The 114759-nt window shown below is 48.1% G+C and overlaps 2 protein-coding genes and 1 pseudogene across 9 annotated transcripts; 1 reads left to right on the top strand and 2 right to left on the bottom strand.

The window, feature by feature from the left end:
- The first annotated feature begins 18075 nt into the window (after positions 1-18075).
- Positions 18076-42722, top strand: NUBP1 (nucleotide binding protein 1). Of its 7 annotated transcripts, none has more exons than XM_025371289.1 (11): positions 18076-18166; positions 18245-18349; positions 21417-21550; positions 26739-26807; positions 29858-29890; positions 30806-30896; positions 31984-32138; positions 35467-35577; positions 35869-35971; positions 41323-41406; positions 42411-42720. In XM_025371289.1, exons 1-11 carry the CDS (start codon positions 18148-18150, stop codon positions 42467-42469), a joined length of 963 nt encoding a protein of 320 aa, XP_025227074.1. In that variant the 5' UTR covers positions 18076-18147; the 3' UTR covers positions 42470-42720. The 7 variants fall into 7 exon arrangements, with proteins under 7 accessions (XP_025227074.1, XP_025227075.1, XP_025227079.1 ...); XM_025371291.1 differs by having other exon boundaries at positions 18117-18166; positions 35869-35975; positions 41328-41406; XM_025371290.1 differs by lacking the exon at positions 29858-29890.
- On the bottom strand, positions 40054-93294 carry TVP23A (trans-golgi network vesicle protein 23 homolog A). 2 transcript variants are annotated; one of them, XM_025371296.1, is made up of 8 exons: positions 92992-93294; positions 92608-92687; positions 49257-49401; positions 47424-47513; positions 46707-46835; positions 45045-45173; positions 43626-43685; positions 40054-42847 (listed from the first exon to the last, which is right to left on the bottom strand). In XM_025371296.1, the coding sequence occupies exons 1-7, from the start codon at positions 92998-93000 to the stop codon at positions 43626-43628; spliced, it is 642 nt and encodes a 213-aa protein (XP_025227081.1). In that variant the 5' UTR covers positions 93001-93294; the 3' UTR covers positions 40054-42847. The 2 variants fall into 2 exon arrangements, with proteins under 2 accessions (XP_025227081.1, XP_025227082.1); XM_025371297.1 differs by having other exon boundaries at positions 40054-42465.
- A 21324-nt stretch (positions 93295-114618) lies between these two features.
- LOC112613900 overlaps positions 114619-114759 on the bottom strand; it is an 18411-nt pseudogene continuing 18270 nt past the window's right edge.

Genomic DNA, 114759 nt, shown 5'->3' with positions numbered 1-114759 from the left:
ACAGTGTTGATAGAACATCATCTGAATATTTATAGTGCCTAGTTCACCACATGAAATTTATAAAATGTCATCTCTATGATATTTATAATATCTCTACTGTTGTTAACACAAGATGATATTAATAGAATATTGTCTGTATATTTATAAAATCTCTAGTGTTAACATATGATGATATTAATAGAATATCATCTCTATAATATTTATAATATTTCCAGTGTTGTTAGCACATGATGATATTAATAGAATATTGTCTCTATGATATTTATAATATCTCTAGTGTTAACACACAATGGTATTAATAGAATATCATTTCTATGATATTTATAATATCCCTAATGTTAACACACTATGATATGAAGAATATCATCTATGATATCTGTATATATGTGTGTGTGTGTGTGTGTGTATATATATATGTAATATAAATGGTTAATACCATACAAACCATTTTCCACATAACAAATGCTCTTGGAGACCATACCACTTCGAGTTATAAACATCTCTCTCTTCCTTTTTAGTGCTGTGTAGTACTCCATTGTACAGATATACCGTTATTTATTTGACCATTCTCTATGGCTGGGCATTTGAGTTGTTCCCTGACTTCTGCTACTACCAGCATTGCTGCAATAAATATCTTTCCACGTGCGATTTGTTTAAGTCAAGTTTATCGAGGTACGATGTTCACACAGTGAAATTCTCCTTCTTCAGCACACAGCTCCTGAACCCTGACTAAGTCATGCAGGCATGCCCCCACTCACAACCAAGATTAGAGCATTTCCATCACCCGAGGAAGTCTCCTTGTCCCTTCCCCCTGCCACTAATAGGGCCCTTGGTCCCCACAAATGTCACCTAAAAGGAATAATACAAGATGCAGTCTTTTGAGTCTAGCACTCTCATTTAGCATAATGTGAAAAGCAATAAATATCCTTCCATATACGCTTCTGGGCATATGTGAGAGAACTTCAGAAGAAACTGCAGGATTGAAGAGCATGTGTATTTTTTACTTGTTATAGATCATCTTTTTTTTTTTTTTTCCAAACACAGTCTCTCACTCTGTCGCCCAGGCTGGAGTGCAGTGGTGTGATCTCGGCTCACTGCAACCTCCGCCTCCCCGGTTGAAGTGATTCTCCTACCTCAGCCTCCCAAGTAACTGGGACTACAGGTGCATGCCAGCACACCCAGCTAATTTTTGTATTTTTTAGAGACGGGGAATCACCATGCTGGTCAGGCTGGTCTTGAACTCCTAGCCTCAAGTGATCCACCACCCTCAGCCTCCCAAAGTGCTGGCATTACAGGCGTGAGCCACCGCGCCCGGCCCCATTATATATCATCTCGATGATTTCTCGCTCCTGCGGACCTCTTGTTATACACTTCATTCCTATGTAGTTTTTAAGTGCATATATCCTGCTCTAACGGTCTCTGTGGGGAGCATACAGGGTTCTCCTTGGGCCCTGGCTCAGATGCCAACAGATCCCACTCAGGTGTGGTGGCTCCTGCCTGTTTGAGTTGGTTGGGATCACGGTGCTCTGGGTGTGGGGGAGCTCAGGCATGAACACCAAAGCCAGAAAGGGGCTTCCCAAGATTCCCCCAAACTCATGCCAGTGACAGGGCTGCTGTGGAGGGGAAGTCAGAACCTTAGAAAAAGACAGAAAGAGGTCAAAAAATGTCCCTTGGTAATTTCCAGGGTGGACTGCTCTCTGCAGGCGGGAAGTGTCTGGGACCTTGCTCATCTGGGCTCCAGGTCAGCTGCTTGAGTGATTTGGGGAGTCGAGTGAGGACAGACCCCATGAAAGTCTGCCATCCACTTGGGACTCTTGTTTGATCTTCCTAAGCAAGGTGGGGCTCCTTGAAGGAAAGAATCTCAAATTTCTGATATTTGACTTTGCATATATAATATATATGGACAAAATATGATCTCTACTTCCGTGTGTGCATGTGTGTATAACCCATGTACATTTTTCCCTGCTGTAAAGACAGATAAGAACCTATGTCAAGAGTCCAACACTAAAGCAGAGTGCAGCTTGTAAGGTGTAATATTTTTGTTTGGAAAGTGACATTTTTAGTTCCTCCATGAAATCTTTTACTGATTCCAAACAATGTCTTTAACATTGGCCAGGCATGATGGCTCATGCCTATAATCCCAGCACTTTGGGAGGAGAGGAGGATCACTTGACCCCAGGAGTTCCCAGACCAGCCTGGGCAATGTGGCGAGACCCCATTTCTTAAAAAAAAAAAAAATTAATTAGCCGGGCATGGTGGTATGCGTGTGTAGTCCCAGATATTCGGGGAGTCTGAGGTGAGAGGATCACTTGAGCCCAGGAGGCTGAGGCTGTGATAAGCCATGATCTCACCACTGCACTCCAGTCTGGATGATAGAGCAAGACTCTGTCTCAAAAAAAAAAAAAAAAACACGAAAGTTGAACTATATTCTCCTTTTATTTAATTGCTACAAAACCATAAAACTAACCAAAAACATAACTATCACTGAAAATGTTGTACAGTGAAAGAAAGCATTTTAAAAAATGATGTACTCCAATGCAAATACCCTACCTACATCACGGCTTAGAGGCCTCTCGCCCATCACCAAAAGATTGTTATCAATCTCTCTTAAACCATATTCATGGGAAAGACATTCTCTTTCTGAAATGCCAGAGGGCCAGCAGAATCCTACCCTGTGTGGGCAGTGGAGGAGGAGGGTGGGTGAGGTGGGAGAGGCAGAGACCTCACTGTCCCCAGGGGCAGGATTCCCGATCCTGCGCCCCAGCCTGGGCCTCCTGCACTTTGGACGCTCCAGGTCAAGGTTGCCGGGCCATTTTCCTGCCATCTCTGCCTGGAACCTGCCCAGATTGTTTTGAGACAGCTGCTCGAGCTCCACGGGCTGGAAAGGAACCACGCCGCATCTGTGAACCTGATGTGAAACCCATCTGCCTGCTGAAGGAACGCACTGGAGACCATCTTAGGTGACAGCTGGCACAGCGCTGTCTGACAGAAGTTTCTGTAGCAATGGAAATGTACTGTTCCGCGCTAACCACATGTGGCTACTGAGCACTTGAAATGGGGTGAGTCAACTCTTAATTGAAATGTAAATCGCCACATGTGGCTAGTGGCTATCATATTGGACAGCACAGGGCTGGAAAATCTACGTGTGCTAATGTGGGGTAACCGTGCAGATGGATGCATGAGGTGCATGGAGAGGCAAGGGTCCAATCCGCTGTCATTTGGCTGAAAACAGGGGTGGAGGGTGGTGTTTGCAGAGGCACACATCACACTGGAAGGACTGAGGACAGGAGAGGAGCTGGCAGAGGGCAAGAGGGAGAGTTCCCAGGTGTGCTCTTTCATACGTTTTGTATTTTGAACCATGGTAATGTATTACTAATTCCAAATATCGGCCCATTGAAAGGTATTGCTAAATGGCTGCAGGGGAGGAGCAGAATATAGCTGGGCATTATTACAGCATATGGGTATATTATATGCTACATGGGTATATTATAGCATATAGTATATGTCTCGGGTCAGGGGATGTGACCACAGTGTGCATGCAGATAGCTGTGATAAAATGGGAGTGTGACTGTGAGTGTGGGTGTGTTGAGTGTATAAGAACGGGAGTGAGAATGACTGTGTGCGTGTGTGAGTGGATATGAGTGTGTGCATATGCAAATGCAAATTTTGCATAGGTTAGAGGATGGGTGTGTGAGAGGAGAGTGTGTGTGTAAATGTGAGTGTGGATGCGTGAGTCTGTAAAAGAATCAGTGGGAGAATGTGCAGGGAGTGTGATAAATAGCAAATGTGAGTGTGTGAATGTGTGTGTGTGGCTGAGTATGGGTGTGAGTGGGGATAGGTGTGTGCGACAGAGTACGGGAAAGTTTGTGCATGTATACAGGTGAGCGTGAGAGTGTTTGAATGAGTTGTGTGTGTGTGAGAGTGAGCCTGGAGAGGTGTGAGGCTGTGTGTCAGTGTGGGTGCATGTGTGTGTGCACTGTGTGTAAGATCAGGCATGGGAGTCATCGAGGAAGGAAAAGACAGAGGAGACACAAACTCCGACCTTGGATAGCTCAACCCGGCGCGGGAGGGGGAGAGGAAACCCCTCAGCGAGAACCGCACAATAGGATGGTGGAAATTTAATTTGCTGACGTTTGACTCAGGGGACCGGCTGTGCTTAGAGAAATGTTTCCTAAGGGCTCAGCATAGAAGGTGGTAGCGGCAGCAATGGCATCTGTTGGGTTTTGAGCCCCTGTCATGGCAGAGCCTCCTGAGTTGAGAACTTCATGGTGTCATCCCCTGGCCATGTCCCCACCTGGCCCCAACTCAGGGCCTGCCTGCAGTGGGCACTCAGCACCCTCCAACCAGCCCAGGAGGAGCTACACAGCCTCCCTCGTCCCTGTTCACCTAGCCCCAGATCCCCGCAAGCGCTGGAGGCAACATGGGATACTCCATGGAGGCGGAGGAGGGGAAGAAAGGGAGAATCCCTCAGATCAAATGGGTCGTCAGTGCCACTCAAGACAACAGGCGTTCCACTGGTGCACCCTACAGCAGGCAGGAATCTTGTCTAACCTTTGCCTTCCTCGAAGCCAAAATTTGTGACTGGACGTGGCTCTAAGCAGTGCTTAGGAAATGGGGAAAGGCGGACACACACACACACACACACACACACACACACACACACACAAAGAGACAGAGAAAACCCAGAAAGAACCTGCTCTGCTTACAATTCAGCATCCATCTCAATCTGTATCCTCATTTTTTTTTTTTTTTGAGACAGAGTCTTGCTCTGTCACCCAGGCTGGAGTGCAGTGGTGCAATCTCAGCTCACTGCAACCTGTGCCTCCCAGGTTTAAGTGATTCTCCTGCCTCAGCCTCCCCAGTAGCTGGGACTACAGGCGCCTGCCACCATGCCCAGCTATCAATTTGTACCCTTCGAAACCGAAAATGTAATTTATGGCAAAGCATTTTGTTTTTCACTTTCAATTTCAGAAGAAATCTTTTTGGTGTTTAGAGCACTGGCCCTGGTTGGCATCCAGTGATCCAATAATCTTTCAGGAAATCTACCTGCAGACACATGCACGTGTGCTAAAAACACACGCAGAACCGCGTTCATTGCTGCATTGACTGCAAGCAGTGAAAAAGTAGAACTGACCAAATATCCCCAAGTAAGAGACAGCTAAACAAAATACAGAACACCCATTCTACAGAAAGCTCAGCAACATAGAAAGAGTAAGGCAGACCAGTATTGGCTGATAAGGAAAGCTTTCGTATTAAGTGGCCGGGCACAGTGACTCACGCCTGTAATCCAGCACTTTGGGAGGTCGAGGCGGGTGGATCACTTGAGGCCAGGAGTTCGAGACCAGCCTGGCCAACATGGCAAAACCCCGTCTCCACCAAAAATACAAAAGTTAGACAGTTGTGTTGGCACGCACCTATTATTCCAGCTATTCGGGAGGCTGAGGCAGGAGAATTGCTTGAACCCGGCAGGCAGAGGTTACATTACGCTCAGATTGCACCATTGCACTCCAGCCTGAGCAACAGAGGGAGACTCCATCTCAAAACAAACAAACAAACAAACAAAAACAACAACAACAAAAAAACCAGTAAGCCAGACCAGTATTGGCTGATAAGGAAAGCTTTTGTATTAGGTGGCTGGGCACAGTGGCTCACATACTTTGGGAGGCTGAGGTGGGAGGATCACTTAAGGCCAAAAGTTTGAGACAACATAGTGAGACTCCACCTCTACAAAAAATAAAAAAATGTAGCCAGGCGTGGTGGTGCACGCCTATAGTCCCAACTACTTGGGAGGCTGAGGTAGGAGGATCACTTGAGCCCAGGAAGTGGAAGCTGCAAAGGAAGTGGAGGCTACAGTGAGCCATGATCATACCACTGCACTCCAGCCCAGGTGACAAACCAAGACCCTGTCTCAAAAAAAAAAAAAAAAAAAAAAAAGAACCAAACAAACAAAAAAAGATACATAAAGTGAAGAAACCAAGAAACCAAGTGTGATACCACCTAAGCAGATATATATGGAATTGTACACCCAAACACTTCTGGAAGGGTACACAACAAACAGCGCCAGAGTGAGAAACCTCTGGGGGTCAGGCAGGTGTGGAGTAGGGGAATGGGGCACAGAAGAAGACTTCTACTTTTCAATCAAGCCCTCCCATACCATTATTTATATATACATTTATTCCTCAAAAACATAAAAGCAAACATATATATAACATATATATGTGTTTAAATATAAATATACATATATACGTGTATCCATAAAAATCTAATAGATTTCACCTTCTAGACAAGATTGAGTAAACACAGATTGATCTTACCCTCTTACCTGAAATGACTCCGAAAACACTCAAAATCCATAAAGCAATGGTGTTCCAGACACTGGCCATGAGGTCTTGAAGGACAGCGATCCCCATGCTGTGGGAAAGAGATGAAGTGTGTCCTATAATTGCCCAGCTGACTGCCTGGAGAAAGTTTCCAGGCATTGGCACAGGAACACTCCGGCAAAGGGAGTCCATTGACCTTCAAGAGATGGAGCTGGGAAGGAGGGGTGCCGATGTGGCTAGAGTGTGAAGGATGGAGCACAGGCAGCAGAAGGCCATGCACATAGTGCCCTGAGACGTGCAGAGGGCTCCCTTTAGTCTTCAGCTGAGCGTGTGCATGCAAGCAAACAACCCCAGGCCAGGGAAAGAACCACCCAAAAGGATTAAAGGGAACAATTTCCAGAGCTCATGCAAGGCTGGGTAGTTCCTGATCCCAACAGAGGCAATAGAAAATTTCATAATTCATGTAGTATCAAGTCAGATCCCAGAAGGGTTTTACCTCAGTATTAGGGCAAAGGGAGCTCTGGACTTACACCACTCTGGTCCCATCTAACAAAACCCTTTTCTTTTTTAGTTTTTCCTTTGAGACAGGGTCTCACTCTGTTGCCCAGGCTGGAGGGCAGTGTCATGATCTCAGCTCACTGCAACCTCCGCTTCCTGGTTCAAGCAATTCTCCCACCTCAACCTCCCAAGTAGCTGGGATTAGAGGCGTGTGCCACCATGCCTGGCTAATTTTTGTATTTTTAGTAGAGACCAGGTTTTCACCATGTTGTCCAGGCTGGTCTCAAACTCCTGGCCTCAAACGATCCACCCACTTCAGCCTCCCAAAGTGTTGGGATTACAGGCATGAGCCACCGCGCCCAGCCCCATCTAGCAAAGCTTAAAAAGAAGTCTCAAAACGATAAAAATGTTTCCAAGTAAATTAGCTGTGTCCTAGAAAAAAAAGATCAAGAGTATTTGTAAAAGCACAAACATTTTTAGCACTCTGGCATGCAATTAAAAAAAAAAAAAATAGAAGAAGAAAAAGAAGGAGGCAGTATCCATGCAAAGAGACAGGAAAATATGATCCAAAATGAAGGGGAGCAATCAATCAATTGAAACCAAACCAGAAATAACACAGATAATGGAATTAGTGGATTAGAACATTTTAAGTTATTATAACTGTATTCTATGTGTTCAAGAAACTAGAAAAAAGATTCAACACATTTAGTCGAGACATGAATGATACTTAAAAACAAACAACAACAAAAAAAACCTAAGCTGAACTTCTAGAGATGAAAACTATAATGTCTGAGATGCAAAATATTGATCCCATCTTGATGCAAGATGGGATTAAGAACATGTCTTAGCTCAGGATGCCATAACAAAATAATACTCTGGGTGGCTTACACACTTACTTTCTCACAGTTCTGGAGGCTGGAAGTCCAAGACCAGGCACCAGCATGGTTGGGTTCTGGTGAGGACTATCTTCCTGGCTTGCAGACTGGCTTCTGGCTCTGCCCTCACATGGCCTTTCCTTGGTGTGTACATGTGGAGAGAGAAACGGCACAAGCTCTCTGGTGTCTGTTATTATAAAGATACAAAGTTCATTATGAAGACCCCATCCTCATGACCTCATCTAGCTCTAATTACCTCCCAAAGTCCCCATTCCCAAATATCACCACATTGGTATTTGGTTAGGGCTTCAACACACGAATTTGAGGGGGACACAAACATTCCATTCATAACAATGCAAATTAGACCCTGTAGAAGAAAATATTAGTGAAGTTGAAGACATGGCAATAGAAAGTATCCAAAATAAAACAAAGAAGAAGAAAAAAAAAAAAAAAAGACTGAGGAAAAAAACTACTATTGCTGAGAGAAATTTTAAAATAGATAAAATAGAAATTTAAATAGAAAGATCTGTCATGTGTGTGGACCAGAAGGCTTCATATGGTTATGATGTCAATTCTTCCTAAATTGATGGACAGACTTAAACCCATTCAAAATCCTAGTAGGCTTTTTTGGTACAAATTAATAAACTAATTCTAATATTTGTATGACAATTCAAAGACCTAGAATAGCCTAAAACAACTTTGGAAAGAAAAAGTTGGAGGACTTAGGCTCTCTGACAGACAAATAGATGAATGGACAGAATAAAGAGTCCAGGCCAGGCGCAGGGGCTCACACCTGTAATCCCAGAACTTTAGGAGGCTGAAGCAGGCTGACTGCTTGAGCCTAAAAGTTCAAGACCAGCCTAGGCAACACAATGAGAGCTTGGCTCAATATATATATATATATATAGAGAGAGAGAGAGAGTGAGAGAGTCCAGAAATGGTCCATTTATTTTCCAATGAAGGCACAAAGTTAATTTTGTGGAGAAAGGCTAGCCTTTTCAACCAATGGTGTTGGAACAATTGGATATCCAAACAGAAAAAAATGAACTTCAACCCATATTTCACACCACATACCAAAATTACCTACAAAAATTTACTCCAAAGGGATCAGAGACCTCAATGTAAAGTCTAAAACTATAACATGTCTAGAAGGAAAAACAGGAGAAAATCTTTCTGACATTGCATTTGGTTAACTCTTTCTTAGATATAATATCAAAAATACAATACATAAAAGAAAAAAATGAACTATAAAACCTCATCAAAATTAAGAATGGCTCTTCAAAATACACTTTTAAGAGAATAAAAGGACAAGCTACAGTCTAGGAAAAAACATTTGCCAAACACATAATTGATAAAGGACTTCTGGCTGGGTGTGGTGGCTCACGTCTGTAATCCCAGTACTTTGGGAGGCTGAGGCAGTTGGATAACCTGAGGTCAGGCGTTCGAGACCAGCCTGGGCAACATAGTGAAACCCCATCTCTACTAAAAATACAAAAATTAGCCAGGCATGGTGTCCCAGCTGTTTGGGAGGCTGAGGCAGTCAAGTTGCTTGAACCCGGGAGGCAGAGATTGCAGTGAGCCGAGATCGTGCCCTTGCACTCCAGCCTGGGTGATAGAGTGAGACTCTCTTGGGAAAAAAAAAAATTTAAAAAATTTAAAAAAGACTTCCATCCAGAATATATTCATAATATTATAAAAACTCAATAATAAAACAAAAAACCAAATTTTATAAAGTGGGCTAGAAGGTTTGAATGAACACTTTCAACAAAAAATATGTAATGTCAAGTGAACACATGAGTCAATGTCAAGTGAACACATGAGGCATGAGCCACTGCGCCCGATTCAGGCCAGGCGCAGTGGCTCACGCCTGTAACCCAGCACTTTGGAGGCTGAGGTAGGCATTTCACTTGAGGTCAGGAGTTTGAGATCAGCCTTGTCAACACAGTGAAACCCTGTCTCTACTAAAATACAAAAATTAGTCAGGTGTGGTGACACACGCCTGTAATCCCAGGGAGGCTGACACAGGAGAATCGCTTGAACCTGGGAGGCAGAGTTTGCAGTGAGCCGAGATCACGCCACTGCTCCAGCCTGGGACAGAGCGAGACTCTGTCTCATTAAAAAAAGAAATAAACAAACTGATAATTACTAACACCTATATAGCTCTTAAATGTGCCAGACATTCTAAAAAGCTCTTTTACTGATTAACTTGTTTAATCTTCCCAGTAATAAATCTTTGAATATTATCATTGACATTTTTCAGAGAAGGAAACAGGGAGCCTGAACACGAACATCTGGCATTCAAGGATCCATGTCCTTTCCAGTTTCTCTCTATATAATGCATCTGAGCCTTGTTTCTCGACTCAATTATGTGTTGAGCACCTGGTGTGTATACAGACCCTTGTTATATTTGCCGCATCCCAGGGAAGAAGTAGAAAATTGTCTATACCTAAACGTAATTTGTTTCCATTGCCTGAGTACCTTGATCATAGACGGGGGGAGAGCTCCACCTGCTGGTGTAACTAAGGAACCGCAGGCACTTCCTATGTTTTCTAGGGGCGCTTGGTGACTTCGTTCGAATATTTAAGTGCCCCCGTCTGGCTGAAATCACCAGCAAACTTTTTAGCCGCTTTAACCAGGTTTTAGTCTTGTTTCACCCACTAATGTTTTTTTTCTTTTCTTTTTTTTGGTGAGACAGATTCTCGCTGTGTCGCCCTAGCTGGAGGGCAGTAGTGAGATCGCTTCCCAGGCTCAAGCAATTCTCCCACCTTGCAGCCTTCCGAGTAGATGGGACTCCAGGTGCCCACCACCACACCCGACTGATTTTTTATATGTTTACTAGAGATGGGATTTCACCATGTTGGCCAGGCGGGTCTCAAACTTATGATCTCAGGTGATCCACCCACCTCGGGCTCCTAAAGTGCTGGGATTACAGGCATGAGGCACCACACCTGGCCAGTTTCCCCCATTTTTATCATCTTGCATTAGTGTGATACATTTGTCACAGTTGCTGAACCAATATTGACACGTTATTATTAAATAAAGGCCATGGTTTATATTAGGGCTCACTCTTGGTGTGAGAGGTTCTGTGGGATTTGACGAATGTATAATGGCATGCATCCACCATTACAGTGTCACACTGTAGCTTCCCTGCCCTAAAAGTGCCCCCAGACTCCTGTTGACCCCTTTTCCCCTCCCACCCACCAAACTCCTAGCAACCCTGATCTTCCGACTTTATAGTTTTACTAATTTATTTTTAAAATTATTCTGAAGCCCAACTATTTAAACCCTTGGCACTAACTTACCTTTGTAAATTCAACTTTCGTTTTGTTTTAGTCATTATTCACCATCTTCAGTCAGAGGGACTGAAATAAAAAAATTTAAATTTAAAATCTAGTCTTTCAAAATCACAGAACTAAGTTAAGTGTAAAGGAAAATCACACAAAATTTCAAATGCTAATTTTTGTTAAGTTTATGGCATTCATACTTTGGAAGTTGTTAGAATGGAAAACCGTGCTCAGACTTCTGGAACGCACTGTGTTCAGTTCCACGGGCCAGGAATGGCCTCTGTGGGGAGATGCTGCTGAGACTTGGCCTGTCACAGAGGACTGGGCCAAAGCCAGGTAGGCGAGGGATAGGCAATGGCCATTCCTGGCAGAAGGGCCTGTGTGAGTGACGGCAATGAACCAGGGTGCCTGAGCAAAGGCCAGCTGTTTAGTGAGTAGACTCGGTATTCTCAGTGACACTCAGGCTGGAAGGGTCAAAATGAGTCAAGGAGGCCACTGAACACCATGTGAAAACTGGGCCTTATCCTGTGGGCCACAGGGAGCCATTGATGGTTTATGAGCAGCACAGTGACTTGGTCTGATTTGCATGGGGAAAGAATGTTAAGACTGAGAAACAATTCAGGGAACTGTGGGAGACATCACTGTGATCCTGGATATCTGGTTTTCCTTCACTTCCAGTCATATAAAACTGTACTTCCTATACTTTTTTAGGCATGACCATGTGGCTTTTTTTTTCTTTCTTTCTTTCTTTAGAAACAGAGTTTTGCTCTTTTTGCCCAGGCTGGAGTGCAGTGGCGGATCTTGGCTCATTGCAACCTCCGCCTCCCAGGTTCAAGCAATTCTCTTGCCTCAGCCTCCCAAGTAGCTGGGATTATAGGCATGCACCTCTGTGCCCAGCTAATTTTTGCTATTTTTAATAGAGATGGAGTTTCACCCTGTTGGTCATGCTGGTCTTGAACTCCTGACCTCAGGTGATCCACTCACCTCAGCCTCCCAAAGTGCTGGGATTACAGGCATGAGCCACCACACCTGGCCTTTTTTTTTTTTTTTTGTTTTTTTTTTTTTTTTTTGAGATGAGGTGTCACTCTGCTGCCCAGGCTGGAGGGCAGTAGTGTGATAAGAGCTCAATGCTCATTGCAGCCTCCAACTCCAGCAATCCTCCTGCCTCAGCCTCCCAAGTAGCTGGGACTACAGGCACGCATCACCTTGCCCAGTTAATTTTTTAATTTTTTGTAGAGACAGGGTCTCACTATGTTGTTCTCCAACTCCTGGCCTCAAGCGATACTCCTGCCTTGGCCTCCTAAAATGCTGGGTTTACAGGTGTGAGCCTCACCACTGCAGCTGACCTGTATGACTAATCGTAGCCAATGAAAAATGGGCAGACAGATGTCATTTCTAGTGGAAGCATTTCAGAACCAGGATACAATTCCCCTGGCTTGTGTCCTCTGTGTTCAAAAGGGGCCACAGAAGATGGTGGAGCTTCAGTCTGTGTTCGTGAGGAACCACAGGGAGCAGGGGCCTCTGTCCATGAAGCTATATATGGAGCAAGTGCCAAAATAAACTCGGTTGCCTTGAGCCACTTCGGTTTGGGGATGTCTGTTTTAGTATATAGACTGCAGCTGAAACAGACATTGCTGCAGGCCCAGGAGGAGGAGGGGCCCTGAGCTGAGGCAGGAGGGATGCTGGAAGGCATGGAGCGTCAGTTGTCTATAGCCACCCCAAACTCAGCAGTGTCAAACCATCAGCATTTAGCTAGTTCACCAACCTGTGCGTTGGCCGGATGGTTCTTCAGGACTCATGCATCTACAGCCAGCTGTGGGTCTGGATGGGTGGATCTGTGGGTCCAGATGGGTGGATTGGCGGGTCTGGACAGGTGGAACTGCGGGTCCAGAGGGGTGGATCGGCGGGTCTGGACAGGTGGAACTGCGGGTCCGGAGGGGTGGATCGGCGGGTCCGGAGGGGTGGATCGGCGGGTCCGGAGGGGTGGATCTGAGGGTCCGGAGGGGTGGATCGGCGGGTCCGGAGGGGTGGATCGGCGGGTCCAGAGGGGTGGATCTGTGGGTCCGGATGGGTGGCTCTGCACCTCTTGGCTGAACTCTTCTCATGTGTCTCAGGTGTTTAGGATGGCTTTGACTGAGAGCACTGGGGTGGCTCAGCTCAGTTCCATGTGTTTCACCTCCCATGGGCCAGCCCAGATCTCCTAGCGATTGCAGGGGAGCCGGAGAGGGATTAAAACAGGCAAAAGTCCCATTAGCAGCTTTTGCTTGAATCACATTTGCTAAAATAAGTCACATGCCTGAGCACAGAGTCCAGGGGTAGGAGAGAACCCCCTTCCCGCACGTGGGAGGGCACTGCAAATTCACCAGTCAAGGGAACAGATCCAGACGGGGAGAGAACCGGGGTCATGTGTGCTACCAGCCTACCACTTGCGGGTGCAGCTGCTGGCCTGATGTCTGATTGGATGCAGGGGGTGCTGTGGGCGTCTCTACGGACAACAATGACCCCCGTCCCTGTATGGTTATGCCACCCCACTCATCAAGAGGAGGAGTCGTATCTGTGATGCTTTGACCAAGAGAACGTGGTGAAAGTGACAGCCACTTCCCAGCTTTGTCATTCCCAGCTGCCATTTAAAGGTACTCAGGCTAGACCACTGAAAAATGAGAGTGGGAGGCCACGAGGCGGGAATCAAGGCCAGTGTGAAAGTGAGGCCATTTGGGACCTTCTGGCTGAATGAAGCCCCATTAAGGGAGCCCAGGTGAACCCGGAAGAGTCACAGGAAGCAAGAAACCATGGTGGGTTTAAACCACTACATATTGGGGCAACTTGTCACACAGCACGTGATAACTGATGGAGATGGCGAAAACTAAGCAAGGTTGATGCTCAGATTTACAGCTTGAGTTCTCAGCCCAGGGGTCACGCCCTTTCCAGGGATAAGAAACCCAGAGGCAGGAACTGGCTTGAGAAGAAGTTGTAGACATTTATTTATTACGCTTGTGGGACGTCCATACAACAAAATCCAGTAGGCATAAGGTAGGATACACAGATCTGAACTTACGGAGAAAGAGGTGCTGGAGCTGGAGACAGATGATGGATGGCGTCAGGGCTGTCAGCTGCTTGCCCAGGAGGAAGTGGGAAGTGGGACTGGAAGTGGCCCAAGAATACAGTCTTGGGGAGCACTTGCCTTAAGTGGTGGTCCTGGCCAGGCGCAGTGGCTCACCCCTGTAATCCCAGCACTCTGAGAGGCCGAGGTAGGTGGATCACCTGAGGTCAGGAGGTTGAGACCAGTCTGGCCAACATAGTGAAACCTCGTATCTACTAAAAATAGAAAAATTAGCCAAGCGTGGTGGTGCAGGCACCTGTAATCCCAGCTACTTGGGAGGCTGAGGCAGGAGAATCATTTGAACCCAGGAGGTGGAGGTTGCAGTGAGCCGAGATGGCAGCACTGCACTCCAGCCTGGGTCACACAGTGAAATGGGAAGGGGAGGGGAGGGGAGGGGAGGGGAGGTCCTCAGGTGTTAGTGCAGGTGATCACCATCCACTGAGAGTATCAAGACGCAGATCAGATTCCCGCCCAGCTCTCGAGTTTCTGACTCAGGAGGCCAGGTATGGGGCCTGGGAATCTGCTTTGCAATCTAGTCTCTGTCCTTCTGCTCTAACTACTAAGGATGGAAAATTCCATCCCAGGTGAGATGGGGGTTTGGCTGGGGGAACAGTAGGACAGACCTGGAGCAAGGTTGAGAGAAGGTTTATTTCATTTTTTGGGGGTTTTCTTTGGTGTGGAACGCTTGATCACTTTTATAGCCTTGTTGGGGGGAGGGGTGAGAAGCAAGGGAAAGGTAAAAAAAAAAAAAAACAGTAGGCATTTCTTCTCTGCCACTGTGCAAAGACTCACTGAGTGTGGAGTGAGAGGACCTGTGTGATTAGAGACAAAAGAGAGATCTACAGTGGTGTCACTGCTGGAGACAGCTAGAAGGACCTGCCAGGAAATGTCTTAAGGGACATCAGGAAGGAAGAACAAAATGGGCCTGTTTCTGCTGGGCGCAGTGGCTCAAACCTGTAATCCCAGCACTTAGGGAGGCCGAGGTGGGTGGATCGCCTGAGTTCAGGAGTTCGAGACCAGCCTAACCAACACAGCTACTAAAAATACAAAAATTAGCCAGGCGTGGTGGTGCACACCTGTAATCCCAGCTACTTGGGAGATTGCAGCAGGCGAATCGCTTGAACCCAGGAGGCGGAGGTTTCAGTGAGCCAAGATCACACCATTGTGCTCCAGCTTGGGCAACACAGCAAGACTGTCTCAAAAAAAAAAAAAAAAAAAAAAATCCCAGCACTTTGGGAGGTCGAGGCGGGTGGATCACAAGGTCAGGAGATCGAGACCATCCTGGCTAACATGGTGAAACCCCATCTCTACTAAAAATACAAAAAATTAGCCGGGTGTGGTGATGGGCACCTGGGGTCTCAGCTATTCGGGAGGCTGAGGCAGGAGAATGGCATGAACCCAGGAGGTGGAGCTTGCAGTGAGCCGAGATTGCGCCACTGCACTCCAGCCTGGGTGACTCTGTCTCAAAACAAAACAAAAACAAAAACAAACAAACAAAAAAGGACCTGTCTCAAGCCTCTGAAGTATGGCAGGGGAAAAAGATTCTGTGGTCAGAAGAGTTCCAATGGAGTCTGCTAGCTAAGCACTTGAGCAAGTCACTTCACCTCCCTGAGCCTCAGTTTCCTCAGTAAAAGGAGAATAACTTGCAGCTGGGTGTGGTGGCTCACGCCTGTAATTCCAACACTTTGGGATGCCAAGGTGTGCAAATCACCTAAGGTCAGGACTTTGAGAACAGCCAGGCCAAAATGGTGAAACCCCGTCTCCACCAAAAATACAAAAACTTCGCCAGGTGTGGTGGTGGGTGCCTGTAATCCCAGCTACTTGGGAGGCCGATGCAGGAGAACCGCTTGAACCTGGGAGGCAGAGGTTGCAGTGAGCCAAGATCACACCACTGTGCTACAGCCTGAGTAACAGAGTGAGATTCCATCTCAAAAAAATACAAATACAGAGGAGAATAATTTGCATCCTGCCCTTCAATGTGCAGTATAGTGATTAAGAGCCAAGGCCCTGTATCAGACTTTCGTTAAAAACCCATTTCTGCTCTTTCTGCCTCTCAGACTGTGGGCAAGTAAATCTTTGCAGCCATCTTATCGCCTGTAAAATGGAAATGACAACAGTCCCTACCTGATAGGTGACTTCCTCTCTGCTCTTCCAGGCCTTTGCTGATGCCTCATCACTCTGATCCTCTTCTCCCAACCAGACTGGGCTCCAGATGGCAGGGGCCAGGTTAGTCTGGAATCACCGGCATCTAACCCAGTGCTGGCTGGGACCATCTGTTACTAAGTGCAGGCTCTGCAGCCAGACAGACCAGGTTTATCACCCTGGTTCCCTGCTACCAGTCATGTGACCTTAGGAAAGTAGTTTACTTTAAGCCTCAGTTTCCTCATCCAAAAATGGATACAGTAGGACTATGAAAGGACATAAATTAGGTAATTCACATGAAAGCACTAAGATGACAGCTGGCAAACAGTAAGTATTCTACAAAATGCTGGCTATAATTAGTGGTAGTGATGGGCAGCTGATACACTGCTGTTTAATAGATGTTTCTGGGACCTGGTGCGGTGGCTCACGCCTGTAATCCCAGCACTTTGGGAGGCTGAGGCGGGGGGATCACGAGGTCAGGAGATCCAGACCATCCTGGCTAACACGGTGAAACCCCGCCTCTACGAAAAACACAAAAAATTAGTCGGGCATGGTGGCGGGTGCCTGTAGTCCCAGCTACTCGGGAGGCTGAGGCAGAAGAATCGCCTGAACCCGGGAGGCAGAGGTTGCAGTGAGCCGAGATCGCGCCACTGTACTCCAGCCTGCGCGACAGAGTGAGACTCTGCCTCAAAAATAAATAAATAAATAAATGTTTCAATATTCTTAGTGTCTGGGGCCAGGTAAAGTTCCTCCATTCATTAATATTCCAGGTGCCAAACCTGTGAGCAATGACACTCCAGTAGCAATGAGCACTTGTGGCATCCAGATCTTGGTTTCTGAACTGTTGTCTGCTAAAAAGTAACCGAGGCTCCCTGAAGAAATGACTGCAGCAGGGAGAAGGCATGCCTGAAATATCTTACCGTATCATAAAGCAAGAAAATGCTCAAATAAGTTGGATTAGTGCCCAAAGAACGTAAGAACTGTCTTGAAGGGGCTTCCCTGGCCACATTTGGGGGAAAAAAAATTGACCAGAAATAATAATAATTTGTTACAAAAGGCAATTAAAAAAAAATCCAGGAATCCATAGTGAGTCTCAAAAAAAAAAAAAAAAAAAAAAAAAAAAAAAAAAGAGAGGGTATATAACTGATATTTATCATATATATAATCTATAGTTTATATATATATGTCAATGCTGCTAAAATCACTAAGTGAAAGGCTGATAGAGAAGATGGTCCCAGAGAGTACCTGTTAATTACAAATGGAAGAAGGTAACATTCACTGGTGAAATGGGGCAGACACCACCTTTACCAAGCGATCAAGCTTCACATTACGAAAAACGACACAAATTGACATTATCCAAGTGTGTTCTGCAGGAAAAAAAAAAAAACAGCTAACCTGAATCTAATTACGGGGCAAGAGGGAGGGGAGGATTAGACAAATCGAGAATATGGGGTATTCTATAAGACAACTGGTCTGGACCCGTCAAAATTATCAATGTGATGAGACTCCCCCTAAAAAAGGAAGGACTGATCTGAATTAAAGGAGACGGAAGAGAGGTAACTCCAGGCAGAGAGTGAATCCAGGAGGGGAGGGGGTCTAACTACTGAAATTGGAATATAAACTGTCTATTGGCTAATACTGCATTGGCTAGTACTGCATCGATATGAAATCTCTTGGGTACGAAAACGGCACTGAGGTCATGAAGAATGCCTTTGTTCTTAGGAGATGCACTGCCGAAGTATTTATGATAGGAAATCTCTGAAGAGGAACAGACGTGAGTCTCAGTCTCTCGGCCCACGGTTCGCGCGTGCGCACAGCCCTCTCTTTCCCAGACTTATTTCGCGCGGCCAGAGAATCAGATTGTGCCCACAAGGCGGAAATGCACAACAGCGGGTTCCGGTAACCACGAAGGCGGCAAAGGCGACAGAATGGAGGAGGTGCCTCACGGTGAGCTCGCGGAGGGGGCGTGGGTGGCGGGGCGAAAGTGTCGCGAGCTGCTCTAACTGTGGTCTTGTCTCTGCGCAGACTGTCCAGGGGCCGACAGCGCCCAGGCGGGCAGAGGGGCTTCATGTCAGGGATGCCCCAACCAGCGGCTGTGCGCTTCTGGAGCGGGGGCCACTCCAGACCCGGGTGAGAAAAGGGCAAGGCCTCAACAGGAAGTGAGAGGCGCAGGCCCGGAAAAGGCGGGGCGTGGGAGGGAGGGGGCGGGATCTGCAGAATGAGTGACAGAGGCGGGCTAGAAGGTATTGTATTCGGAGAGGGGTGGGGCCCAGAGGGGACGGGGCGTGGAAAGTGGGCAGGGTGAGGGCAGAGCCTGAAATGACAGACTGACAGGAACGAGACCTTTAGAAGGCGAGCGCTAAGGACGTGACGCGGGTGGAGGGTGGAGACTGACCGGCGCGGAGTCGAAAGGGACATAATTAAGAGGGTCGGGGCCAGAGGTTTGAGTGACAGTAACCGACCGCAGAGAAAACGGGATAAACTTCGAAGTCCAGGAGTCTTCGGACTTACATCCTGGCTCTGCCAGCTACTTTCTTGACACAATTTTCTTCTTTTTGAGGAGTGATTCTCCCATTCATTAAACAAATGTGTTGATCGCCTCGTAGGTATGGTGCTGTGCTGGGGACACAGCTGGGGATCAGGCTTGGTCACTGCCCTAGTGGAGTTTAGCTTAACGGGGAAACAAACACGTGAGCTAGCAGCTAAACCACCACAGCTTTAAGTGCTGTGAAACACAGATGCGAGGATGAGAGGACCCTGGGAGCCTGCTCAGAAGGACCTTAAAAAGCAAGAGGCAGGAGGACATTCTTTTTTTTTTTCTTTTTTTCCCCTCCTTTTTTTAAGACAGAGTCTTGCTGTGTAGCCCAGACTGGCATGCAGTGGTGCTATCGCGGCTTACTTGCAACCTTCGTCTCTCAGGTTTAAGCGATTCTCCTGCCTCAGTCTCCCAAGTACCTGGGACTACAGGCGCCCGCCACCACGACCGGCTAATTTTTGTATTTTTAGTAGAAACAGAGTTTCACCATGTTGGCCAGATTGGTCTCGAACTCCTGACCTCAGGTGATCCATCTGCCTCTGCCTCCCAAAGTGCTGGGATTCCAGGCGTGAGCCACTGCACCTGGCCAAGGGGGAGAATCTTGAAGGAGTTCAAAGAGAGACTTGGGTTTGATTCTTGGGTCCATGCAGTGTGACCTTCAGCAATCGTCCTAACTTCTCTGAGCTTCTGGTTCCTCATCAAAAATGGAGACAGGTGGGGTGCAGTGGCTCACGCCTGTAATCCCAGCACTTTGGGAGGCTGAGGCAGGTGGATCACTTGAGGTTAGGAGTTCGAGACCAGCCTGGCCAACATGGTGAAGCCTGTCTCTACTAAAAATACAAACAGCCAGCATGGTGGTGCATACCCACTCTCGAGGCTGAGGTGGGAGGATCACTTGAACCCGGGAGGTGGAGGTTGCAGTGAGCTGAGATCGTGCCACTGCACTCCAACCGGGGTGACAGAGTGAGAAAAAAAAAAAAAAATGAAGAGAAAAACAGATACCTCTGTCAATCCAATGGAGAGACCAAACCGAGTGTCTGCCAGTGGAGATTTATGGGCCATAGCTTGAAGGCATGCCCTGGAAAACACAAGTCACAGAAATGTCTGTGGCCTGTGCTCCCCAGAGAGGTTCCAGGAGGCTTGTGTTTACATGTTTCGTTAAAAGGGGAAAAAGCATGCAGGAAAAAGTACTTTAGGCCTTGAGGCAGGTGGTTACATTCTTAAGAGGTTTTAAGTAGTGCCCAGTATATCTACACTATACAGAAAATAAACATTCAAAAGAGGGAGTAAAGGAAGAATTAATTAGGCAGACGGCTCAGGGTAGGAGAGGAAGGACTGATCTCATCCTCTCTTTGTTCGGCTTGTGGGAAGATAAGCTTGTAATGGACATTGTCGGTGTGGCATTTAACAGACATCAGTAACAGGGAAGGAGTTAGACTGAGGTTACAACCCTAAAGTTAGAGTTGACATGTCCTTGTTTATGGGAGGATATTCATCTTCAAAGGTTTGGGGGCCAGCAAAGAAGTTCCTTAGAAGCAACTGGTGAGGGCAGTCATCCCACGATGGAGATTCATGGGGCCTTTGGCCTTTTGCGGGGGTCTGGTTAATGTAGAATGCTTCGACGCAAGGTTGAGAAGTAACAGCTGTCTGTTGATGGGGAGGAGGACAGCAGTGTTGGGAGGTTTCCAGGCTTAACTTTCACTTGAGTTTGGCCAGTCATGAGACTTTTTATTTTCCTTTATACCGCATGTGTTGTTTTAAAGGTTTGAATAAGATAGTTTCATTGATAGATACTTAGTGTGTGCCTGCTGTCTATCAGTTTCTCAGCCTCGGCACTGTTGACATTTGGGGCAGGTTGACTGTTTGTTGTGGGGGGCTGTCCTGTGCATCGTAGGACATTTAGCACAATCCCTGGCCTCTACCCATCAGATGCCAGCAGTACCTCTCCTGTGACAATGAAAAGTGTCTCCAGGCTAGGCGCGGTGGCTCACGCCTGTAATTCCAACACTTTGGAAGGCCCAGGTGGGTGGATCACTTGAGGTTGGAAGTTTGAGACTAGCCTGGCCAACAAAGAGAAACACTGTCTCTATTAAAAATACAAAAATTAGCTGGGCATGGTGGCAGGCACCTGTAATCCGAGCTACTTAGGAGGCTGAGGCAGGAGAATCACTTGAACTCAGGAGGCGGAGGTTGCAGTGAGCCAAGATCACGCCACTGCACTCCATCTTGGGTGACAGAGCGAGATTCTGTCTCAAAAAAAAAAAAAAAAAAAAAAAAGAAAGTGTCTCCAGACATTACCAAAGGTCCCTGGGGGATTTTGTCCCCAAGTTGGAGACCATTACTGTATGCAGAGTTCCCTTCTGGAGCTGGGAATACAGCACTGAAAGCTTCAGACAGTTCCTACCCTCACGGAGAGTATGTTCTAGTTGGGGGAGACAAACATGTAAAGCAATAAATGAAATACCTTCAAGTGTGATTATAGCCTTGTTTTCTTCCTAACACTTATTTCTACTGTTGACTAAGAGGTATTTCGGAGGATCCTTTTAAACAGCCCCAGGACTAGGACTAGGACTAGGACTTAGCTCTTTCTAGTTCACGGGAAGAGTGACATCTGAGGTTTGGTCAGGGACCTCATCCCCTGAACTTTGGCTTTCTTTGCAGCTATAGAGGAAATCAAAGAGAAAATGAAGACCGTAAAACACAAAATCTTGGTGTTGTCTGGGAAAGGCGGTGTTGGGAAAAGCACATTCAGCGCCCATCTTGCCCATGGCCTAGCAGAGGATGAAAACACACAGGTGAGACCTCAGGAACCACTGGGAGATGCTCATTCTGTCTGAGGGTCGTGATGGCTACTATAACTGATTCCTAGGCCAGGCGCAGTGGTTCATGCCTGTAATCCCAGCACTTTGGGAGGCCAAGGCGGGCAGATCCCTTGAAGCCAGGAGTTTGAGATCAGCCTGGCCAGCATGGCAAAACTTTGTCTCTACTAAAAATACAAAATATTAGCTGGGCATGGTAGCACAGGCTTGTAATCCCAGCTGTTTGGGAGGATGAGCCATGAGAATCACTTAAGCCCGAGAGGCAGAGGTTGCAGTGAGTCAAGATTGCGCCAGTGTACTCCAGCCTGGGTGACAGAATGAGACTGTCAAAGAAAAACAAAAAACAAAAAAAACTGATTTCCTTAGACTAAGTTGAATTGGCCTCTTTGGAATCTCAATCCTGCAGAGAACAAAGAAATACCCAGTAGTCAAATGAAGCATTTCATTGGATTCCCTAGCCAAGAAAATGGCTAGCAGATGTACATCTCTCCTTGCATGTGGATCGTTTATTACATGACGTTCACACTTCTTTTTCCTCTTTATTAACCCCTTTTTGCTTTTCTCTAAGCCAGGTACCTGCAAACTATAACCAGATGGCCAAATCCAGCCCATCTCCTGTCTTTATGGCCTATGAACTAAGAATGTTCACATTTTTGAAATGTTTTTTATTTGTTTGAGACAGGCTCTCACTCTGTCGCCCAGGCTGAAGTGCAGTGCTATGATCAGGACTCACTGCATCCTCTACCTCCTGGGTTCATCAAGCTGTCCTCCCACCTCAGCCTCCCAAGGAGCTGGGACTACGGGTGCTTGCCACCATGTCCGGCTAATTTTTGTGTTTTTTATAGAGATGAGATTTTGCTGTGTTGCCCAGGCTAGTCTTGAACTTCTGAACTCAAGGCATCCCTCTGCCTCGGCCTCCCAAAGTGCTGAGATTATAGGCATGAGCCACCGCGCCTGGCCTAAAATTGCAATTTTTAAATTAGTACCTAAGTACCTACATATGATCCTTGATTTTGCCCACAAAGCCTAATAATATATTTTCTATTGGCCCTTGTGGAAAATTTTTGCTGGCCCTTACACAAGTTTATTCATTACCACCCAGGTATACAGACGAGCATGAAAACTCAAATTACCCAGTGCTGCCCTCTGGATCTCAGCTTTAATAAAAGGGGTTGTGGGTCGCTGAGAACACACACTTTGGAATCAGACAGCCCAAACTCAGGTCCCAGCTCCATCTACACCACTGCTGTGACCTTGAGCAAGTTACCAGGCTTACTCTTCCTCCATTTTCTCATCTATAAAATGGGACTCCGAGGACTGAGTGAGATGGCACATATAAAGCACTTAGCACGGGGCCTGACTGCTCAGTAAATGTCTGTGATGGCCACCATTTTTATTACTATATTTCACTAACTCAATATGAAGGGATGATGATTATACTGCCTTAGAGATGAGTTTGTAGCCTACCCAAAGCACGGTACTGGGCAGATTCAAAATACACTTGTTGGGCTGGGCATGGTGGCTCACACCTGTAATCTCAGCACTTTGGGAGGCTGAGGCAGACGGATCACTTGAGGTCAGGAGTTAGAGACCAGCCCGGCCAACATGGTGTAACCCTGTCTCCACTAAAAAAATACAGAAATTAGCTGGGCATGGTGGTACGCACCTGTAGTCTCAGCTACTCAGGAGGCTGAGGCACAAGAATCATTTGAACCCAGGAAGCAGAGGTTGTGGTGAGCCAAGATTGCCCCACTGCACTCCAGCCTGGGTGACAGACCGAGACTCTGTTTAAACAAAAAAAAAGTAGATACACACACCCCCCCCCCAATACCCATGCATATACTTATTGATTCATCATTCTGTTGCTTAGCAATCTCTTGCCATTTGAGGGTCAAATTTGTATTGGCCTAGTGGGCTGGCCAAGAAATCTGCTTTCTCAGATTGTCTGTATTGTTTAGAATAATCTTTGCTTTTCGAAGCTGTGAGGAATATTCCTAAACAGCTCACTGGAGATGGGCTTTCATCTCGCCACTTGCAAGTAACCACTTGTGAGTAGACAACTGTTTACATCATTCACTTTCATGTAATTACATTCTGAAGTCTTTGCTGCATGCCTGTCTAGACTTTGCAATATATAGAAGGAAAGCACACCATTCAGTGTGGAAATATGGCTAGATCAGCTGTATTTCTTTATGCAGTGGTGGTTTAAAAAAAAAAAAAGAAGTTAGCATTTAGGAAAGTGTGTTTTCCCCAGGCAGACCTACTCATGACAGTGACATCGCTATCTGCAAAGTGTCAACACATGGAAAATGCTGAATATGTCTTGATTAAAGTCAAGCAGCACAGATTTCTCCCTGCCCTAAATCCAGCAGGATGGTAAGACGTGCCCTGACCCTTTTCTGCCTGCCATCTGGTGGTCTGGTGGAAGCTTGGCTCTAACTCTACACAAGACCATTCCATGTTAGCGCTTGAGGCAGGCAGGGCCTTGGATCAAGAGGCAGCAGAATTAGAAAACACCCCTGACGGGTCACAGGCTGCCCATGGGGTGTGTAAGTTGTGGTGAAGGCAGAAGGAGCCTCTGTAGCATAAGCCTGAGCCATGAGACAGCCAAGAGTCACGCAAGAGCCAGGCATGGTGGTGTAGTCCCAGCTACTCGGGAGACTGAGGTAGGAGGATCACTTGAGCCTGGGAAGTCAAGGCTGCAGTGAGCCATGGTTGCGCCACTGCACTCCAGCCTGGGCAACAGAGTGAGACCCTTCCTCAGAAACAATGAATAAATAACAACTCACCAACTTCCAAATTAAACTTTTTTTGTTGTTTGTTTTTTTTGAGATGGAATGTCATACTGTTGCCCAGGCTGGAGTGTAATGGTACGATCTCAGCTCACTGCATCCTCTGCCTCCCAGGTTTAAACAATTGTTCTACCTCAGCCTCCTGAGTAGCTCGGAGTACAGGCGCATGCTATCACGCCCAGCTAATTTTTGTATTTTTAGTAGAGACAGGGTTTCACTATGTTTGCCAGGCTAGTCTCGAACTCCTGACATCAGGTGATCCCCCCGCCTCAGCCTCCCGAAGTGCTGAGATTACAGGCATGAGCTACCGCACCCGGCCACCATAAATTAAACATTTATGATCTTTGTGATCTGAAAGGCAAACTGTCATTACAAGGTCAGCACTAGGTGTTTCAGGACTCAGTGTGCAAGGCTGGGTCCTGGGACTGCAGAGCTGGGAGGGGCCTTGACCCCGGAGCACTCGTCTCGCAGATTGGAAGCCCAGACAGCCAAGGCTTAGAGAGCAGAAGCAACTTGTGCAAGGACTAAAAGTTGGGACTAAATCCCTCTTCCCTTACCCTCCTCATCAGGGGCACTTTGGGGTGCTGGATAAAGGAGACACTTTGGATCCCAACAATCCTGCAGCGTCTCCACCTTCTGCAGCAAACGCCGCCTCTTCCCATCAGCTGCAAACACGGGCCCAGAGGTCCTGCTGTGGAGGAACGCAGGCACATTGCTCTCAGCTTTGCTTCTCTGGCCTAACCTAAGCAGAATTAATTGGACAGATTTTGGGGTAGTAATAGGATCAGCAGGAAGTCTGAACAGACAGGACCCAGGACCACCCTGGCCATCTGGGTAGCAGGAGCTTGTCAGCAGCCTCCTGGGCCTGCCACGGGAGTGAGTGCATTAGATGCTTCTCGCATCCTTACATCATTTCGCTCAAGATTCACTCCCCAAGGGAGTGAAATTCCTCTGAAGGGAATTGATTAAATTGTTCCCTGAAGGAAAGGCATGGAGACAGAGTTGCTAGAAACCTGAGAGTATCGAGGAAAGTCTCTATCACAGTCATGGTGATAGTGTCATCTCCCCATGGATCATCGACATATCAGTCCCAAGTATCAAGGTCCTGAGAGAGCAAGTCAGGTTTTCCGATGCTGTCACTCTGCGGTGCTCCTCGGATGGCCCCGTAGAGGGCGCCTGAGGCAAGCGCTGGTCTGTGGATGGCATTTTGCCGTGCACCACGGGTTTGAGACAGCGCTGGGTGCTGAGGAAGTAGGAGGCTGGGTTTGTTGAAAGGATTCAAGAGGGAAGCAAGAAACTAATTCGGAGCAAGTTAAAAAGTGACCCGGAGGTGCAGCACTTTGGGTTTCAGTGATCACATCTTTCAAGATGAATACTGGCCTTGTTCTCAGAAGGTTTCTGAAGGCCGTCTCAGACCTCCTGTGTCAGAGGGGAAGGCTTGGGGTGGAACGGGTCGCCTGAAGCTGCACCCAAGTCACAAGCAAAGAACTTTTCCAGGTTTCCATCTTACTTTAAGTCTCTGTTTTGAAAGCTTAGCCTAAACCATCATTCACCTTCAGGATCAAAGGAAAACAGGGCTTGGTCAGGTTCAGCTAGAGGCTCCACTCTGGTCCTCCACAGCAGGCCCCGTGGTGTACTGGAAAGAGCCCCAGTTGGGGCCAAAAGACCTCAGTTTATGTCCCAGCTCTGTTCCCTGCTTATTGAACTGGTCCCCTCTGAACGTCAGTTTCCTCCTCTGTAAACCAGAGATAATGATACTTACCTTCTAGGTACATGGCCGCCTCAGCCTCCCAAAGTGCTGGGATTACAGGTGTGAGCCACTGCGCCCAGTCCGCAATATTTTTTTAATACATTCATATTCTGCTTAAATAGGCTAGATTTGGCTTGCATCGGAGACTCCTGAACAAGAAAAGATGAGTTTGAGAAAAATATAAGATGCAGAAACCAAGACTTGGTGAGGGGGTGAGCAAAGGAGAGCTGTTGAGGGTGGCTCCAACATTGCTGTCTCTTGGCTATTCCATATATTCTGTCACAGAAGCCAAAAAGGCGCTAGGCCCCTTTCCCTGTCACCTCCAGCCAGGGCTCAGCAAACGGTCTGAGCTCGAGCCTCCAAGTGACCTGACGGCCAGGTCTGTAAGATCACCCTTAAGGAGCTCAGCCAGGCTAAGGGGTAGGGGAATGGGGGCATCCATGTTTATGAACCTTGAGATCAGCGTTAGGACTTTCTCTCAGGAGAATCTGATGGCTCCAAGTTTGACCCAGTTTCTGTCTTCTCCCCTGTCCTCCTCTAACCCCACTCCCCTCCCAGTTGTGCGTATCTGGAGTGTGTGCATTCAGTTATGTAACTGCTTTGGTCTCTTCTTGTTCCCCAGATTGCTCTTCTAGACATCGATATATGTGGGCCATCGATTCCCAAGATAATGGGATTGGAAGGAGAACAGGTAATAGCCGGTTACAGAACTCAGGAAATTGTTCTCTTGAGGCAAACTCTGTAGCACTGAACTGTCAAACCTCAACAAAGAGGTGTGCGGAGCCCATAAATGTTTTTTTTGTTGTTATTGTTTTGTTCTTTTTGAGACAGGGTCTCACTCTGTCACCCAGGCTGGAGTGTACAGTAGCACGACGTCAGCTCGCTGCAACCTCCGCCTCATGGATTCAAGCGATTCTTGTGCTCAGCCTCCCGAGTAGCTGGGACTACAGGGGCGTGCCACCATGCCCAGCTAATTTTTGTATTTTTGGTAGAGACGGGGTTTTGCTCTGTTGGCCAGGCTGGGCTCCACCTCCTGACCTCTGATGACCGCCTGCCTCAGCCTCCCAAAGTGCTGGGATTACAGGCGTGAGCCACCGCATCTGGCCCGTAAATGTTTATGTGGACATGAGGAGCTCAGATACATGTTCAGTAGTCCATCTGTCTACTTTTAACAACAACTGTGAGTTTTGGAGAGGGCAGGATTACATATGAAGTCTGTCTACACCATTGGAGAAGCATTGGTTTCGATGCTTCCTCAGAGGGGAAGGGAAACAGCCAGCGAAATGCAGAAGTAAGACATGGAAATTTAGCTCTGACTGGGAACATTCGTCCAGGGCTTGGTAGGGGTCTGTACCCTAGAAGCACGGGAATATTTCTGCCCTTGTGGTCTGCCCTGGGGAACTGAGACTGCAGGGCGGGTGAGTGATGTGGGCTGGGGGCAGGGCCGTAGCAGTCTATGTAGTTGCTGGCCTCTTCTTGCTAGCAAGAAGCTCTCCAAGAGAGGATTGGGGAATGCATGGAAGCTGGGGGTGCTGCATGGAAGGGCAGTGCATGGAAGCTGGGGGTGCTGGGATGTCCCAAGAGTCTCAAGATTGGTTCTTTAATTAGTGTCAGAGATGCATTAATCCTGTTCTGGGGATGCAGTGGTGAACAAGGTCCATGAAGACCCCCCTGTCTGGGTGGGAGAAGGCAGATGCTAGATAATGTGAAACCAACCCAGAGTGAGGGGATAGACAGTAGGGCAGGGTCAGAGGGGCTGAGGGGTGGTCAAAGGTGCCCTCACTGAGAAATGGCATTTGAGCAGAGGATGACGGGAGGGGAGAGCTGGGGGAAGAGCATTCTGGGCTAAGGGAGCAAGTGCATGGGCCTCTGACGCAAGGTGTCCTTGTGTCCTCAGTGGAGTGACCAGTGGGGCTGGAGGGTGGCCCGAGGCAGATGGGGCCAGGCCTTGCAGGCACTTCTAAGGTCTTGGGGTTTGCTTCCGAGGGAGTAGGGAAGGAGAGCGATGTCACCCCTTGAGGCCTGGTCACATACCCCAATGGATTTGGTAGCACACGCCCCAGTGAGGGTATAAGCTACTGTCATCACACCTAAGTATTTCATAGAAACAGAAAATTTAAAGGAAAATAAAACAGAAGTTTCACTGTTTTCTTCTCCTGCACTATTGGATCATCCTGTTTACCCCTCTTTTAAGACAAGTGGACTTAGCAAATGAGTATAAATAGGAATGAATGGTTTTGTGGGGTTTATTTTATTTTATTTCTATTTATTTATTTTTTTGAGATGGAGATTCGCTCTTGTTGCCCAGGCTGGAGTGCAATGGCACAATCTTGGCTCACTGCAACCGCCACCTCCCGGGCTCAAGCAATTCTCCTGCCTTAGCCTCCTGAGTAGCTGGGATTACAGGCGTACGCCACCACGCCCAGCTATTTTTTTGTATTTTTAGTAGAGACAGGGTTTCACCATGTTGACCAAGCTGATCTCGAACTCCTGACCTCAAGTGATCCTCCACCTCAGCCTCCCAAAGTGTTTGGATTACAGGCGTGAGCCACTGCTCCTGGCTGGGTTTCTTTTAATAGAACTTCAGAGTCATTCACAGAGGACCACATGTTGTATGATTCCACTGACATGGAGTATACAGAGTAGGTCAGTCCACAGTGGGAGAAAGTAGATGAAGGGCCCTCTAAGGCTGGGAGGATGTGAGAGACACTGGAGGGGGGGTGGTGACAGCTGAGGGGTATAGGAATTCTTAGCGTCATGAAAATGTTCTAAAATTGTGGTGGCTGGGTACAGTGGCTCACACCTGCAATCTCAACACTTTGGGAGGCCAAGGCCGGCAGATCACTTGAGGTCAGGAGATTGAGACCAGCCTGGCCAACATGGTGAAACCCCGTCTACAAAAAATACAAAAAATAGCGGGGCATGGTGGTGGGCACCTGTGTTCTCAGCTACCTGGGAAGCTGAGGCAGGAGAATTGCTGGAACCCGGGAGGTGGAGGTTGCAGTGAGTCAAGATCACGCCTGTGCACTACAGCCGGGTCGACAGGGCAAGACTCCATCTCAAAAATAAAAATAAAAAAACTGCGGTGATGGCTGCACCTTGTGACTGTACAGAAAGCCACTCATTCAATGGGTGAGTCGTGTTGTCTGTGAATCATGTCTCAGTAAATCTGTTGAGAAAAGTAAGGCTTCATCATGAAAATTAAACTTTCATTTGCGCTTTGTGTGCTGTTGGACACCTGCTGAAGAGGTCGGAATCTTGCCCCAGGGAGCTCCCCTTTGACCCCCAGCCCTTGCCCTTGGGGGCAGCGGCTGGAGCTGATTCGGGACAAGTTCTGAAGCAGCTGTTTCAGGAGAGCTCATTCCCTTCACTCGTGTGCTTTTACAGAAGCCACCTCATTGCTCCACAGGTACCTGCATTTTCTCATCAGTCCCCAGCCGATTTTTATCACTCTTTTAAAATACACACAACATCATATTTGAACTTGAGTAACTTTGGTTCCCTATCTAGACACCCAAGTAGAGCTTCCAAATAACCCAGCTTAGGGCACAAAGGGAGTTGAGTTGCATCTTTATTACCCACACCCCAGTTGTTCACCTCCTTTTAGGAATTTCGTGGTACCACATAAGACAACGAATTGTATTTCATAAAACCATCTTCTTTCTTTGTACAATTTGTGCATGAAATGTGACCAGGGTACATGATTTCTACTAACAAACATCGGTGCTCATGTTCACACAGGTTCACCAGAGTGGCTCAGGCTGGTCTCCAGTGGTGAGTTTTCACCTCTTTGTCCTATTTTCACAGTAGTGTGTGGTTGTGTGTACATAATGGGTTTGTGGTTTGTTGGTCCATGCGTATTTATTAGGGTGCTTTTCGAGGCACAGAGGATGTGATTAAATCCAGTGATTGGGAGGCTTTTTCTGTAAAGTGTAGGATGGTAAAGATTTTCAGCATGTGGGCCTACATTCCCTGCTGTCGTAGCACGAAAGTAGTAACATGTAACTTAACAACCAGGACTGTATTCCAATAAAACTTTATTTAAAACACAGATGGTAGGCCAGATTTGGCCCTGGAGGCCATAGTTTGTAAATCTCTGGTTAAGAGAGTTAAGGAGGCAGGGTGCGGTGGCTCACATCTGTAATCCGAGCACTTTAGGGGGCCAAGCCAGGCAGATCACTTGAGGCCAGGAGTTCAAGACCAGCCTGGCCAACATGGTGAAATCCCATCTCTACTAAAGATACAAAAATTAGCCGAGCATGGTGGCACACGCCTGTAATCCCAGCTACTCGGGAGGCTGAGGCAGGAGAATTGCTTGAACCTGGGAGGCAGAGGCTGCAGTGAGCTGAGATCGCACTGCGCACTCCAGCCTGGGCAACAGAGCAAGACTCCATCTCAAAAAAAAAAAGAGTTAAGGAGATGCCATTTACTTATTTTAGCTGAGTTCCCTGTCATTGCAGCTCATGGACATACAGTGCCTCTTTCAAATCCCCCAACGTGGTACCCCCCCTTTTTTTTGTCCCCAAAAATGATTTAGGATGCAGAGAGTAAATATGCTTATAGGTCATATCGTAGTTTTGTCCTGAAAATGTTTTTTTCAGTCAGAGCTCAGACAGAAGACCTGGGGGAGAACCTCACTGTGTGGTTTTGAGTAAAGCGTGTCTTGCCCTCACCCTGTTCCCTCTGCAGTACGTGGAAGACAACCTGGGGGTGATGTCAGTGGGCTTCCTGCTCAGCAGTCCTGATGACGCTGTTATCTGGAGGGGACCCAAGAAAAACGGTTTGCCACTCTGCCTTTGTTTTTCACATTCTTCCACGCGCACTGTGGCTCCTGGCCTCATCTGCTCCCTGTCCTGCCAGTCTCAGCCTGCTGGACTTCACACTTCATTATTTTTAAGCCTCCAGTGCCTCTTTCTTCACTGGTTGAAAAGAGCTAATAGAAATACCAGTTTCCGTTACATAATTGTAAATATCTGCTGTGCGTTTTTCTCTCCTTAAAAGCTGTAGAACCCTGGCCGGGTGTGGTGACTCACGCCTGTAATCCCAGCACTTTGGGAGGCCGAGGCAGGCGAATCCCCTGAGGTCAGGAGTTCAAGACCAGCCTGGCCAACATGGTGAAACCCTGTCTCTACCAAAAACATAAAAAATTAGCCAAGCACGGTTGCACATACCTGTAATCCCAGCTACTCAAGAGGCTGAGGCAGGAGAACCCAGGAGGCAGAGGCTGCAATGAGCCGAGATCATGCCACTGCACTTCAGCCTGGGTGACAGAGCGAGACTCTGTCTCAAAAAAAAAAAAAAGCTATAGAACCCTGAAATTATTTTTATCATGGTTTTATAGTGGCTTATTTGGGTCAGAGAGGTGAGATCAGCAGCAGGCTGATCTGGTACTGAGACTTAAGGTAATAATGTGAAAGTGTTATCAGGGCAAGCTTCAGCTTCAGCACTCTTGATACTTTGAGCCAGATAAGTCTTTACTGGGGGAGGAGTAGACCGTGTTCTACATCATAGGGTGTTAAACAGTGGCCCTGGCCTCTACCCACAAGATGCCAGTACCACCCCCTACCCTATTTGTGACAACCCAAAATGTCTCCAGTCATTGCAATTCACTCTCAGTTGAGAGCCCCTGATTTACAGCATAGACCAAAGGCACAAAAAGATCAGATCATGCTTCTCCTTGAGCTGGGCACGGTGGCACGCACCTATAGTCCTAGCTACTTGGGAGGCTGAGGTGGGAGGATTGCCTGAGCCTGGGAGTTCAGAGCCAACCTGGACAACGAAGCAAGACCCCATCCTTTAAAAAAGAAGGGAGTTGTAAGTACAGAAAAGAAAGGAAATAAGCACCCCCTGCGGATTCCTCTTTCTAGGCATGATCAAGCAGTTCCTCCGAGATGTGGACTGGGGAGAGGTCGACTACCTCATCGTGGACACCCCACCCGGGACGTCGGATGAACACCTCTCGGTCGTCCAGTACCTGGCCGCCGCACGCATCGACGGAGCAGTGATCATCACCACTCCCCAGGTGAGCGAGCTGCCAGCTGGAGCTGGGTCCAAACCGTGCTCCACACGGCGAGGTTTCTTTCCTGCCCGGCTCTGATACCCTGGTCTCACCAAGGCTCTTCCCAGTGTGTGTTCCACAGCTGCATCCAATGCGCATCTGCAGAAACCTCTTGTTAAAAACTTTAGCCGGGCACAGTGGTTCACACCTGTAATCCCAGGACTTTGGGAGGCTGAGATGGGAGGATCACTTGAGTCCACAAGTTCGAGACCAGCCTGAACAACATAGCCAAACCCCATCTCTACAAAAAATAGTTTAAAATTAGCCAGGCATGGTGGCTTGCACCTGTAGTTCCAGCTACTTGGGAGGCTGAGGTAGGCGGATCATCTGAGCCTGGGGAAAGGAGGTTGCGGTGAGCCATGATCACGCCACTGTAGTCCAGCCAGCACAACCGAGTGAGGCCTTGTCTCAAAAGATAAAAATAAGAAAAACTTCGTGTTTAGTCTAAACATTCGCAGCTGACAACCATTCAACGATTTGTTTTTTTTTAGTCCATGGATTAAACAATAGTAGGTCAAGAATGCTTTTTGAACTTTCGTCGAGGAGACTGGGGAAACCACCAGTGCAGTTATAATTCATATTGTGCTGCCGGTCCCCGTCAGCCTTGCCATGTCCACGTCTCAGGCCCTCCAGTCTACAGTAGATTTTCCATTTACATCCCAGAATGATTTAGGAAATCTCTCCAGTTTTCAACAGAACCAGCCAGGTGCAGACAGGGATTTCGAGATAAGCCACTGGGTGCCTTTGCTCCTTCCTTGCTGACACCCAGCACCGCTCTGTAGCAGTCACCTAGTGGCTGTTCCCCAGGGCCCTTGGTGAGCCCGAGCTGAGGAGAGCGATGGGAAGTTTCCTCTCTGGAAGCCCTGCAGAGAGCAACTGCAGGCAGGACCATGATGCTATCCATCTCAGGGGCCTGAGAAACCAAGGGCTCTTCTCCACAGTTACGCTTGACTTCTCTTCGTGACGTTCTCCCCCACATCTAAGAAAGCCCAGCAAATGAGGTTTGATTTGATCTCACTGGCCAGAATCAATCAGGACGACCCATAGTCTCACCCTCATCCAGCACTCACTGAACTCTACATGCCAGGCACCAGGATAGTAAAAGGGCCTGGCCCTCCCTGGTGGCCCCTGTGGCTCCCTGAGGAAAACAGGTGCTGGACACACACATGAGGGTACAGCCATGGCCCAGCGGCCATGGGAAGGGTGTCTGGGTCAGAAAATGGTGACAGGATTCGTGTCCGCTCTGGCATCCTGCAGAGAGGGGACATGGGGGCACACAGAGGAGGAGGATACCAGCTGGGTCCCTGGACGGGCGGGAGGATGGCCTGGTCTGGGTGATGGCAGTGGAGGGAAAGTGGATTTGTCCTTAGGAATGTTTTCTGTCGCATTTTTAAAAAGTAGTTGGTTCTGGGTACAGTGGCTCATGTCTGTAATCCCAGCACTTTGGGAGGCCAAGGCAGGCAGATCACTTGAGGTCGGGAGTTTAAGACCAGCCTGGTCAACATGGCAAAACCCTGTCTCTACCAAAAAATACAAAAATTAGCCAGGCGTGGTGGTGGGCACCTATAATCCCAGCTACTTGGAAGGCTGAGGCAGGAGAATTGCTTGAACCTGGGAGACAGAGGTTGCAGTAAGCCGAGATCGCGCCACTGCACTCCAGCCTGGGTCACAGAGCAAGACTCTGTCTCAAAAAAAAAGAAACAAAGAAATGAGAGACTGAGTCGCAGCCCATTGACTTTCTAGCTGAACGCCTCTTCCTCTGCATCCTGCCTCAGTGCCAAGGGCCAAACAGGCATCTCAGGAAAAGAACAGACCCAAAGCCGTGAGCCTTTTGGGCTCACATGAGTGGTGAAGCCCCAGGTGCTAAGGAGTCACTACACCTGACAGTGACAAGCCACAGCAGGACTTGGGCACAGAGATCTGTGGTAACATTAACTGGGGAAAATAGGGAGCTACTGAGCAGTGTGTATATACAGTAATCACACTGTAAAAACTCAGAGTTTAGAAGGAAATGCAAAGTTGTCCACATTGGGCAATATTCTCTATTTTCTTTTAGTCCATAAAGTTGTTTGCGTTTATAATTAGCTACAGCAGGGATCGGCAAACTTTTCTGTACAGGGCTAGATAATAAGTAGGCTTTGTGGACCCCACAGTCCCTGTCCCAGCCCCTCAGCTGTGCCACCGTGGCGTGAAGCAACCACAGATGGTGCCTGGAGGGACAGGCATGGCTGGTTCCAGAGGAACTTTATTTATAAAACCAGCCAGATTCAGGCCCCAGGCTGGTGTTTGCCAAGCTCTGGTCTAGAAAACAGTGTACACTCTGGCTGAATATAGTATAGTATAGAGACATGGAGCGTGTAGATGCGTTAAAAGGTCATTTTCAGATAGGCACGGTGGCTCATGCCTCTAACCCTAACACCTTGGGAGGCCAAGGCAGGAGGATCACTTCACACCAGGAGCTTAAGACCAATGTGGGCAACAACCATCTCTACAAAAAATTAAAAAGTTAACCAGGCCGAGTAGCACATGGCTATAGTCCCAGCTACTCAAGAGGATGAGGCAGGAGGATTGCATGAGCCCAGGAGGTCGAGGCTGCAGTGAGTTATGATCTTGCCGCTGCACTCCAGCCTGGGCAACAGGGTGAGATCCTGTCTCTGAAAAAAAAAAAAAAAAGAGTCATTTTTTTTTAGATTGATTTCTTGCTATTTGGCTGTGTGGGAAGTAAATAGCTCCTCAAATGAACAGGGCTTAGCACTAGTAGGCACTAAATAAATATGGATTTGGCAAAGGGCATGTGTTAGTTCATTTTCACACTGCTGTAAAGAACTGCCCGAGACTGGAGAGTTTATAAGGGAAAGAGGTTTTATTGATTCACAGTTCCGCATGGCTGGGAAGGCCCCGGGAAACTTACAATCATGGTGGAAGGCAGAGTAGGCACATGTTACACAGTGGCAGCAGTGAGAGAGACAGTGTGTAGGAGGAACTGTCAAACACTTACAGAACCATCAGATCTCGTGAAAACTCACTATCATGAGAACAGCATGGGGGAAACCGCCCCCATGATCCAATCACCTCCCACCAGGAACTGCCCTCAGCACGTGGGAATGATGGGGATTGCAGTTGGAGCTGAGATTTGGATGGGGACAGGACACAGAGCCAAACCCTGTCAGGGCAGAAACCTCTAAGGCTTTATGATCGCAGGTCCACTGCACTGCAGCCACCCCCTCGGCTGCACAGACATTCCCTTTCTTGCACTTTGCTGCTAGAATCACTGGTCTTTTCACCTTCATAGGAGGTGTCACTCCAGGATGTCCGGAAAGAAATCAACTTCTGCCGCAAGGTGAAGCTGCCCATCATCGGGGTGGTGGAGAACATGAGTGGATTCATCTGTCCTAAATGCAAGGTGAGGGCGCGTGGGGCCGCCAGGCGAGCCCAACAAGGTCCTGCTCTCATGGTTGAGGAAACAATCGAAAGGCTGCTCTGCAAACCGTTTCTGCTTTCCCAGTAATTTTGGGAAGTGGAATCACAATTAAAATCCCTTTCTGCTGACTGAAGGAAAGTTCTTTTGGTGTTAAGTGTTTCACATTCAAACTAAACCTTTTTTTTTTTTTTTTGTAAGTTTCTTTAAAATGTGGTCCATCCTTGTGATTCTACAAAAAAATGATGTTTCGTCCCCTTTGAATGTGCTTTGCAGAAAGAATCTCAGATATTCCCTCCCACGACCGGGGGTGCGGAGCTCATGTGCCAGGACCTGGAGGTCCCTCTCCTCGGCAGAGTGCCCCTGGATCCACTCATAGGTGGGTGACCCCCATGTGGGGCGGGACCTCACTCCTCGGTCAACCCCACAGGCATGGTTCGGGCACAATGGGGGCAGCTACGGAGAGGGGCAATGGAAGGAGGAAGGTTAGTAGGGCGCTGAAGCCAGACCCACCCTCCAGCTGGCACCCCAAGAGGCCACCAGGAGAGAGGCCAAGACCCCTGCGGGCAGGTCGCGGGAGCAAGCAGGCCTCAGCCAGAGGGGTAAGGCCTGGAACAACAGGGTAGAAGTTGGTGAGGGTGCTGGTGCCAGGGGACTGAGGAGGGTGCCCGATAGAGGGGCACCAGGGAATGGGCATGGCATCCAGGTTACAGAGAAGAGCAGCCTGAGGTGAAAAATCCCTCAGGAAGGAGCCCAGCCTCCTGCGCCCCGAGAAGCCAGCACCGCACAGATGAGGCCCCTTTGTCTCCAGCGCTGGGACAGACGGGAACGCGGATCACTGGCCTGCTAGCAGGGGCCAATTTCCCAGCAAATGCTCTTCTTCAGTGCCTGGGTCCCCCAGGATCCCAAGAGATGCCCACTCCCTGAGTGGCCCTGGGGCTGAAGGAGGGATGGGGTTCACATCTCCACCCACATGCCTGCAGGGCACCCACTCGCAGCGGGGCGCTGGGCAGGGCCTACACTCGAAGCTGCTCCCCCAGCAGGCTGCTGTCCCCCAGGACCGCAGAGCCAGGCGAGCCTCCATCACTGTTACTGGGGCCCACGGTGGGGCTCCTGCCGGGGGTCCAGCACTAGCCTTTAGGTCTGAGGGGAGAACAGAGAGAGAAGGCTAGAGGGGAGGCCAGGGTCCAAGAGTGCCGGCTACACCCACACCTCGGAACTTCTACTTCATTTGTCAGGGAACCAAGGCCAGTGAGAGGTGTCTGCGGGGATGGGAGCGAGGGGGATGGGAGCGCGGGGGATGGGAGCGAGGGGCTGGGCAAGGGGCAGGGCGGGTAAAGAATGCCCTGGCCAGGAGGGTGGAGGCCTAGTGCTTGGGGAGAGGGCGGGGAGAGCCTGGAGACTGGGAGCGGGAAGCCACAAAGCCACGTGGGGAGCCTTGGGGAAGGGCCTGGCTGCAGGGGAAGAATAGGAGCCTATGAGAAACAGCTAAGTGTCTGAGTGTCAGTGTCACGTACCTGGGAGCAGGAGGCTCAGGGGCAGCTGCCCTGGGATAGAGGTTCAGGATGAGGCCCTGGGTTCTGGTGTTGGTATAGAAAGGAAGGGACACACACAATAGAGAAAGTGACGGCATCTGAGGGTCGAGTTGCCCCTGCTGCCAGTACAAGCCACCTGGAGGAGGGTCCATCCCTCAGAGACAGTGAGGACAGGTTGAGGGAGGCCAGGCCTTCTGGGGTGCTGTGGATGAGGGGCTTGGGGGCTTAGGTTGTCAGCAGGCTCTGGGGTCCGTCAGGAGAAGGTGGTTCGTGTCCATGCAGTTGAGTGTTGAAGCCACAAGACGTGGACAGGATTGCCAAGCGGGAGCTGGGAGGACTGTGTTAGGGGACAGCTGCCTTGAGGAAGTAGTGGGGGAGTGAGGTGCGAGGGCCACTCTGTAGATGGGAACAGCCCAGGAGAACGCCAGAGACCCTGTGTGCCCTGGAGACTGTGTCCCCAAATCCTTTTTCCCTTATTCCCACATCCCACAATACTTCTCTGGCATGTGATTTCCCCAACAAAATGCAGAAAAGTACAGCTGCTTTCTCAGCCTTCCCCAGCATTATAAAACACTCACCAGGCAGCTTTTGCAGTGGCCGGAAGTGGTGCTGAGAGCTGCCCTCTAAGGCCCCTGGAGGCAGTCGGGCTGCGTGAATGGATGTGACTGGGGACGGGAGCTTGCAGCAGCCCAGGGCACATCCATTCCTGCTAGCCTGTGCCTCTGCCGCAGTTCAGCTCTGCCGAGATGGGATTGGTAGGCAGGACATTTGTCAGGGGAAACATCTGTGGGAGAAAATGACAGAGGAGAGTGTTAATCCACGATGAAGGAGTGGGGGAAGGAACGTATCAGCCCGCAAGAGCATCTCAGCCCATAGGAGTATCTCAGCCCAAGAGAGCATCCCCACCCTCAAGAGCATCTCAGCCCATGGGAGCATCCCAGCCCACAGGAGCATCCCAACCCAAAGGATCATCTCAGCCCATGGGAGCATCTCAACCCAAAGGAGAATCTCAACCCACTGGAGCATCTCAGCCCATAGGAGCATCTCAGCCTGCTGGAGCACCTCAGTGTACTTTACTTTTTAGCATCTCAGTCTGCTAGAGTGTGGCAGTCTGTTGGAGCATCTCAGTCTGTTGGAGTGTGTCAGTCTTTTGGAGCATCTCAGTCTGCTGGAGCGTATCAGTCTGTTGGAGCATCTCAGTCTGCTGGAGCGTCTTGGCTGCTCTCAAGGAAAGCTGGGCACAGCCACCAGGGCATTTCTGAGCCCACTTACCCATCAGAGGGCCTGCATCTCCCAGAAATGTGCCTGCCCGAGTGCCATGCTCAGCTCAGTCACTAGCTAGGAGCAGCCTGGGGGCAGCATTGCCTCCACACAAACGTGGTGATGGATTTTGGAGCCTGGCAGCTGCTACCAGAGATCCAAGAGGTGTGTCCTTATGGCCATCACAATTGCCACATTTTCCAATATTTAATGAAGAGCTAGAAATCTATATCCTTACCCAAAGTCTCCTGATTACTAAATGATGGCAACTAACTCCATTAAATACACACACACACACACACACACACGCACCCCATGCTCTAGCCTGGGCAACACAGGGAGACACCCCGTCTCTAAAAAAAAAAAAAAAAAAAAAAAGATAGAACAATTCACCCAGCATGGTGGCATGTGCCTGTGGTCCCAGCTACCCAGGAGGCTGAGTTAGCAGGGTCACTTGAGCCCGGGGAGGCTGAGATTGCAGTGAGCCCTGATCACACCACTGCACTCCAGCCTGGGTAACAGAGCAAGACCGTGTCTCCAAAAAAAACAATGGCATGCTTGCTTGCTGACCCACCCAAATATGTCCATGGGCCCAGCCACAGGCCTGCCATTGCCATTGTCTGACAGATCAGGAAGTGACCTTGGGGCCCTCTATTGGATCCTGATGTGGCTTTTCTTCCAAAGAGCCACCAACCTCCATCTTCCCACCTCCCTCCACCGAGCCCTGGCATCGGCCCTGGTCTTTCCTTTCAGGGCCACTTTTCACAAAGAAGCAAAGTTCCAGGTGGTTCACAAGAGCTAATTTCAAAGCAGAGGACAGTGACAGCTGCGGGGCTCGTTCTGAACTGAGAGCATTAAGTGCCTTCCAGTGGGCCTGGTCCTGTGTGTCAGATGGCACATTGCAGAACCTCACCTCGAGGGGAAACCACAGATAGCAAGTCCAGGGAGTGCCAGAAAGGAAGGGGTGGTTAACACTGTCACACACCCAAGAGGGTGCAGCGTGAGGGCCAAGCGACAGACACGCATCTGGCAAGGTCACTGGAGACAGAGTGGGGGCAAAGCCACCTTCCTAGGAGCAGACAGGACACGAGGACAGCACTTCAGTCCCCTCTGGGGACATGGTGGCAAAGTTGCAGATGCCAGCGCTCTGGTGCTGTGGGTCCTGGCCCCCGTGTGCTGAGGATCACAGGAAGGGCTGGCCTCAGATCCCTGCTTCGCCACCACTAGCTGTGGGACTTGGGCTAGTCATTTCCTCTCTCAGCCTCGATGGCCCCGTGTGTAAAATGCAGGTGACAGTGGTGCCTAGTGAGGGATCTGCCAGGGTGGAGAGAGGATACCTGGGATCTCTTGGAACAGGGCTGTGCTCACACGAGCTGTTCTGATGATGATGCCCGTTCTCGGAGAGGTGGGAGCCCAGGGGGAAATGCAGTTAGGATGGGAAAACACTAGAGCATATTTGTGTGTTGGGGACTGGGGAGCCCTCTGGGGAAGGGAGACCTGGGTGAAAATCAGGGACAGAAAGTACCCCCAGCATGACTATTCTGGGATCCCCAGCCTCCCAAGTCTGGCCCAGCGAACGTGCACTCAGGGGCCTCCCTAGTAAGTTCCAGAGGGTGTCCAGGTTCTTGGCGCCTGGAACAAAATACTGGACAAAACGCACAAAGCGAGGAAGGAATGAAAGGATTTATTGAAAATGAAAGTAAACTCCACAGTGTGGGAAGGGAATGGGCCTGAGAATAGGGGCTCAAAGGCCCCATTACAGAGTTTTTGTGTTTAAATATCCTCTACTTGGGGTACGTCCTATATAAACGAAGAGGATGAAGTAAAGTTACAGAGTCATTTATGGCATATGTCCTATGGAGAGGACATTTCCTGTTACGGCTCAAGTGCGAATTGGCCTTATGTTCCCTGCCTCCAGACCCTATTTTCCTGCCTCACTGGGCCATCTGGGCTCCCCATCTCCCACCACCCTCTCCCCACAGGCTTCTTCCCCGACTTGGACTTCCCTGTCCCACACGGCAGCACAGTAGTGAAGTTGAGGAAATGGTAGGTGCAAGGTAGGAACTCCTCCTGGGGTTCACCTGAGGCTGGTGACTGGACATGGGCAGTGCAGTCACTTGGCCCTGTTTCTCCGGCAGCTCAGGGCCTGGAGAGTGGGGAGAGCAAGCTGATGGCAGGTCCACCCACAACTGGGGGCTGGTAGGGCAGACTGGGGGTGAGAACACCCCCAATGACTCCAAGGCCCCTGTGTCCTGTCCTCCTGGCTCTGGGATAACATGGTCCTAGAGAAACCTGGGTGTGCATAGGAGGGGACTGGAACAATGGCCACATGGCAGGGAAAGACTAGCAGACGGATGCACACCAGCACAGATGACCTGGAAGATAAAATTATACACAGACAAAGCAGTGGGCAGAATGTGTGTGTCATGTGCTCCCACTCATATTTTAGGTATATGAGTGTGTGTATGTGTGTGTGCACACTTGTGAATGTGCACATTTATATATGCATAATCTTTCTGGAAAGACGCCTAGAATACTAGTAGCCCTCTTTGGACTTGGCCTTTCATGCCATATCCTTTTGTATTCTGTACTTTTTTTAATCATGTGCATTCATGATCCTTTTGCTCAAAAGCTAATCTCTTAAAATGCAGACTCCTGGGCCCATCTGGAAGCTGCTGAATCAGTTCTCTGTAGGGCCCTGGAACCTGCATTTTCTGTACGCCACCTGATTATTTAGCCACGCTGAAATGCTGGCTGGGGACCCTGCTGGAAGGAAGGTCCCAGAGACCCCAGTGGCTTTTCTACATTGTTCTTCATTACAAGTGAAGGGGACTCAAAATATTCCCATTGTCACCAGCACAGAAGGAGCCCCAAGATCTTGTGGCCACTCTGTTTTCCTCTTGGACTGAATTGTCTTCCATTTGTTTCTTTTAAGGTAAGAATTGTGACAAAGGCCAGTCCTTCTTCATTGACGCCCCAGATTCCCCAGCCACATTAGCCTACAGAAGTATAATTCAGAGTAAGTATTTCCATGAGTACTAAATGCAGATGCCTGTGGGGCAGGAAGCAACATAAAGGAGCCAAGGGTATGGGGGGTGTGGAAGGACGGGTGGGTGGTGGGGTCTGCAATGACCACAGAGTGGGCTCCATAGCCCAGGAAGCCAGGAGTCCATGAGAAATCTCTCAATGTGTGAGTATAGTGAATTAATTCATAGTTTAAAAAACACGGTGAGGGTGAAATTTATGGCTTAGGGAATACATCCCAATAAAGCGATAAAGTAATTCATTTAAAAAAGTAACTGATAAAAACAAAACAACAGGCCAGGTGCAGTGGCTCCCACTGGGAATCCCAGCACTTTGGGTGGAGAAGGCAGGCAGATCACTTGAGGCTGGTCAGGAGTTCAAGACCAGCCTGGCTAACATGGAGAAACACTGTCTCTACTAAAAATATGAAAATTAGCGGGTGTGGTGGCGCTCGCCTGTAGTCCCAGCTACTCAGGAGGCTGAGGCAGGAGAATAGCTTGAACCTGGGAGGCAGAGGTTGCAGTGGGCCGAGATCGTGCCACTGCACTCCAGCCTGGGCAACAGAGTGAGACCGTGTCTTAAAAAAATAGAAATAAAAACTTTGGTTAGCCAGACCAAACCCATGTGCAGCCAGTGGCAGCCATCAGAGGCCCCAGAGTGAAGGCAGAGGTGTCAGTGTTTTTTAAAGCTGCGGTCTCCAAGTTTGTGGCTGGGTTTTACTTGCCTAGAAAAATGATGTTGAGGGTAAGGAAACAGCATTCCCAGAATCCTCCATCTATAGATGGGCCGAGGAAGGCCTCAGCCATTGGTTATGACTCTGATGGGCAGTGTGAGATATTCCGGTCACTTTCAAAGACTCAGGGCATCACAGACAGGGCTTTTTATGGAACTCGCCAGAGGATTCCAGCTCTGTCAAGACACGGCCCTCCCCAGCAGAGGATGGGGCTGTCCAGGGGTGGACAATTCTTAGCACTCTATGCCTGTCGTCTTGTTTTCCAGGAATCCAAGAGTTTTGTGATCTCCGTCAGTCAGAAGAAGAGAACCTCATCAATTCCTGAAATGAGAGAATGTTCAGAACCAAGCAGTTACCAAGTGAGGTACTCCCTGGGCAGCACGTCCAGCCAGACCCGACCAGCTCCGGGACAGGGTGGGTCACAGCAAAAAGAAACCAGATGCTGGCGTGGTCCAAAGCCACTTTCGCAGAGACACTTTAATCATCGAGTATTTGTACACTTTTCCTTAGAACATATATAAAGGGCATTCTCTACAAATATGCCATTTTAAGAATAAAACCCTCTCCTCAAACCTCTCCCCCGAGGCCTGTTTCACGTAAAAAACAAATGGGTTGTGGAACCATGGAATTCTGCTGTGTCGGAAGCTTAGTCGATTGTAGAAACTCCCATTTAAGCCATTTCTGCCTCTGAAGATAAGAAAGCCTAGAAAAGAACCAAAGGGGTGAGTGTGCGGCTTCACTGCAGAACACACAGGCATGTTTTCAAACAGCACAGTCCAAACGCTCTTCTTCAGACTGAGGAAAAATCTAAAAGCGACAGAGCTCACACTGGGGTTTGTTCTAAAATCACTGCATGTGGCGCAGCTGGGTCAAATCAAAAAGCCCTTGAAGAGTCCTTGAATCACCCACTAAGACAGAATTTGGGGTCTGTGTATACACCCTGTGTAGTAATATGTGCACAGTATATCCAGTAATGTCCAGTGTCATGCAAACCAATATTCAGGCTTTTAAATTATAGAAAAAAGAGAGACAGATGTAAACTCTACAGTCATCCTCACTGCCATGAGGTGCTTGCTCTCTTTGAGACACACAGGATCTGAGATCAGCTGGAAGAAGAGTAAATTCCTGTTTTCTCTCCACTCTGGGACATAAAAGTGGGTGGGTGGGAAACAAGAACAAATCCCCTTGTTCTTTCCCTCCCCACCCTTCCCTAGGACCACACATATGGTCAGATTTGCACATGTTCAGTGTGAGGAAGGTGTGACCTCACACCTCACCCCCACCAGCTCCTCACTCCAAGAGCTATGAGGCTGCAAAGCCCAGGGCAGGCCCATTGCCCAGTCTGCTTCTTGCCTGATCACGTACCAGGCCACCCCAGGGAACAGGGGAAGCCCACCCAAACCCTGGGCCCTGTGCCTCAAGAGCTGCATTTTTCAGAATTCCCCAGCCACTCCACACGGGTGCCACGATCCATTTCTCACCTAATGCTGGTGAATCTCCAGCCCCTCAAGGCCCGGCTTCTGAAAGTCACTTGGGCAGGCCTGCAAGGGGAAAAGTCAACCATGGTTTTCTGTCCTCACACACGAGTGGGGCAGTCCTGCTGATGCAAGGCCAGAGAAAACCCACAAAGTACAGAAAACCTGCGGAATTGGTTACTTGATGTCTTGGCATAAAGCAGCACTGTTCAAATTTAAGATGGTTCAAACCATTTCAGGATGAACCTGGTCAAATTTCAAAGACCTCCTATCTCTCACTTTTAGAAATACCTGTTAAGTTAAAAAAAAAAAAAAAAAAAAAACAAGCCGGGCATGGTAGTTCATGCCTGTAATCCCAGCACTTTGGGAGGTCAAGGCAGGCGGATCACTTGGGGCCAGGAATTTGAGACCAGCCTGGTCAACATGGCAAGACCCCGTCTCTTCTATAAATACAAAAATTAGCCAGGCATGGTGGTGGGCACCTGTAATCCCAGCTACTCGGGAGGCTGAGGCAGGAGAATCGCTTGACCCGGGAGGCGGAGGTTGCAGTGAGCCAAGATCGTGCCACTGCACTCCGGCCTGGGAGCAGAGGGAAACTCCCATCTCAAAAAATAACAATAATAATAATAATAATAATAATGGAAAAACCATTTGTGACTCTTAATTCTCTAGTTTTAAAAACCACTGAAAACAATGGCAGTCACAAAAGGACAAAAACTATAATTGCACTTAACAGGAGGTCCCTAGGGCTGTCAAACCAACAGACTGAGAAAGCAGAATGCTGGTTGCTAGGGCCAGGAGGCAAGGAGAAGGGGGAGTTAATGTTTCACAGGTACTGAGCTTAAATTTTGCAAGATGAAAGCAGTTCTGGAGCTGGGTGGGGTGAAGGTTGCACAACAAGGTGGTTATACTTAATGCCACAGAACAATACACTTTAAAATGGTTAAAAGGCTACATTTTATGTAAATCTTACAATTAAAAAGCAAAACTGCCAGCACAGTGGCTCACAGCTGTAATCCCAGCACTTTGGGAGGCCAAGGCAGGCGGGTTGCTTGAGCTCAGGAGTTCAAGACCAGCCTGGGCAACACGGCAAAACTTTGCCTCTACAAAAATAATTAATAATTTTTAAAAAATTAAAAACTTAGCCGGGCATGGTGGTACACACCTGTAGTCCCAGTTACTCGAGAGGCTGAGGTGGGAGGATTGCTTGAGCCCGGGAGATGGAAGTTGCAGTGGGCCATGATCACACCACTGCACTCTAGCCTGGGTGACAGAGCAAGATCCTTACTCCCAAAAAATAAATAAACAATAAAACAATGGCAGCCTGGCTGATATGTTACATTATAAACCACAGTTGCCAGCAGGCCACCTTGATTTTGACTACCTGGAGAGGAGTGGTCCAGGAGTCAGACCTCAGTTACTCACCGTCTGGAACACTGTCTGGGACAGGAAACTGGCTGTGACCTTGCTAATGTCACTGTTGCCTCCCATCTTACAAAGGATGTAGCCATACAGGTTTGCAACTTGGAGAGAGATCCCAGCAACCACGAGAGCCTGCACTCAGACAAAGAAAGCAAAGGTCACTGTCTTTTTTTTTTTTTTTTTTTTTTTGAGATGGAGTCTCGCTCTGTTGCCCAGGCTGGAGTGCAGTAGCATGATCTCGGCTCACTGCAAGCTCCGCTTCCTGGGTTCACGCCATTCTCCTGCCTCAGCCTCCCGAGTGGCTGGGACTACAGGCACCCACCACCACACCAGGCTAATTTTTTGTATTTTTTTTTTTTTTTTTAGTGAAGAAGGGGTTTCACCGTGTTAGCCAGGATGGTCTCGAACTCCTGACGCAGAGGTCACTTTCTAAGAGCATTTACAGAAATGCACCTCTCAAGCCAAGTAGAAGTGTTCTAGCCAGCACCTAAGAATAGTGACAGCCAACAATGACTGAGCATTTGCAAATACCCATGGACACCTCAGAATCATTACAATTGGAGAGGTTGCCACCATCATCATCCCATTTTACAAGGAAGAAACTGAGGCTCAGGAAGATGAAACCTGCCCAAGGTCACAGAACTGGAGCGTGGTCGAGCCGGGATCCAAATTCCAGAGCCCGCACTTTCATTAAATGACACTGTTGTTTTACTATCTACAAGTATTTTATTTTCTCTCTTTTTAAATTTTTTTTAAGATGGAGCCTCACTCTCTCACCCAGGCTGGAGTGCAGTGGCGCGATCTTGGCTCACTGCAACCTCTGCCTCCTGGATTCAAGCACTCCTGCCTCAGCCTCCCAAGTGACTGAGATTACAGGCGTGTGCCACTATGCCCGGCTAATTTTGGTATTTATAGTAGAGACAGAGTTTTGCCATGTTGGCCAGGCTGGTCTCAGGTGATTCACCTGCCCCCGCCTCCCAAACTGCTGGGATTACAGACGTGAGGTACCGCACCAGCCTGTGTGAGTCCATTTATATGAAATGCCCAGAATAGGCAAATCCATAGAAACAGAAAAATTAATAGGTGCCAGGGTTTGGAGGAACAGAAGCATAAGGAAGCAATGTTGAAAGGGTGCAAGGCTTCTTTTTCAGGTGATGAAAATTTCCTAACATTGATGGCGGTGTTGGCTGCACAACTCTATGACTGCACTAGAAGCCACTGAATTTCACACTTAGTATTTATTTATTTTATTTTTTGGAGACAGGGTCTCACTCTAGCGCCCAGGCTGGAGTGCAGTGGCACAGTCTTGGCTCACTGCAACCTCTGCCTCCTGGGCTCAAGCATACACACCACCATGACTGGCTAATTTTTGTATGTTTTGCAGAGATGGGGTTTTACTGTGTTGCCCAGGCTGGTCTTAAACTCCTGAGCTCAAGCAATCCTTCTGCCTTGGGCTCCCTAAGGCCTGGGATTACAGGCGTGAGCCACCACCCCAAGCCCCTAATTGTATACTTTAAATGGGTACATTGTATGCAATGTGTATTATATCTCAATAAACTTATTACAATTGTTCAATCAATAACGAATAACAACAGAAGCCTAGCAGTGCAAACACCGGTTTTGCAGAGACATCAAAGCAATGTGGAAGTCAAGGTATGGCCTTACCAGCCACTTCAGCTTCAAGGAAAATAAGGTGCCAAAAAAAAACACAACCCATATCATGGGGCAGATGATGAGGCCCAGCCAGAAGATTCGCGCTTCAGCTTCTGTGGCAGCAATGTTATTCGGGGAGACCTGTTTAAGGAAAGTAATTCAAATGTCAAAACAAGCAGAAATGGTTGCAAACGAACGAGCATGCTCGCATTTTCATTTATTTTAGTTTGCAGATGCTTTTGTTGTTGTGGGGTTTTTTGTTGTTGATGTTGTTTTATTTTTTGAGACGAAGTCTCATTGTGTCACCCAGGCTGGAGTGCAGTGGCATGATCTTGGTTCACTGGAACCTCCGCCTCCTGGGTTCGAGTGATTCTCCTGCCTCAGCCTCCCGAGTAGCTGGGATTACAGGTGGCTGCCACCACGCCCGGCTAATTTTTGTATTTTTAGTAGAGACAGGGTTTCACCATGTTGCCCAGGCTCGTCTCAAACTCCTGACCTCAAGTGATCCACCCACCTCCGCCTCCCAAAGTGCTGGGATTACAGGCGTGGGCCACCATGCCCAGTCTATTTTGCAGACACTTTTGCCACACCCATGTTTCACCAGGGCACCCACAGCAGTGGCTTTTGTGTAGCTGGAATCAGATATGCATAAAACTCCAAAGGAACCCACAGAAACTTTCTACGCCCATTATCCCCGCTCTGGTTAGTTCAGCTCGTCATGGAGAATACCTTCCTGGCTTCAAAGATCCAGTGGCTCTTCCCATCTTCATCTATCTGGTTCCACCATCGAAGGCCCACCAGGAGTCTTCCGGTTACATTCTGAAGACAACAGACAAATGACTCTGAGCAGGTCACAAGCAAAGAGGCGTATTCACTGTGTTGATAAATAAAAGTCCCCTGATTCATGTCAGACTTGTACTGGAAGCAGGAAGAAAAAAGGTGTTGAATTGTAGTAAATTCTCAGATGTCAAGGCTTCTAGTTTTCAACTAAGCTCACTTTAAAAAGTTACACACGGCTGGGCGCGGTGGCTCATGCCTGTAATCCCAGCACTTTGGGAAGCTGAGGTGGGAGGCTCATGAGGTCAGGAGATCAAGACCATCCTGGCTAACAAGGTGAAACCCTGTCTCTACTAAAAATGCAAAAAAATTAGCCGGGTGTAGTGGCGGGCGCCTGTAGTCCCAGCTACTCGGGAGGCTGAGGCAGGAGAATGGCTTGAACCTGGGAGGTGGAGCTTGCAGTGAGCCGAGATAGCGCCACTGCACTCCAGCCTGGCCGACAGAGCAAGACTCTATCTCAAAAAAAAAAAAAAAAAGTTACACACTCCCCCCACAAACATATATAATTTATATGTTCATATTATATATGTTTTAAATATATGTATTAATTCATATACAAGTGACATGGTTTGGCTGTCTCCCCACCCAAACCTCATCTTGAATTGTCGCTCCCATAATTCCCACGTGTTATGGGGGAGACCAGGTGGGAGATAATTGAATCATAGGGGCAGTTTCCCCTACACTGTTCTTGTGGTAGTGAATAAGTGCCGCAAGATCTGATGGTTTTTATAAGGGGAAACCCCTTTTGCTTGGCTTTCATTCTCTCGCTCTCTCTCTCTCTGTTTTTTTTTTTCTGAGACAGAGTTTGGCTCTTGTCACCCAAGCTGGAGTGCAGTGGCACAATCTTGGCTCACTGCAACCTCCACCTCCCAGGTTCAAATGATTCTCCTGCCTCAACCTCCCAAGTAGCTGGGATTACAGGGGCACACCACCACGCATGGCTAATTTTTGCATTTTTAGTAGAGACGGGGTTTCTCCATGTTGGCCAGGCAGGCTGGTCTCAAACTCCTGACTTCAGATGATCCTCCCACCTCGGCCTCCCAAAGTGCTGGGATTACAGGAGTGAGCCACCGCGCCCGGCTGGCTTCCATTCTCTCATCTGCCACCATGTAAGATTTGCTTTTCGCCTTCCACCATGACTGTGAGGCCTCCCCAGCCATGTGGAACTGTAAGTTCCTTAAACCTTTTTGTCTTCATAAATTACCTAGTCTTGGGTATGTCTTTATCAGCAGCGTGAAAACAGACTAATACAATAAGTTTTACAAAAAAATGCAAAGTCATATGGGGTTGTCACATGTGCAAGAATGACAATTGACATTTGACAAAAGCCATTTATTAAGCGCTAAACAATGCATTTTTCCTCTTAGCTTTTTTCTTTTTTTTCTTTTTTTTTTTTTTTTCTGAGACGGAGTTTCACTCTTGTTGCCCAAGCTGGAGTGTAATGGTGTAATCTCGGCTCAGTGCAACCTCCGCCTCCTGGGTTCAAGTGATTCTCCTGCCTCAGCCTCCCGAGTAGCTGGGATTACAGGCATGTGCCACCGCACCCGGCTAATTTTGTATTTGTAGTAGAGACAGGGTTTCTCCATTCCCCCTACTTTTAAGTGACACTGCTCAGCACTCTTAAGCATGTCTCAGGAGTCTAAACCAAAGTATCTCTTGATCCCACGTATATAGGGGACAAGCCTCATGTTTCGGGAGTGGTGACATCACAGGAAAGGGCCTCACCTTCACAGACCAGAAGTCCAGGGACAGGAGGAGCAGCACCGTGACAAAACAGCCCACAAAGCTCTTGCCGAACCAGTCGCAGCACACGTAGGTGACGATGGCACTCACTCGGAAAAACAGGTGGAAAAAGGTGGCCAAGGGGTGTCTAGGAAAGGACCCAGAAGGCGCCCTCACTCCAAGAGCCAAGCGGATGGTTACTGAATTCCCTTCACCATTTCAGACTTTGCTGGGGGCATTCACATGGCTCAATGGAATGTTCTCCCTGGTGCATATGAAGCAGAAACTCAGGCTGTAGCCCTGGGGATGCATTATTAGGTCAGCAGTCCCCAAACAGTCATGCTGACACTGTTTTTTTTCCTCCCCTTCGAAGAATCCAGTACTTTCCCGCCACTTGACTCCAAATATCACTCTCCCTCTTTGAAACATGGTCATCTTTGAAGTGAAATGTGACAGCAATCACTGCCTCCCCGCCCAGCAGAGATGACAGTCAGTTCCCCAAAGGTAAAGGTTGGGTTTTTCCGCCAGTCACTGAACTCCAAGCTCACATGCAGCCCATGGGGCAGGTGTCTCATGTCATCGGGGAATGTGTTCCTGGACAGAGCGAAACATGTGACCTGTGAGTGGCAGGCCTCACTCATCATAGTTGCTCAGTGGTGAGTGGCACGTGAATCCTGGCATTTAACCTAGGGGAAGGTGGTTCTTGTTCACTGTTCCTTTAGACACAAACCTGGCCAGAAAGAAGAGAGGGAGCCAAGGGGAACATGCTCATCTTATGTAAATTGCTTTTTTTTCTGTTTTTTTTCCTATTATTTTTATTTTTATTTATTTATTTTTTTGAGACGGAGTCTTGCTCTGTGGAATGCAGTGGCATGATCTCGGCTCACTGCAGCCTCCACCTCCTGGGTTCAAGCAGTTCTCCTGCCTCAGCCTCCCGAGTAGCTGAGATCACAGGCGCCCACCACCATGCCCAACTAATTTTCATATTTTGAGTAGAAATGGGATTTCAACATGTTGGCCAGGCTGGTCTCGAACTCCTGACCTCAGGTGATCCATCCGCTTCAGCTTCCCAAAGTGCTGGGATTACAGGCATAAGCAAGCACGCCTGGCCTTTTTTTTTTTTTTTTTTTTTTGAGACGGAGTCTCGCTCTGTCGCCCAGACTGGAGTGCAGTGGCCGGATCTCAGCTCACTGCAAGCTCCGCCTCCCGGGTTTACGCTATTCTCCTGCCTCAGCCTCCCGAGTAGCTGGGACTACAGGCGCCAGCCACCTCGCCCAGCTAGTTTTTTGTATTTTTTAGTAGAGACGGGGTTTCACCGTGTTAGCCAGGATGGTCTCGATCTCCTGACCTCGTGATCCGCCCGTCTCGGCCTCCCAAAGTGCTAGGATTACAGGCTTGAGCCACCGCGCCCGGCCTTTTTTTTTTTTTTTTTAATGTGAGTCTGATAGTCTGATATCGGCCACGTGCCACCTGTAATGCCAGCACTTTGGGAGGCCGAGGCGGGTGGATCACCTGAGGTCAGGAGTTCAAGACCAGCCTGGCCAACATCGTGAAACCCCATTTCTACTCAAAACACAAAAATTAGCTGGGCATGGTGGTGTCCGCCTGTAACCCTAGCTACTCGGGAGGCTGAGGCAGGAGAATCACTAGAACCTGGGGGCGGAGGTTGCACTGAGCCGACATTGCACCACTGCACTCCAGGCTGGGTAAGAAAGTTAGACTCCGTCTCAAAACAAGAAAAGAATGGTCACCAAGTTGTCTAGAGCAGGTGATGGCAGTGGGTGATGTGGGCCAGACTGAAGACACTTGTGGGTTTCTGTTTCTTTCTATAGTTTCCCAGTTTATATAGAGCACACAGGTAGAGAACGATACTCAACCATGATCAAGAAATCAACAGCACAAGCCCAGTTGTTATCAGAAAGGGGACCAGATCCAGACCCCAAGAGAGGGTTCTTGGATCTCACCCAGGAAAGAATTCAGGGCAAGTCCATTGAGTAAAGTGAAAGCAAGTTTGTTAGGAAAGTAAAGGAATAAAGAATGGCTAGTCCATAGATAGAGCCGTCCTAAGGGCTGCTGTTTGCCCATTTTTATGGCTATTTCTTGATGATATGCTGAATGAGGGGTGGATTATTCATGCCTCCCCTTTATAGACCATATAGGGTAACTTCCTGACATTGCCGTGGCATCTGTAAACTGTCATGGCGCTGGTGGGAGTGTAGCAGTGAGGAAGACCAGAGGTCACTCTCGTGGCCATCTTGGTTTTGGTGGGTTTAGCCGGCTTTTTTACTGCAACCTGTTTTATCAGCAAGGTCTTTATGACCTGTATCCTGTGCGATCTTCTGTCTCATCTTGTGACTTACAATGCCTTAACCGTCTGGGAATGCAGCCCAGTAGGTCTCAGCCTCATTTTACCCAGCCCCTATTCAACATGGAGTTGCTCTGGTTCACACGCCTCTGACACAGTGATAGATGGCAATGAAACCCACACCTCAGGGCAGGGGAGGAAAAGGGAGGGATGAAAGGGACTCTTACCAGCACCACTGGTCTGGTGCAAACCAGACCCAGTACTGCCAGATCCAAAATTTTCAGGAGAAGTCAGAAATCCATACTTGCAATGGGAAATCTGATTTTAAATGATGGCCGCTAATTCTCTTACTGAAATATCCCAGTCTGTGTTTCTCACTGGCCTGCAAGCAGTGAGCTTGCAACCTCTGGATTAGAGTTATAAAATGCTGTGGGCTTTGGCAAATGAGAGGCAGAATGGGGTGGCCACAGAGGTCCACACAGAACTGCAGGGAAAGAGCCTGCTCACTCTCCCCAAGAAGAAATGGAGTCAGAGTCAGCACAGCATAGATGCCTACAAAACTGTGGGGTTTCCGACTCCCAGGGGAATGTTAAGAGTCAGAAGCAGACTTCACAGTGACTTTTTGCATGGCAAAGCACCAACCATTCACCAGGATGGGTCTCGTCTGAGCCTTTCAGGCTCTCAGCTCTGCCGGTGACCTGAATGAAAACCAACCCTGGAAGTGTACCCCGCATTTAAAAATTAGACAGGATCACCAGGTGTTGTAGCTGACATCTGTAATCCTAGCACTTTGGGAGGCTGAGGCAGGCAGATCACTTGAAATCAGGATTTCAAGACCAGCCTGGCCAACATGGTGAAACTCCGTCTCTACTAAAAATACAAAAATTAGCCAGTTGTGGTGGCAGGTGCCTGTAATCCCAGCTACTCAGGAGGCTGAGGCAGGAGAATCGCTTGAACCCGGGAGGTGGAGTTTGCAGTGAGTCGAGATGGCACCATTGCACTCCAGCCTGGGCAACAGAGCAAGTCTCTGTCTCAAAGAAGAATTAGACAGGATCACATAGAACTTAAAAACTTCCTGGAGTGTTCCAGAAGGTAAGAATCTTGGGTGTCTCTTTTTGCTTTAAACCTTATTGAGAATTTCCTAACTAACTGAATAAAATTTTGTCCCTTGCCCTTAGAGATTAATAAATGCTCTTTCAATAACTGAAAGTTCTTTGAGGGCACAGACCATGTTTGGGGATATTTTTATATCCCCAAAAGCAGCCGGTATTTAAGATTCTCGGCAAACATGTTTGTTATGTTGAACTTGTAATCAAGTCAGACTCGTTGGAAACATCTGTCCTCTTTGTAGAACAATAGAGACGTAAAAACGTATAGAGGGTCGAGCTCGGTGGCTCACGCCTATAATCCCAACACTGGGAGGCTGAGGTGGTGGATCACTTGAGGTCAGGAGTTCGAGACCAGCCTGGCCAACATGGTGAAACCCTATCTCTACTAAAAATACAAAAATTAGCCAGGCCTGATGGCAGGCGCCTGTAATCCCAGCCACTCGGGAGGCTGAGGCAGGAGAATTGCTTGAACCTGGGAGGCAGAGGTTGCAGTGAGCCGAGATTGCACCACAGCGCTCCGGAGCAACACTCCATCTCAAAACAAAATATATAGATCTCAAAAAAAGGTCAGAGTGTGACCCAAGTGTGCACTGACCCATGGTAAAATGTGGAAGTAAATGCATTCGAATAAATCCCCTGCCCACCCGCTTCTTTTCTTTTTTCTTTTTGGCTGTGGCTTTCCTAAAATAAAATGCAGAAAAATTTCCAGTTGTTGATAGCTTCCAGTTAGCTGGGCCCTGATTAACTCAGTGGAAAGTGGTGTTATTCAAACAGAGTTCAAAGCCCAAAGCAAGTAGAAGAGGACGCCTGTTGCCCTTTTAAATGTTGCTTTAATCCTGTTTCATGCAGGTTGCTCCATCAGCATCCTCCAAGTCCTCATTCAGTCCCCACCTGGAGTTTGCCCAGCCTGTGCCTCTAGCTAATACTGTGTGATCTCAGACCAGTTTTCCAGTTTTGAGAGTTTTGAAAGTCATGGCGTAAGTCCTGTCCACTCATCTCTGCCATCGGGTCCTCCATCCTCCTGCTCCCCGGCAACATGGAGCACACCCCTCGCCCTCCCACCCCCACCAATCACCTCCAGGTCCTAGTGCCATTGCTCTCTAACTCCGCTCTCCCAGGTACCAACCTGGGAGGTCGCCCCTTGAGAGGCAAACGGCACAGTGGGCATGGCACAGCTGCGTGTGTTCCCGGACCAACTGAGGATCAGGTGGCATATTCTTGTGGCCCCAAAACGAGATGCAGATGAACTGGGAGAGGAAGTTTTTATTTCTGTAGCCAGTTACAGGGAGAAGACCTAGAAAATAACGCCAGGTCAACTCAAAATTACCGAGTTTTCCAGAGCTTACATACCTTCTGAGCTATATGTCATGGGTAAGTTTGCATTCATCTAAAATAAGTGATTGGCTGGGGGCAGTGGCTCATGCCTGTAATCCCAGCACTTTGGGAAGCTGAGGCGGGCAGATCACTTGAGGTCAGGAGTTGGAGACTAACCTGGCCAACATGGCAAAACTCCGGCTCTACTAAAAATAGAAAAATTAGCGGGCCTGGTGGCGCGTGCCTATAATTCCAGCTACTCAGGAGGCTGAGGCACGGGAATTGCTTGAACCCAAGAGGCGAAGGTTTCGGTGAGCCAAGATCATGCCACTAGACTCCAGCCTGGGCGACAGAGCGAGACTCCATCTCAAAATGAATGAATGAAGAAAATAAAATAAAGATTAACTTCTTTTAATCTATAACTAAGATCTGAGTCCCAAAGACCTTCCTCTGGAGCCTCAGTAATATTACTTAATCTAAGTGGGTCCAGGTGCTGGGGTGATTACCCTCATCTTGTCTCCTGCTAAATCATGAAGGTTTGGGGAGTCTCTTCAGACCCCCACTAAACTTGTTTGTGGAGGCCTGGGGAGTTTCTTTGGACCCCCCAATAAACTTATTTAATCCTAAATGGCTCCTGTTAAGAAATCCTTCGTTATCTTGTCATACTTCAAGGCCCAGGAAAGGCCTGGGCACAAGTCTTGATGGGCTTTTGTTACATTCCAGCCTTTGTATAAGGGCACTGGCTCTCTCAGCTTTTAATATTTAACTTCACCACTCAGTCAGTGCTGAGACAGCTGTTACGGAGGCCTGTGTTAGTGAGACCTGGCCTGCCACCCATGGGCTTGGGCGCTAGACCACCAGGGTTCCAATCCTCGCTCTAACCTCTGAGTAGCTCTGTGGTCTTCTCTAAGCTACTTTGTGATCCCTCCATCTCCTCTTCTGCAAAATGGGAATGCCAACAGGATCCACTTCCTAAGATACTGAAAACATCGGGTGACGATGGTGCATATAAAGTGCCTGAAACACACACCATGCTCAAAAATAGGTGACAGCCATTACCATCTCAGTGCTCCGTGTCATTCAAAACCACAGTACCACCACCAAGAGCCAAACTGTGAAATTCCCCCTCTGACCACAACTTTCTCTCACTCCTGAGGGGACTACTTTTTGTCTTTGCAGGGATCTCCCAAGACTCCTGGGCCCCTTACATTCCCCCAGAATCATGTTCAACTTGAACAGGTGCTATTTCCGTACAGTATCCAACATCCCCAACCCCAGACAGGTAGAAACCCATTGTTTCAAGAAGAGGAGACTGGGTGTGGTGGCTCACGCCTGTAATCCCAGCACTCTGGGAGGCAGAGGTGAGCAGATCACTTGAGGTCAGGAGTTCAAGACCAGCCTGGCCAACATGGTGAAACCCCATCTCTACTAAAAATATAACAATTAGCTGGGTGTGGTGACACACGCCTGTAGTCTCAGCTACTCAGGAGGCTGAGATAGGAGGATCACTTGAACCTGGGAGGCAGAGGTTGCAGTGAGCCGAGATCTTGTCACTGCACTCCAGCCTGGGTGACAGAGTGAGGCTCCATCTCAAAAGAAAAAAGAAGAGGCGAGAAAATGACACAGTAATGAAAGGGGGAAATGAGATTACACAAGTAAAGTGTTGTCAAGGCGGGGAGAGTCCTGATGGGGGCTTCTGTTCAACTTTCCTCTCTTTCTAGATCCATTTATGCAGTTCTGGGCTCTTGTCACCCATTGTCTTCCTCCCTGGAGGGAAGCACAGTAGATTCTCAACCTGAAATGTGCACGAAAGCCACCTGAGGAGGTCTCATGTCGTGCACAGGACACACGGATTCAGATTTCAGGTGGGATCTGGACATGAATTTCACAAAGAAAAAGCCCAGCTTTGCCCAGGTTCAGCAAACTACAACCTAAGGGCCAAATCTGGCCATGGCCTGCTTTTGTAAATAAAGTGTGGAGTCTTAATTAGGGAGAGTCAGGTTGGCAGAAATGAGGGAAAGCAAAAAGAAAAGGCTGATAAGCTATAAATCTACCTCTGTTCGTTGTCCAGAACACACAGCCCTCCTTCACAAATAACAATCTTTTTTTTTTTTTTTTTGAGACAGAGTCTCACTCTGTTGCCCAAGCTGGAGTGCAGCGGTGTGATCTCGGCTCACTGCAGTCTCTGCCTCCCAGGTTCAAGCGATTCTCCTGCCTCGACCTCCTGAGTAGCTGGGATTACAGGTGCCTGCAACCACACCTGACTAATTTTTGTATTTTTAGTAGAGACGGAGTTTTGCCATGTTGGCTAGGCTGGTCTCGAACTCCTGACCTCAGGTGATCCGCCTGACTCAGTCTCCCAAAGTGCTGAGATGACAGGCGTGAGCTACCGCTCCTGGCCAAATAACACAACCTTTCTGCACCCAGCTGTCATCAGACCTTAAGCTGATACAAAAATCACAAGTGAACTCACTGCAACGTTGGCATTATCAGTACTTCACAAAGCCCTCTTCAGCACACAGCACAAGCACCATCCTAGAAAATCCCCAGCACACCTTTGTTTCCTGGCAGTCAGCTCCTCTCCTGCTGGCCTGCCCGTTGCTCCTTTGAAATGTACTTCCATACTTTCTCTAATAAATCTGCCTGTCTACCTGTTTAACTGTGTTGTTAAATTCTTAACCCTGTGCCACCAGCCCCAGGTAGTTGCCGCTCACCTGTGACATAAACTTTTTGTTGGTTTTGTTTTTGTTTTTGTTTGTTTTGTTTGTTTTTAAGACAGGGTCTCACTCTGTCACCCAGGCTGGAGTGCAGTGGCGTGATCAAGGCTCACTGCAGCCTCGACCTCCCAGGCTCAAGCACTGCTCCCACGTCAGCCTTCCAAGTAGCTGGGAATACAGGCAGACACCACCACACCTGACTCATTTTTAAATTTTTTTGTAGAGATGGGATCTCACTCTTTTGCCCAGGCTGGTCTCAAATTCCTGGGCTCAAGCTATCCTCCCATCTTAGCCTCTCTAAGTGCTATAGTTACAGGTGTGAACCACTGCGCCCAGCCTATAAATAAGGTTTTACTGGAACACAGTCACACTCACTCATTCGCTGGACTGTCAAGCCCCAAATACCCAGAGAGTGTGCCAATCCCTGCTCCAGACCAGCAAGAACAACTTGGTGATGACATTAGGCTCCCTTCAAAACAACCCAAAATGAAGCAAACTGCCCCTACCTGCTCCCCAAATCCACACCCCAAAAAATCTGCTTTCAAAAGCTGGGGGGTGGTTGCTGCCTGACTGGCAGAACCCCAAGGGGTTGTGTTCTTTCTTGGAGTGGGTGAGGGGGTGGTGATTGGGAAGGGGTATGAGAGAGACTTCTTGATGCTGGAATGTTCCATAGCTTTAATGACTACACGTGTAAAAATTCACTGAACCATACGAATTTCCTATTGGAAGCCGCTGACCAAAGCCAAATCTTTGCAAATCACTCTGAACATTTTACATGTGATACAATCCAGCAACCACAATCCCCAGTGTTTACCGAAGTGAGCTGAAAACCTACGTCTGCACAAAAAGCAACACACACATGTTTACAGCAGCTTCATTCATAATTGCCAAAACTCAGAAGCAACTAAGATGTCCTTCAATTGGTTGGGTGTGGTGGCTCATGCCTGCAATCGCAGCTCTTTGGGAGGCTGAGGTGGGCAGATCACTTGAGACCAAGAGTTCCAGACCAGCCTGGCCAATATGGTGAAAACCCATCTCTACTAAAAATACAAAAAAATTAGCCGGGCATGGTGGCACGTGCTGTAGTCCCAGCTGCTGGAGAGGCTGAGGCATGAGAATCACTTGAACGCATGAAGTGGAGGTTGCAGTGAGTCAAGATCGCACCACTGCACTCCAGCCTGGGTGACGGAGTGAGACTCTGTCTCAAAAAACAAACAAACAAGATGTCCTTCAATAGCAGAATGGATAAACCGTGGTACATCCAGACAACAGAATGTTATTCAATGCTAAAAAGAAACGAGCTATTGGACCTCAAAAAGGCATGGGGGAGCCTTCAATGTATATTGCTTAGTGAAAGAGGTTAATCTGAAAAGGCCGTGTATGGACAACTTCCACTATATAACGTACTGGAAAAGGCAAAACTCTAAAGACAGTAAAAAGATCAGTAGTTGCCAGGAGTTCCAGAGGGTGGGGAGGGATGAATAGGTGGAGCAGAGGGGACTTTTCGAGCTGGGAAACTACTCTGTATGATGTTGTGATGGAGGATACATGACATTACACATTTACCAAAACTCATAGAATGGGCCAGGCATGGTGGCTCACGCCTGCCTACAATCCCAGCACTTTGGGAGGCCTAGGGGGCAGATAGTTTGAGTCCAGGAGTTCAAGACCAGCCTGGCCAACATGGTGAAACACTGTCTCTACTAAAAATACAAACAGTAGCCAGGTGTGATGGTGCACACCTGTAATCCCAGCTACTTGGGAGGATGAAGAAGGAGAATTGCCTGAACCCGGGAGGGGGAGGTTGCAGTGAGCCGAGATCTCACCACTGCATTCCCACCTAGGTGACAGAGCAAGACTCTGTCTCAAAAAAAAAAAGAAAAAATATCAACCTGGGCAACATGGTAAAACCCCATCTCTACCAAAAAAAGAAAAAAATAATAAAGTTAGCCAGGCATGGTGGCACACGCCTACAGTCTCAGCTACTTGGAGTACTGAGGTGGGAGGATGGCTTGAGCCTGGAAGGCGGAGGTTGCAGTGATCCGAGATCACAGCACTGCATTCCAGCCTGAGCAACAGAGCAAGACCTTTTCTAAAAAAAAAAAAAAAAAAAAAAAAGAAGAAAGAAAAAAAGAAAAAAGAAAAAAACCTCATAAAATGTACAACACCAAGAGTAAACCCTGATATAAACTATGGATTTTAGTTAATAATAATGTATTGATTCATCAAGTGTAACACATATACCACACTAATGCAAGATGTTTAAAATGGAGAAATTGGGGGAGAAGGGGAGTATATAAAAATTATATGAACTTTCTCCTCACACTTTGCTACAAAACTGAAACTGTTCTAAAAAACAGAGCCAGGGCCAGGCATGGTAGCTCACGTCTGTAATCCCACGACTTTGGGAGGCTAAGATAGGTGGATCACCTGAGGTCAGGAGTTCGAGACGAGCATGACCAAAATGGTGAAACACCATCTCTAAAATACAAAAATTAGCTGAATGTGGTGGCGGGTGCCTGTAATCCCAGCTACTTGGGAAACTGAGGCAGGAGAATCCCTTGAATCCGGGGGGTGGAGGTTGCAGTGAGCTGAGATTGCGCCGTTACACTCCAGCCTGGGTGACAGAGCGAGACTCCGTCTCAAAAAAAAAAAAAAAAAAGAGCCAGGGCCAGGCGTGGTGGCTCACACCTGTAATCCCAGCACTTTGGGAGGCCAAGGTGGGTGGATCATCTGAGGTCAGGAGCTTAAGACCAGCCTGGCCAACATGGCGAAACCCTGCCTCTATTAAAAATACAAAAATTAGCCAGGTTTGGTGGCAGGAGCCTATAATCCCAGCTACTGGGGAGGCTGAGGCACAAGAATCGCTTCAACTGGGGAGGTGGAGGTTGCAGTGAACCGAGATCGCACCACTGCACTCCAGCCTGAGTGACAGAGCAAGACTCCATCTCAAAAAAAAAAAAAAAAAAGAGCCAGAATTTGCAAAAGTGGATGGACATAGGTATGAGGCTCTGTCTAGATAGAGTACACAGAGAAACAGAGGAGGCACAAATGTCACCTTCCCACAACTTCCAAAGCAGGTCTGATTTGGGGGTGTAAACCCTGAATATCTGAGACAGGTCTCAGTTATTTTAGAAAGTTTATTTTGCCAAGGTTGAGAACACCCTCAGGGGGTCCTGACGACATGTGTCCAAGGTGGTCAGGGCACAGCTTGGTTTGCACATTTCAGGGAGACAGGAGACAACAATCAACATATGTAAGACGAACATTGGGGCTGGGCTCGGTGGCTCATGCCTGTAATCCTAGCACTTTGGGAGGCTGAGGCAGGCGGATCACCTGAGGTCAGGAGTTCGAGACCAGCCTGACCAACATGGAGAAATCCCATCTCTACTAAAAATACAACATTAGCCAGGTGTGGTGGCACATGCCTGTAATCCCAGCTACTCGGGAGGCTGAGGCAGGAGAATCACTTGAACCTGGGAGGTGGAGGTTGCAGTGAGCTGAGATTGCGCCATTGCACTCCAGCCTGGGCAACAAGAGTGAAACTCTGTCTCAAAAAAAAAAAAAGATGGACATTGGTTGGGTCTGGAAAGGCAGAACACCTCACAGCAGGGACGGGGCTTCCAGGTCATAGGTAGAGTAGAGACAAATGGTCACATTGTTTTGAGTTTCTGATGAGCCTCTCCAAATGAGGCAATCAGATATGCATTTGTCGCAGTGTGCAGAGAGATGACTTTGAATAGAAAGGGAGGCAGGTTGGCCTGAAGCATTTCCCAGTTTGACTTTTCCCTTTAGCTTAATGATTTGGGGGCCCCAAGATTTATTTTCCATCAACAGGGGAAGGTGAGTTTATCCTAAATTCAGCAGTGACCTAACAATGTCTTTAAAAGTTGTCCTGTGGCCAGGTGCAGTGGCTCATGCCTGTAATCGCAGCACTTTGGGAGGCTGAGGCAGGAGGATCACTTGAGGCCGGGAGTTTGAGGCTGCAATAAGCTATGATCACACCACTGCACTCCAGCCTGGGGCGAGAGGGAGACCTTGTCTAAAGAAGAAAAAAAAAAAAACCTTTACTTTGAAAACTGTGCTCTTTTTTTTAAGCCCATCTCGAACTAGAATTCCTCATCAAACATCCCATTTTAAATTCTGTGTCCTCTTTCAGACACTGGAAACCTTCCTGCTTCTCAGTATGGCAGGCCTGAAGAAAGGCATTCTCTTCCCTTCTTGGTTTGCTTTGCTGTGTGATGATGTCTAGAATTTGTTTAAAAATAACCTGAGTGTGCGGGGGTGGGAGGGCGTGAAGATGAAACTTGCCACATCCTGGTGATGACTGGGGATGGGCAATGGGAACATCAGGTTCATTGTTCTCTGTACTTTTACGTAAATTTGAATTTAAAAGTAGAATAAGAAAGAAATCGGCAGAAGCAGCCCTGACTTTGCATTGAGGCCAGATGCCTTTTGGGATAAACCAAGCTCACGGGCTGATAGTCTGGGTTCCTAGATGGCCCAGCTGTGGTCCAAAAAAAAAAAAAAGAAAATTTACACCTAAAAATCCCCCGTTGAGTAATGGAACATTAGAGCTGGATGCATGAAGAAAATTCCAGAAAGCAGGTCCTTTCTTCTGGGCTTACCAGTTCCTCTACAGAAAAGAGGCCACCCCTCTATGAAGTACAAAAGCCCAACCCTCCCTGCACCTGGCCAGCGTGGTGCCAGGAAAGTCAGAGAGTCCAGCCCCACGCTCCTGCTCCATGCTTGCTAGGTATGCAGTCCTGGACAAAGTACCGAACCCTTTTTGATATAGGAGTTAAGAAGAAATTATTTAGGCAGATAGTGAGGGTACGAGAGTCCTCTGTAAGGTTTTCCTTTTAATGAAAAGTAGCCCCCAAATTATTTTCTTTCCTAACAAAGAGCAGCCTGTAAAATCCAGCTGCAGATAAGCAAGCTGGAAGCTTGCACAGGTGAACGCCAACAGCTGTGCCAATAGGAAAAGGCTACCTGGGACTAGGCACGTTCAAAATGGCGGCTCCATCTTCTCTTCTCCTTTCCAGTCATATGTACAGAAAGAGGCAGGAAACATGGCACCGGCCAAGTGGAAAGCTCATTTGCATAATAAGATTAGGGTGGCGTGGCCAGCCTTCCGTGAGCGCTATGTGAATGTCACCCCTAGACCAAGCAATCTGTGGGCTCTACGTAAATGAGACACCACCTCCTCAAGCCCGTCTATAAAATCTGGTGCAGTCTGCAGTGGGCTGCTTTTTCGCTTTCAGAAGCCCCTCTCTCACACAAGGGAGAGAGCTGTTCTCCTTTCTCTTTATTTTGCCTGTTAAACCTTTGCTCCTAAATTCACTCCTCATATGTGTCCGTGTCCTTAATCTTCTCGGTGCGAGATGACAGACCCCAGGTATTTACCCCAGACAACGATGCCCCTTCACTTTGAGCCTCACATGATCCATCCATAAAATGAGACAGTCACATTTACGTCAGATGCCGGAGGCCTTCAACTAATAGAGTCAAACTCTGTAAAATATTTAGAGAGGTTAATCCTGAGCCAAATATGAGAACTGTGACCCATGACACAGCTCCATGGGGTCCTGAGAACATATGCCCAAGGTTGTCAGGCTACAACGTGGCTTTATACGTTTTAGGGAGACAAAGACATCAGTCAATACATGTAAGATGTGCATTGGTTTGGTGTGGAAAGGCGGGACAACTCAAACAGGAAAGGCACTTCTGCGTCATAGGTAAATTCAAAGATTTTCTGATTGGCAATTGGCTAAAAAAGTTATTATCTAAAGACCTGGAATCCAGAGAAAGGAGTGTCTGGGTTAAGATAAGGGGTTGTGAGCAAGGTTTGTTGTTGTTGTTGTTTTGTTTTGTTTTTGAGGTGGAGTCTCACTCTGTTGCCCAGGCTGGAGTGCAGTGGTGCCATCTTGGCTCACTACAACCTCAACCTCCTGGGTTCAAGCGATTCAACCTCCTGGGTTCTGCCTCAGCCTCCTAAGTAGCTGGGACTACAGGTGCCCGCCACCACACCCGGCTAGTTGTTTGTATTTTTAGTAGAGACGGAGTTTCATCATGTTGGTCAGGCTGGTCTCTGTTGGGGACCAGCCTCAACACCACTCGTAGGGTACCCAAAGTCTGGTGGGTTAAGAGTTCATAAAGGTGGGAGCCGGAGGGCCAGAGCAAATCAGCGGCTGCAAAGGGCTCAGAGTTCTGGTCTCCACACTATTTATTGAGTACAATCACTTAGGTCTGAGAAGCAGATGTTCAGGGGTGAAACCGGGAAAGGGAGACAGTATGTCATACTACAGCAGTTTAAATAAATGTCCTTCGTGCTCAAACAGCGTATTTTGAACTTATTGGAGAGTAGCTAGTGGGAGCGGGCTTAACTAGGAGCCTGCACATTTGTCCACATTCCAGTGCTTCAAAGGAGTGTCTTTCTCCTTGAACACAGTGTTTGCAGATAAAAGAGCAGGTCTCGCTCTGAACATGGGACCATGATGGCAATTTCCTCCTCAGAGGCCTCTTGTGACTTTCCACAACTTATTGTCCCATATTTTTATGGCCAGTTTATGCAGGCACCCCACAAGCAATTTCCCAACAGGTCTCGAACTCCTGACCTCGTGATCCACCTGCCTCGGCCTTGCAAAGTGCTGGGCTTACAGGCGTAAGCCACCGCGCCCGGACAAGAGCAAGGTTTTTATATCACAGATGGCGCCTCCCGGTAGCCAGCTTCAGAGAGAACAGATGGCAAATGATTTTTACCAGCCTTGAAAAGGTGCTGCTCTTCGTGAATTCTCTCCTGGATCAGGGGAAGCACCTGGAAAGGGAAGGGGGTTCTCAACAGAGTGCAGATTTTCCCCACAGGAGACAGCTCTGTAGGGCTCCTTCAAAATACGTCAAAAAATGTATTGATGAAAAGAGTCAAACTCTGTCAAACATGTGATGAGGTTTATTCTGAGCCAAATAGGAGTGACTATAGCCCATGACATAGCCCTCAGGAGATCCTGAGAACATGTGCCCTAGGTGGTTGGGGTACAGCCTGGTTTTATATATTTTTGGGAGATATGAGACATCAGTCAAATACATTCAAGACATACATTGGGGCTGGGTGTGGTGATTCACACCTGTAATCCCAGCACTTTGGGAGGCTGAGGCTGCTGGATCCTGGATCACCTGAGGTTAAGAGTTCAAGACCAGCCTGGTCAACATGGTGAAACCCACCCCCCATCTCTACTAAAAAAAAACAAAAACAAAAACAGGCGTGGTGGCAGGTGCCTGTAATCCCAGCTGCTTGGGAGACTGAGGCAGAAGACTTGAACCCAGGAGGTAGAGGTTGCAGTGAACTAAGATTGTGCCACTGCACTCCAGCCTGGGTGACAGAGTGAGACTATGTCTCAAAAAAAAAAAAAAAAAAAGGTACAATGGTACATTCGTTTGTTTCAGAAACGCAGGACAACTCAAAGAGGGGCAGGAGGAGGGGGCTGGTTGGTAGGGACCTTCTAGGCTATAGATAAATTTTAAATTTTTCTGGTTGAAAATTCGTTGAGTTTCAAGACCTGGGATCAATAGAAAGGGAATGTGCAGGTGAAGTTAAAAGATTGTAGAGACAAGGTTCTTTTGAAGTCTTACAGTGGCAGCCCTTAGAGACAGTAGAAGACAAATGTTTCCTATCCAGACCTGTAAAAGGTGTTAGGTTCTCAGTTAATCTCTTCAGGATTGGGAGGGTCTGGAAGAAAAAATCTAACTATGTTAATAGAGATTCTTTACAGATATAAATTTTCCCCCACAAAGAACAGCTTTGCAGGACCATTTCAAAATATGGCAAAGAAACATGTCTTGGGGTAAAATATTTTGAGTTTCTTCTTTGTCCTGTAATGTTACACTAGCATCAGGTTGGAAAGTAAGTCGCGATATATAGGGTTAAATAAAACCCATCTGATGAGAATTTATGGTTTGTAGGGCATGAATCCCCACACCCCTTAGATAGGAATTTGGGCAAGATAGGATAAAAATTAGAGTTTAGTCCTCAAATGTATTTTGGGGTAAAATACTTCAATTTCTTTCAGGGCCTGCTATCTGTGCTGTTGGTATTTATTGCTACAAACAATCTGTTTTGTCAACCTTAAGGTCTCTGTGTTAATGTTAATGCTGGTCAGCTGTGCCTGGATTCCAATGGGAGGAGGGTAGAACGAGGCACGTCCGACCCCCACCTCTTTCCATCAGGGCCTGAACTAGTTCTTCAGGTTAACTTTAGAATCCCCTTGGCCGAGAGGAGGGGTCCATTCAGTTGGTTGGGGGGCTTAGACTTTTATTTTTGGTTTACAGGCTTCCGGGAGATAAAATACCTACCATGCTATATCAGAGACAGTCCTCCAGCGGCTGTGGTTTGTATCACTCTACTTATTGCTTGACTCACTAATAGTCAACATTTTTGAGAACAGAAGAAAGAAAAAAAAACCGTGACCAGTAATGCTCTTTTTGGACATCCTTTGTCAGGCGAATGTTTTTCCCCATTGTTAAAAATAAGTAGGGTGTTGCTATTTCTTTCTTTGGCCCTGACACCCACTTACACTCAGGTGGCTTCTCTGCTACTGACGTAGGAGTTCAGAGGAAATTATTTAAGCATATAGTGAGGGTATGGGAGTACCAAGTAAGGTTTTCCTTTCAATGAAAATCAGCCCCCAAATTATTTTCTTTTCTAACAAAGAGCAGCCTGTAAAATCCAGCTGCAGATATAGACAAGCGAGCTGGAAGCTTGCAGGGTGAATGCCACGAGTTGTGCCAGTAGGGAAAGGCTACCTGGGACCAGGCATGTCCAACATGGAGGCTCCATCTTCCCTTCTCTCTCTCTTTTTTTTTTTTTAATTGAGCCCGAGTCTTGCTCTGTTGCCCAGGCTGGAGTGCAGTGGCGCAATCTCGGCTCACTGCAAGCTCTGCCTCCTGGGTTCAAGCAATTCTCCTGCCTCAGCCTCCCGAGTGGCTGCGACTACAGGTGCATGCCACCATGCCCGGCTAACTTTTATTATTATTTTTTTTATTTTCAGTAGAGACAGGGTTTCACCATGTTAGCCAGGATGGTCTCAATCTCCTGACCTCATGATCCACCCACCTTGGCCTCCCAAAGTGCTGGGATTACAGGTGTGAGCATCTTCCCTTCTCTTTGCCAGCCATGTGTACAGTAAGAAGCAGACAACATGGCATGGGCCAAGTGGAAAGCCCATTTATGTAATAAGATTAGGGTGGGATGGCCAGCCTTCCCTCAGCACTATGTAAACGTCACACCTGATCCAACCAATCTGTGTGCCCTATGTAAATCAGACACCACCTCCTCAAGCCTGTCTATAAAATCTGCTGTGGTCCACCACCGGCCAGATTTTCCCTTCAGAAGCCCTTCTCTCTCACTAGGGAGAAAACTGTTCTCCTTTATCTTTCTTTTGCCTATTAAACCTCCGCTTCTAAACTCATTCCTCATGTGTGTCCCTGTCCTTAATCTTCTTGGCATGAGACAATGAACCCCAGGTATTTACCCAGACAACACAGCTTCACTAGCAACAGCATGCCACCATGAAGATGCTGGGTTCAAGGGACCCCCAGGTGCCAGGGGAGGCAGCTAAGATGATGTTTGCCCCAGAAGAAGTACATTCCCAGCCACTTCTCCATCCACTAGTTCCACCATACCTCCTGGAAGTTACGAAATACAGGACCCACAGCCCCACCCCCAGACCTCCTGAACTAGAATCTGCACTTCAACAAAACTCCCAAGTGATTCTTCTGTGTGTGACAATTGAAGTGTTCTCCTCTCTTCCATTTTCAAGATGAACTCAGTTTCAGCAACAAAGCAGAAAGGACTTAAGAAACCCAAGCCTAAAAAAGCAAAGGTCCCTATAAACCCTTGAGGAATGCTGTGGGGCCTGCACTAACCCAGGGGATGAACCGCCTGGGATGACCTGATTTTTCTTTTCTAGAGTGACCTAGATGCAATGTTAGCTCCATCATCCTTCTGAAACTGCCTTCTTAATTCAAAAGACAGCACATCCTCTTACTCCCTCTGACATCTGAGCCGGGACCTCAGGGTTTGGGACTGTTGGGATGTCTGAGCAGAGGCTGATTGCTAAGTGCTCAGTTTCCATTCAAAGGAAATAGAGGTTTATGTGTAGAAGTGAATAAAAGAACAAACTTCCCTCTAGTTGCCACAGTTTTTTCCTCTTGTTTCTGTTCTTTATTTCTTTTTAAAGAGACATACCCAGCAGGGCACGGTGGCTCCTGCCTGTAATCCCAGTACTCTGGGAGGCCGAGGTGGGTGGATCACTTGAGGCTGGGAGTTAAAGTATCAACCTGGGCAACATAGCAAAACCCTGTGGCTACTCAAAATACAAAAATTAGCCGGGCGTCATGGCATGCACCCATAATCCTAGCTACTCGGGAGGCTGAGGCAGGAGAATTGCTTGGGGGTTACAGTGAGCCAAGATGGCACCACTGCACTCCAGCCTGGGCAACACAGCAAGACTCTGTCTCAAAAAAATAAAAATAAAAAAATAAAGAGACATACCGACTTTCAAGTCTGGGTATGTTCAGCATCAAAATGAAAGTGTGAGCTCCAGGTACAAGTTGCGGGGGGGTGTCTCTGGATGCTGAGCCCAGGCTGGACCCTGTGTGCGGATTCTCACCCTTCACCCTCCACCTCCTGGGCACTGCTTGGCTTGTAGCAGCATCATTCTAATTTCTGCCACGTTTTCAGGTACGTGTTACAGCAATACTCCATTCCTCTGGTACCAATTTCTGACCTGGCCCATTTTATGCTGCTGTAACAGAATATCATAGACTAAGTAATTTACAAACAATAGAAATTTATCTTTTTGCTAGGTATGGTGGCTCATGTCTGTAATCCCAGCACTTTGGGAGGCCAAGGTGGAAGGATCACTTGAACTCAGGAGTTTGAGACCAGCTTGGGAAACATAGGGAGACGCTGTCTCTACAAAATAAAAAAAATAAACCTAGCTGGGCATGGTGGCACACACCTATGGTCCAAGCTACATGGGAGGCTGAGGTGGGAGGACTAATTGGGCCCAGGAGATTGTGGCTTCAGTGAGCTGTGATCACACCACTGCATTCCAGCCTGGGTGACAGAGTAAAACCTTGTCTCGCAAAAAAAAAAAAAAAAGTATTTTTCACAGTTCTGGAGGCGGGGAAGTCCAAGATAAAAGTGCCAGCATACTTGGTGTCTGGTGAGGCTCCGGTCTCTGCTCCCAAGATGATGAACTAAATGCCGCACCCCCCGGAGGCGAGGAACACTGTCCTCACATGGCAGAAGAAGTACATTCCCAGTCACTTCTCCATCCACTAGAAGAGCCCTGAGACAAGACTCACTCCCACCAGCCCCTTTCTAAAGGTATGAAACCCACTCATAAGGCACAGCCCTCACGGCCGAATCATCACTTACAGGTCCCAGCTCTTAGTAGTGTTACAATAGCAATCAAATCTCAACATACATTTTACATGGGACAAATACTGAAACCATAACAGTGGCAATTCTTGGCATTGCTTGGCTCGTGGCCATATCATTCCAATCTCTGCCTCTCATTGTGCCTCTATCCTCGCATGTCCTTATAAAGACCCCAGTCATACTGGATTATGGGCCTGCCCTACTCTGGTATGACCTCATGTTAACTAATTACACCTACAAATACCCTAGTTCCAAGTAAGGTTCAATTTTTGAGGGGGTTAGGATGTCAACATATCTTTTTGGGAAGACCCAGCTGAACCCATAATATCTGCCTTAGGACAAACGAGGCCAAAGAAAATAACTGAGGTAGGAAGAGGACATTGTGCTGTTTTACAGATGAGGACGCTGGTGCTCAGAGAGGTGACATGAGCTGCCCGGAGTGGGAGTAAAGAAGCAGTTATGGGCCGGGCGCGATGGCTCACGCCTGTAATCCCAGCACTTTGGGAGGCCGAGGCGGGTGGATCACGAGGTCAGGAGATCAAGACCATCCTGGCTAACATGGTGAAACTCCGTCTCTACTAAAAATACAAAAAACTAGCCAGGCGTGGTGGTGGGCACCTGTAGTCCCAGCTACTCGGAGGCTGAGGCGGGAGAATGGCGTGAACCCGGGAGGCGGAGCTTGCAGTGAGCCGAGATCGCGCCACTGCACTCCAGCCTGGGCCACACAGCGAGACTCCGTCTCAAAAAAAAAAAGCAGTTATGTATGCAGGTGGTGCACAGGGTGAGGGCGCTCAGCTGAGATGGGGGAGGGAGGCAAGTGCTGAAATCTGCCCACGCTCCACTCCCCAGTTGGTACCTGGTAGGGGTCTGTCTGTCTGAGAGGGGGCCTGTCCTAGTTTTCAGGACAGCATCCTGTGGGCTAGCAGCTGCTCTGAGTGGCAGAATCAACAGGAGGTCCTAGATTCCCACTCACTCTCAGCCCAGGATTTCCAGGTTGCCCCTGGAATCCTCAGATGAGCAGGCTTAACCACAGAGAGCTAGTAAGACAGGCGACCAAGGCCAGTCTCCACTCAGAGGAGCCGGGGCTCCCTGGAGAAATGGCAGATTCCAGGTACAGATGGAGAAATGCACACAATGAGGCAGGGATATTGGAACATCTCAGATGGCAAGGAAGCTGCCAGACACCATGAGAGTCAGGTTAAGGAAGTCGTTTGAGCCCAGGAGTTTGAGACCAACCTGGGCAATATAGTGAAAGCTAACTGGGAGAGGTTCCCGCTGGCCAACAGTGGGACAATTTGAGTAGCAATAACAATATGTCTGCATCCATGAGTTTATGTGATACTTTTTTTTTTTTTTTTTTAAAGACAGAGTCTTGCTCTGTTGCCCAGACTGGAGTGCAGTGGAATGATCTTGGCTAATTGCAATCTCCGCCTTCCAGGTTCAAGTGATTCTCCTGCCTCAGCCTCCTGAGTAGCTGGGATTACAGGCATGCACCACCACGCCTGGCTAATTTTTGCATTTTTGGAAGAGACAGGGTTTCACCATGTTGACCAGGCTGATCTCAAACTCCTGACCTTAGGTGATCTGCCCGTCTTGGCCTCCTCAAGTGCTGGGATTACAGGTGTGAACCACCGCACCTGGCCTACTTGATACTTAAATAAACCCTCATTGGTCACCTCATGGAGGAAGCAGGGGACCTAACTCATTACTTTGAAAACTGAGTAGCAAAGGACAAGTTTCAAGCACACATTATGCCTTTTCTCTACAAAGTGTACCGTGCAAGGACTGCACATTTGATGAAGGGAGTTTTTCCTTCTGGATCATTTCAGCTCACAAGTGAAATGATAGAGTCACCACACCGCCACCCTGTCACAATCCCTGAAGAATTCAAGGATGGAGGACTGAGCACCAAGCGTTCCTGAGAGACAGCCAGGCGCTGGGAGCCTCCTGATGGAAGAACACACCCGCTCCTTTACAGACCGGATGCCGAAAACACTCAGATCTGAATCACATCAGGACTGTAGCTCTCACTACGCATTTGCAAGAAATATAGAGAACCAAGGAAAACATCAAAGGATGCAACATGATGCAATCAGCAAGCCTCACAGAACAACAGTTTGCCTGCAAGGGAAAAAATTTAAAAAATTTAAAAGATGCGCTGGGCACAGTGGCTCATGCCTGTAATCTCAGCACTTTGGGAGGCTGAGGCAGGAGGATTGCTTGAGCCCAGGAGTTTGAGACCAACCTGGGCAACATGGTGAAACCTCATCTCTACAAAAATAATAATAATAATAATAATAATACAAAAAGTGGCCAGGCATGGTGGTGTGGGCCTGAAGTCCCAGCTATTTGGGAGGCTGAGGTGGGAGGATCGCTAGAGCCCAAGAGTTCAAGGTTGCAGTGATACGTGATCCTGCCACTTGCACTCCAGCCTGGGCAAGAGAGCAAGACCTTGTCTCAAGAAAAGAACAATTTAAAATATAAGAGAGAAAGAGAGAGGAGAGGGTGGGAAACCTATGTAGTAAAAGAGATTTTATTTTATCTTATTTTTTGAGACGGAGTCGCGCACTGTTGCCCAGACTGGCGTGCAGTGGCCGGATCTCAGCTCACTGCAAGCTCCACCTCCCGGGTTCACGACATTCTCCTGCCTCAGCCTCCTGAGTAGCTGGGACTACAGGCGCCCGCCACCATGCCCAGCTAATATTTTTTTGTGTGTGTATTTTTAGTAGAGACGGGGTTTCACTGTGTTGGCCAAGATGGTCTCGATCTCCTGACCTCATGATCCACCTGCCTCAGCCTCCCAAAGTGCTGGCATTACAGGCGTGAGCCACCGCGCCCGGCCCATAAAAGGGACTTTATGTAGCAACCAACTGCAATATTGCAATGTGTGGATGTTATTTCAATTGCAACTCAAATGAATAAGCTGTAAAAAAATAAAGTTATGAGACAATCAAGGATAGGGACACTGGCTAGATATTTCATGCCATTTGGGTATTGTCAATTGTTTTAAAGTTTAGAAAACTGGAGGCTGGGCACGGTGGCTCATGAACCTTGGGAGGCTGAGGCAGGAGGGTGACTTGAGCCCAAGAATTTGAGACCAGCCTGGGTAACATAGTGAGAGCTCATCTCTACAAAAAAATCAAACAATTAGCCAGGCGTGGTGGCATGCACCTATGGTCTCAGCTACTCAGGAGGCTGAAGTGGGAGGCTCAGTTGAGCAGGGGAGGTTGAGGTTGTAATGAGCCCTGATCATGCCACTGTACTCTAGCCTGGGTGACAGAACAAGACCCTGTCTGGGAAAAAAAAAAAAAAAAAAAGATTGAAAGTTCAGAAAATTCTATTGTGGTTTTCCTTTATTTATTTATTTATTTATTTATTTATTTATTTTGAGATGGAGTCTCACTCTGTCGCTCAGGCTGGAGTGCAGTGGCGCAATCTTGGCTCACTACAAGCTCCGCCTCCCGGGTTCACGCCATTCTCCTGCCTCAGCCTCCGGATTAGCTAGGACTACAGGCGCCTGCCACAATGCCCGGCTAATTTTTTTGGTATTTTTAGTAGAGACAGGGTTTCACCGTGTTAGCCAGGATGGTCTCGATCTCCTGACCTCGTTATCTGCCCGCCTCGGCCTCCCAAAGTGCTGGGATCACAGGCGTGAGCCACTGCGCCCAGCCTGTGGCTTTATTTTTTAAAATGATTCTTGGTCGGGTGCAGTGGCTCATGGCCTGTAATCCCAGCACTTTGGGAGGCCAAGGTGGACAGATCACCTGAGGTCGGGAGTTCGAGACCAGCCTTACCAACATGAAGAAACCCCGTCTCTAATAAAAATGAAAACATAAAAAATAAATAAATAAAAGAATAGCCAGGCATGGTGGCACATGCCTGTAAGCCTAGCTACTAAGGAGGCTGAGATAGGAGAATTGCTTGAACCTGGGAGGCAGAGGTTGTAGTGAGCTGAGATCCCACCATTGCACTCCAGCCTGGGCAATAAGAGAGAAAGTCCATCTCAATAAAAAAAAAAAAAAAAAAAAAAAGATTCTTATCAAAAATTAGCCAGGCGTGGTGGTACGCACCTGTAATCCCAACTACTTGGGAGACTGAGGCACAAGAATCACTTGAACCTGGGTGGCGGAGGTTGCAGTGAGCTAAGATCACGCCACTGAACTCCAACCTTAACAACAGAGGGGGACATTCTCTCAAAAAAAAAAAAAACTTTCTTGTCTCTTAGGAATATCAAAATAATTATATTTGAACTGATGTGATGTGATCTCTGTGGTTTGCTTCAAAATGATCCAGGGAAGGGGAAAAGCTGGGTTAGAAATACAAAATGATTGGTCATGAATTGGGCATATTCAAGCAGGGTGATAGGGACATGGGATTCACTGTATTATTCTATTTTGTATATGTTTGGAATTCTCTATAGTAAATCTTTTTTTTTTTTCTTTTTCTTTAAGTATTAATCAGGGAAGCAGACTACTTCCTTTCAAATTACAGTTCTGCCATTTACTTGTGTGACCTTGAGCAAGTGAGTCAACCTTTCTGGGCCTATTTCCTCACCTGCAAAATGGAGATAATCACATCTACCTAACATCAAGGCCTGGAGCACAGTGGACACAGTAGATACCCATGCAGTGGTTCCTTCTTTGGTATGGGACCTGTGGTAGCCAGTCTCTGAGATGGCCACCGGTGATCCTGACTGCCTGGTGGTCACACCCTTGTGTAGTCACGTCTCACAATGGAGCAGGGGTCCTGGTCATCAGAGTGGCCAACAGAATATATCAGAAGTGATTGTATGTCACTTTTAAGATTAGGTTATCAATGACATGGCAACTTCTGTTTTTTCTTTTTTTTTTTTTTTTTGAGACAGAGTCTTGCTCTGACGCCCAGGCTGGAGTGCAGTGGCGTGATCTTAGCTCACTGCAACCTCCACCTCCTGGGTTCAAGCGATTCTCCTGCCTCAGCCTACCAAGTAGCTGAGATTACAGGCATGCACCACCACGCACAGCTAATTTTTGTATTTTTAGTAGAGATGGGGTTTCACCATGTTGGCCAGGATGGTCTTGATTTCCTGACCTCGTGATCTGACCACCTCAGCCTTCCAAAGTTCTGGGTTACAGGCGTGAGCCACCGCACCTGGCCACTTCTGTTTCTGTCTTGATCACTCTCTCCCTCATTCTCCCTAGGGCAAGCCAGCTGCCATGGGAGCAGCCCTATACTGAGAGGCCCACATGGCAAGGAACTCAGGCCTCCAGCCAACAGCCATGGGAGGATGCCATCTTGGACACAGCTCCTCCTGCCCCAGTCAAGCCTTCAGATGACTGCAGCTCTGGGCAACCTCTTGACTACAACCTCTGGGGACCCTGAGCCAGAACCACCCAGCCGAGCTTCAGATGTGAGATAATAAATGTTTGTTATCTGCAGCTGCTAAGTTGAGGGAAATCTGTCATGCATCAATAGCTCCCTGCTACAGGCTCTAATGTTGAAGAAGTTCTTTCTGTTTTTATTTGTTTGAAACAGAGTCTCACTCTGTCACCCAGGCTGGAGTGTAGTGTCAGGATCTCGGCTCACTGCGACCTCCATCTCCCGGGTTCAAACGATTCTCCTGCCTCAGCCTCCCAAGTAGCTGGGATTACACGTGCTTACTACCACGCCTGCCTAATTTTTGTATTTTTAGTAGAGACAGGGTTTGGCCATGCTTGTCAGGCTGGTCTCAAACTCCTGACCTCAGGTGATCCTCCTGCCTCTGCCTCTCAAAGCACTGGAATTACAGGCGTGAGCCACCACGCCCAGCCTGTTGAAGAGTTTTAACTCTGTATAAGGCATGTTGTTGTGTTAGGTGGTTTCAAGGGGCAGGAAAGCCAAGAAGAGGTTCCTCTTAGAAGCAGATGGTGAAATGAGGGGTCCCAGGTTTACTTGAGCAGAGTTGGGGGTGAATGGATGAGACCACGAGGACAGCTGTACTCACACTCACTTTTTTTTTTTTCTATTATACTTTATGTTCTAAGGTACATGTGCACAACATGCAGGTTTGTTACATATGTATACGTGTGCCATTGTGGAAGACAGTGTGGTGATTCCTCAAGGATCTAGAACTGGAAATACCATTTGACACTCACCTTTTAAAAACAGGGGACTCGGAGTTATTAACTGATGGACAGAAAAGAGCAGAGAGGCCTGAGACTGACTTTCTAGAAGCCTGGAGCAGAAACCAACAGCCAGATGGCATGAAAAGAGGGAGTGGCCCACAGAGATTGCAGAAGTTTTGGAGCCTTTATTCTTGTTTTTGTTTTCACCCTGAGTGGGGTTCTTTTTTTTTTTTTTTTTTTGCACTGGAAGTAAAAAGTAGTATTCCCCCAGTTATATGCTTTTCATTTTCTTTTCTTTAATTAAAAATAATTCTTTTTTTTTAGAAACAGGGTCTTGCTATATTGTCCAGGCTAGTCTTAAACTCCTGGGCCAAGCCCACCTTGGCCTCCCAAAGTGTTGGGATTATAGGTGTGAGCCACTGTGCCTGGCCTTGTGCTTTTTCTTCTGAAGAGCTTCTAGATTCTGCTAGAAACTGGATAAGATCTGAAGGCAGTAAATACTCACTTGTGTCTGTTACCTGGCTCTTGGGAGCTTCAGTTTCCTCATCTGTAAAATGGAGAGAGAATCTTGTCTTCCTTTCCATTTTTATTTTTGACCATTTTAATATTTCTGGAATCAGGGTGTGTCTACTAATGGTTGCAAATATTTAATATGGTGTTTATTTCTCACCTCTACTTCTTAAAAGCTATAACCAAATCAATGTACCCTAAAATGTATGGTATTCTAGAAACGATGGCCATCAGTGGTAAACCCTAACTCAGAGGTTATTTAATGGGAGAATTGAGTGGTCATATTAACTCCTTCAGCAAATACTGAATCACTACCGCAACCTGGCCTATGGGAGGCTCGTAAAACTAGTTTATTTATTCTTTTTGAACAGCCTATAACTTTTTTAAAAGTATTTTTGTCCAGGCAAAAATCACAGGTGGCTCACACCTGTAATCCCAGCACTTTGGGAGGCTGAGGTGGGTGGATCACTTGAGCTCAGGAGTTCAGGACCAGTCTGGGCAACATGGCGAAACCCCATCTCTACTAAGAATAATTTTTTAAAAAATTAGCCAGGCATGGTGGTGCACACCTGTGGTCTCAGCTATTTGGGAGGCTGCAGTGGGAGGATCACTTAAGCCTGGAAGGCAGAGGCTGCAGTGAGCCAAGATTGCGCCACTGTACTCCAGCCTGGGCAACAGAGCAAGATCTTGTCTCAAAAAATATACTTTGTTAAAAAAACAGTATTCCTGCTTTTTGTCAACAAAAGGATGTGCCAGATCCAGTCTGACTGGTTTCTGCCTCAAGACTTAGAATCATCTTCTTTCTAAGGAGTCCTGGGTTCTTTGAGTGGCAAAGAGAATGAAAGACCAAACTCTGGGGCCTGGGATTGTAGGTAAGAGGTGGTGGATGACTCTTAAAAAACAAACAACAACAACAAAACCACGTGATTTCTGGGCCACCTTTAGTAGTGACAGAGCTCAAAAAAGAAAATGTCCTTTTAGGATGCAACATCATTTCTGCAGTATCTCTCCCAAGAAGCATAACCTGGACGTAATCAGGAGAAATGTCAGACAGACCCAAATGAAGGTGTATTCCTCAAAATTGCTGCCCTTTTACTCTCTAAATACGTCTGTGTCATGAGAAATAAAGAAAGACTCGGAATAGTTCCAGAATAACTAAATGCAATGGAGATCCTGGATTGAGTCGTCTTCTTTTTTTTTTTCTGATTCTCCCTCTGTCACCCAGGCTGGAGTGCAGTGCCATGATCTCAGCTCACTGCAACCTTCACCTCCTGGGTTCAAGCGATTCTCATTCCTCAGTCTCCTGAGTAGCAGGGATTAGAGGCACATGCCACCATGCCTAGCTAATTTTGGTATTTTAGTAAAGACGGGGTTTCACCATGTTTCCCAGACCGGTCTCAAACTCCTGAGCTCAGGTAATTCTCCCGCCTTGGCCTCCCAGATTACAGGCATGAGCCACTGCCCAACTGCTGGATTGAACCTTGAACTGAGAGAAAACATTACTCTAAAGGACAATGGAATATGAACCGTAGATTAGATAGTCTCTTAGTTTCTATCATCGCACTCTGCTTACATAAGAGAATGTCCTTTTCTTACAGTACGCATTGATGGCTGGACACAGTGGCTTAGGCCTGTAATCCCAGCACTTTGGGAGGCCAAGGCAGGAAGATCGCTTGAGCCCAGGAGTTTGAGACCAGCTGGGGCAACATAGTGAGACCTCATTTCTACAAAAAGTGAAAAATAAATTTAAAAAGTGCACATCGAAGTATTTAGGAGAAAGGGGGTATGGTGTGTTAGTTACTCTCAAACACTTAGAGAATACACACACACACACACACACACACACACACACACACACACAACGTTGGCAATTAGGAAGACTCAAAAGCCAACTGGAAGAGGCTTCTACTGATCAACAATGGGATAATTTGAATAGCAATAAGAATATGTCTGCATCCATGAGTTTATATGATATGCGTGTGTGTGTGTGTGTGTGTGTGTGTGTGTGTCACAGTCTCACTCTGTCAGCCGGGCTAGAATGCAGCAGTGTGATCTTGGCTCACTGCAACCTCTGCCTCCTGGGTTCAAGTGATCCTCCTGCCTCAGCCTCCAGGGTAGCTGGGATTACAAGCATGTGCCATCATACCAGGCTAATTTTTGTATATTTAGTAGAGACAGGGTTTCGCCATGTTGGCCAGACTGGTCTCCAACTCCTGAGCTCACGTGATCCTCTCGCCTTGGCCTCCCAAATTGCTGGGGTTACTGGTGTGAGCCACTGCACTCATTCAATTAGTGAATCTTGGTAAAATGTACACATCACTTCTTCATACTATTCTTGCTGCCTTCTCGTAAGTCTGATATTATTTCAAAGTAAAAAGTTTTTTTTAAGTTATTTTAAGGATACTAATTCAAAATATTATTTTCCAATTCAACATATCTTGCTGCTATATTTTACATATTTCTTTCATTTGGGGTTTCATTAACCACTAAAAAATCCCCATCACGCTGCAAACAGTAAGTTTTGTCATTGCTGTGTGTATTTTAGGTTGCATGTTTATTTAGTGCTCCACATAATCACTAATGCTAAATTTGAAATGTCATTTAAATTGCCCAAGGATATAGAATTAAGTTTATGATCAACACATAAATGTTTTTAACTGATTTTCAACACTGCTTAAGAAACATTGAGTTTAATAAATTGAGCTTAGAGGCCAGACGCAGTGGCTCACGCCTGTAGTCCCAGCACTTTGGGAGGCTGAGGTGGATGGATCACCTGAGGTCAGGAGTTCGAGACCAGCCTGGTCAACATGGTGAAACCCTGTCTCTACTAAAAATACAAAAATTAGCCGGGCGTGGTGGCAGGCGCCTGTAATCCCAGCTACTCAGGAGGCTGAGGCAGGAGAATCACTTGAACCCTGGAGGTAGAGATTGCAGTGAGCCAAGATCGTGCCACTGCACTCCAGCCTGGGCAACAGAGCAAGACTCCGTCTCAAAACAACAACAACAACAACAACACCAACACCACCACCAACAACAACACCACATAAACTGAGCTTAGAGCAACAACAACACATGTATAGAGAACCTCCAGTCTACCAGGTGGAGGGCCAGGTCAGAGGGCAGTGAACAGGCTGGACAAAGTCCTGCCTGCCAGACATTACTTATCTCTAGCAGGGAGGGGAAGGAGCTGAGGAGTGATTTCCACCCAGGGTGCAAAGTGTCATTAATAGGTAAACGGAGCCACAATCAAAATATTCAACAACAGATATGGGATGACTACTGTCCAGTGAGAATGGCCAATGGAGCAGGGTTCCATCAGCTGGTCCTGGTGTTCGGGGTTCTGACCCTTTAGTTGTGGGAGCTTGTCCCAGCAGGGTATCCATGAGGCTCTCGGCTCTTTACTGACATTTTAACCAACACGGGGACCCAAGAGGTGGACACAACAGCTGACCATCAGACCTGGGTAGACTCTGGGGTTGTGGGGGCTAAGGAGAGATGCCTCGTTTAGAGAACACTGCTTAACAGTGATGTAGATTAGGGTCTACGGGACATGGGGTTTTTTGGGGTGATGAAAACGTTTGGAAATTAGACTGTGGTGATGGGTGTACAACCTTGTAAATATACTAAAAACCAATGAATTAAATACTTTAAAGGGGTGAATTTTGAATTCATAGTATATGAAATCTATCTCAATTTTAAAATTTATTTTAAATTTTGTTTTAAAGATCTAAGGACAAATTTAGGAAGCAGAGAGAGCAGCGTATATAAAGGCCAGGGGCCAAGCAGGAACATGGGGTTCAGGGTGAGTGGCCTTGGATGGCCTCAGATGTCCATATGCACAGCCTGACCCTGGGGCTGGCCTGTCCATACAGGGCCCTCAGGCCCCTGGAGGTGGCTTCAAGAGGTTTATGCAGAAAACCACGGCATCAGGGAGGAATTCCAACTCAAGGCCTCTTGGGCCCCTGGAAAATGCTTTCACTGGGATAATATTTTCTCACCACTGTTTTCAGGGCTGGGGTTGGGGGCTGCAACCTCAGGTGCTCATAGGGCCAGGCAAAGCTAAGAAATAAGTCAACTGAGTAGGTGAGGGCTGAAGCTCACCCACAGGCAACTCCCTGCAACTCCAGCCCATTCTTCCGGCTCTAACAGATTTCCAAAAGAAGCCAGCAGGCCGGGCACAGTAGCTCATGCCTGGAATCCCAGCAACTTGGGAGGCCAAGGCAAGAGGATCGCTTGAGGCCAGGAGCCTGAGACCAGCCTGGGCAACTAGAGAGACCCCATCTCTACAAAGAACAACAACAACAAAAATAGCCGGTGTGGTGGTACATGCCTGTAATCCCAGCTACTCAGAAGGCTGAGGCGGGAGGATCACTTGAGCCCAGGAGCTCGAGGCTGCTGTGAACTATGATCATGCCACTGCACTCCCGCCAGGACCACAGACTTAGACGTTGTCTTTAAAACAAACAAACAAACAAGCCAGCAATCATATTTTTAAAAACTACTTTAGTGAAGTAAAATTCACATCCCACAAAATTAACCATTTTAAAGTGAACAATTCAGTGGCGTGAAGGGAACAATTCACACTGTTGTCCCCAACATTTCCATCACTCCAAAGCAAAACCCTGTACCTCTTGGGCAGTTTCTCCCCATTCTCCCCGCTCCTCCCAGATCCTGGCAGCCACCAATCTGCCTCTGTCTCAGTGTGTTCATCTATTCTAAGTAATCCAGATTTTTAATGTAATCTTTTCTTTTTGTTTCTTTTTTTCAGACAGAGTCTCGCTCTGTCGCCCAGGCTGGAGTGCAGTGGTGCGATCTTGACTCACTGCAACCTCCTGGGTTCAAGCGATTCTCGTGCCTCAGCCTCCCGAGCAGTGGGGATTACAGGTGCACGCCACCACGCCTGACTAATTTTTGTATTTTTAGTAGAGACAGGGTTTCACCATGTTGGCCAGGCTGGTGTTTAACTCCTAACCTCAAGTGATCTGCCCACCTCAGCCTTCCAAAGTGCTGGGATTACAGGTGTGAGCCACCACGCCCGGACTAATGTGATCTTTTCTAATTGTAAATTTTAAATTCAAATGAATGTAAAATATCTCCCTAGCCGACAAGAGCGTGCCTGAGGCTTCGAGTCCGTTGGCTGACTGTCACTTTGCCATTTTTATTCTAAAGTATCTTAAAGTCCAGGGGAGAAATACATCTGTATTTTAATGCAGGGAATCCATGAACATGATTTGTGGCTATCTCTGAGTCATCTCAGAAGCCGGCTTGCTCCTGTCATGAGTGAAGGGTCAGCAGGGGGCCATGGAACCCCCAAGGCTGGGCTCCACATGAAGAGGACTCCTCTTGGCTGAAGAAAGTCCCCTGGACCCTTTTTAAAATCACATTCCGCTTTACTCTCTCAAGTTTCCTTGCTTCAGTCATTGCTTAAATGTTTATTGTCTTCTCCCTAAGTAAAATGTCAGCTCCAGGAAGGCAGGGACCAAGCCTATCTGGTTTTCTCTGTGGCCCCTAGAAATGTGCTTGGCACACAAAGGTCCTTGAAAATATTTGTTGGTTTAATGAATAAATGAATGAGCAAAAGAATAAACCAGTGGTTCTCAAAGAGGTGGGTGATCTAGAGTGTCCCCCAGCAATGTCTGGAGACATTTTGGTTGTCACAATGGGGGCTGTACCGGCATCTACAGGATAAGACCAGGGATGCTGCAAAGCATCCTATGATGCACAGGACAGCCCCATAATAGAGAATGACCTGGCCCCAAATGGCAAAAGTGCTAACCTTGAAATAAATGAATGATTAAATATTTGGCCGGATGCGGTGGCTCACGCCCTGAATCCCCAGCACTTTGGGAGGCTGAGGCGGGTGGATCGCTTGAGGTCAGGAGTTCGAGACCAGCCTGCGCAACACAGTAAATCCCCATCTCTACTAAAAATACAAAACGTAGCCAGGCATGGTGATACATACCTGTAATCCCAGCTACTCAGGAAGCTGAAGCAGGAGAATCACTTGAACCTGGGAGGCAAAGGTTGCAGTGAGCCGAGGTTGTGCCACTGTACTCGGGCCTGGGTGACAGAGCAAGACTATCTCAAAAATAAAAAAATAAAAGAACTAAATATTCCAGGTCCAAGCAGTCAAGCTGCTGTCTAAGATAAAACATCAAAGAACCTGACCAATGTCCTCTCCCAAATGTCTTCCCAGATTATGTGGGTCACAGGTCAGCAGAAATCACCCCTCAGTGATTTTATTTTATTTTATTTTTGAGACAGAGTTTCATTTTGTTGCCCAGGCTGGAGTACAGTGGCACAATCTCGGCTCACTGCAATCTCCACCTCCTGGGTTCAAGCAATTCTCCTGCCTCAACCTCCTGAATAGCTGGGATTACAAGCGCCTGCCACCACGTCCAGGTGATTTTTGTATTTTAGTAGAGACAGGGTTTCACCATGTTGCCCAGGCTGGTCTTGAACTCCTGAGCTCAGGCAACCCACCTGTCTTGGCCTCCCAAAGTGCACGGATTACAGACATGAGCCACTGCACCCAGCCCTTCAGTGATTTTATTGTGGGCGCAGCTTATGCAACAATTTCATGTGAACAAGAAATATAAATAAGAGGAAGTTAAACTGCCTTAGATGTAAGGAGTTAATTTCAAAATATGTAATTCTGTGCCCTAATCAAAGAGAACCGAAATCTGTCTAGTTCCCTGATTCTGTGGGTTATTTTCCTTGGTAATCATGAACCTTCCTTAAAATTAAACAATCAGCTCTTGATGGGACCTGCTTATGTGTCATATTTCTATAATTTCAAAATAGATTTTAGAGAGCTGGTGACAATACAATACAACTTTGTTCCCAAAAGCTCAGGGGACAGGGGTTTGGATAAGGGGTCCTCACTCATTGAGGTGAGCACAACTCCTGGAAAATCAACAAAGAAAAGCTCAACGTCTTCTCCTTAGCGTGTCGGAGCGTGATGTGGTGGGTGCATGTCTGTGCATGGATGCCAGTTAGAGATGTGCTAATGTTGATTTTAGAGGATGAGTGCCCACCAAGGCGTCATCAATACCATCACCTGTACCCTCTCCTTCCTTGCCCTTACACCTCCGGCTTCTCTTGGTCAATGTCACAAACAGAAGTGTTAGAAGGTGCTTTCAGTTCCCTCAAATACAAATTTCACTTATCCAAATCCAAACCTCAGACAGAGAGGGGATAATCTAAATCAGAGATCTCAACCAGGGGCAATCTGGCTGCGACGGCACACTTGGTCACGTCAGGAGACATTTTTGGTTGTCACAGCTGAGGAGTTGGAAGCTACTGGCATGTAGTGGGTGGGGGCCAGAGGTGCTGCCCAGCATCCTGGGATGCACAGGACATCCCTACAACATAGAATGATCTGCCTCAAATATCCACAGTGCCAAGGCTGCGAAGCTGCTCTAAAGAGTGGTCAATTCTGCATTAGCATTTACAGGAGGAAAATATAAAGTACTCCCCAGGGTGAGCCAAAGATGGAAGCCCTGAATCTGCCGTTCTCACGGCAAAGCTCATGCTGAGTGTCTTGCCCTGAGAGTATCTGCACACAATGTAATGCAAGATATGGAGTCTAGAGCCCAATTCTAAGGGTTCAAATCTCCTCTTTTTTCTTTTTAGAGGTGGGGTCTTGCTATGTTGTCAAAGCTGGACTCGAACTCCTGAACTGAAGCCATCCTTCCACCTCAGCCTCCTTAGTAACTGGGATTACAGGGGCACGTCACTGTGTCAGGCTCAAATACCCTCTTTGAAGTGAACAGGTATGTGACACTGAGCAAGTCACTCAACTCTCTCTCTTAGCCTCAGTCTTTTTAACCTTGACTGAGAAAATAAGAGTGCCTAGGTTTGTAATGAAGATGAAATGAATTGTGCTAAATAAAAAACCCGGAATAGTGCTTGCATATAGTAAGTGCTGGGGAAGTGTTTGCTATTGTTATTTTTCATTCAACGTAAGTTCTCCCCAAACAGCAGCCAACAATTTCAACTGGGGCTTACGTTCAGGACTGCTGTTGTATCCAATGGCAGATAAAGTGATTGCTAAAGACTTCCTGAAAGACAAAACTTACTTTGATGGGCTAGTTAGGGATTTTCAGGGGTGACTTTTACTTTACATGTTTGCCTGAAGACCTGGGCCCACTAACATGTGACTTCCTGTAGCGTCTGAGACCACAGGACAATGATCTTCTCAATATGACATTCACTAGGCTCAACAAGGACCAACCAAGAAATACTACCCAGACTGGGTACAGTGCCTCACACCTTTAATCCCAGCACTTTGGGAGGCCAAGGCGGGAGGATCACTTGAGGCTAGAGTTTGAGACCCTGTCTCTACAATAAAATAAAATAAAATAAAATAAAATTAGTAGGGCGCAGTAGTGCATGCTTGTATTCCCAGCTACTGAGGAGGCTGAGAAGGGAGGACTGCTTGAGCTCAGGAGGTTGAGGCTGCAGTGAGCCATGATTACACCGCTGCACTCCAGCCTGGGCAACAGAGCGAGACCTTATACCCCCACAACTCCGCAAAAGAAAAAGAAACACTGGCCAGACGCCACACACAAAACCAGCTCTGACAACTGGGACCAAAATTAGATCTAAGAAATCTGTCTGTGGCAGAAGACACTCTCCTACTTTGGGAGGGAATTCATGGGAGCCCATGACCTTTGGGTTCAGAGGAATTCTGTGAAAACAGTGCCTTGAAAGCATAAAATAACTTTCCATAGGAAGACAGTTTCCAACTCCAGGGAGAACCCCAGAGTGACGGGGTGAGCTGAGAACATGCCTCTGCACCGCCCAGGATGTGGAAGTCACACTCTTGATCAGAATAACAGGTGCCACTTATGAAACCCACAAGGGGCATCGGGAGCCCTGCCAGGTCCCCTAAACACATTGTTCACCTCATTTAATCATCTTTTTACAACCTTACAGTATAGCCAACATCATCCCCGTTTTACAGAAGAGAAAACTGGGGACCCAGAAGGTGCGGTGGTCACTGTTCAAATTCAAGGTCACTGCGAGTCAAGGGTTAACATCGGGCTTGGGCTGATGAGGGCCTGCCTGGGAATGACCCTGGTCTCCCATAGCACAGAGGCTCCACGAGGACTGTTGTATCTGCCACCCACTGCCACTGCACTGGAGGGACTGAGTTGGCCAGCAGGCCTTGGGTCTGGGTAAACAGAGTCATAGAAAAGGTTGGTGGGAAACGGAGGCTACAGCTTCTATGACTGAAGGTAACCCACAGTGCTTTGGCTCTCGCCTGTGGCAGCCAGACACAATTCTTGTAGTGGGAGAGGAAAAGGAGCTATGTGGGTGCAGGGCCTAGATCTCCCAATGAGCTCAAGATGCTCTATCTCTGCCTTCCTATAGAGCTGAGAAAACACAGTTTTATATCAAAGCCTATTTGCATCTGCCAGCTTGGGCCCAGAACTGTACTGTGGGGGTACAGGCACTTGGCTAGGGAGTGGTAGAATCGAGACCCAGGTCCGTCTGACCTAAAGCCCAGGCTCCTCCTGCATCCCAAGGCAGCTGGAAACCCACAACACTCACTCACTCACAGCTGGTCTGAAACACGGCATGGCTAAAACAGAGTTACCATAAGGCCCAGCAATTCCACTCCTAGGTATGTGCCCAAGAGAACCCAAAATGTATGCCCCCAAAAAACATTCATAGCAACATTATTCATAACAACACAAAAGCAGAAACAACTCAAATGCCCATCAACCTATGAATGGATAAACAAAATGTGGTATGTTCACACAATGGGTGATTATTTGACCATCAAAAGGAATGAAATAATGAGAAACACCAAAACCAGGATGAACCTGGAAAATGTGCTAAGTGAAAGAAGCCAGACAAAAAGCCACATATTATACAAAACAGGTGTCACCTAGACTGGGCTAAGGGATACCCAGATTGCATCTGGGTCTATGAAGGTGTTTCTGGGGAAAAAAAATTAGCATTTGAATTGGCGGACTGAGAAAAGAAGCTCCACCCTCATGCAGTGGCTCAGGGCTGTAATCCCAGCACTTTGAGGGGCCAAGGCGGGAGGATCACTTGAGCTCTGGAGCTCAAGACCAGCCTGGGCAACATAGTGAGACCCCATTTCTACAAAAAAATAGAAAAATTAGCCAGGCGTGGTGGTGCATGCCTGTAGTCCCAGCTACTCAGGGGGCTGAGGCAGGAGGATCAATTGAGCCTGGGAGGTGGAGGTTGCAGTGAGTTGAGATCACACCATAGTACTCCAGCCTGAGTGACAGAGCAAGACCCTGTCTCAAAAAAAAAAAAAAAAAAAAGAAGGCCCACCCTTCCCAATCCGGATGGGCATTATCCAATCCTTTGAGGGCCTGAATACGACAACAAAGAAAGGAAGAGGGAATTTCCTCTCCCTGCTTAAGCTGGGATAGCCGTCCCCATATCCTCTGAGACATCACACCTCCTGGCTTTGGGGCCTCTGGAGTCAGACTAGGACTTACATGTTGGACCCTCTGTTCTGGGGCTCTTCAGATTCAGACTGAGACACTGTAGGCTCCCCTGGTTCCCAGGCCCTCGGGCTAGGATGGGTTGTATGCCAGCAGCGTTCCTGGGCCTGCTGCTTGTGGATGGCAGACCGTGGGACTTCTCAGCCTCCATAGTTGCATGAATTAATCCCTCGACATAAACCTCTTTCTACATATCTGTAGATATCCCATTGGTTTTGTTTCTTTGGAGATCCCTGAATAACCCAGATTTCATTTACATGAAATGTCCGGAATAGGCAAATTCATAGGAACAGAAAGTAAATTAGTGGTTCTCAAGAGCTTGGGGAAGGGGAAAATGGGTAGGGAGTGTTTAATAGGTACAGGGTTCCCATTTGGCACAGTGAAAAACTTTTGGAACTACATAGTAGTAATGGATGTACAACCTTGTGAATGTACTAAAACCAAGACTGAATCGTACACTTTTAAAGAATAAATTGGTGGGATGTGAATTATATTTCTTTTTATTTGTTTGTGTCATTTTGTCTTTCGAGACAAGGTCTTGCTCTGTGGTATGATAATGGCTCACTGCAGCCTCCACCTCCCAGGCTCAAGCAATCTTCCTACTTCAACCTCCCAAATAGCCAGGACTACAGGTGTGTGCCACCATGTCTGGCTACTTTTTGCATTTTTTGTAGATACGAGGTTTTTCCATGTTGCCCAGGCTGGTCTCAAACTCCTGGCCTCAAGGAATCCACCTGCCTCAGCCTCCCAAAGTGCTGGAATTACAGGCATGAGCCACAGTGCCTGGCCATGAATTATATTATATTAAACACACACACACACACACATACAAACACACACACACATACACACTGACATTCTAAAAGCAAAGGAAACAAAAGTACAAATAGGCCACTTTGGAAAGCCAAGGCGGGCAAATCACAAGGTCAGGAGATCGAGACCATCCTGGCTAACACTGTGAAACCCTTTCTCTACTAAAAATACAAAAAATTAGCCAGGCGTGGTGGCAGGTACCTGTAGTCCCAGCTACTCGGGAGGCTGAGGCAGGAGAATGGTGTGAACCCAGGAGGCAGAACTTGCAGTGAGCCAAGATCACGCCACTGCACTCCAGCCTCGGGGGTAGAGCAAGACTTCATCTCAAAAAAAAAAAATACAAGTAGGCAAATGGAATTACATTAAACCTACAAACTTTTGTGCATCAGAAGACACAATCAACAGAATAAAAAGGCAGCCTATAGAATAAGAGAAAATGTTAATATCCAGAATAAAGAACTCAACAACAAAAATCCGATAACCTGATTTAAAAAATGGGCAAGAGACTTGAATAGACATTTCTCCAAACGTGATATACAAATGGACACGTAGCACATGAAAAAATGCTCAGCATCATTAACCATTAGGGATATGCCAATCTAAACCACAATGAAATAACATGGTTATCACACCCATGAGGGTGGTCACTATCAAAAACACAGACAATAACAATGTTGGCAAGGATATGGAGAAACTAGAACCCTTGTACAGTGTTGGTAAGATTGTAAAATGGTGCAACTTATGTGGAAAACGGTATGGTAGTTCCTCAAAAAATTCAAAATAGAACTACCATAGGATCCAGCAATCTCACTTTTGGGTATACGGCCAAAAGAATTGAAAGCAGAGTCTCAAAGAGAGATTTGCATAACCACGTTCATTGCAGTACTATTCACAATAGCAAGAGGTACAAGTGTACCCCAGTGGATGAATGGGTAAACAACACATAGTTTATTCATATCATGGCATTATTATCCAGCCTTAAAAAGAAAGGAAATTCTGGCACATTTTACAACACGGATGACCCTTGAGGACGTTATGCTAAGTGAAGTAAGCCAGTCAAAAAAGGACACTGTACGATTCTACTTTTATGGGGTCCCTAGAGTAGTCAAATGGATACAGACAGAAAGGAGAATGGTATTTACCAGGGGCTGGGGGAAGGAGAGTTGTTAAACGGTACAGAGTTTCAGTTTTGCGAGATGAAAATGCTCTGTTTCACAACAATGTGACTACACTTAAACTACTAAACTGTATAATTTAAAATGACTAAGATGGAATTTTATGCGTGGGTTTTTTTTTTTCTTTTTTTAAATCACAGTTTTTAAAGTTGAAGAAAAGTAAAAGAAATAAAAAGTTTGCCCACCGGGGAAAAACACACACAGGAAGGCTAATGTTTCCTCTATGTGCCCAGCTCTGTTGTGGAATTACACCCTCCACTTATCCTGCAAGATGCGATGTACTCCCCAGGGCCCCCCACCACAACACGGCACCTCACTGACCTGGAACCAGGGACAGAAACAGCAGAGACCAGAGCTCCATCCCCAGGGCTTAGCCCAGCACCTGCCCCGGCAGATGCTGGATAAATATTTACTAAATAAACTGTATAGTAACCGCATGGTGAAGTCAGGCTGATACAATTATCCCCATTTTACAGACTGGCCAATGGAGGCCCAGCAAAGCAAGGTGACCTGTCCAAAAATCATAAAGCCAGAAAATGGTTAAGGAAGAGATGAACCCAATGTCCCAGACTCCTGTGACAGGCCCCCTTCCACAGCATCACCTCCTTTCGATGTCAGCCTGGAATCCATTTCAACAAGGGATTTACAAATAACCATTTTCACTCTGCACTAGTGATTCGTAACTTTTGTGGATCATGGGCCCATTTGATAATCCAATTAATGTTTGGAGCCTTTGGGAGGTCAAGGCAGAGAGATCGCTTGAGTCCAGGAGTTCAAGATCAGCCTGGGCAACACAGCAAGACCCTGTCTTATAAACAAACAAACAAAGTTTGGATCCTTTTCCTAAAACAACACACATATGAAACTTAGATAATAGTTTTCAGAGGTTTCCTGAACGCCTGAAGCCCATCTGTAGACCTCAGTTAAGAATCCCCTTTCTAGGCTGGGCACAGTGGCTCACGCCTGTAATCCCAGCACTTTGGGAGGCTAAGGTACGAGGATCACGCAAGATAAGGAGTTCGAGACCAGCCTGACCAACATGAGGAAACCCTGTCTCTACTACAAATACAAAATTAGCCAGCATGGTGGCACGTACCTGTAATCCCAGCTACTCAGGAGGCTGAGGCAGGAGAATCACTTGAACTCGGGAGGCGGAGGTTGCAGTGAGCCGAGATCATACCACGGCACTCCGGCCTGGGCAAAAAGAGAGAAACTCCATTTCCAAAAAAAAAAAAAAGAAATTCCCTTTCTACACTGCTATCTGGGTAAGTTAATTTGTTCTCAGGATTTTAGAGCCATCTCTACATTCCTATGCATCAGAATCATCTGGGGGTGCTATTTAAATTTATGTTTCTAGGCCCATCCCCTGTGAATCTGGTTAAATAAGTCCAGGGCCAGACCTAGGAATCTGCATTAGGCACCCCGAGGATTCTGGGATGGGTGGCTCTCAAACATACCCGCCTGGATGCATGAGCTGCTGCCTCCCAGATCTCTGATTACAGCCCTGGTGGCTTCTCCAGCTCCTGGCCTCTCCTCCCAGCTGTCCACTGGCTACTAGAATGTTCCAACACAGCCTAACAAGGACCACTCTGAACTCAACATCTTTCCTCCAAAAGTGTTTCTTCACCTGAGTCACCAGACCACCAGCCTGGGCATCACCCTGATGATTCCCGTCCCCACCCTACATCTTGACCATCAGCAAGGTGGGCGGGTTCTACCTCCCCTGTGCCTCTGGGCCCCTTTCCTCCATCATCCCTGCCAGTGCCTTGGTCTGATCTCCTACCCTCCTTCTACCCGAACAACCCAGCCTCCATCCTGCAATCCTCATATCACTGCCCTGAGCAAAATCCTTCCACGGTGACTGAACTCTGGAACTGCCCTGCCCAATGCCACAGTCATATGTGGCTATTTACATTCAATTTGATTAAAGTAAATAATATCGAAACATCAGTCGCCCTGGCCACATTTCAGCTGTTCAGTCACCACAGGTGGCTGGGGCCACCGTGCTGCACAGCACAGATAAAGGCACAGCCCCATCCTCTAGAACGTTCAGTGGACAATGCACCTCCAGAGCTTGGAGCTTGGTTGCTGAGCGCTGCAGGGTCTGGCCCCAATCTCCACTCAGGCCACTCACCAGCACCTGGGTCTTGAGCCACACGGAGCCATCCTAAACTCATGACCTTCCCTCCAGGCCTCCCCATGGTATATCTACCCCTCCCGGCCTAACCAACTCCTACCCCACCTGTGGGTCCCAGCTTAGCTGTTTCCTCCTCCTCTGGCCAGGGTAAGAGCCCCAGCTTCTGCCTATCCCCGCATTTAAAATACTGAGCTCTGGCCAGACGCGGTGGCTCACACCTGTAATCTCAGCACTGTGGGAGGCCAAAGCACGCAGATCACCTGAGATCAGGAGTTTGAGACCAGCCTGGCCAACATGGTAAAACCCCATCTCTACTAAAACAAAACAAAACAAAGAAAAAAACCACACCAATTAGCCAAGCGTGGTGGCGTGCACCTGTAGTCCCAGCTACTTGGGAGACTGAAGCAGGAGAATTGCTTGAACCCAGGAGGCAGAGGTTGCAATGGCCTAGTTTGCACCACTGTGCTCCAGTGTGGGTGACAGAGCGAGACTCCATCTCAAAAACAAAAACAAAACAAAACAAAACACAAATACTGAGTTGTAACAGCCACTGGTATGCCTACTCCCACGCCACAAATCAGTGGTTTTCAACCGGGGGCAAGTTTGCCCCATAGAGGATATTTGGCAATGCCTGAGACTTTATAGATGGGCTGCTACTGGCATCTGGTGAATAGAGGCCAGGGATGCTGCTCAACATCCTATGGTGCACAGGACACTCCCTACAGCAAAGAAGTATCTGGCCTAAAACCTCAGGAGTGCTGAGATTAAGCAACCCTGCCCTAGATTGCGCAACCCGTAAAGGCAGGAGTAGAGTCCTGAACTCTGCATATCCCCAGCCACTAGCCCAGGGTTGGGCATACAGGAGATGCTCAATAGAGATTGAACACATATGAGTTCAGATGTTCTAGAAGATTCTTTACCCAGGATTCCAGTTCTCCTGCAGTGTCTTCCCTTAAAGACAATCACTGGCCATTATGGTGGGATGAATAATAGCCTCTGAAAATATCCAGGTCTTGGATGGGTGCAGTGGCTCATACCTATAATCCCAGGGCTTTGAGAGGCTGACGCAGGAAGAGTACTTGAGGCTGGAAGTTCCAGATCAGCCTGGACAGCATAGCAAGACCCCATTTCTACAAAATTAAATTTTTAAAAAATTAGCCAGGGGTGGTGGCAACTCTTATAGTCCTAGCTACTTGGGAGGCTGAGGCAGGAGGATCTCTTGAACCCAAAAGTTTGAGGTTCCAGTAAGCCATAATTGTACCACTGCACTATAGCCTCGGCAACAGAGTAAAACCCTGCCTCAAAAAAAAGAAATCCAGGTTCTAATCCTCAGAAATTGTGAAGGCTACCTTATATGACACAAGGGACTTTGCAGATGTAATTTAATTAAGAATTTTTTTTGTAGCCTCTGCCTCCTGGGTTCAAGTGATTCTCCTTCCCCAACCTCCTGAGTGGCTGAGATTACAGGTCATGCCACTATACCTGGCAATTTTTTTTTTTTTTTTTTTTTTTTTTTTTTTTTTGAGACGGAGTCTCACTCTGTCTCCCAGGCTGGAGTGCAGTGGCCGGATCTCGGCTCACTGCAAGCTCCGCCTCCCAGGTTCATGCCATTCTCCTGCCTCAGCCTCCTGAGTAGCTGGGACTACAGGCTACTTTTTAAGTTTTTTGTATTTTTAAGTAGAGACGGGGTTTCACCATGTTAGCCAGGATGGTCTCGATCTCCTGACCTCATGATCCAACCATCTCGGCCTCCCAAAGTGCTGGCTTGAGCCACCGCGCCCGGCCTACCTGGCTAATTTTTATAGCTTTTGGTAGAGACAGGGTTTCACCATGTTGGCCAGGTTGGTCACGAAATTCTAACCTCAAGTGATCTGCCCGCCTTGGATTCCCAAAGTGCTGGGATTATTTATGGGTGTGAGTCACTGCACTCAGCATATAATTAAGGATCTTGAGATGCAAAGGTTATCCTAGATGATCTGGGTGGACCCTAAATGCCATCACAACAGTCCTTACAAGAAAGAGGCACAGGGAAACTTCTCTCTCTCTCTCTCTCTCTCTCTCTCACACACACACACACACATACACACACACACATACACACACACACACACACACACACATATCACCTGACCATGGAACAGAGAGAGATCTGAACATGCTATAATGTTGGCCTTGAAGGTGGAGGAACAGGCCACAAGCCACAGAATGCCAGCAGCCACCAAAAGCTGGAAAAGGCAAAGAACAGATTTTCCCCTAGTTCTTCCAAAGGGAGTATGGCCTTGCTGCCACCTTGGTTTCAGCCCAGGAACACTGACTGTGGACTTTTGACCTCCAGAACTGCAGGAGAATAAACTTCTTTGGTCTTAAGCCAAGATGATAATGGTAATTTGTTCTAGCGGTCATAGAAAACTAATACAGTCTATTCCTTTCCGGGGTTTATTAGAGAGTTTGATATTAAAAACAGAGACTTAACAAGGAATGGCATTTAGGTGCCAAGGCCCATTCCATGCCTACTGGCTCTGATAGCTGGAAGGAGAGATAGGGCAGAACTGGGTGGGTGAGTGAGGCGGAGCCGTGGGTGTTTCTAGAAGGGGCTGCCGCCTGGGCCATCGGTAACCACGTTCACGGGTCACTCCTCATGCTTTGGTCCTGCCACCTTCTGGGATGCTAGAGGTCTCAGGCAGTTAAGTGACTCGACCCAGGACTAGCCTGTCTAACTAGACTCAGCAGGGATAGGAATAAAACTCCAAGCCCTCTTCCACGTGTCCAGCCCACTGCCAAGCTTGCTCCCCTCTAGCCTCAGTGGCTTTCTCTGATCTTACAACATAGCCCCAGGGCCTTTGTGCTTGCTGCTCCTTCAGCTTGGAACACTCTTTCTCTGGAGTCTCCCATGGCTGGCCGCTTCTCATCATTCAGGTCTCAGCTCAAATGTCACCTCCTCAGAGAGGCCCTCCAATGGCTGCACTAAGGCAAGTGGCCTTCTCTAGTTACCTTCTCTTTCATCACAGGGCTGAATTTCTTCTCACATTCAATTATCTCATTAATCTCTTTGCCTGTTCAACATCAGCTCCACCCCTTCTTCCTGCTTCTCCCAATGCAGGCTCCAGGAGGGCAGGGACCTTGTCTGATGTGTTCACAGATACATCCCCAGACCCAGGCCTGGCACACAGTAGGTGCTCAATATATTTTGAATGAATGAGTAAATGAATGAATTTGCAGCTTTGGGGAACGCCTGACCCAAGCTCCATTCCAACACACCTGATCTTGGCTTTCCTAAAGGCCAGCTCCTCCTCGTTTCCAAAGTCCAGGGACACATCCTCGGTATCGTCCACCAGGGCCTGGGGGGACAGCAAGGGCAGGTGGCAGGCCCAAGCGCGGTGCACACCCCGACCCCACCCGCCCTGTCCTCCTGGGCTTGGACTCCACTCGCACCCCACTGGGTTCCCAAGTGGACCCTCTGAGCTGGCGGGGCCCCTCCGCTGCGGCCGCAGTGGCAAAGCCCTCTCCACCCTCCCGACCACCGGGTGCAGCCCAGCCCCAGGCCCCGGCGCATCCCTCCTCTTCCTCCCGGCTTCTCCAGCGCTCCAGCAGGCTCCTCTCGTCCCCGCCCCACCTCCAGCCCCAGCATCCCCGTGGCCCTACCTGCTTCATAACCCTCCCAGGAGCCCACCTGGTGCCCAGGCCCAGGGCTCCAGCTCTACCCGTCGCCGGTGAAGGGCTCGGACGCCGGGCGGGCGGATGCGGGCAGCGGGCGGTGGACGCTGAGGGTCTGGGCCTGCGCCCTGTGGGCCGCCTCAGCGCAGGTTCTCGGGTGGGGCGGGGCGCTCGGGGCCCAGGGCGCAGTCGCGGGCTGGGGAGGGGGCTTGGCTCGCCCGGGACGCGTCCGGGAGAGAAAGCGGCGGCAGGGAGGGAACAGCCTGGGGAACTGCGGACAGAGATACTGGGAGAAATGGGAGTGGGGCGGGGGGCGGTGGGGGTAGGCTGCGTCAGCGAATGGTGTGGACAGCGCATAAACGTCAATGGAGTGAATGATAAGGCAAGGAATGAATGTCAGTGGTGGGCAGCCACATTCAGGGTTGGGAGAAATCCTGTGTTTCCCAACAGTCTCTGCGCGCAAGAAATTCCCAGGAACCTTGTGAAAAGCAGATTCTCAGGCCCGGCCCAGGGGATGTGGAAGGCCTGGAGTGGGGCCCTAGAATCTGCCTTCCCCGCCCCGCCCCGCCACCAAAAAAAAAAAAAAAAGAAAGAAAGAAAGAAAGAAAATGGCCTCGCTGTCGCCCAGGCTGGAGAGCAATGGTGCCATCATAGCTCACTGTGCCCTCAAACTCCTGGGCTCAAGCAATCCTCCCGCCTCAGCCTCCCGAATAGCTGGGACCACAGGCTGCACCACTACACCTGGCTAATTTTTTAATTTTTTGTAGAGAGGAGGGTCTCACTATGTTGCCCAGGCTAGTCTTGAACACCTAGGTTCAAGCCATCCTCCTACCTCAGCCTCCCAGTGTTCGATTACAGGAGTGGGTCACCACACCCAGCCTCATCTGCCTTTTAAGGGGTGATGCTGCTGCAGTCACAGCTTCAGAACCACAATGAGATCTGCGTGCATCGCCATGCCAGCCACTCATTAAACACAAAATTATTAGTAGTATTAATATTATGATTGACAGTAATAGTAGTGTTTCTTGATGTGGAAGTCTTCCTGGGTAACTCCCCGGAAAGAAAACTTATTACCTGAGGGTCTTTCCTGGCCCAGGACACAGTGACTCTCCTCCCCTGTGTGCCCTCTCCCTGTCCTGAACCCCCACCCACGGGCAGAGGTCTGAGCATCAAGATGCCAAAGCCACTGGTCCTGCCCTTTGCCTCGCGCCATGGGCAATAGGTACATGTACCCCGCCCCTGGTGACTCCAAAGTGGGCCCCTGGGCCACAAGCCCCTGACACATTTTCCCCACTGCTGGTCTCCATGGGCGGAGGCGGAGGCAGGAGCTGCCTCATCTCTGATCCTGGGCCTGGGTTCCAGGATTTCTGCCCTCCGCCCCCACCCCAATTCCCTAAGCTGACCCCACAAGAGGCCTGCCAGGTGTGTGTGCAGGGAGAGTGCTTTCTCCTATGCCATCTCTCTCTCTTTTTTTTTTTTTTTTTGAGATGGAGTTTCCCTCTTGTAGCCCAGGCTGGAGTGCAATGGTGCGATCTCTGCTCACTGCAACCCCTGCCTCCCGGGTTCCTGTAATTCTCTTGCCTCAGCTTCCCAAGTAGTGAGACTACAGCTGCCTGCCACCAACCTGGGTAATGTCTGTATTTTGTATTTTTAGTAGAGAGGGGGTTTCACCATGTTGGCCAGGCTGGTCTCCAACTCTTGACCTCAGGTGATCCACCCACCTTGGCCTCCCAAAGAGCTGGGATTATAGGCATGAGCCACTGCACCTAGCCTTTACTATGCCATCTTTGGGAACCAATATTTAAATATATATAAATTTAATAAATTTAAATTTAAATTTAAATATATAAATATTTATATATTTTAATAAATATACTTATATATTTTTAATAAATATATTTATATATTTTTAATAAATATATTTATATATTTTCATTAAAATATTTATATATAATATATTTTACATATATTTTTATAAAATATTTTAATAAAAATATTTATATATAATATATTTTACATATATTTTTATAAAANTATATATTTTAATAAAAATATTTATATATAATATATTTTACATATATTTTTATAAAAATATTTTAATAAAATATTTATATATAAATTTTTTTAAATAAAAAATATATATACATATATATATATATATTTGCCAAACTCTGCTGCAATTTGGGTAGCTTCTAAAAGACCCACTGCCCGGATTGTGTTATGGACCAATTAAATCAGGCTCTCTGGGGATGGAACCCTATCCCAGTGCTTTTAAAGCTCCCAGGTGTTGGGCTGCAAGGTAAAGAACCAGTGATTTAAATGAGTGCTTCTGACCCCTCAATCTGCAATCGAATCACCTGGGGTTGGCTTAGAAGCTGGATGCTGACTCAGGGGTCTGGGGGTCTGGGCAGGCCCTGAGATCCTGCATTTCTTTCTTTCTCTGTCTTTCTTTCTCTCTTTCTTTTCTTTTTTTTCTTTCCTCTCTTTCTTTCTTTCTTTTCTTTCTTTTTTGAGATGGAGTCAGTGGCTAAATCTTGGCTCACTGCAACCTCCACCTCCCGAGTTCAAGTGGTTCTCCTGACTCAGCCTCTCAAGTAGCTGGGACTACAGGCACGTACCACCACGCCTGGCTAATTTTTGTATTTTAGTAGAGACAGGGTTTCACCATGTTGACCAGGCTGGTCTCGACCTCAAGTGATCCACCTGTCTCAGCCTCCCGAAGGGCTGGAATTACAGGTGTGAGCCACCGCATCCGGCTAAGATCCTGCATTTCTTTTTTTTTTTTTTTTTTTTTGAGACGGGTTCTCGCTCTGTCGCCCAGGCTGGAGTGCAGTGGCCGGATCTCAGCTCACTGCAAGTTCCACCTCCCGGGTTTACGCCATTCTCCTGCCTCAGCCTCCCGAGTAGCTGGGACTACAGGCGCCCGCCACCTTGCCTGGCTAGTTTTTTGTATTTTTTTTAGTAGAGACGAGGTTTCACCGTGTTAGCCAGGATGGTCTTGATCTCCTGACCTGGTGATCCGCCTGTCTCGGCCTCCCAAAGTGCTGGGATTACAGGCTTGAGCCACCGCGCCCGGCCAAGATCCTGCATTTCTAAGAGCCCGTGAGAGAAGCTGATGCTGCTGCTCCCTGGACCACCCTTTGAATTGAAAAGATCTAAACCACCAAGGCCTGGTTTTCTAGAAAGGCCTGTGGGCTCTTCCTGTCCAGAAGGGTGAACGGAGAGGCCCACTCCCAGCCAGGCCCCAGCAGCCTTAGAGGGGATGTTGGGAGGAAGGAGGCAGGAGGGCAGCTGGAGGGAAGAAGCCGTTGCAGAACATTTAGGGGCTTTTTCTCTGACCCTAAGAATCACCAGCTGTTGGTGTCTGTTGAGTTGGGGCTCCTGGAGTCATGGGAAAACCCCCTTGGAATCCCCACTCAAGACCAACTGTCATTCTCAGCCACTGGGTTGGAGATTCCTCCAGAAATATCCACAGCTCCTGCCATCTGGAGGTGGCTCTAAAAATTCAGAGTCACTTCTCTCCCTCCTAACCTGTCCACATGGGGCAGAGGGCTGAAGATACAGGTGCTGGGGCCACCTGTGAAACCCTGTTATTCCCTCATCGGAAGAAAGCACCCTCCCTTTACACATTGTCCAGACGGCCCTCTGCGGGGTCAGCTTCCTGAATCTGGGGCGAGGGCAGAGGGCCTGAGGATTGCACAGAGAACCCTTCATTGGTTTTAAAACTGGCTGCAGCAGAGACCCCTTGTGGAAAGGTAGATTTTAGGCTGGGCACAGTGGCTCACACCTGTAATCCCAGCACTTTGGGAGGCCGAGGTGGGTAGATCACTTGAAGTCAGGAGTTCAAGATCAGCCCAGCCAATATGGCGAAACCCCGTCTCTACTAAAAATAGAAAAATTAGCCGGGCGTGGTGGCGCAAGCCTGTAATCCCAGCTACTCAGGAGGCTGAGGCAGGAGAATTGCTTGAACCCGGTAGGTGGAGGTTGTGGTGAGCTGTGATTGCACCACTGCACTCCAGCCTGGGCCACAGAGTGAGACTCAGTCTCGAAAAAAAAAAGGGGAGGGGGTAGATTTTAGGATCTCACTCTAGGTTTTCTGAACCTCCAGGGTTGGGGCTTGGGGGTCTGCCTTAATAAGAGCCACAGAGACGGCTTGGAAGCCCAGTCTTTGGGGAACACTGACCCTCTCCCCTCCCCCAGCCCCCATTGGTCTTGGGCCCTGAAGGATTTGGGGAGCAGACCTGCGAGAAGCAACCCCGGTTCTGATCCCTGCAGCTGGGCTTGGGACCCTGAAGCCAGAACAACCCCAGGGAAGGAGATACCGGCTCAGGTAGCCACTGGCCTCTGGATGACCTTGGAGGTCAACACCTGGAGTCTGCAGGCTTTGCTGGGGAGGGGGCAGGTCGCCTTAGGCAGGGGACTTCACCTCTCTGGCCTCGGTCTCCACATCTGTAAAGTGGGGCCATACTTTCCCCCTACCCGGCAAGGATGATGAAGGACTAGAGAAAACATGTCAAATGCCCTTCTCAGAACAGGGGCTCAGGAAACAGCGGCCTTGTTGATGGTGACTTGGGGCCATCAGCAGAGGGATCTCGGGTCAGGAGCCCCCGTGAGCCAGCAACACACAGGACAGGAGCCTCGTGTCAGGGGCCTCTGCTGGGGATATCTGTCTTCCCGGCAGAACAGAGCTGGCCTTTCCTGAGTGGCTCCTGTTGACATCATACTGCATGCCCCCGGGACAAAGGGCACCTGGACAGAGGTACACACACAGTCTTTCTCTCCAGTGACCCCAGGAGTCCTGGACCAGGAGGCGGAGGCTTGGGTTTGAATTCTACCAAACACAGGTCAGGGTGCTGGAGCCCAGAGGCTGGAGAACATTCGGCCAGGGGAGGAAGAAGACGTCAGTCCAGCAGGACCATGGCAGGCTGTAAGACACGCAGAGTGTTTGACTCTTTCGCTGTGAGCAAAGGGCAGTTGGCATAGAAGGTCAGTGGGGAGTGGAAGGAGTTTGACTACATCTGGGGCTTGAAAAGGCCCAAGCTGCACTCCGTGTCCCCACCAGGCAGGATGGAAGTGGCAGCCCTCAGACCTGTCATACCAAAGCCAGCAGTTGCTCATCACCCTCAGCCCAGCATTGCTATGGATGGCACGCCTTACAATCCCACTGGCCCCTAAGAGCTACACCCGACTCCCTGGCATCTGACGACGACCCTGTCATTTCTCCCCAGGTAGGGTTGCCAGATCTAGCAAATAAAAATAAGGGAACTCAGGCAGGGCATGGTGGCTCATGCCTGTAATTCCAACACTGACCCTCTTTAGGCTAACATTCTAGTTGCAGACAGATATATACAGCCAAGTGAAAAAACAGCAAACCAGAGCTTGTCAAAAGTGCACTAAATGCCCCATGCAAAGCTGTGCTGTCTAATCCAGGAGCCACAAGTCATTACTGAGCCCTGGCAATGGGGTGAGGCTGGATGGAGATGAGCTGTCAGGGCAAAGTACACACCAGAGATTGAAGATTTGGTCGGAATAAAAGGCTGGGCACGGTGGCTCACGCCTGTAATCCCAGCACTTTGGGAGGCTGAGGCAGGTGGATCACCTGAGGTCAGTAGTTCGATACCAGCCTGACCAATATGATGAAACCCCGTCTCTACTAAAAATACAAAAATCAGCCAGGTGTGATGGCGGGCACCTGTAGTTCCAGCTACTCGGGAAGCTGAGACAGGAGAATTTCTTCAACCCGGGAGACAGAGGTCCCAGTGAGCTGAGATCGTGCCATTGCACTCCAGCATGGGCAACAGAGTGAGACTCTGTCTCAAAAAAAAAAAAGCAAAACAAAAAACCAAAAAACATGGTAGGAATAAAAGAATGTAAAATAATAATATTGAAATCATGTTTTAATTATTTACATGCGATAATGATAATCTTTTGGACATAGTGGATTGAAGAGAATGTATTATTATAATTAACAGCCTGGGCAACATTGAGATTCTGTCTTTACAAAAAAATAATAATTTTTAAAAAAATTAGCCTGGCATGGTGGTACATGCCTGTGGTCCCAGCTACTCAGGAGGCTGAGGCGAGAGGATCACTTGAGCTGGGGAGTTAGAGACAAGCCTGGGCAACATAGCAAAACCCTGTCTCTATAAGAAATACAAAAATTAGCCTGGCATGGTGGCATGTGCCTATAGTCTCAGCTACTGAAGAGGTGAGGAGGGAGGATCATTTGAGCCCAGGAGGTCAATGCACAATGAGCCGTGATTGCACCACTGCACTTCAGTCTGGGTGACAGAGCGAAAGCCTGTCAAAATTAAAATAAACGGCCAGGCACAGTGGCTCACGCCTGTAATCCCAGCACTTTGGGAGGCCGAGGCGGGTGGATCACTTGAGATCAGGAGTTCGAGACCAGCCTGGCCAACACGGTGAAACCCCCGTCTCTACTAAAAAATACAAAAATTAGCCAGGTGTGGTTGTGCACACCTGTAATTCCAGCTACTCTGGAGGCTGAGGCAGGAGAATCGCTTGAACCCAGGAGGCGGAAGCTTCAGTGAGCCAAGAGCACGCCACTGCACTCCAGCCTGGGGGACAAAGCAAATAAATTTTACTTTTTTTTTTTTTTTTTTTAGCGTTGGGGGTCTCACTATGTTGCCCAGGCTGGTCTCAAAATCCTGGGCTCAGGTAATCCTCTCACCTCAGCCTCCTGTATAGTTAGGACCATAGGCACATGACACTATGCCTAGCTTATTTCATTTTATTTATTTATTTATTTATTTTGAGACAGAGTCTTCCTCTGTGAGCGGCACCGTCTCACTGCAACCTCCGCCTCCCGAGTTCAAGTGATTTCCTGCCTCAGCCTCCTGAGTAGCTGGGATTACAGGCACCCACCACCACGCCCAGCTAATTTTTATATTTTTAATAGAGAGCGGGTTTCGCCACATTAGCCAAGCTGGTCTGGAACTTCTGACCTCAAGTGATCCTCCTGTCTCGGCGTCCCCAAATGTTTGGATTACAGGCGTCAGCCACCGTGCCTGGCCTGCTAATTTTATTTTGTGTAGAGACAGGGCTTCAGAAGCACAGATAGAGGAAATTCCGGACCAGGGAACAAAAGGGACAGCCAAGTTTTGATGTGACCTGCCTCGCCTCCCGAGCAACACACCGTATCGCCAGCGCGGTGGAAAAGTCAGCAAACAGGCCAGAGAAGGCCTCTTGTCACTCAAGTGCCTGGACAAGAGACAGAAATGTCAGGTCAACAGGGCCTTCTCTGCGGCAGGCTGGGGTGGGGAGTAGTGGCTGTTACGCAATGGGCGGGATGGGCCCTGGACCTCTGCCTCCTGTTGGAGCAGCCAGAGGTTAGCAGGCCTCTCCCATCGGGGCAGAGCTGGGGAGATCATGATGCTGGTGATTCCCCCAGCAGCCGGGGGGTCTGAAGTGTCCCCACTAGAGGCCCTGCTTCATCAGGACCTGCTGGTAGTTCCCACTCCTCCCCGTGCCACTCATTAGGCTCTGACCACACTGGCCAGACTCCAAGGTTTTCAGAAACTTCCAGGCCCCTTCCTGGCTCAGGGCCTGTGCTCCTGCTGATTCCCCGGCCAGGAGTGCCCTTCTTCTCCCGGTTTTCTCAGGGCTAAAAATACGAGGTCTCCCCTCAAGGGGCCTTCGCTGAAGCCCAGCTCATGTCCCACCCAGTTTCTCAGTCCCTCTTGAGGGTCTGGGATGTAGACTGTGGCCCGACATGTTTGTTCCCTTTCTAGCACTTTCTACAATCTCTAATACTCTCGCTTTCTTATTAGTTTGGTGAGATTACCCTCCCCATGCCTCCACTAGGGTACTGTCTCCATAAGGGCAGGTGCTTCTTCTGTTCATAGAGCGTGGGGCCAGGTGCACGGCTGGCGCTCCACAAGCCGGCAGTGAGTGGGTGAACAAAGGGATGAGCGACTCAGGACACGCGCCTGGCAGTGAATCTCCACAGAGTCCCCTCATGAGGACTTTACAATTCAGGGGACACAGAGGCCTGGATTATGGCCTCCCAAGGAGGGTCTGGCCTCAATCTAGTTCTCTCTCTCTCTCTCTCTCTCTCTCACACACACACACACACACACGCACACACGCCACCTTTCAGCACAGGCCCACCTGCCTCCATCCCCTCCCGAAACGCCCTGCCACGTGTGTCAACGTGGAGGATGCATTTAAGACATGAGGCCGGGAGCCCAGAGTAGCCGCTGTAGCATGGAGGCAGGTCTGCGAGCCAGCAGGCAGGCTGCCATCATTTACGGGAAATGCGCTGCTGAGGAGAAAGGGTGGTAGGTTTTTAGCCCAGTCCTGGCCGCTGTCCAGACTGGGTCAGGAAGCTTTGCTCTGTGCCAGCATCACCCACGCAGGCTCAGTTCCTCCCCATACAGCTTGTCCAGAGATCCACAAGGCAAGCCGGGAAGTCACTGCCCATCTCTCTCCTTCCTATGTATCCAAAGCAACAACAACAAAAACCAAAATAGCAGTTTGTGGACTCAGACGCTTTGCAGTCAGCATGCTTTGAAGCTCAGCTCTGCCTCTTCTCAGTCGGGAGATAAATAGCTTGGACAAGTCACTAAACCTCTCTGAACCTCAGTTTTCTCCAGTGTGAAATGAGAATCATGACTTGCTTTTAAGGGCTGTTGGATGGAATGCAGGAGCTATTTTGTTTGTTTGTTTTTTGAGATGAGGGTCTCACTGTCACCCAGGCTGGAGTGCAGTACTGCAATCATAGCTCTGTACAGCCTCCAATTCCTGGGCTCAGGCAATCCTCCTGCCTTAGCCCCCTTAGTAGCTGGGACTACAGGTGTACACCCCACTCCCAGGTAATTTTTTATTTCTCGTAGAGACAAGGTCTTGCTATGTTGCGCAGGGTGGTCTGGAACAGACTCAAGTGATCCTCCTGCCTCAGCCTCCCAAAGTGCTAGGAGTACAGGCATGAGCCACTGTGCCTGGCTAGGAGTTAATGTTTTATCACATACTCAGCACACTGCATGCACATAGTAACTGTTTGCTAAATAAATTATGTCAATCCACCTTTATTTTCACTCCAGGAGGTAGGTGAAGTGCATGACATGATACCCATTTTACAGATCAGGTGATTGAGGCTCAGAGAGGTTTTGAAGCAGGTGTAAACAGCAAACCAGTGGTAGACCCATGAGTAGATATCAGGTCTCCACGTGCTCCCTGCTCATAGCTTTTCCCATCACACAAAACTGGGGTGCACGGTCCCTGCCAAACCTTTAACCCAAGGTTGCAAAGTGCCTGCCCAAGGGTCAATTCTGGGTTCCAGACATGTTTGGGTTGGACCTGCATAGTTTAAAAAAAAAAAAAAAAAGGGCAGAGTTCATGGAGTTAATGGCCAGGATTGGAAAATTGGGACCAGGTGTGGTAGCTCACGCCAGTAATTTCAGCACTTTGGGAGGCCAAGGCAGGAGGATCTCTTGAAGCCAGTTCAAGACCAGCCTGGGCAACAAAGCGAGACCTCATATCTATAAAATTAAAAATAAAAATACTAACCAGGCGGGGCATGGTGGCCTGTGTCTGCAGTCCCTGCTACTTGGGAGGCTGCAGTGGGATCGCTTGAGCCCTGGAGTTCAAGCCTGCAGTGAGCTGTGATCACATCACTGCTCTCCAGCCTGGGTGATAGAGTGAGACCCCGTCTCTTTAAAAAAAGGAAAGAAAAGAAAAGAGAAATCAGATGTCACTTTTTTTTTGAAGTCTGTATTTCTGTTTTTTCTTAAGGAAGCTCAGGTGACATGGAGCCTGAATTCCCTGTGGTGGGAGCTGAGCTGTGCTATTCCCCCTTAGATGGGGTTGCCGAGTCAAGCTCACCACCCCCAGAGACCGGTGTGCTCACTTCATTCTCTGTCTGCTGCTGGTGAGTTTGCCATTGCTCCTTAAAACCTACTGTTGTAGCCTGGGCATGGTGGCTCATGGCTGTAATCCCAGCACTTTGGGAGGCCAAGACAGACAGATTACCTGAGGTCAGAAGTTTGAGACCAGCCTGGCCAACATAGTAAAACCCTGTCTCTACTAAAAATATAAAAATTAGCTGGTTGTGGTGGCACGCGCCTGTAATCCCAGCTACTGGGGAGGCTGACGCAGAAGAATCACTTGAACTTGGGAGGCAGAGGTTGCAGTGAGCTGAGATGGTGCCATTGCACTCCAGCCTGGGCGACAAGACTGAAACTCTGTCTCAAAAAACAACAACAACAGCAACGACAACAACAACAAAAACCCGCTGTTAGATAGGATTCCCCAGAAGCAGACCATACCCTGTATAAGGGTGCACGAATGCCTTAGGGATTAGGCAGTGCCCTGGGAAGGGAGGGGGAGATGGGTTGAGAGGCAGGGAGGCCACACAGGAGTGTGATAGCAGACAAAGGCACTCAAAGGTGTATCAAAAAGTACAAAAAACTGAGTGGCTTAAAAATCGGAAATTCATTGTCTCACAGTTCTGGAGGCTAAAAGTCCGAGACTGATGTGTCTACAGAGCCCTGCTCCCTCTGCAAGCACTAGGGAAGGATCTGTCCCCAGCATCTCTCCTAGTTTCTGGTATTTTCTAGGCTGTGGCTGCGTAATCCAATCTTCACATGATGTTCTCTCTGTATGCGTGTCTGTGTCCAAATTTCCCCTTTTTATAAGGACACTAGTCATATTGGATTAGGGATCCACCCTACTCCAGTGTGACCTCATCTTTCTAATGATGTCTGCAATAACTCTATCCCCAAGTAAGGTCACATTTTAAGGTACAGGAGGTTAGGACTTCAATGTAGGAATTTGGAGATGAAGGACACAGTCAACCCTTAACAGAAGGTAACTGTGGCTCACCCTACAGGGGGTTCTCAGAGTCTCCAGTGGGAGGAGGGAGCTGGGGTATTTATACTCCCCTGCCCATCTCGCCCTTGCCCCATTGGCTCTAGGAACACACACAGTGAAAGCGGGTTCCAACATCATGAGGGGTGTCTCTAGCTAAGACGTGCAGGGGCTGCTGTTGGAAGCAAAAGCTCACCAGGACCTGGTGGGAATGAAGATGGTGACAGGATCCGAGGGACTGTAGGCTCCTGCCAACCACCATCATGGAGACACAGAGGACAGAGTCTTTACTCCACCTCTGCCATCCACTACGTTGGTGGGAATTGAACAGCAGGATGGCCCTAAATGAGTCACTGGCTTCTCTGCCTTACTTTCTCCACACACAGGCCACACCAGCTGGGACTGGAGCTGCTAGGAAAAGGAGTGGATGATGCCCACTCACCCCCATCCATGTGCACCCCAACCCGGCTGGTGCCTGGGAAGTGTCAGCAGATGGAGGTGGTAGAGCCCTCATACCTGTCACCATCAACTCACTTACAGAGGGACTGAGGAGCCCCTGGGAGAAACAGGACCCCCAAATCAGATAGCCCTCCCCATGAGTGAGCTCAGGATATTCAAACACAGCTCTTGAAATGTGGCGTCTGGGCCGGGTGCGGTGGTTCATTTCTGTAATTCCAGCACTTTGGGAGGCCAAGGTGAGTGGATCTCTTGAGGTCAGGAGTTCAAGATCAGCCTGGCCAACATGGTGAAACCCCATCTCTACTAAAATTACAAAAATTAGCTGGACATGGTGGCACACACCTCTAATCCCAGCTACTCGGGAGGCTGAGGCAGGAGAATCGCTTGAACCTGGGGGGGAGGTTGCAGTGACCCAAGTTCGTCCCATTGCTCTCCAGCCTGGGCAACAGAACGAGATTTTGTCTCACACACCCAAAAAAAAAAAAAGAAAGAAAGAAAAAAGAAATGTGGCTTCTGTGTGCAGCAATGGGTACCAGAAATGAGGCCACCTAGGAGGGGAAGAGGGTCCTAGTCTGGTAGGTTATACTCAGCTCCGAAGCCTGAGACCAGGAGGGAGTGAGAGCTCCAGGCTTGGCATTCAACGGTGCTAACACCAGTCCCCGCTCCAGCTGCCTGGCACTTCAGTGCTGTGTGCAGTGAGCCTGGGAACCCAGGCAGCCCTGCTGGGGGGCCCTGCTAGTAGCATCACACAAACAGGGAGGTGGCAAGGCTGTCCAGGAGAGCATGCAGACTTCTTCCCTAGGAGAGGGAACCAGTGACCTGGAGATGATGACAGTCTCATCCTGCAAGAGCATCAGGCCTGAGCTAGAAGTCCCAGCTTGGCCAGCAACAACAGCAGGGCCATCTGTGCCCTGTCTAGAAGCATAGCTGGTGACATCAGTGGGACGGCCCGGGCTGCACTCTTTGCAGCAGCAACGGTGGCTCTGAACCCTTCACAATAGACCCACCAGCAGTTTAGGGAGGCTGAGGCCAGCAGAAGTTGGGGAGTGGGCTGGGCACAGTGGCTTATGCCTGTAATCCCAGCACTTCGGAAGGCCAAGGTGGGCAGATCACCTGAGGTCAGGAGTTCGAGACCAGCCTGGCCAACATGGTGAAACCCTCCCTGTAATAAAAATACAAAATTAACTGGTCATGGTGGCACATACCTGTAGTCCAGCTACTCGGGAGGCTGAGGCAGAAGAATCACTTGAATCTGGGAGGTGGAGGTTGCAGTGAGCCAAGATCATGCCAGTACACTCCAGCCTGAGTGATAGAGCAAGACTCTGTCTCAAAAACAGAAGAAGTGGGGGAAGCGGAGGTGCTGGGGGCATCGGTGCTTGTGGAACAGAGGTCTCAGGTGGCACTCATGCTTCCAGGCCTGCTGCAAGAGAGAACCCCCAGGCCATACACACAGCACCCCAAAGTTGAGACTCCCAGAGCCCAACAAACTGGGTTTACGTCCTGGCTCTGCCTCAACTCTGGGCATCATGAATTAGCCTAGGGTACACCCTCCTGCAAACACATCTTGCCTTTTCAAACATAATGGAAACTTGTTTATTGCAACAGTTCTGGGTTGGTGTTCCAGGTGGCAGGGCAGTTGTTCTCCACTTGGAAGAGCCCGGCTTTTTCTAGCTTGGGGATCCACTCTACCCCAGGACCCGCTGACCTCCATATCCAGAAGGTAGAAGAGAAGAGACTATGGAAGAGGTAGGTCACTCACTTAAAGGACCCAAGAGAGGCACAGATGCCACTGGAGAGAAAGTAGTCACCTGCCCACACCCAATGCAAGGGGTGCTGGGAAATGTAGTCCAGTTATGTGCTTGACTACAATCCTTTTTTTTTTTTTCTAGAGACAGGGTCTCTCTCTGTCACCCAAGTTGGAGTATAGTGACACCGTCATAGCTTACTGAAGCCTTGATCTCCTGAGCTCAAGTGATCCTCCCACCTCAGCCTCCCAAGTAGCTAGGACTACAGGTGTACACCACCACACCCAGATAATTAAAAAAATTTTTTTTTTGTAGAGACAGGGTCTCACTTTGTTGCTCAGACTGGTCTCCAACTCCTGGCCTCAAGCAATCCTCCCACCTTGGCCTCCCAAAGTGCTGGGAGCCCAGCCCTTATTTTTATTTTTATTTTTTAGAGACAGGATCTCACTCTGTCACCCAGGCTGGAGTGCAGTGGTGCAATCATCTTACTACAGCCTCAAACTCTTGGACTCAAGAAATCCTCCCACCTTAGTCTCCTAAGTAGCTGGGATTACGGACAAGCACCACCATGCCCTGAATTCTATTTTTACAGAGGATGGAGAAAATCGATTTCAATGGCTACCTACTAGTGGCTCCCACGAGGTGAATTCATGTTGCTGGATTTCCATCGCCTCGACTCTAAAATGGGAATGGTACCAGTCCTTGCTCATATTAAGTGCTTAGCACAGTACCTGGTAGGCAGGGAACCTATGATAAATGGATATTCAGTGTTAGTAAATCTCCGTAGCCACCATTGAGGTTCTAGAATATATTTGCGGAGAACTATGAATGGGTCTGAGTTTCCTGGCAGCCAAATAGAAAAGATCTGAATACACTAAGATTTGGGACCTTCACTGAGATGTGATCACTCTTGGATTCTGTCTGGAGAAATCCAAGCGGCTGCAGCTCTGCCCTTCTCTCAGAATTCAGTCCAGCTTTCTTCGTGTTCAACGTGAATATGGAGTTGGTGCTATGCTGCTAGGAATTGTCAGCCACACTTCCTGCGTCCCAGAGTCCAGAGTGAGATGACCAGCCAGGCCCAGGGCTGCTTGGCCAAGATACCTTGAGGACTGGATTGTCTTTTTTTTTTTTTTTTTTTTTTTTTTGAGACGGAGTCTCGCCCTGTAGCCCAGGTTGGAGTGCAGTGCCCGGATCTCAGCTCACTGCAAACTCCGCCTCCCGGGTTCACGCCATTCTCCTGCCTCAGCCTCCCGAGTAGCTGGGACTACAGGCGCCCGCCACCTCGCCCAGCTACTTTTTTTGTACTTTTTAGTAGAGACGGGGTTTCACCGTGTTCGCCAGGATGGTCTCGATCTCCTGACCTCAGGATCCGCCCGTCTCGGCCTCCCAAAGTGCTGGGATTACAGGCTTGAGCCACTGCGCATTTCTCAGCCTCACTTGGCCTTTATACCTCCGAGACACTGCGTTCACCATTCATAATTTTAGCTCAGTTCACTTGGAAAAACCCAACCACAAAGCAGAGAACTTGAGAAAGGCCCCACTCTGCATTTGGTGGGTCCAGGCTTGGCCACTTCTACCCAAAGGGTGGTGTCAAGCCCCCTCCGTGTGTTCTGCCACAGCCAGGAGACTTTCATCCAGCTGTAGCCAGGGGACTTCCACTCATGGGAGTCACCAAACACCCTTCTTTTATTTTTTATTTTTGTAGAGACAGAGTCTCACTCTGTTATCCAGGCTGGAGTGCAGTGGCACAATCACAGCTCACTGTAGCCTCGACCTCCTGGGCTCGAGTGATCCTCCTGCTTCAGCCTCCCAAATAGCTGGGACTATACAGGTGCATGCCACCAAGACCAGCTAATTAAAAAAAAAAAAATTTTTTTTTTTTTTAGAACCAGGGTCTTGCTATGCTGCCCAGCTAGTCTCAAACTCCTGGGCTCAAGTGATCCTCCCACCTTGGCCTCCCAAAATGCTGACTCTAGGCATGAGCTACTGCGCACAGCTGAAATGCCCCTCTGAAGCACATGGGGCCTGGCTTCTTGGCCTTATTTTCCAGATAAGTGACTGAATCTCAGAGAAGAAAAGGGACCGGCCAAGGCCACCCAGAAGGGTGAGACCATCTCTCCTCTTTCCTCTTGTGCCCTTTCCTACAATCCCTTCTCCAGACCACATGCGAAGTGAGCTTGTTGTCTAGCAGTAAGTGGATCCCGTAGATGCCTGCTCAAAACCTTCTAGAGGCTTCCCTGCCCACACAGTTGAATCTCAGCTCCGCATGGCCTGGCCCTGGCGACTTCTTCCCCACTCTCAGCCCCTGCCACTCTCTCTTCCTCACCCAGGCCACACTGCCCACCGTCCTTTGTGGCTGTTCTTGGAATGCACCAAACTTGACTTGGGGCTATGTCCTCGCCGTCTCCCTTGCCTGATATGCCATCCACACACCTTGGGGACTATGCCCTTACCATCCCCCTTGCCTGGCATGCCCTCCACATGCCCTGGCATGCTCGTCACCTGTCCAACTCTTCCATGTCCTTCAGGTGGCAGCTCAGAGGTCACTTTCTGGAGGAGCTGTGGTCGGTGCCACACTAGGATCTTATGACACTCACTCTCTGGCAAACACCTGGGACTCTGCCTGGGTGCTGTCTCTGTCTTTCACAAGCCTCAAGACCCAGCAGTTGAGGCCAAAGGTCTGGAGTGGTGAAGCCCCCAGAAGCTGCACCCAACCAATGGCTTTCAGGAGCTGATGTAGCTCCATTCATCCAACACATCACTCCATCAAGCTCCTTCCCATCTTCATCTGGAAGTATCCAGATGACTTGCTGGTTGACTGTGTGTCTCCCAACTCGAATGTGAGCTTCTTGAAAACAAGTTCATGATCACCCTCTTCCCCCAGTCCATGTCCCCAGCCCCAGGACAGCTGCTGACCCATAGCAGGTCCCCATAGCAGGTCCTCTGTACATAACTGATGAATAAGTGAATGAGTGGGTGAATGAATGAATGAGTGAGTGAAGGAATGAGTCAATGAACCCCAACCCAGCGTTCCTTCTCCACTCCTCCTGAGCTCCCACTGGAGCTAGAAAACAAAAATCTACCTTCTACCATCTCCTGGCTCGGCCCCATCCCCAGGGAGGGGCTCACATCCTGGCTCCACTTGGAATCCCCTGGGAGTTTTTGCTTTTTTAATTTTTGTTTTTGTTTTTACAAGATCCACACCCAGCCTCAACCCTGAACTCTGGATGAATTCGTCTGGCAGGGGGACCCAGGCAGCAGCATTCTTAAAAACCTGCCCAGGAGATGCTAATGTGCAGCCAGGGTGGAGAAGCACTAGTTTAGAAGTTGGGAGGTAGGGGAGGACCCAGATACAATCCAAGGTTCTAGGGTGGCCAACTCTGCTAGTTTCCCCAGACCAAGGGGGTTCTCAGGAGGCAGGCTCTGCAGTGCTAAAACGGGGATAGTTCAAGCAAACCAGGATGAGTGGGTCACTATATGTGTTCCCCATGCCACCTGGATAGCAGATCCAACCAGCCACACCCCTTCCCTGGTGACTTCTAGAGGTCCAAGTCCCTTGAGATCCCCGCTGCCTTGAGGAGAGGACCATGAATCCTGCTCTAGACCTGGAACATCAGAAGAGGGGAAAGGGCCACAGATGGACAGCATGGGGGTGAGATTGGAACCAGGGCTCAGGCAACTGATGCTGCTGAAGATCAGGCCATCCCTCCTCCTTTCCTCACCCCCACCCCATCCCAGGCAGGTGTGATTGTAACAGAGAGAGCCGGGCATTCCCGTGTGGCTTGTGGGCAGTGCCTATTCATTGTGAGGGTCTTTTGGGATCAGGCTGGATTTGTTTCTGCTTCATTATCCCCTACCCAGGCCTGGCACATATTAGGTGCTCAGTAAACAGAGGCACAATACTAAAGGCATGCAAAAAATTGATCACTATGTCAGCTGGGAACAACCAAGCTTTTTCACCCACTTTCCTCGCTGCACACACTCAGTGTCCACTATAGTGTCAGACACAATGGAAATGCTCAATGCCTATTTGTTGATTGAAGAAAAGAAAACATTGACAGCTTTTCCAAACAGGCTTCTGTCTCACTCCAGCCTCTTGCCCATTACTCTCTTGGGGATTTGGGGATCTCTTCCTCACATCCCTTGGTCTCAGTATTCATTCAACCACATGAATAAAATTAAACTTTTATCTGTTCTGTTATGTAGGGCAAAACTACCAGCTGACTGTAATATCTTCTTACATCAGATGAGGATTTTTGGCTGGCTTATGGTCCTGTCAGCTAAAGATCACCTTTCTTGGCCTCCCCTGCAGTGAGTCATGTAAAGTAAAGCTAATAAAGTAAGTTGTGCCACTTTGGGGTTATACTTTTCCCTCTGATAGAATGCAGTTGTGATGTTAGGAGCTGGAGCAGCCATGTTGAATCATGAGGTGGGAGCCATGAATAAAGATGGGGAAACCGTGAAAGAGAGGGAAGCTGAAACCCTGCACTACAGAGCCTCCTTATCTGTTCTGAATGGCTGATATTTGGACTGTTACCCAAGAAAGAAATACACTTGTCTCTCATTGGCCTTTGTCACAGCAGCCATACCTATATCTTACCTTATTTTGAATCACGCAAAAAATGGGTAGATGGATATTTGTCCACTATGGATGTTGTGTTTGAGACCATTTGGCTTAAGACATTGGCTCCACGACTCATGCATGGGGAAGCCCCTTAAAGAGATAAAGCACTCATCCAGGGTACAGAGGAGTAGAAACTAGGCATGAAGAGAGGCTCTCAGGACTGCCAGGTGGGAAAAGGGTGCTATGGCTTGGATCTTTGTTCTCTACAAACCTCATGTTGAAATTTGATCCCCAATGTGGGAGTTGGGGACAAATGGGAAGTGTTTAGGGCATGGGGCATGCGGATGGATCTCTCCCTCCCATGGGGTGAGTTCTTGTTCTATTAGTTCCCAAGAGAGCTGGTTGTTAAAAAGAGCCTGGCACCTGCCCCCACTCTTGCTTCTTTTCTGTCCATGTGATCGCTGTACACACGGGGCTCCTCTGCACCTCCCACCACAAGTGGAAGCAGCCTGAGGCCCTCACTGAATGCCCAGTCTTGAACTTCCAGCCAGCAGAATCACGAGCCAAATAAACCTCTTTTCTTTGTAAATTACCCAGCCTCAGGTATTCCTTTATAGCAACATGAAGTGGACTGAGACAAAAGGACTTCAGTATTAAGATACTAAGTATAAAAAATGGCAGTTTCCATAGGTGCCCCAGTCTAAGAGTTACATGGGCAGACATCCCAAAACACAAGTGCTACTTTGCACTGTGCTGCTTCTCCCAGGGCCCAGAGAGGTTAAGCAACTTGACCAAGGTCCCACTGGTAAGTGGCAGAGCTAGGAGTTAAGTCCGGCTGTGATATGATTTGGATCTATGTCTCACCCAAATCTCATGTTGAATTGTAATCTCCAATGTTGGAAGTGGGGCTTGGTGGGAGGTGATTGGATCGGGGGGCAGTTTGTCATGAACGGGTGCTTATGAACAGCATCCCCTGGGTGCTGTTCTGATAGTGAGTGAGTGAGTGAGTGAGTGAGTGAGTGAGTGAGTGAGTGAGTTTTTGTGAGATCTGGCTGTTTAAAAGTGTGTGGCACCTCCCCCCTTTGGAGCAACAGGAACTGTCATTCATTGTTGGTGGGGATGCAATAATGGTGAAGTCACTCTGGAAGACAGCTTGGCAGTTTGTAACAAAATAAACATACTCCTACCATACAACCCAGGAATCAGGCCCGTTGGCATTTACGCAAATGAGCTAAAAACTCATGTCCACACAAAAGCCTACACATGGATGTTTATAGCAGCTTTATGCATGATTGCCAGAACTCTGGAAGCAGCCAAGATGTCCTTCAGCAGGGGAACAGATAAAAACTGAGTACATCCAGACAGTGGAATATTATTCAGTGCTACAAAGAAATGAGCTATCAAGCCGTGAAAATACGTGGAGGAAACTTACGTGCATGTTAGTAAGTGAAAGAAGCCAACCTGAAAAGGCTATACTCTCTGTGATTCCAACTCTATGACATTCTGGAAAAACTATGGAGACAGCAAAAAGATCAGTGGTAGCCAGGGGTTGAGGGGAGACAGGAATAAACGGGTGGAGCACAGGGGATTTTTAGAGCAGTGCAACCTCTGTATGGCACAGTAATGGTAGATTCATGTCATTACCCTTTGGCCCAGCCTCGCAGAATGTACCTCGACTACATTCATCCACCCTAATGTAAACCATGGGCTTGGGGATGATGAAGTGTCGATATAGATTCATCATCTGTAACAAATGTTCCACTGTGGAGAGGGATGTTGAGAGTGGGACAAGCTGCGTATGTTTTGGGGGAGGGCGTACAAGGGAAGCCTCTATCTTCTGTTCAATTTTGCTGTGAACCTAAAACTACTCTAAAAAGTAAAATCTATTTTGTAAAAATCTGAGGACTTGGGTTGAGGAGTGAGGACTTATAGGGCTGTCTCCAGGCCTTTAGGATGGTCCCGGTTCTGCTCCCACAGCTCGTGAGGGATATCCCACTGTTGTACAGGAGAGCCAGGTGAGGCTCACAGCAGATTTGGAGTCAGGGAGCCTGGGCTCGTCTGCTTCTGAGGGGCCGCCTGGAGCGCTCAGGGGTATAGGAGCAGTGGTCCCTGACTGGCATGAGGTTGGCATAAGCCTTCTCTGGGATATACTCAGAGCTTGGCATGTTCAAGTTGAAAATCTTTCGTAGAATTTCTCAGCCGGGCGCGGTAACTCACACCTGAAATCCCAGCACTTTGGGAGGCTGAGGTGGGTGGATCCTAGCTCCGGTTTCTCAGCTGAGGCACTGCTGACATTTTGGGTTACATAACTCTATGTTGTGAAATTCTGTCCCGTGCACTGTAGGATTCAGCATCTCTGGTCTCTACCCACTAGATGCCAGACACACCTTCCCTCCCTGTTGTGACAGCCCAGAATGTCTCCAGATATGGCCAAATGCCCCATTGAGAACACTGCTCTCATCACCTTCTCTTTGTACTTTCCAGATAGGGAAAACTGAGGCCTGCAGGGGCCAGGGCTTACCCAGGGTTTCACAGCACCTGAGAGCTGCCCAGGCAAGGTGGAGTTGGGGCTGCCCTGCCCATACTCCTTGGCACTCAAAAATCCAGCACACGTCCAGGCAAGCTGTGACTCTGCGCCTGTGGGCTCCATCCACCCAAGCCAGGGTGAGAAGGAGGCAGTGAATGCCCCAGGAGCACCCCCCCAACAGTGATTGTCACGGTGGAGGATAAATGCCCCCTCTCTCTCGCCCCGAAGTGGAATTGAGCCTCAGTTGCTCATCACATATTCTAACTTCCTTCCCTTCCTGGAACCCTCCCCAAATAAACTGTTCCCACCCACATCCTTATCTCAGGATCTGTTTCTAGGGAGCCCAAGGATTGCATTGGATCTTGCCTGTACTTCCCACCTTCAAGATTCTCTGCACTAGATTATAATCTGGAGTCTTTGTGAGCCTGGGAAGCCAACAGACTGTGTATGTTTGTCCGGTGGCTGGAGGCCACTGGTAGGCACCGGTGCAGCCCTGTGGATGGGGCCATCTGTACAGCATTCATTCAGATTGGTCTGGTGTTCTTTCTAATGCTAATGCCCTGCTGAATTTCTTTCTTTCTTTCTTCTTTCTTTTCTTTTTTTTTTCACCAAAATGATTTTTATTTCCAGTATTTAACTGGATATGGACACAGGCATGACACAGGTTTGGATTCATTAAGTCCTCATGCAGAATTATATTCTTCTTGATAAAGAAGCCAGTTCCATCCAGGATCCACTATCTACACACCTATGTTACAACGTTTATATCAAATCTGGTATCTGGAGAAAAGATACACATTTAATACGTTCATTTAAGTTACGTATTTTACAGAAAGATTAAAAATTCAAGACACACAAAACTCAAAAACTGTATTAAAAGTTGGAATCTAAAACTCAGATCCACCTGGAATGACTAAAGAATGGAAGTTCTGTATCCACCTGTGTTAAAACTGGTAAATGTAATGAAATTTGTTACCGATAAAACACATTCATTTATTCAATGTAAGTTATCTAATTTTAACAATATGGCACCCTAAAAACCACACGTATTTTTATGATGAGGCACTTTTGTTTGTGATGAAGCCAAAAGAACAAACTTGTTGCACACTAATGCCAGTGATTTTCTTCAGTGACTTGGGGTATATGCTATGTAGTAAGTTGCAGCAAATGCTTTCCTCATTTGTATACAACTATCCGATATATTTTTAAATACATATATTTATTGTGTATGTATATATGTATGTATATATAAAATATGATATATTTTAAATACATGTATATACATATATAATATGTATAATATATGTATATATAATACATATATATGTTCTTCTGGCCGTAGTAATCCACTGTAAAGCTATTTCACAGTGCAAAATGATGAAACCAGCCCCAATGAAGGCTGCATAGTAACAATTCTGGTACAAGAAAATATTGACAGTTCCTGGAACGTGTAGCAGTAGCTTTTTACTTGCTAGAGTGGACATACCCCCAGTTTAAAGACAGGGATGAAATTGTGATTTATTGCCTGGGGTTTCAGACAGTTTACGAGGTTGGGCATTCGCTGTGGAATTAGCATTTTTGCTCACGTTCTGGAAGCTTTCTCCATTCACTTGGTCAGGTGACTGCGGTGGTAT

This window comes from Theropithecus gelada, chromosome 20, assembly GCF_003255815.1.
Source record: "Theropithecus gelada isolate Dixy chromosome 20, Tgel_1.0, whole genome shotgun sequence".
Classification (NCBI taxonomy): Eukaryota; Metazoa; Chordata; class Mammalia; order Primates; family Cercopithecidae; genus Theropithecus; species Theropithecus gelada.
The sequence above is the reverse complement of the archived record's forward strand: the minus strand, read 5'-3'. Positions and strand labels throughout refer to the sequence as shown.

What these genes read in the sequence shown, in the direction of transcription:
- TVP23A (XM_025371296.1), bottom strand. An exon ending in TTTAGGAAAGCCAAGATCAG is followed by an intron (nt 49,402 to 92,607) that starts GTGTGTTGGAAT and finishes GTCCTTTCCTAG; the next exon opens with ACACCCCTTGGCCACCTTTT. An exon ending in CCCAGACAGTGTTCCAGACG is followed by an intron (nt 43,686 to 45,044) that starts GTGAGTAACTGA and finishes TTCCCCTTGCAG; the next exon opens with GCCTGCCCAAGTGACTTTCA.
- NUBP1 (XM_025371289.1), top strand. An exon ending in TCATCTGTCCTAAATGCAAG is followed by an intron (nt 35,578 to 35,868) that starts GTGAGGGCGCGT and finishes TGTGCTTTGCAG; the next exon opens with AAAGAATCTCAGATATTCCC. An exon ending in CTACAGAAGTATAATTCAGA is followed by an intron (nt 41,407 to 42,410) that starts GTAAGTATTTCC and finishes CTTGTTTTCCAG; the next exon opens with GAATCCAAGAGTTTTGTGAT.